The sequence below is a fragment of the Camelus dromedarius genome, chromosome 18, assembly GCF_036321535.1.
Source record: "Camelus dromedarius isolate mCamDro1 chromosome 18, mCamDro1.pat, whole genome shotgun sequence".
NCBI classification, from domain to species: Eukaryota; Metazoa; Chordata; class Mammalia; order Artiodactyla; family Camelidae; genus Camelus; species Camelus dromedarius.
Window position 1 is genome coordinate 21926930 of NC_087453.1, and position 143119 is coordinate 22070048.

The 143119-nt window shown below is 44.5% G+C and overlaps 4 protein-coding genes and 1 long non-coding RNA gene across 12 annotated transcripts in view; 1 reads left to right on the forward strand and 4 right to left on the reverse strand.

Moving 5' to 3' along the window:
* Nucleotides 1-1332: 1332 nt before the first annotated feature.
* MYLK2 (myosin light chain kinase 2) lies at nt 1333-20000 on the reverse strand. 2 transcript variants are annotated; one of them, XM_064475796.1, is made up of 13 exons: nt 19764-20000; nt 14781-14880; nt 13751-14306; nt 12597-12898; nt 10962-11067; nt 10317-10410; nt 7967-8076; nt 7740-7881; nt 4410-4480; nt 4179-4307; nt 3548-3700; nt 3269-3401; nt 1333-2306 (listed from the first exon to the last, which is right to left on the reverse strand). In XM_064475796.1, the coding sequence occupies exons 2-13, from the start codon at nt 14830-14832 to the stop codon at nt 2226-2228; spliced, it is 1929 nt and encodes a 642-aa protein (XP_064331866.1). In that variant the 5' UTR covers nt 14833-14880; nt 19764-20000; the 3' UTR covers nt 1333-2225. The 2 variants fall into 2 exon arrangements, with proteins under 2 accessions (XP_064331866.1, XP_010992195.2); XM_010993893.3 differs by lacking the exon at nt 19764-20000 and adding an exon at nt 14978-15178.
* A 9083-nt stretch (nt 20001-29083) lies between these two features.
* On the reverse strand, nt 29084-70660 carry TPX2 (TPX2 microtubule nucleation factor). Of its 2 annotated transcripts, none has more exons than XM_031434009.2 (18): nt 70544-70660; nt 67849-67965; nt 60562-60739; nt 58585-58704; nt 56948-57074; nt 51667-51795; nt 50640-50768; nt 49861-49982; nt 48750-48901; nt 47515-47686; nt 45474-45612; nt 44637-44853; nt 36805-36900; nt 35587-35763; nt 35056-35202; nt 32263-32374; nt 31438-31613; nt 29084-29909 (listed from the first exon to the last, which is right to left on the reverse strand). In XM_031434009.2, exons 3-18 carry the CDS (start codon nt 60665-60667, stop codon nt 29799-29801), a joined length of 2232 nt encoding a protein of 743 aa, XP_031289869.2. In that variant the 5' UTR covers nt 60668-60739; nt 67849-67965; nt 70544-70660; the 3' UTR covers nt 29084-29798. The 2 variants fall into 2 exon arrangements, with proteins under 2 accessions (XP_031289869.2, XP_010992194.2); XM_010993892.3 differs by having other exon boundaries at nt 70292-70582.
* A 10651-nt stretch (nt 70661-81311) lies between these two features.
* On the forward strand, nt 81312-127479 carry BCL2L1 (BCL2 like 1). Of its 4 annotated transcripts, none has more exons than XM_064475798.1 (3): nt 81312-81422; nt 82955-83630; nt 125820-127479. In XM_064475798.1, the coding sequence occupies exons 2-3, from the start codon at nt 83067-83069 to the stop codon at nt 125955-125957; spliced, it is 702 nt and encodes a 233-aa protein (XP_064331868.1). In that variant the 5' UTR covers nt 81312-81422; nt 82955-83066; the 3' UTR covers nt 125958-127479. The 4 variants fall into 4 exon arrangements, with proteins under 4 accessions (XP_064331868.1, XP_010992191.1, XP_010992190.1 ...); XM_010993889.3 differs by having other exon boundaries at nt 81319-81536; XM_010993888.3 differs by lacking the exon at nt 81312-81422 and adding an exon at nt 82285-82653.
* On the reverse strand, nt 113898-120215 carry LOC135318516 (uncharacterized). The gene is made up of 2 exons (XR_010376639.1): nt 120095-120215; nt 113898-118595 (listed from the first exon to the last, which is right to left on the reverse strand). It is a non-coding gene; the product is annotated as an uncharacterized LOC135318516 (long non-coding RNA).
* Nucleotides 127480-138405: 10926 nt separating the features above from the next.
* The window catches only part of LOC105100820 (cytochrome c oxidase subunit 4 isoform 2, mitochondrial), a 5826-nt gene continuing 1112 nt past the window's right edge, over nt 138406-143119 (reverse strand). Inside the window, exons 2-5 of one of the 3 annotated variants that reach the window (XM_031434019.2) lie at nt 142978-143059; nt 141478-141642; nt 140544-140573; nt 138406-138638 (exon numbers count right to left, since the gene is read on the reverse strand). In XM_031434019.2, the coding sequence (XP_031289879.1) occupies nt 138502-138638; nt 140544-140573; nt 141478-141642; nt 142978-143059 (414 nt within the window). In that variant the 3' untranslated portion in view covers nt 138406-138501. Of the gene's footprint in view, nt 138639-140543; nt 140676-141477; nt 141643-142977; nt 143060-143119 lie in introns of all 3 variants that reach the window. The other 2 variants (XM_010993886.3, XM_010993887.3) reach the window with 2 other exon arrangements.

The window sequence follows — 143119 nt, forward strand, 5'->3', positions numbered from 1 at the left end:
CTAGCAGGTGGCGGGCGGGCGGGCAGGCAGGCAGGGATCCACAGCCCTAGGGGCCTTGTGCATAAGCACATCCTCCAACAAGAACCCAAACCAGGCTCCCCAGCCCCCACAAGCCCCAAATGCAAACCCAAGCAGGCTTAGACATCAAAGGCCCCTATAGCCTGCCCCATGTGACACCTGCTACAGTGGGACTCTGAACCCATCTGCTGGAACAGGGCAGGGGTCGGGTTGAGGAGCTGGCCTGGCCCTCCAGGCCAGGGTCCATGGAGGCAGGGAATAGAGGAATAAAGGATCAAGGTCTCCTTCTATGATTTCTCAGAGGCAGACAGGGTAGCGGTTAAGAGCATGGGCTCTGGGTCCAGACCGGGTAGAAATCCTGGCTCTGCACCGACTAGCTGTGTGACCCTGAGCAAGTGGCTTAACCTCCCTGAGTCTTGGCTTCCCCATCGGAGAAATGGACATAACGCCTGCCATGCAGGGTGACTATGAGCAGTCCGTGTGATCACAGAGCTGGGCCAGGGCAGGCACCCAGCAGGCACTCAGCTCAGTGCCCGTGAACTCTCATCACTGCCATTCCTGCTGGAACTGCTACGCCCCCAGCAGGCCGCCCAGCTGCCTCACTTCAGCCAGTCCACAGTCATCCTCGCAGCCGGAAAGCTGCACCCTATTAGGGTTAATCTCTCTTGCCCTCTGGGCTGCCCCGTCCAGCAGATGGCACCCCACCCCCTGCACTGCAGGCCTGGGGTGGGGCGGTCTGGGGCCCATGGGAGAAATGAGAAAACAGCTGTCTCCCACAGGACTCAGCATCGCACACCTGCCCAGACTCCTGGCTCCACCTGGAGACTCTGCTTTCGGCTTAGACACTTTGTTCTGTGAGAAGCAGGGTGGGTTCCTGGGCAGAGCCTTGCTCTGGGTGACCAGAGTTCATTCTAAGCCCCAGGTTCTGATTTGTTGACAAGCCTTCAACTTCCTTCCCCTCTCTAAGCCTCAGTTTCCCCCTCTGTAAAATAGGAATAATAATAATATCTACCTCATCACCTTGCTGTGAGGTGTAAATGAATGAATAAACACACAAGCACTTGAATAAAGCCTGGCACACAGTCATTACCCATGAACGTTGACTGGTGCTGTGACCCTCCCCCACTCCCCCAATGAGCAAACTGAGGCACAAAAGGGGGTAGCCACTTGCCCGGATTACGTGCTGGGCAGCCTGGCTCCTGAGGCTGCTTCCAGAGCGACAACACTGCATATGCAGTTCCACTAAAGTGCCTGGCCTGCAGAAGTGCTTGGGGAACAGTGGCCGACTGTGACCTCACACACACAGAGAAGGAGGCCACATACAACCTGTACATTTATTTACAAGGCACAAGCTGAGAGCAGGTTGGGGGCTGCCCCACAGCCTCCCCACTCCTCCTGGGCCTGCCAACCCTATCATCTGAGGCTGTGGGTGACCCTTGGGATGGGGGCCCAGAGTGGCTGGGTTGGGCCGGCCTGGCCCTCAGGCAAGCTCGGGGGTGGTCTCCTCTGTCCCCCAGGCCTCTCCCCTCCCCCTCCACCAGACTTGGGCTGGGCGTCCTCTCTCTCATCCTCTCTCTCACTCGCAGTTCCTGTGTGTTGGTGGTCGCTAGGAAGGTGGGCGGAGGCCGGGCCCAGGCCAGATGGTGTGTGCTAGGCCTTATCTGTTGGGAGTGGGGAGGCGGACGGGGGCATAGAGGTCCTTTTTCACAAAGGCTGCTCTGTCTCCCTTGGCAGCTGGGCCTTAGGAATCAGCCGTCTGCCTTCCTGCCCCACCAAGGGCCTCCCATCCACAAAGGCAGAAACCCCACAAGCTGGGACCCCCCCAGCCCTCCCACTCTGGCTAGGAGCAAGCCCAGGCCAGGGATGCCCCAGGTGAGGCCAAGCAGGGGTCACCGAGCAGCAGTTCTAGGAGGGGGAGCTGGGGCGGGAACCACAGGGCCTTTGGCGTCTGGGCTCTGGCTGATGGGCCAGAGCTCTGTCTGGGGAGGCATTAGCAGGATGGAGTCAGGCCACATCCGAGGCAGCTCATGTCGGGGAAGCGGTCACTGCACGGGGGCGTGGGGAGCCCCGAGCCTCCCAGCCTGGCGCTGCCTTGTCCTGGCCAGCCTGCCCTGGGGACCTGGCCCATCTGCTCCGGCTTTCTGGGCTGTGTGGCCTCAGCCCCGACCACCGTGCGGCTGCGTCCAGGCATCAGCTGCTCCAGGGGCTCAGACCCCCAGAGCCATCAGTGCCCCCGAGCTGCTGATCTTCTTGAAGCGGTTGGCAGCGCTGACAGCAATGAAGTTTTTCTGAGGGATGAAGGAGAGAGGTCCCAGTCAGCAATATGGCAGAGGAAAAGCTGTAGGGCTACTGAGTGTCTCCCAAGGTCCCCTTTGTTCCAGGAGGGCCCAACGCCAGGGTGGGTGCAGTGCCCTAAATGGCCACAGGAGGCGCCATGACACTGCAGCCTCCTGGATTCCTGCTCTCATTCAACAGATTCATCAGCCAACTTGAGCACCACTCTGCTCAAGACATTCCAGTGGTTCCTATCGCAGTCCAAGTGAAAGATAAATCCCTCACCATGGCCGAGTCCTTCCATGCCCTGCCTCATGTTCCTCTTCAACATCTCCTCTACCCTCTTGCTTATTCCAGCCTCACTGGCCTCCTACCTGTTCTCTACACTTGACAACCATGCTTCTGCCTCAGGGCCTTTGCACCAGCTGTTCCCTCTGCCTGGGACACTCTTCCCTCCAGTACCAGCGTGGCTCAGCCCTCACCTCCTTCAGGATTTTGTTCACATGCTCCTTCTTAGTGTGCCCTCCATGGCCACACTATTTAGAAGAGCAGTCTCTCCTTGGCACTCCTGAAGATCTTTATTTTTTTCTAGAGCCCTTCCTTAAGCCCTTTTAATAACTCCCCACCTCCTACTAAAAGTAAGGCCACAAAAGACTGAAATCCTTGTCTCTTTGTCCATTAGTGTATCCCCGGTGCCTAGAAGTAGTAGATGCTCAAGAAATATTTGTGAAATGAGGGAGCAAAGGCTGTGATGGAGTCAGAGACCTTTTCCTGAGCCCGAGCCACAAATGGATGCCTTTCTCAGGGTGGAGGGAGTGGGTAGAGGGCCACCACCCAGTGCAGGAGCCAGCCCAAGACAAAAAGAGAAAAACTAATTCTGTTTTCCAGACAGAACCAGCCAAGGCAGGACTGGTGGGGCCAGAGCTCTTCCTGCCCTGTACCCCCTCCCTCCTCCCCCCCACCAGCCCAGTGGTACCTTCCAGCGCCTCTTCATGAGGTATTTCTTAAGCAGGATCTGGGACTTGAGGCGTCGGTTACAGCGCTTGGCTTTCTCTGCCAGGTTGTTGAGCCAGGGATGAGCAAGGCACTGGGCAGCATTCATCCGGGCCCTGTGGGGAGGGGGCGGTCCAGTAAGGGTGGGTGGCATCCAGTAAGGCACCACCCTGCTGGCCTTCCAGCCCGGTTACCCACCCAGCTGGCACAAGCACACACTGGGCTTGCACACACGGGGTTCGTGTCCTGGGGTGAGCCTCACCGCTGGTCCTTGACGATGAGGTTGGAGACAAAGTCTTTGGCTTCATCTGACACAGCCTCGAAGGTCTCCTCATCAAAGTACCAGTTGCCCGATAGAACATTGTTCAGGGTCTCCGTGTCATCATCTCCCAGGAAGGGGGAGAGGCCACTCAGCCTGGAGGGAGAGGATGGCGGTGGGTAGGGAGGTGAAACTGGGTCAGGGATGCAGGCAGATCCTAGGAAGTAGCACGGAGTACTGAAAAGACCCCAGCCTCTCAAGTGAGACAGACCTGGGTTCAAATCTGGCTGGGTGACCTTGGGCAAGCCACTTTCCCTCTCTGAGCCTCACTCTTCTCATCTGTAAAATGGGCTTAATCATCCCAGCTTCCCAGGGTTACAGTGAAGAAGAGGAATGATGGGTGCACTGGGACATCAAAGGTCTGCTGTCCAGAGCCCTGGGCTGGGATGCTATGCCTTGGGAGGCTTTGGTTTCTCCATCTATAAAATGGGTACAAAGTTCCCTTTCGTGGTCCTCCCTAGCACTCCCAGTGCTCAGCAAACCCCTGACTGAGGGAGTGGGTAGGTGGAACCAATCTCGGCCTCAGCCGCCCACCACATACCCCCCGTAAACACCACGCTCTTTCAGGACTCACAGCATGTAGGTAATGACCCCCATACTCCACATGTCTGTCTTATCGGAGATTTGGTCGTAATTCACCACCTCAGGTGACAGGAACTCTGGGGTCCCAAAATTCACCTTCAGCTTCTCATTGGGGTTATACCTAGAGGTGAGACAAAGAGCTCAGGGAACAACTTCCAGCCATTTCCAGGCACCCTCTAAGCTTCTCCCTGTCACCCATCCTCCCTGCCCACCAGGGTGGTACCTCCGTGCCAGGCCGAAGTCAATGATCTTCACCAAATGGCCCGTGGTGTTGACACACAGGATGTTCTCTGGCTGAGAAGAAGGGGGTGGCCTGGATTGACCTCTGACCTGGCTCACCCTCCCTCCCCGTTCAAGTCCACCCAAGTCCCAGGCTCCCTGGAGCAGAAACCCAGGCCACCAGAGTGGACAGCCTATTAGGGACCCTCGGACCTGCCTGCTTCAGGCATAGAGGAGAATCCGGAGGCCTGAGAGGGGCTTTTCCAGGGAAGGAACCATCTTCTCCAGGCTTCCTTGTTCCCCACCCTCAGCATCTAACAAAGCACCCAGTAGGTTCTCAGCCAAGGCTCCCAGGAAGCCTGTGCCCCAAGCACAGGGGAGCATGAGAAGTCACTGCAAGTCTAGTCCCTCCCTCTCTGGGCCTCCATTTCCTCTTCATGTGACACAAGGACACAGGGCTAATCTGAGGTTGTAAGGCAGAAACTTTTTAAGTAGTTAACAATGTTTAAAAGGCAGATTTTACACAAAAACTCTGATTTCCTGATTTTTCAGCACCTCCTGAAATACTGGAAGCCCCAGCAACACGGCCACGCATGGCTTGAAGTGAGTTGCTGCTGACCTCTGAGACTGGCCAAAGGCCTCCACCTCCGGACCTGGCCATTTAACAGACTTTTGTTCTTCGTCTGCACTCTGTGGGCATCTTTTTAGAGGCCCCACGACAGGCTTTTGGAAGGTCCTTTCAAACTACTGTGCTCACTCAGAGCAGGACGCTAGTGACTTCAGTAGCTCTACCTGGTGTTCTACCAAAACAGGGAAGGAAAGAAAGGCCCCAGCTGGTAGGGGAAACAAGGCAGATCCAGTATACACACACACACACATACACACACACAATGGAATATTACTCAGCCATAAAAAAGAATGAAATAATGCCATGTGCAGCAATATGGATGGACCTAGAGATGCTCATATTAAGTGAAGTTAAGTCAGACAGAGAAAGACAACATACAATATCACTTACACGTGGAATCTAAAAAAAAAGATAACAAATTTTATTTACAAGCCAGGGACAGACTCACAGACATAGAAAACAAACCATAGTTACCAAAGGGGAAAGGAGGGGAGAGATTAATTAGGAGTTTAGGATTAACAGATACACACTACTATGTTAAAATAAACAACAGAGACCTACTTTATAGCACAGGGAAGTATATTCAAATTCTTGTAATAAGCTATAACGTATGACTGAAACATTATGCTGTACACCAGAAACTGAGACAATGTTGTAAACTGACTATACTTTAAACTTTTTTTTGAGGAGGGGGTAATTAGGTTTATTTATTTATTTACTTACTTAATGGAGTTACTTGGGATTGAACACAGGACCTTGAGCATGCTACCAATTGAGCTATACCCTCCCCCAAAACTGACTATACTTTAATAAAAAAAAATTTTTTTAATAAAATCTTTTTAAGCTATCATGGTCTGAAAATACATGTATCTATATGTATATATATTGAAACACTTTGCTTTACAACTGGAACTAACATTGTAATTCAACTACACTTCAATTTTTAAAAAAAGACCAAAAAAATTAAAAAATAAAAAAAGACAGACTCAGACCTCCTTCTTGGGGACACGGGACTTCCTGAGAATCCCTGCAGCTAGAGGCCTGGGCAGTGCCTTCAGGCTGTGGTTCATCCAACTTACTTGACCATGAACTCTTTTACTGATGAAAAACATTGCTGTCCTGAAAAAGGCACATTCTAGGATACAGAAACTTAATGTTGAGCTTCTTCCTAGGACACTGCAGTTTAATCGGGGTCCCTGCTCTGCCCCAAAGGAAGTGGCTTTCACGGGAGAATGGCAGGTGCCAAAGCCACCGTGCAAGCATCGGCTCTGTCCAGAAACTCAGGAGGTACCCTCACTCCTTCCTTTCCCTCTGCTCTCCCACATCTAGACCATCACAGGTCAGGCAGGCTCTATTTTCAGAATGTGTCCATCATCTGACCACTTCCCATCCCTCCCCCACTGCCATTGGTTCCAGCCCTGTCATCTGTCTCCTGGCTTATTATGACTGCCTCCTAAATTCCCTGCTGCCACGGTGGCCCCATAGATACCCATCTCCTTACCCTCCCTTGTCAGTGAGAATGGTAACAGCACACCCAACCCAGTGGGCTGTCGGAAGGAGAACCCGGAACAGCTCTGAGCAGCTCTGAGCCCTAGTAACACGGAGTAGGTGTCAAGCCCCAGCAGCAGCATCTCCTGCTCCGGTCCCAGACTGCTTCTCCAATTTCACCTCGTGCATCTCCCCATTACTCTCAGGTATTTTTCCATAACACTTTTAATGGTCTAAAATGACCTAATCATTTTGTCATTATTGTAGGGATGTCTGTTTCCCCCACTGACCTGGAGGCTCCACAGGATGGGGGTGTGTCTTCATCATCCCTATGATCTGGCTCGTGTCCAGCACTGCACCCAAGAACAGGTGCTCAGTATGTATTTGTCAAATGAATACATGAAAATTCTATGCACTTTGCTGATAGGTGCTAACCCACCTCAGTGTTCATATTCCATCTTCTCCTTGCCTTGCCACTTACCCCACAAACATTAACAACTGTTGTAAGGACGGGGGAGTACCCGGCACTCATGGGGCTCTCCGCCCTCTCCACGCCACGGCTGACGTCTCCGACAGCCACTGCCAGCTGATCAGAGTTGGGATCCATGAAATCTACTTGCTCTCCCTGAGTTGCTACGGGCAAGGTACCAAGCAAGGTCAGAAGAGGGGTATAAATATTCTTTCCCTAGAAATTTTTGTTAGCGCCTACCCTCTGCGTACGGCCACACCGATGCTGTACTTATCGATGTATCTTTTGGATTCCCCTTCCAGAGCATAATCTCCACGAGGGCAGGCATTTTTGTCTATTTTGTTCACCGCTGGATCCCCACCACCTAGAATACTGACTAGCACAGAGTAGGCCCTCAACAAATATTTGTGGAGCAAATGAACTCACGTTCACAGGGGCCTGCACTGATGTAGGCGCTTTTGCAACACTTGTCAGTAAGTTTTATCTGTGAGACACTGATTGTGAGGCTCACAGGACTTCAAGGGACCCTTTCAACAAATACTTAGCACTAAACTAGGAACTCCTGAGAGCTGGGACTATGGCTTTTTTGCTCTCTGATGTATCTCCGGCTCCTGGTACTTAGTGAGTGAGTCTACAGATGGAGGGCCAGATGCAGGAAGAGAAGGAGGGGTAGGAGGCTGGTCACAACACTGATTGCAGATGATGGGATGCTGCTCCTGACCCCTCCCAGGAGGCCCCAACCCCAGTACCTTGAGGTCCAGGTGTAGAACCCTCATCTTGTGCATGAAGAGGATCCCGTCGCAGATCTGCCTGACAAACACCATGGTGTCCACCTCAGTCAGATGATAGTCCTCATCCACAATCCTCTCGAAGAGCTCACCGCCCTCGATGCTGTGTGCACAGACCCCTCTACAGGCTTGTTTCCGGGCCCACTGTCACCCCCACCCGGCCCCCAGCCCCTGGGGCTGGCACTCACTACTCCATGAACAGGACGATCTCATGTGGGGTCTCGATGGCCGCATAAAGCTGAATCAGGTTGCGATGGTTCAGCTGGTTCATAACCTCGATCTCAAGCTTCACCATTTCCTGGGGACCAGGGAAGTCAGGGGTACCATCCGGGATCGTCACTCCCTGCCCTCCACCTGCCACACCTGCGTCCTGGACCAGACCTAAAGGACCTCGCCTAGACCACTGCCCTGTCTCCTCGTCCTCACTGGTCTCCTTGCCTCCCACTTCTCTCCACTTTCAAGCCTGTGCCCTCACCACCCCCATCATTCCTGCTGAGACATCTTTCCTTTGCTGGTTCTTCCCTCCCCCTGCTGAATATTGGGCCCCACCCTCCCCGCTCAACACTCCCCTCCCCACACTCTCTCCCTGGGCATTCTCTTGAAATGCCCTGTGACTTGAAATTCCATCCAAATGTGATTGAGTCTCAAATCAGACACCAATATCTCCAACCACCTAACTGCCATTCCCTTGGATGTCTGCCTGACAGGCATCTCAAATTTCTCGTGTCCAAAATTAAATTCTTCCCCACAATTGAGTTGCCCCAGCTTGCCCATCAGCAAAAGGAGGTCACTCTTCACCCAGGTGGGCAGGACAAAAAGGCAGGCGCTGTTCCAGACTCCTCTCTTATTCTCGCTTCCTTCCACCCCACACCCAAGCCATCAGTAAATCCTTTAACTCTGCCTTCAAACTAGATTACAAACCCAGTAATTTCTCACCTCCTCCACACTGCCTTCCTAGTCAAGGCCGTTATTATTTGTCACTTTCAAAAAGTTGGCCAGCCAGTGGTCACATTCATGGCTTGAAATCAAGCCACCGGTAGGAATATTTACACCAGGGAAATTAGCAAATGCTATAGATCAGGCGTCTCCCCAGACCTGTGCCCCCAGAGCATCACATCACTGCCTGGACTGCTCCGTTTCTCCCGTTATTCCATTCCTTTGTTCATATCCCACCTGGCACACCACTTCCTCAGGGAAGCCTAACCTCCCCACCTACCTGAGCGGCCCCATCGGCCCCATACTCCTTGTTCCTACCTGGCTTGACTTTCTTTCCTAGCACTTCTCCTCAGTTCCTGACTCCACACTTTTTCTTTTGGTTTGGTTTTAGTTGTCTGTCCCTCCTCTGTACGCCAGTCCCTGAGAGCAGGGACTTTCTGGTTCACTGACATTTCCCTAGCACACAGCACAGAAAAAGTGCCCAATAATGAATGAAGCAATAGCTGACTCCAATTCATTTACACAGCACATTTGTCTTGAGCACTGACGCTGAGCCAGGTCCATGGTAGAGGCCTGGGACCCAGCTGTCAGTAATAAGGATTCAGGCCCTGGCAAGCGGGAGCAAGAGAGAGAGACAGAGTCACATAGACAATCTGTGCTGTTCCAATGTGCTCAGAGCCACCATGAGGAATTCAGGGCTCAGCCTCCCTCCAAAGCTGCTTCTCATGCTCCTTCTGGGCTCCAAGCCTCTGCAGGTGCTGTTGTCTCTGCCAGAAGTGCCGGTCACCTCCCTTCTCAGCTCCCCCGGCCTCAGCTCAAGGGTTCGCAGCAGGCACCTGCGCTGCTGGCCCTCTGGCCTTTCTTCCACAGTCCCCTCTGCTTGGCGCTCTCTCCCCTGCCTTCCCTTCACCACTGGAAAACAGCTTCTCCTTCTTCAAAGCCTTCAGTCAGGAGACAGCTGGTCCAGGAAGCTCTCCTGACCCCAAGGGTGAGTCAGGGGCCTCCTCTGTGCCTCCTACTCCCATCCCGCCCTTTCTTGAATTACAGCTCCCACTGCACCAGGCCACTAGGTCACCACCACTCCTCGCACACCCGACTGCCTCACTCCGTGTGAGCCTCTGCCTCATTCACTCCTTCCTTCCTTCCTTCCTTCACTCCTGAGCAAACATTGCTTTCGGCCTCCTCTGAATCAGGCCCAAGCCAGTGCTAGAGGCAAAGCCCTAGAGGCCTGTTTACCCTGGGGCCCCCTGAGGGCGGGGACCACACTGGCTTCCCCTCGGGATCTCCAGCGCCCAGCACAGGGCCAGAGCCTGCGCTCTCGTCAGCGCTTGATGACTTGAACCAAACAGAGGGCATGAAGGGGAAATGGCTAGAAGGGGAGGTCCCCAAGGTAAGTTCACTAACTGAGGGGTCTGGTTTATGGCCAGAAGCGTCAGGCCCCTGTGGCAGGGCTGTCTCTCTGTCCATCTGTCTATCTGTGTGAGGTCTTCGGTGCATCCAGGTTCACACACCAGGTCCCAGATGCAGACACGTGGGTCGAGGGAGGTAAGAAGCACCCACTTCAAGGATCCCTCCCCCTCCCACACAGCCAGCCCCCACTACCTTGTCTTTGGGTGTCTGTTTCTTGATGACCTTGGCTGCCAACTTGAGGCCTGTGGCTTTCTCTACGCAGGTACAGACGGCTCCAAACTTGCCCCTGGAGAGGGAAGAGGCTGGAGTGAGGGAATTCTAGGGGGCATGGGGTAAGGGGATCGGTCCTCAGTTCCCTGTGAGATGGGAATGCACGTCCCAGCCAGCTCTGACTCCCTCCTGAAACTGTGAGCCCTGCTGCAGGGACAATGGCTGAACCACACCAACCACAGGCCCAGGAAGGATAAGCTCATCAAAGGATGGCCCCTGAGATGCAGCTCACAGGCCCTGGGCCCTGAGGGCACCTTTGGGACTTTTAATAAGGCAGGAATCACCTTGAGGGGGTCAGTGTGGTGCCTAAAACTGAGACAGACAGGAAAATACTATGTGCTTCCCATGAGAAACACTGAATGACCGATGGTGTGTCTATGTGAGCGACAGTGAGACGAAGACACGCCAGCCATGTGATACCCTGCACATGACAAGTGCAGCCACATGGAAGAAACTGTGTCCACGTGGCTCCTGTCCAATTGGGGTGTGTCTGGGCCTTGTGTTTGGACCTTGTGTGGAGGAGATGTGAGGCCCCAGGGGCCAGGGGCTCAGGGTCCTAGCTCTCACCCGCCAAGCGCCTCCTTGGAGTTCAGGCTGAATTGACTGTTGACGTTCCCAGTCCTCAGCTCCACGATGCGGTGGGGGAAGGGAGCGGGGGGTGGCGGGCAGTCATCTGGGGAGCAGAGCAGAGCCATCACAGTCAGTGCCGAGGCTGCTGAAGATTCCCCCGGATACCAGCCCCTCCTGCCTGGCCTGGGCCCCATCCAGAGAAGTTCATCGAGCGGTACTTGGGGGACAGCTGGCTCCAGGACAGGGGCTAGGGGCACAGTTTCCAATTTCAGCTCTGCCACCAACACACAAAATGGCCTTGGGAGGCCTCTGCCTCTGTCAGAGAGGAGCTCAGCTTCTCCCGGCACAACAGTCGGGACGGCTGATTGGACTTCTCGGACCCTCCCACGTTATAAGGTATGAAGGCTCCATCCCAAGCTATGAGCATTTCCATTAAAGAAAGAAAAAGGCAATTGTAATGGTGGAGTGCCAGATAGGGGTTACTGTGTCTGATGGGGTAGGCCATGAGACCTACCCACCCTCCCCTCTAATAACACCACAAGCTGTCGCCACCTGTGGAGTGGGTGTCCAATCAGGACCCAGCCCAGGGGTGGGCATGGAGGAGCCAGGGATGGAGATGTTTGGTAAGGAGAGCCTGCCACCTAGTGACAACCATGGGGAACAGCAGGCCCTGGCCGAGGACAGCCTGAGTCATCGGGAATGGAAACCTCTTTATAAATAGCAAAAAGCCGCAGGGAAGCCGGGCTAGTGATAAATCAGATGGCCCTTGGAGGTTGTTCAGGTCCATCACTCGAGGATGTGATTTCTGGGTGGAGTGGGCCCGGAGGTCTGTGCCGCTGTTCAGGGGAGGAGGCAGGGCTCCTGGCTGCCGCCCAGCCGCCAGGCCCTCCCACCCTGTCTGGGTGGCACTGTGCCACTCACCAGGCAGGCTGGCAGGTCTCCCAGGGCACCTCGGCCTGGAGGAGGGGGGCTGTCAGGACACTCTGGGCTCTCCTGACCCCATCTCACCCCACCCCCCAGCCCTGCCCAGGCCCTTTCCCTATTCACCTGGTCGCCAAGCTCACTCATGCTCAATGGCTCCCTGCTCCCTGCTGAATAAACCATCATCACTTAAGGCCACTCCGCAGTCCTGCCCCATGTCATGTGCCCAGCTTCCTTGGTCACCACTCCCATATACAGACACCTGTGCCCCTTAGTTCATGAACCCTCTATGGCTTCCATGACCTCCTCACCCATCCAGGATACAGTTTAACTACCAAAGCCTGGCATTTGAGTGCTTCTACAGATTGACTTCAAATTCCACTGTCCAGAGAATTACTCCAATATTCTGTCTGATTTTTTTTAACCCATTTTAGCTTAAGTAAAAGAAAGTAAAAAGTGAGCTCTGGAGTCAGGCTGTCCTGACAGGTTCATATCCTGTCCTGGCTATGGGGTTGGGGCACTCCACTCCCCTTCTTTTTCCCCATCTATAGCAGGGACTAGACACTCGCACTTCCTGGGACTGGGTGACACTTAGATGAATTGGGCTGGGTGAGGTGGCTCAGAGTGGTTCAGTCCTCTAAATCGAAAGGCAAGGGGAGACATGGCGAGCCCCCTCCCTCCTCCCTTGGCCCCAGGGCAGCCCCAGCCTACCCAAAATCTGGAAGCAGTCCTCTTCCCTGGGTGTGGGACTGAGGGCCTGCTCCACCTCCGATCTCTCCGAGGGAGCAGCCTGGAACTCGATCCCCCTTGGGGTGTCCCCTTGCACCTTAGCCTGGTCAGCCTGGCTTTGAGCCTCCTCTCCTGCTTCCTTCTGGCTCCCTTCCGGGGTGTTCTTCTCTTCCTCTGCTACCTTGGCTGGCCCGGGATCCGTGGGGCCGGGGGTCACAGGGACCCCTTCAAAGATGAGCTCTGATGCCTCATTTGGGGGCTTCTCAGCCAGCAGCTTCTCAGGGCTAGAATGTGAGCATACAGAGGTGACGCCCTCAGCAGCCACAGTCCTGCCGGCAGGTCTCCCAGAGCCTCATCTGAAATCTGGAGCTAATACAGCCCTGCCCCCCACCCCAAACCGCATGGGCTAATGCATCTGAACACAAAATCAAGGAACGTTAGTAACACCATAAATGTCTGTGGCTGTTATCTTGACTATCAATGCATTAATAGATCATTAATAACTATTAAAAGGATGGTTGATCTGGTTAACCAGTATGTGACTACCATTAGACAGGTTAAGTAGCTCTTGATTCATAAAACTGTGGCGATGCAATGGATTAATGTATTTAATGATATTAATTTATATTACCACATAATTCAAACTGATATGGTAAGTGTTATTATTGTGCTTTATAATGAATATATCATTAATAACCTCATTAATATGATTGGCACTCAGGTAAGTATAATGGATTGCATCATAAGACAGGTGCTATATTATGGTTATAAAAGTAATAATCTATCAGTCTGGTTATTAGTCACCTTTCCATATTATATCAATAATTATACTAAGAAGAAGGGTTATCTTTTCCTCCTGACATCTCAGTCCTGCCGTTGGCAAGACCCCAGCTCACGCGGTAAGGGGAACACTGGACTCCAGGTGCCTAGAGAAGAGGTTTTTGAGGAGCTCTCTGGCCTGACATTCCAGGCTTCTGTGAACTATCACAAAGTCCTGGTTTCTGCAGGAAGACCACGTGGTCAGGTTGATACCCAAACTCAAAGTCAGAACTACCCAATCCAGCCCTGAATGTGATAGGGCCTGAGGCAGAGGGGCCTCAGGACCCTTTCCCAACTCCCGGGCAGGGGCCATTCACCTCGAGAGGGCAGCAGGGCAGCTGGGGCTGTGCAGAAAGGCGGGTGAGCCCCTCCTGGCTGCTGACTGGCCCTCTGCCACCTTCTTGTGCGCCTTGGGTTCTCCAGGGTCCTGGCTGCCTGGGGCCCCCTGCTCGGCATCAGGCTTCTTGACACTGGCCTTGGCGGTCGCAGTCTCCTGGGGCAGGGCCGCCGGCTGCCCAGCACTGCCCTCCGCAGGCCCCCCACCCAGGTTGCCTTCTCCCTCAGGGCCCTGGCTGCCGGATGAGGGTGGGGCCAAGGCACCATCCCCTTTCTCTGGGGCTGGGACTTCAGCATCTGTCTTCAGCGTGAGTGGAACAGGTTCTCTCTCTGGGTCTGGAGGGCCAGGATCCTTCTCAGGGTCTGGGGGACCAAGTTTTTTTTCTGGGTTTGAGGGACCAAGTTCTTTTTCTGGGTTTGGGGGACCAAGTTCTTTCTGTGGGTCTAGGGGCCCAGGATCCTTCTCTGGGTCTGGGGGCCCAGGGTCTTTCTCTGCAGCCAAGGGTCCTTCACCTGCTGCCCCTTTAGGTGCCTTGTCTGCAAAGGAGTGAAACACCAGTCAGAATCCACCCTTCCCCTCCTCCTTCCCCAGCCAAGCCGGGCAGAGACCAGCTCTGGGCCCAGGTCCCCACCCATGCCACAATTTGCAAGTGCTTGTCCCACTGAGCCCCTGAGGCCACTCAGTGGGCTCAGAGATGGGCTACCAGGACCTCAGAGGCCGTGTGTGGGAGGCTCAGGTCCTCTGGTGGCCCTGATGCCCCTGTCATCCGTTGCTGAGTGTTTAGGTGCCACCCAAGGGGACTTTACATTTTCCCAGTCTCTCCAGGGAGGGCTTCATGTAGGCCCTTGGCCCAGCCTCACCCCGTCCAGAGATCATTCTGATTTCTGGGTCCTCTGTGCGCCATACAAAAAGGCCTCAGGTGCAGAACTCCCACTGAAGAACCAGCTCAACTCTGGATTCAAACGCCCCTTCCCAAGCTCCTCCCTCCATCTCCTGCCCCAGCTTGGCACCTGTTGACAGGCTCCGGATTTCCAGCTCGACTGCTCCATTTTCTGTCGCCATGAGGTAGGGAGGCGTGTGCTTCTGCTTGTCTAACTCAAGTCTTTCTTGCTGCAGAAAGAAGAGAAAGGTGTGTCAGCCTGCTGGATTCCTCCTCTGGTCTGGCTGAGAGGAGGCCAAAGCCAGCTGACTGAGGGGAGAGAGGCACCTGGAGCAGAAAGGGGCAGCCTGGTGTCCGTCTGTCTCGCAGCGGCTGCCCGGGAGCAGTCCTGGGGCAGTTGTAAGGGATGGGGCCGGGTGGGCAGAGGCGGAGGCAGGGGCGCAGGCAGGGGAGGCGGGGACGGAGGAGAGGATCTCTTACACCAGGGGCCATGCAGCTCGGACTGCCACCACCTGTCACTCTTGGCCCCCGTTCAGAGGACACGGCATTCTTCCCGTGGACCGACTGGGGGGAGAGTGGTGTTGGAACAAGTGGGAAGAGGGAGGGGGCACCTGGGGCCCTGGGGGAGCAGTCTTTTCTCAGGCTTTGCCTGGTATCCCTGGCTTGACCAGGACTGGGAGCCAGGGGAAGGGGGGACCTGGAAGAAGAGGGGCAGGCTCTCAGGCCAGGTTCCCATTTTTTGAGTGCCTGCTATTAGGTTTATCCATTTTGTCTGAAAACATCATCTTGATAATCACTCTGTGGGGAGCTTTCATCCTACTTTCTAGATCAAGATGGAAGGATCAAAAGAGTGAGTAACTTGCCCAATGTCACTTCACAAGGAAAGCAGTTTTGCCAGAAATGTCTTTCTTCACAGCCCAAGGTCCTCTCTCTTCCCTAAAATTTCCCAGCCTGTGTCTCCCTACCGGGTACCCCCTTTCTGAGTCTCATAGCATTCTGAAAGTTGAAATGCTTCCTGTCTGTACCTGGGTCCCCGCCCTCTATGTGATTGTCCCCACAGCACGTTCTGGTTGAGCTTGAAATGTTGGAACCCCATCCTCTGGGCTCCTTCAGTTCCAGGCCGATCCCACCACTGACACTGTCTGGGAGCCCCTTCAGGATGGGGGCTGTATGTGTCCCTGGCACAAAGTGCACTCGCCAGTCAGAGTCTGGTGAGTGGACTGGGTCTGTGGGGCTACTCTACTGTGACAGCCCTTGCTGACATCCCCTCATTACGACTGTAGTTACTGAGCACATATCGAGTGTGAGCCCACAGAGGACCACTTAGGGCTCAGCCAAGGGCTTTCCCCAGCTCACTGGATCTTTACAAGGGACTCCAAGGGCCAAGAGCTAGACCATCTTACAGGTGCGGGAACTGATGTTGATAGAAAACCACACAGCTCTTAAGTAATTTCAAACTATCCAGGTTCATATCCAGATGAGACCAAAATTCAGGCTGGGACAACGTAAGGCTCTTTAATTGCTACACTTGTTACTGTTATGATTCCCAAATAATAACAAGCATTTCTTGAACTCTATTGAACGGGCCAGGCCCCGTCCTCCATTCAGTCCTTCCCAAAATCCTGCTGAGCAATGGCTGAGGAGCTCTGGCCATGAAGCTCTGAGACTAAAGACCGTGAGGCTTGGGCAGATGCCTTCACTTGTTTCTTCATCCGTAGGACACGCACCTTCCTCACAGGAGGAGGTACGTAAAGCATTTAGAACAGTGCACGGGGACTTAGTGAGTGCTGTGTAAACATCAGCTCCTTCATCCCCGTTTCACAGATGTGGCAGGAAAACTGAGTCATGGGGCAGAGTCACAGAGTTGGGCTGAACCAACTAACTCAAGGCTCAGCTCCTAACTACTCTGCCCCGTTGCTTCTCTCCCAGGGTGGCTGGTGGCATTTGCTAAGCACATGTACGCAGTGTGCTTGGCCCAGTACCCACAGCGGTGTGGGGTCTCGATAACGCGGACACCCCAGGCAGGGGCTCAGCTGTCCCTGTAGGCGCCTCCGCAGTCCCTCCTGCTGAGAGGAGAGCCTGGCCTGGTTCCGGATGCACAGGATTGCCTGCTGCCTGCCCGCCTGCCTGCCTGCCCGCCGGGGCTGAGCTCAGCTCGGCCAGCTGCTCCCTGGGAGTCCCCAAGCTTCTTCTCAGAGCTCCCTTGGACACACAGGGGTGGGGCACGGGGAAACCTCCTCCACCCAGCTGGGGGCTGCCAGAGCCCCTGCCCACCCTTCAGAAGGGGCTTGCCCGCCCTGCACCAGCTGCACAGCCACCCTCCTTGCCTCTACAGGGGCAGGGCAGGAAGTAGGGCAAAGCCAGGTCCAATTAAAACCGTCAGGGGAATTAAGGTCAGCAGGATGCAATTATGCCTGTTGGATTTAACAAAGCCAGAGGGAAGGTTTCTCTAGCCAGAGTTCACGGCTCCTTAGGCCTCTTGCCCTGGAAGGCTCTGCATTCCAGAAGCCCGAGCTCCCGGGCGCCCCCATCCCTGGGAGAATTTCTTGGGCATGGATGGGTTAATCCCACGCTGGCACTGCTTCCCTGGCTCCTGGAGGAAACAGACCCAGCCAAGAGGCTTTAAAAGGACCGGCTCAGAGGAGACATTTCCCAGCCTGACCCTCTCCCTGCTCGGCTGTGATGGAAAATCCAGGGAGTTGAGCAACGACATTTCTGAATCCAAAGACAGCAGCCAACTCCCCTCACGACTTTCCCTCCGGTCCTGATATGGGAGCCACTCAGGGCTGTTTTCTCTTGCCCTCTCCCACCTTGGGCTCCCGAGCCCGGGGCTTTGGCAGCGCCTCTCAGCCCCTGGGACAGCCCTGGTAAGGCTGCTGTCCTTACCGCAGGCCCTGTCCTTCCCTCCAAGGCTGGTAAGCAGAGATCTATAGGACATTCTGTGTGGCCAACTGAATGTAGATTTCTCTGGAAGTTCAAATGACACACTGTCCCATCCCAGAATTGCAGAGTTTTATTGCTAAGATTACTTCTGAATGCTCCACTCTGTGGCAAGGACCAAACTGGGGAAGAGCTATAGAATCACCACATAGTGCATTTTAGATGAAAAAAGGCTGTAAAATCATTCATGAAGCAGGATCCTTTTTTGTTGCTAAAAATATTTATAGAGAAAATATTTTAAGGGATATGTGTGTGTGTGTGTGTATGTGTGTGTGTGTACACACACATACACAGGTGTAGGAGTAGAGATGATTTTTATTTGGATTTTGCAAATATTTCTGATTTGCAAATTTCATTTGTAAACTCTTAGAAGATTAATAAATTCCATTTGTAACTCTTAGAAGATTAATAATTCAAAACATATCAACATGATACAAACTTGTGGTTGCCAAGGGGGAGGCGCGTGGGAAGGGACAGACTGGGAGTTCAAAATTTGTAGATACTGACAGGCATATGCAGAATACATAAGCAAGATTATACTGTATGGCACAGGGAAATATATACAAGATCTTGTGGTAGCTCACAGCGAAAAAAAATGTGACACTGAATATATGTATGTCCATGTATAACTAAAAAATTGTGCTCTACACTGGAATTTGACACAACGTTGTAAAATCACTGTAACTCAATAAAAAATGTTTAAAAAAAACATATCAACATGGACACGTTATTTCTACAATTCAACACAGAAAATGTTAAGAGCTACATAATGAGATACATGGGCCTTCAGAGGCAGAATCTTTGGGGCAGAGGATCAGGAATGACAGCTGACGGCATGGCAAGGGCAGGCTTTCTTGGTGCCTAAGCCCTGGAGTTTGTTTAAAATGGGGCCCCAGAAATCTTTTTAACCAGCATTTCAGGTGGTTTTCATGCACTCCCAAGTTTGAGAAGCTGTGAGCCATAGGGCCAGCTCTGAGGCACTACCGGCAGAGTGCTTGCAGGACACATAGTCTAACCTGGGCTGTGTTCTCAGCCCTGATGCCCGGGGGAAACATCTGGAGAGCTTTCCCAACTCCTGATGTCTGGGCCCCTCCTGAGCTCAATTAAATCAGAACATTGGAGGTGGGGCCCTGAATGTTGATATTTTTCCAAACTGCCCAGAAGATTCTGATGTGCAGTTAGGGTTGAGAGCCACTGCTCCGAGGCTCTCCCAGGGCAGGAACTTCACCTGTTTCCCTGGAATGTCCCCACAAGTTAGGGTAAAGTGGTGCACGTGGCAGGTGTTCCCTTCTGACTTGTACCAACTGTGCACTGTCCCGGTGTCTGGGGCTCTGGGGATCAGGTGCTGGCTCAGAACAGACAGGGACCATGTCGGTCAACCTTATATCCCAAGGACCTCGTACAAAAAGTGGTGCTTCTGTTGTGAATAATAATCGTTGTTAATATTTATTGTGCATTTACCGTGTGCCACAGATATTAATTCCTTTAATCTTCACAGCAACATCATGAGATAGGTATTATTATCACTTCCATTTCCGAGAGGAAACTGAGGCACAGAGGAGTAACTTGACCAAAGTTTCAGAGGTAGGATTCCAGTGGGACCAGAATTTAAACCCAAGCCATCAGGCTCAGAGCCCTTACTCTTAATTACTACTCCATACCACAAAGTAAATGCCTGGTGGAAAATGAATTTGTGGATGAGTGAAGAATTCTCAGATTATGTCTACAACTTGGTGGCCCTAGGGCCTGACATTCAGTAGGTGCTCTGTAAATGTTGAAGAATAAATGCTCCTACTTTGGTAGGGCCCTGGGACAATGAGAAACCAAGACCGGCCACTCCTTCATTCTTTCTCCCTCTCCCCGATCCCAGCCCAACTTCTCCGCAGCATAAACAGAGAAACCAAAAATAGCTATCTAATGACGTCAGAGGAACAAGGTCATCTGAAAATTGCCCATGGCCACTGGACACCTCCCTATAGGATCAAGTAGCAGGAGGGTACCCCAGGCTGGTGCAGCTGCTGTTCCAAGAACAGGAAATGTCCCAGGAGCAGACTTGGAAGCACTGCTTCATGAAGGCAGGACCCATGGGGGCGGGGGACAAACTCAAACATACAAAAGAGAAGCAAGACCCGAGTACAGAGTGCAGACCAGGAGAAGAGTAATTAGACTTTACCTGCACTAGAAGTCACTCCCACCACACGATCCCAGGAAATGACTCAAAAAGCGGGGAACGCATGTTCTGTCCTGGTGCACGGGATGGCTTCCTGGTCTATCGTTGTGCTATTTATAACACTTCAGGTCCGTCTGCTGAACTGGGCTACCACATGAGCCGGGGAGTGCACGGCAAGCCCTGAGAAGCCGCAGGAGAAGAGGGCCCCATCTGGGATGATGAGTGCCGTCCAAACAAAGAATGAGGGGTGGGCTGGGGCAAAGCACCTCCTGGCTGCAGCCGCTTGGCACTTGGACCCCCTTGGCAATTGTTCAGGCTTGCCGAACCTTGTGACTTAATTGACTGGCAGCTGCCACATCCCTGACAGGAACCCAAGCATCTGGCGTGGTCTGAGAGGCCTGCTGGGGGTGAAACGGAGGAGAGAGAACCTCTCCCAGCCTCTGGGAAGTGTAGCCAGAGGTTCCACAGCAACATCAGGCTCAGGGAGGGCTCCAGTCCAAACTTGCTCCAAAGTTCTGAGTTGCTAGCCCTGGCAGGTGACAGAAATAATCTCTTCTTCACCCGAGGGGCTCTTTGATCAAGGGTCGCTCAGTTCCCCAGAGTCAGGCCCAATCCTCCAGGAGCTCCTGAGAATGTCCATCCCCTCAAGGAATGCAACTGGGGTGGTGGGAAGGGCACCTGAGGGCACAGACTTGGGTCTAAATTCTGACTCTGCCACAGCAGTGTGACAGGGAAAGTAACTTAAACTCGGAGCCTCAGTTTCCTCACCTGTCATATAACTTGTTGGAAGGACATAGGGGAAAGCATTCTTCCTCCATCTTTATTCTGGTAATGGAGTCTTGGCTAAGGGAATAAACTCCTACTTAACCAACTCAGCAGCTCTCCTGGGTAACATCAACAGGCTGCACAGAAGTGGCTCTCTGGGGAGCTCAGACAGGAGGCGTGTTCTTCCCCTCCACATAGGCTCCAGGTTGGCCTGGGTGCTGAGGGTCACAGGAGAGGACGGCTGCTGGCTCCCTGGCCTACGGGGCCTCTGAGGTGGGAGACCCATTGTCTACCAGGACAACATCTCCTGTCCACCTTCTGGTGCAGTGGTCCTCACCCTGGAGGGCTTGTTAAAACACCGCTCAGGAGGTCTGGAGTGGGGCTGGAGAATTTGCATTTCTAGTCCCAGTGATGATGATCTGCTGGTCCGCAGGTCACACTCTGTAGACCACTGCCCCAGAGAAAAGTTCCCCAGCCCAAGTTGCTGAGTTTCCTACCTGCCAATTCCTACCCATTTTCCTGGGGCCTCTGGTAGTAGGAGTGCTTTGGTATGTATGTGAGGAAAACACACTCAGACCCAATGGTCAGTACAGCTAATATTTCAAGGAAAGGGAGATGCACAAAGTGTTAAGCTGTTTAGGGAAGGCAAGCGGGTATTGGCAGCCCCTCCCAAATCCTACCACAGACCTGCTGTGTTGCTTTCTGTATTCATCCCCAATCCCTTTATTTTATAAACTGAAAGATACTGTATAAAATATAATGTATTGTTATCAGTCAACTAACTGCTGATATTCCTAAGTGCTACCAAAGCGTCACATGGATTGAGGTTCCATGGGGACAGAAGTGGCTTAGTGGTTTGGGCAGAAGTGAAAGTCAGGATTGTTCTGTCGCATTCCTGACACCATTAATATTAAAACATTCCCAAGTATGAAACCATTAAGCTTCTTAACACTTCTAAGAAACCAATTCATAAAATATGAAGTGCACTTTACCTTTTACCAAGTATTTTAGCCTTAGAGGGAATAATCCTGGCCAAACCTAAACTCCAATTTTACTTGCCCTTTGTCAACTGTTACTTTCTTTTAAATTGAAGTATAGTCAGTTATAATGTGTCAACTTCTGGTGTACAGCATGATGTTTCAATCATACATACACGTATGTATTCATTTTCTATTGTCAGTAACAAGTTACCAAGAGGGAGAAAAAGTCTAATACCCAAGTAAGAAAGAGGGAGCCGACAGTGTAGACGTCAACCTCCAGCCCAGTAAGAATGAGATTACTACGAGCTCAGACTCAAACCCCTCACCTCTCTGGCTTGCACAAACTCCCCCGGAGTCTTTCTCCTGAGGAGTCTCACTGCTCCTCTCACTGGTTGCTGACCAGCAGCTGCTCGCCCCGTCTTGTCAGGTTGTTAGTTTTGGGTAAATAGCAGGGGCTTCTGGCAACCCCTGGTGACACATACCCACTGACAGTTAATACTGAATATGTAACTCAGGCAGGGTCACACTGAGTCACTTGGCCAACAGGGATGAATAAGTGCCCAATGTGACAGTCACCATAGATGCTGAGCATGCTTTTGGGTCATTTTAAAGCTAGGAGCAAATTCTCACCCATGGAACCAAAGGAATGGTCCTTTCTAGAAACATTGTTTTAACTTCTAAGATGAAGAAATTGAGACTCAGAGAATTCAAACAACATGCCCAAGGTCACAAAACCAGAAGCCACTCTCCCAACCCCCAGAGTTCATTCCACTAAATAACTCATGATCCTCCAGAAAGAACCTTGTGATAATTATCTTAAAACAATCCAAGTCCCTTTGATCACAAACACTGCAAAAACTGAAATGCAGTGGAGAGAAATAGAAGGGCAGCAAGGCAAGCTGTCAGTTTCACTGTAACATCCTTGAACTGCCTCCAACAATTGAAGAAACACTACTAGTAACCTCACAGCTTGGAAAAGCCAAGGATGGGAGGGACTTCCTTGCAGTCGTCTGTCAGAATTCATTGAGCATTCTGTGCAGTCTTTAAACAGTTCCAAGGTCAAGAGAAACATCAGAAAATATGTGTGTGTGTCAGAGGACATTATTCAGGGATTAGTCCCCTGGAGTGATCTGGGCTAGATTTCCGCTTCCAGAACAACCCTTGGAAAGTCCTCAATGAGCTAGCACACTGATCTCCAGCATACTTCATTGAAGTTCAAATGGAAATCTAGGGGCAGGGAGCTTGCTAGAGGTGCCCTCTTGCAGTGACTGAGCAGTTGGCTATAGAAAATTATAAATGTGAAAGTAGGGGCTGATGAACAAATTGCCTAGAAAAAAAATCTGAAAATATTCAAGCTCCAAAGAGCCTTATTTATCTTTCTAATGCAATCTCCTCTTTGACGATGTGGAAACTGAGGTCCAGAAGAGGAGAGTGCCTTGTTAAAGGTCACCCAGTGTGCCAGTGCCAGAAGGGAGATTATATTCCCTGCCTCCACTCTTCCCAAAAGACACATCACAGCCCAGCTAGAGTTAAGAAAGACAAAGGACATTCCCTTTCAAATCTGACCTGAAGGCTTTGAGGCAGCAATCTACTGTGTTAAGTCTGTCTTAAGATGTAGAATTCCAAGACTTTAAAATAACATAACTAAAATTCTCTCCAGAAAGGCCTTGCTAAACGCCAATTAACTTTTTTCACTGGGCATGAGTGTCAGTAACATTGAAATCATGCCAGTCAAATGGAGCTTTCCAATTTGCTAATGTGTATGCCAGGTGACATCATTAACTATACTTTTGGGAGGGACTTATGTTTCCTCTTAATATTTTAATTACAAAGATTGACTTAAGTGGTTTGAAACAGCCATTTGAAGTTTGGAGACAGATATGATAAATTTAGGGGAACAAACAAATCTGTCCTATAAATAGCCTAGAAAAATCCTTTGCAAAACAAACATTTTCAATGGGGAGAAAGCAAACTCAGAACAATGGGACAGTATGCTGCTGTTAAAATTGGTATTTACAGAGTATGCAGTAATATAGGAGAAATATTTGAGTTACTACTATGCTAAGTGAAAAAAAGCAGAATACAAAAAAAAATGTATATACATAAACAGAAAAACCCTACAATGTAGAACAAGACTAAAAAGTTCTACATAACAAAAGATTATGCAGAGAATCATGTGTTCAAGGATGATGGGACCACAGATCTTTTTGTTCCTTCCTCCTATTACCAATTTTCCAAATTGTATACAATTAACAAAAAAATCCCAATTTTAAAACTGAAAACAAAAATGTTGCAAAACCCAGCTGAGATTTTTCACAGAGCAAATTCAAAGTCATTTTCTTGTCGTTTAGTGACAGAAGAGGGTGTGTCTGTTTACCTGTGAGTGGAGTATGTCAGTGTCAAGTAAAATTGGCAAGACAAGAAAAATTCAAACATAAAAAAAAGTCTTCTCTGCCCTTTGACCTCCTCTCACCCCACTGTGCGCTATGTATCTGCATTATGCATCAACCAAACCTCGCCTATTGGCAGGAATACCTCCTCAACCATCAAGTGCAACATTCTTCTAGTACCAAGACAACTCCTTAAAAGATAACATTCCTTCTTGATCTTGTAAGGGGTCACACGACCCACCAGGATGATGCTTAGATCTGGATTAGGTAAACTGTCATTTATACATCATTTGATGTACAGCCCTGTCTCAAAAAACTTATATAACTGTGCCTTGATTTCTAGTGGACAAAACAGTTCTCAGAGCTTTCTGAGATGCTCTTCCTGGGTTATAATCCTCAAATTTGACTCAAATAAAAATTTTCAATTCTTTCTTAGATCGGCTGATTAATCTTTCATCAACATCAGTGTCAGGCCAGAGACTTTTCATCTCTCCTTATCAGCAAGCTTGACAATAACACCCCAATGTGTTTTTCATACCACAGTTTACAACCACTGACTATTTAGTATTTGACTCACTGAAAACTACGTCTCCCACCCTTGCTCCTGAAAGAAGCCCTGAGAATACCACCGGTGCTGAAACAAGCAAGGTAACAGTACTTGGCTATAACTCTTAGTTCATTCACACACCTGCCTGAGATGTTCTGGGACACGAGTCCCTTAACTACATGGGTTTTGGCAGATCAGACAGGCCAGGTTTTTCTTTCTGTTTAACGAAATTTTAAGAAAAAGGGAAATGGCAATTGATGCCTTCAGGTTAGGCTTGATCTGGTGAAATCATTCCTGATAAAACTGAGCATTTTCCTAAGCCCCTCCAACTATGGTTCCTCCAAGTAAAATGTCAGCATTTGTCAAGCCTTTTTAGGAAGCTGATACCTTCAGCACAGAAGAGCCATGCTTTGCCCTGAGCCCAGCCTCTTATTCTCTTGCAAGAAAGAGAACAGCAAACACCATTAGACATTTGTTTTTGATGTCAGTAACCTTCACTACAGCACTAGGAAACAAAGCAGGTATGCAGCAAGACAAAGAAAACAAAGGAAAAGTACATTTTTGTCCTCAGGCTTCTTTTTTGTAGCAACTACACTGGCCTCAGCTGGGTAACAAATTGTCCTGGAATTCTTGGCATTGGAGCAAACATGTCAACTCCCTGGTTACGCCTTCGTCACTGCTCAAAGTACCACACACTTTAACCTCCCTGCTCTTTCCATAGGCCGGGGTTTGTCCCACATCCAGGAAACTTTATATGTTGTCTAAACTGAGCATCCCACTAGGCTGCAAGGCAGATGGCAGCTCAGGATTCAGAATGTTGACTGATTCCTACCTGGATCCACACCACCAAGCTGTAACTCAGCCTGCCTGTGCAGAAATAGGAGCCCAGCCACGTGGCTGACAGCTTTTGTAACTGCTACTCTCAGCAATGAGGAACTTTCCCAGCAGACGAGATTCAGAAGGGAACTGAAAAGGAAGCATGTCAAGATTTATCTAAGGGGATACACAGGTTTAACCAGATATTCAAGCCAATAAGTCCCCAAGGCTCAGCTAAGCCAGGAACTAAAAGAACTAAAAGACCAGGTGTTGCTGACCTGCCCTCGAGTCCTTGGGACCTCAGGTCACTAGCCCAGGACATCACATAGAGGAATAGACCCCACTACAGGTCTGTCTCCACGTCACTAGATTCTCCTAAGAGGCTTCATACTTCAGCCAGGAAGACAGCTAGTACACACCCAGGGTAGCATCTGAACCACATCATTCAATGCAGAACACACACAAAAAGCACAAGGTACAGTGTGAAGTGTGATACTATTTGTGCAAAAATAAGAGGGAGCAGGTAGAAAGACATTTATGCTGAGGCCACCTCTGCACAGGAACACACTTGGCAGCACTATCCCTGGGTTGGGGAACTGAGCACCTTTGTAGCTTTAAAATTTTGAACGATGTGAATGCATAACCTTCAAAGGACAAATTAAAATTAAAGGCAAATGCATAATGCGATAATCTTGTTATAAAAAAAGAAAAATGTTCTATAAATCTGTGTATGTACATAGAAAACATTCTGGAAGAATATACAACTGCTATCAATGGAGGGGAATGGGAGTAGGGAGTGTAAGGAGACTTTCATGTTTTATTTTATAGTTTGTACTGTTTTCAAAAGGCAGTACAGTCAGCCCTCTATATCTACAGGTTCCGCACCTGCAGGTTCAACCCACTGCATACCTGTAGTGGGGTCTAGTTCCTCTACGTGATGTCCTGAGCTAGTGACCTGAGGTCCCAAGGACTCGAGGACAGGTCAGCAACACTTGGTCTTTTAGTTCCTGGCTTAGCTGAGCCTTGGGGGCTTACTGGCTTGAATATCTGGTTAAACCTGTGTATACCTTTAGGTAAATCTTGACATGCTTCCTTTTCAGTTATATGTAATCTAGAGATGATTTAAAGTATATGGGAGGATGTGTGTAGGTTATATGCAAATATGCCATTTTATATGTGACTTGAGCACTGGATTTTGGTATCCACAGGGGGTCCTAGAACAAATTCCCTGTGGATACCGAGGGATGACTGTATTACTTTCATAATTTTTACTTAAAAAAAAAAAGAAAAAATCTTTAAGAACTACAATCTCACCTCCAACAAGAATCCCTAAACTCCTGCAGCATTTTTTTCTGTCTCCTGTTATTCAATCACATCCTATCTTGCGTTACAATTACTTGTGTACAGGACTTATCGCTATCAAATGCTGGAGCAACTGTCACTGTAGCCTGTCTACCACTCAAGATCCACTTTCCAAGGACAACATTCAGTGAGAGAGAACAGGTAAGGAATAAAACAGCAGTCAAGATAGCAACAAAGCAATTACACAAGAATAAAATGAGCAACCAAAGCAAGAGTGAGCCATAATCTTGTATTAATTAGCACAAGACTATTAGCAATGGGAAACCACGACCAATCAAAACAACACTGAAAATAGTCTTTCCCAGAAATCGTGGGAATTCCAACAATCTGCATGTGTGTGTGTGCTAAGAGATTTGCAAAACTGCCAAGTGTGGCAGCCAGATTTCTCAGGAGAATTCAGTAAATTCCTATTAGAGGACATGGTCTTTGTTTAGGAAAATTCTGGGGTAACCTCTGAGTGTTGGGAGAGAAGCTCCCTCTTGAACATGGCCTAGAGAGAGAAAGAACCTGAATTTCTCTGTAAAATAAAAGCGGAGTTTGAGTTTCAGGGGAAATGGGAGGCTGCACTAGAAAAATGAAGGTCATGTGAGATGGTCCAGAAAGAGAGGACTCGATACCAGACAGACTGTGCTGAGGAGCAGACAGCCCCTGGGAAATTGAGACATTCTGGGAAACAAGAGGCAATGGATGTCTGCACCTTAATTTTAAAAGCTATTTGCTCTAAAGTAACATAATCCCTGTTTTGCCTCTAAAAGACTGTCACACATTACCACCCTGACATGGGTGTGTTGGGGGAGGGGGTAGTAATCCAGAATGGAACAAATGAGGTGTAAGGATTCCATAGGTCCATAATTTTCAATAACACTCTCTCCAAAACCCTCAACTTGAGGGCCAGATTTATTCTTCTACCTGAAACAACCAAAACAAAAAGTAGACAAAATACACGGAATACCAGATAGTAACATATGAATGACAGCAAACTGCTAGAGAACTGCTGACACATTGGAGAGAGAAAAGCTACAGAGGATAGACACAGAGGGGGCTCAAGAGATGAACAGGTGCAGGAAAACCAAAGTAAGAGGTGACCAGGAAAAAATGAAAACCCCACCACCAAGAATCCACAAGAGATATGAGGACTGGGGTAGAATGGGGCTTCTCACAGTACAAGTGGTGGAGAACTCTCTCTGGGACTGATAACTGGGTGCCCTCCTTGACTATCTTCTCTCTCTCTCTCCACCTCCAATCTCTTAGCAAGTCTTGTCAGTTACAGCTTCAAAATACATTCAGGGTCCCACCACTTCTCATCACCTCCACTGCTGCCACCCTATCAAACCACTATCAGCTCTCCCCTGAACAACAAGAACCTCCTCACCTTCCAATTCCAATCTCACATGCCCTCAACTCCCCACCCCTGTCTATTTTCCACACAGCAGTCAGTCACAGAAACATTTATCACCCAACAGAAGAGACAACTACTTGTTTATTGTCTGTCTCCCCTTCTAAAAGGTAAGCTCCACAAAGTCAAGGTCTTCTATTTCTGTTCATTGCTATATTCCCAGAGACTAGAACAGTGCCAAGGTATATAGAGTTAGCAGCAAATCACTATTTGTTAAATGAACTACACAAGTAGTTATGGAACTGTAGAGCATATACCTCTAGGAAATGAATAAAGGAACTGCTCTTTCTATCAGTCTGTGGGCCTACATGAGGCCCAGGGATCTGCAAATCATCTTGCTTTGTCGTCTGTCACTAAATCCACAGTGGTCTGTAGACAATGCTTACTGAATGAATAAACAAAAGGAATATAAAATAGATCTAACATCATACATGGTGCCTAGGTCTGCCTGGGCTTTTATAGTCCGTGGCACAGTAGATGACTGGTACAGAGTAGGAGTTCATAAATAATGTTAAATCTAAAAGAAAATATACCATTTAACATGCACCTAGCAAATTCTGTGCTGAGAAATAGAGAGATGATTAACATAATTTTTACCTTCAAAGACTAACATAATTTTAGTTATCTGCATCTCTACTAGTTCATAAACAAATACAAGTAACTCAGTGGTATAACTATTCTACTAGAGACATACAGAAGGAACATTTGGAAGGCACAAAGAAGGAAGCTGTCATCTTACCTGAGGTCAGATGGTCAAGGAAGGATTTATGAAAAAGATTCTACTAGGGCTGAGTTTCATAAGGAAGAGTTTACCAGGTGAGAAAAGGCACACTTAGGGAAGAAGGCACAGTCTGTCTGTTGGAATAACACACTTCCAGAGTGGTTCCTAGGAGAGAGTTAACAAAACATGGGAGAATATTCTGACATAACACAGAAAAAAGTCACGAAGCACTTTCCTTTAAGGATAGAGCATATGTTTTTAAAAGTTCCTGAGCCCTCCTCTCAAAGTACCTACTTTCCCCAATAAGATGTGACCTCCAAAGGGACCTGACAGATTTAAAAACATCAAATAACAAAATCGGGAGAGGAAGACAAAAATATTTATTACAGTCCAGGTCACTGGAGGACTTAAAACGTGCACTGCTCAGCATTCCTTGTTATCATCAGCACCAAAAAGGGAAGAATGTGCCTGAACAGCAGCTCTACCCGAAGCCTGCTGATGGCCACTGTGAGGTTCCCCGTAAGTTCTCTTCCTTGTCATGCAGTTAACGAGCCTTTCCCCCTTGTAGCCAAGGGCTTCTTAACTCTAAATTCATTTTGCAGAGAAGAATCTGATATACTACTGATGGTTCCTCATTTAATCCATGACTTAAATCCTGTCTCAGTATTTAACTATCTTTATTTTCTGATTAAAATAGAAAAAAAAAAAAAAAAAAGGAGGGGTAAGGGCAACAGAAATAACACTGTGCTAATACAGAGAATTTAAATTCTAGTCAGAGTTAGGACCCATACAAAAGGTCAACTGATGGTTCAAAGGTAACAACTACATGGAGTCCGGTTGAGATATATGTGAGTCGAGTCTCATTATTAGCCTCAGTAATGTAGGAAAACAACCCTCAAAGGAATCGGAGTCCACACTTGTCAGGCATGCTCTGTCGGGCATGGGCAGGGCAAAGCCTGGAGAAATGGATTCTCTCCACGCTCCTGTGACAAAGAAGGCTCCTGGTTTAATGGAAAGAGCAGCTCCAGTTCCCAGGTGTTGTCCACAGCTCATGGCTGAGTTTAGCAGTGGAATCGAGTGGAGAACTTGGGCGATACAGGAACGGTCAGAGGCTGGTCACTTGACTTGACCTCCACACCCTGGTACCTGCGTATTGGATTTGCCTTGTGCACCTGCAGAATGAGAAAAACAGGGTTACCATTGCTAAGGATGTTAGAGAACTATGCTTATGGGTGATTTCATTTTTCTTCTTGAGAAAATTTTGGTATAGTTTCACAGATCCTAGTCACTAATTCAAAGAGGTGGCAGAGGGGTGGCAACACAGTTTAACAGCAACACACATGTGCTTTGGAGCCCAAGTTGGTTTTCATTCAGGTTGTGCTGGGCCCCTCAGCTTGCATCTATCTTCAGTTTGACTATTTATTACTAGGGTATAAGGGGGCTGTATTCAATTACAGAAGAAAAGAGATGTATATTAAGAATTTGCTAGAGTATAATCTTAAGCTTATTGAATCTTAATATTCACCAAAAGCATAGACACACACACACACACACACACACACAAAACCAATGACCAGGAAAGGTTTCTGGGAGAACATATGGTCCCATCCATCCTTCTGACAGTCTAGAATTAACCCTGAATCAAGCCAGATTAGTAGAAAGTTCTATGATATGGACAAACACAAGAGACAAGACTCAAGTGCTGTAGAAAATTCAAAACACTTGAGGCTGGAAAAAAGGCTGGTTTTGTAAGGACCAAGGATTATACATATGTTTTTAAAATCCAATCAGCAAAGGGTAGCTTGGATTTTGTCGAGGAACTAATTCCTTTAATAGTTTGTCCCTAAAGCCTTCCTGTGGCCAGCCACCTCTGCCAACAGCTGATACAGCTGTTGGCTTAGCATTTTTAGACAGAACCTCAACAACTTACATGTTTCTATATTCATCCTTCTACTAATCATATGCAGTTTCATCTAAAACTGTCTTCTTCATTAATAAAGTTAATGTGGCTTGCTGCCCTCCTAGTGAAAGGGTTCTTAATGTGAACGACGCTTTCTTTTCGGATAACTAATATCTAAATCACTATCTAGTGTTAGCATGGAGGGCCACCTGGACTGATATGCACTTTAACTCCAAGGAATTTGAGTCAAGTATTAAGAGGAAAATGAAGATACAGTCATCACACAATTCCCATGTCCTTCTCTACCTATGTATTCTTGTAAAACACATTGATTTTCTTAAGCCTTAACAAAATAACAATAAAAATAAGTTAAATAAAGTCCTACAAATGCATAATTGTGCATAGTTGTGCACAAGATGTCCTCCTTATGAAGATCCCCTGGAAGAAATTCTGGCTGAATTCAGTATCAAGGATAAATGTATTTTTTAAATAACTAGCTTGTTTATATCTCCTGATCATTTTGAGTTTTGTAACTGACAGGTTGGTTCCTAAAAAGGGCCAAAATTATGGCTCAAACTTAGCAGATCCATAGATCACAATTTACACATCTTTAGCCTTGTTCACATCTCAACTTTGTCACCGCCCTTCTTGGCTTGTGCGATTTCTCATTTTCACTCTTCTTTGATGAATCCTTGTAGGCCACCTTAGATCCTTTCCGGAACAAGGCAAGGTAGGCAAGGTACAGATAAAACAAAACAGACACAACCACGGGTTAGTCAGTGCTCGGGCTGCCCGGTTACCAGTTCTTTCCGTAGCCTGGCCAGCTCCTCCTTCTGCTGCTCTTCCTCCTGCTGCCTGGCCTCCTCCAGCTGCTGGGCTTTCTGAGCTTCCACCTCAGCCATTCTCTTCTCCAGCTCCTGCCGCTCCTTGGCCCTCTTCTCAGTGGCCAGCTGGAAAGTTTCCTGAACTAGACCCTCTGAGTACAGAAACAGAGAGAATATTGGTGCACAAGCAGGACTTGCATAAACCTCCCACAGTTCCAGCAACTGGCACAGACATGCATGGAAACAGAAAGGCTGAGCTCTAAGGAAGCCCTGCTAGGAGAAAGGTGGGGTAAAACCACAAAAGTTCTAAAATTTTAAGGGTTGGAAGAGCTCCCATAAATCATCTAATTAGGGAAAAAGCAAGATCTGCACAGGAAAAGTAGCTTGCTCAAAACTACATAGTGATTTTGAGACAGATTTAGGAGGAGAATCCCAATTTTCTGACACATTGCCCTTGTTTAACAAATCAAATGCTTTCTATCGAAGGCTTGCTTCAGGGTGAAGTCCAGAAAGAAGTCCTGGCTCTCCCTCCCTCACTTATTTGCTACTCCCTGGATGGGGAAAGTATAATTGTTGTTGAATTGCCAGCTGCCTCTGCCCAGGCTCTTGTTCTTTCAATCCGACCCCAACACATTCTACAAATCAACATAGCTGCTGGATTCAACAAAGATCGAGGGGGAGAAAACTAGATCCTCTACAGGCAAATGCTTTCCTAATTGACACAACATTGTACTGACATAACTGAGTCCCAGGAAGTCTGACAATACTGCCCCAATCCCACAAGAACACATAAACTATTACCAGTGAAGGATTTTTTCTCTCTCTTAGGAACAAAGGGCTCCTGGGAGATGACGGTGTTGGGACGAGCCTTGAAACAAGCTGCTTCTTTCTGCTGTTTGAGTTCTTCTTCCAGCTATTAGAAAGAAAATCTGTTAGATCGGCAACTACACAACTTTCCCTAACTACCACCTCATTACTCAAATTCTAGTGTTTCTGAACTGTTTCATCAATAAAAACAGCAGGTGATTTAATTTAAACCCAAATTAAAATCCCTTTTACATTAAGTAGATCAGATCAACAATATTTGAACCCCATGAGAATTAGAAAGTACCTTAAAGATACTTTTAAGGCCTATCTTAACATCACAAAAAATAAACAAGTAGATATTAGACATTATATACCCCTGGATAGGATCACCTGTAAAGTATTCTCCCCACTAATCCCAAAAAGAATCTAACCAGAATTTAATCAAGTCTCTAGATTTAAATACTCAATAATGGGAAATACAGGAGATAGAGGAACATATTAATCAACACCATGGGAATACAATGACTAAAATCCAGACTGTAAAATTTATAGGACAATCTAGTTTAGTCAACAAATAAAATGCAAGTAGAGCAGCCTATAGATTAAAGGGATTTAGAGATTTATCAAACAAATGTAATATGTGGACATTATTTGGATCCTGATTTGAACAATATGACTAAAAAAATGAGGGATTTGGGGATATATGAACACTGACTATTTGTCACTATTAAGGAATTACTGTTAATCTTTTAAAATGCAATAATAGTACTGTGGTTATGCTTTTTTTAATCCTTATATTTTAAAGATACACACTGAAGTATTTTTAGATGAAATGAAATGATACCTAGGATTTGCTTCAAAGTAATCTTGTGTAGGTAGAAGCATCCAGTATAGAGACAAGTAGGTAGAACTATAGATGAAATAAGATTTTCCATGTTTTGATCACGAGAGAACCAGGTGACAGGTTCATATAAATTCATTATACTATTCTACTTTTATGTATGTCTGAAAAAGTTTTAAACATTTTTTTTATTATGGGAAGTACCCCACACATAGACATTCTATGTCATGGTCCTTGAAAGAGAGTTTCACTATTGCTTCCAAAGCCAATAGTCCTAAGTTCTCCTCAAGAACAATGCTAACAAGGGGCCTACATAAGTGCTTAGTCACATAAGCAATCACGTCTCTTGCACATCAGAGGGGTGTCTTTCCACAGACAAAAAGATTAGGCCAGAGCCCCTTTCATCGTCCAGAATAAGAGACTGTATCAATACTGACAAACTTAGGGGCTCAAGAGAATTTTTTTTTCAGACGGTAGAATTAGATTCCAATTAAATCAGCCAACAATCGATTAACTTTTTAATCACCTGTCATCTATAAAGAGCAAAGAGCACACTATGTTGAGAAAACAACATACCATATTGAGAATTTATTCTCACCGTGTATTTTCTTATCAAAGCACCAACAGAAAGGAGTGAACAAAAAGGGAATCCTGCTACACTGTTGGTGGGAATGTAATTTGGTACAGCCACTATGGAAAACAGTATGAATATTCCTTAAAAAACTAAAAATAGTTACCAGATGATCCAGCAATCCCACTCCTGGGCATATATTCAGAGAAAACTCTAATTCAAAAAGATACATGCACCCCAATGTTCATAGCAGCACTATTTACAATAGCCAAGACATGGAAACAGCCTAAATGTTCACTGACAGATGAATGGATAAAGAAGTTGTGGTATAAGCAGGGGAGGGTATAGCTCAGTGGTAAGAGTGCATGCTTAGCATGCATGAGGTCCTGGATTCAGTCCTCAATACCGCCATTAAAAAATATATATATGTATTTTTTTTTTCCTTAAACACCCCCCAAAAAAGAATTGTAGTATATATATATATATGTTGGAATACTACTCAAACATAAAAAAAAAAATGAAATAATGCCATTTGCAGCAACATGGATGGACCTAGAGATGATCATACTAAGTATCAAATATCATATAATACCATTTATATATGGAATCTAAAAAAAATGACACAAATGAACTTATTTACAAAACAGAAACAGACTCACAGACATAGAAAACAAACTTGTGGTTACCAAAGGGGAAAAGGGTTGGTGGGGGATAAATTTTAAGTTTGAGATTAGCAGATACAGACTACTATATACAAAATAGATAAACAATAAAGTCCTATTGTATAGCACAGTAACAATATTCAATAGTTTATAATAACCTATAATGAAAAAGAATATATATGTGTATAACTAAATCACTATGCTGTACACCTGAAACTAACACAAGATTATAAATCAACTATACTTCAATTAAAAAAAAAGAAAAAAAGAAAAGAAAGGAGTGAACATTTAATGAACAAGTCTAATAGATAAGATCTTAACTCTTGAGGTAAAAAAAAGCCTACCATTTCTCATATTCCCCAGATGATCACTTAAAGCAGAGATCAACAAACTTAAGCCTGCAGGCCAAATCCAGCTTGCAACCTCTTTTCGTATACCTCTTGAGCAAAAAATGCTTTTTACATTTTTGAAGAGTTGAAACACACACGCACATACAGAACATGTGATAGACACTATATGTAACCTACAAAACCTAAAATATTTAATATCTGGTCTTTTATAGAAAAGGTTTGCTGACCTCTAATTTAGAGTGAGAGCCCCTGAAATAATCCAGTATGTTAGTTCCCAGGTAAATTCAGTATAGTGGGTCTACCTATTGTAACAAACCAACAATCAAGCAATTCACATTTTAGCTGCTCTCTCCCCATCCCCACCTGGTGCTTCCAAGTCTGTGCCTTCAGAGCACCCCTTCTGTCAGTCTCCAAGCAGAAAGGCTCAACCTGAGTTGTGTTCTTCACCTTCTTCTCCGGCAGGTTAATAGTGTCAAAATGAGGCAAAGGAAGTGCCTTGAACTTGGGCACCTAATAGAAAAGAAAACTTAAGGTTTAAGATAGTCTTTTTAGCCAGAAGGCAGCAGCTGCTCCAGAATATTTGAATGAATCTGAAAAATAGAAAAGGCCAGTTACCAAAGCAGCATGGTGTAGCAGAAAGAGTAATGGGCTCAAAAGGAAAAAGAGGTTTTCCTCCCAATGTTGCCAATAACTAGCAGCATGATCATGGGCAAGTCACTTAACCTCTTTGTGCCAGACGGTTATTTTAAATTACTTGCCCTATTTATACTTCATAAGGTTCTCAGAGGGATCAAAGGAAGTCAGTGATTTTATAGTTATCATTGCAACATAAAAGATTACCTTTGAGGCATCAAAGAATAGTATCGTGCTACTTGCAAAAATGGAAACACCTACCTCCCCTTTCTGCAGTTCTTTTATTTTCTTCTCCTTCTGTAACTGACGTTCTTTGTCTCGAGAATCAAAAGAGAAAGGGCATATTTCCACAGTTCTTCCCACTGGGATTTGGGGCTTAAAAGGCATCCCAAAATACGGCACAGGTTGAGCTTTTATCACTACTGGCTCCTCCTCTTCCTGAGGAAAAAACTGCAGTTTAGAAACAAGACTACTTGCTCTCTCTCACCTCCTTTGAATGTGGAGTCAGAAGACATTATATGAGAGAAGTCACTAATTAAGGCAAGTCACTCAACCTCTTAGGTGTCTTAGCTTCCTCTTCTATCAAAGAGGGATACCCACCAACTCACCAACCTACAAAGTCACCTAACAACTCACAGGGGTGAAACCAATGTGAAAGCATTTGATAAACTAACCCAATTACTCTTAAAGGATCTAAAAGTTTTCACAAGAAGGTTGTAAAAACTAAATGAGGTCAAATAGTGTGAATAAAATGAAGAACAGAAGGAAGGTACTAACCAAGCATGTACCTTGGCCTCTTCTTTGACCCAGCCTCCAGACTCCACTAAAACATGTGACTGGGAGTATTCTCAGTAGCCAAACCCAGAATAGGACCAAGTAAGTTGTTTGGGTTCAAGCTGGTAACATAAGATTACTGTGTATTTTAGTTTCAAGTGAAACTATAAAAAGGCTTATGCTTGAGATCTGCTATAAAATTACCTTAACTCTGGATATTTATAGATAAAACGGGAGATGTAACAAGAAACTAGCCTGATCAATGACAGTTTATGTATCCCAACTTCATAAACCACCACCACACAGTCACCTGTGCAACCCTTGGGCTAATGGAGATAGGACAGGGCAGACCTAAATGCTTAGTATGAATTTTAAAAGTCTCTCACTGAATGGTGACAATAACTTAGGCAAAAGAGTGTAAGTCTTGGCAACTTTTGACTCACATTACAACAGCAGGCTAATTTTCAGTGCAATAGAAACAAACAAGCTTCCATTAAGTTACAACCAGTTACCACTGAAAGCCGAAAGATTCATACCCTTACTAACTACTTTGCTTTTGGAAGAACCAAAAAGATGATCAAACGTTCATACCCATTGTTAAGACAACTCCAGCAAGAGTAACTGCCTTTGAATTCCACTAAGTTTAAGAAAGAGTAATGCTTAGATTATGTGGAAGGAATAGAAACCCTCATCCCAGGGAATCACCTCATCTTCTTTGGTGGGCATTCTGATTCTGTTCTTCAGAGCAAAGGCTGGTGACTTGGGGACAGTAATTGGAAGTACTTTCTTTTCAGGAACACCCTGGAAGGAGTAAGCAACTCAATTAGATATCCCAGAACAATCTCTACTAGGCTGTGTGATAAGGTTAATCCCTTTTTCAGAAGTTCATACACCAGGAATCAAAAAAAAAAGCTAATATTTCAGTATATTGTTATTTATCCAACTAAGATTGGTATCTATTAGTACTCAAAAGGTGGATTAACATGACAGAAGCCCAGCAAACAACAAAGACATAGTTTTGAGTTGTATATTCAATAAAAATAGGATTCATCAAAATGTTTTTTGGTATTTATGAAAAACATTCAACAGAAAATAATATCAATATGTTATTGTTTCTCTCCCTTTTTATACCCCAATCCCTCAAAAACAAAGACTTCTAAATGTTATCTAGGAACAGAATAGATACCATCCTCTTAAATCTATTCCACATACAGTTCTACAATGAGAACTTATATTCAAAAACATTACCCTCAGAAAGCAAATGGAAAATAGTATTGGGCAAGGGCTAGCTTAATTTCCTTTTGCCAAATGAGCAAAGAACAAGCAGTTCACAAAGATACACAAAAGGCTCAATCTCAGTAACTTTTAAAATGTAAATTAAGGTATTTTTCTCTTATAGGACTATTATTTAAAAAACTGATTAACACCAGTGTTGGCATGTGAAGAGAAGTGGGTGATCACATATAGTGGTTAAGGGTACAGGGCACAAACTGGTACAACCTTTAGGAATTAACTACTAAATCTTTACATGGTCATTCTCTTTCACCCAATATTACACTCTAGTATTTGATCTCTAGCTCAGCTTTTAGGTATACTTCAATATAGCATTTTTAAAAAGAGTAAAAAATTGCAAATAACCCCATAATCTACCAAGAAGGAATTAATTAAATCCTTCCTTAAACTGTGGTACATCCACACAACAGAATATTATATAGCCATCAAAAAGAATAAAATAAATCTTTATTACTGACATACAGCAGTGTTCATAATATTGAGGGAGGAAGGATAAGCTGCTGAAACAGACAATATTTTTGTTGTGTGTGTTTAAAATGTATATGTAATTTACCTAAGTATAGAAAATAAAATCTGGAAAGAACACCAAACTGTTAACTCTCACATCTCTTTGAGGGTGGATTAAGAGAGCCATTTAATTTCTATATTCCATAATTCTAATACATTCAACTACTCTGAAGATTTTGCCCCTTTTGTGATTCCAAAACACTGCCAACACCTCAAATCCTTGCAGACTGAATTATGTGTCCCACTCTACATGCATTCAAAACTAACATATTTTAGAAAGTTGTTCTATAAATATTTTCCGATTCTCATCAAATTTACATTCTATCATGAATCTGGCAATTAATCCTAATTGCAAAATGGTATCTCTCAGGCTATTGTTTTGAATAAAGTGTATGACCAAATCAATTTTAAAAAATCAAAACAACCTTGAGACATCCTCTGTAACTCTTTATCTGTTACACCTACATCCATATGCTGCCCCATCAGCTCTCTGTTCTGCCCCTTCTCTAACTCGTACCACAGGCCACATCATCTACTGCCTGTACCATTCCACTAGCCTTCTAATAGTCTTTCAGCTTCTCATTTCATTCCGTCAGTCCATCTGCTGTATACAGTCAGAAGATCTGATCACATTACTTCCTGACTTAAAATTTGTTAATGGCTCCTACTGTCTACCTACAGCAGTATAACATATTCCTTGACATGAAGTTCAAGATGCTTCATAATCTAGTTCCCTACCCGACTCTCCAGCCTTATCTCTTGCCCCTCCTTAGGCATCACCCTCCAACCACAATGAACTACTGGCAGCTGCCAAAATTTAACACTGGTTCTCATCTCAGTACCTTTGCCTGTGCTCTTTCCGAAATGATCTGGCTCCTTGGAAGGACTTAACCCTTCTTTTTAAGACTCCACTGAAGCATTTCTTCTTTTGTAAAACTTTTCAGTAGATCTCTCCACTCCCATAACCTAAAGAGCTGACCCCACTCTCCCCCAAATATAGTTTGTTATGTACAGTACATATAAAACTTCATTGCACTTGTTTATACAGGTGTTCATCTCCTCCTACTAGTCCGTGAATGCTCTGAGAGTGGGAACTGTTATTCCATCAATCCCTAATATCTAACACAGACCTTGGCAAGTATAAGGCATTCAGTAAATGTTTGTTAAGTGAATATAGTAAGCATGAATAACAAAATTTATAACTTGGACTCAAAGACTCTTGGACTCTAATTTATACCTTGGGAGACTTCTCCTTAATCCCAACAATGCTGCAACTGCTCCAGACATGTTTGGAATCTCTTTCTTGGAGTGGCCTTCGAAGCCAGTTTTAGGGCCATGCAAGGTAGTTGCTCAATCTTTACTTTTAATTAAACAAAACTGTTTCCAGCTCTATTATTTTACACTACTCAGAAGTTTTAGTTCCAAATAACTTTAGATCAGCTCTTAAAAGCAATCTTTAAAATATGAAGACTTGCCATTGTTAAAGAGATCCAAAAGACTATGCCATAGGATAAAAGACAAATGGCTTTTCCAAAATGCTTTGTACAATATCAATCTTTGGAAAGAATTAATACTGTCAAGGTGACCATTGTAAAGGTAATTCTCATTCTGCTGTGGGAGTTCTAATACATTTTCTAAAGAAAACCAGAATCACTAGTATGGTAAAATTTAATACAGCAGAACTTGCAATCAGCGACAAAAGTCCATGAAATGGGTTTTCAAATAATGCTTGTCAGAAAACAACAACAAAAATTTATTGTTCTAGACATCCCGGACAGGTGGACACCACCCTCTTGCCTAAACACAACCAGGACATGTGGGAATGGGAAGAACACTGAGCAAGGATTCAGAACTCTGGTCTAGCCTAGCTTGGATTCCAATCTATATAGCCTGTATAGCACTAGCAGATAGCCTTCCAGGCCTCAGGTTTTTTTTTTTTTTTTCTTTTCATAAAATAAAGTAATTGAAATAAATATCTAAGGACTCTTTTAGTTCTAAAATAATCCCTCTTTTCCTATTTTTCCCCTCTCTCTGCATCCTCTCAGCAGAGAGATGTGCACTTTAAAAGAAATCTCTAATAAATAAGTCAAGAAAGAGATGTTTACAAATGGGATCAGTCCTCATAATTAGTTGCAGGAGGGGGAAAGGTGATTTATGGAAGTCAACTTTGAGGCAACTATCCATCCACATCCCATCTCTGCTGCAATCAAAGCCAATTGGGGGCTCAATCAGAAATAAAGAAAACTGGGTTTCTAGAAACAGAGAAGGCGTCTTGTTTTGCTATTTTACGTATTTTAGTTATAAGCTCCTTGGGGGCAGGGATACTGCCATTTGCATTCCTTTGCATTCTCCACAGCACCTACAAGAAGTAGCAATTGTCCAATGAACGTGTGTTGATTAATATCACTGTCCTTACTTGTTTACATGTCAATCTGCTCTCCCAGACTGTGAAAGCTTTGAGGACAAAAACTGTCTACTTCCACCTGAATTCCCAGTGTCTAACACAGGCTGCTGCATTTCAGCTTGGCCTGTCACTCAGTTATCTAATATTGCAGTGTCTATGCTGATGTGCTGGGGAAACAGAAGTGGACAATACAGATATCATGGTCCCTGCTATCAGGGAGCTCACATTCCAGTTGAGGAAAGAGACAATGAAAAAGTAACAAATCAAATATTTCCTGATTTCCACAAGTGCTCTAAAGAAACCAAACAGAATGTGGAGCTGAAGGATAATGGGGGAAACTCCGAAAGGAAGCTGAGGGAAGATATCTCTAAAGAGGTCATATATGGTCAGAAGTGGGCAATGTGGGTGAAAAGATGATGCATTTAGGAAAAGCAGCCCAGGATGGGGGATGGGATATTGGGAGTGAGCACCTCTCCCTAAAGCAAGATATGCCCCTAAGTGCCCTGTGACAAATTCTCAGGCCTGTCCCAGAGCAATTAGGAAATTACTATGAAGCAATGTTATAGCTCAGAGTATGAAAAAATTTTTCAAAAAGCCTGCCAGTCTCCCCGAGTCATCCCTAAAATATCGCTGCTAAAATTACTCACTGGCCTCACCGTCACCACACCCACCTCTGTGGTGCTCCAGCTCCCCGCTAGATGTCGGCACCAAGTTCACATTTCACACCCTTGAGCTCAAGGCTTTCATCACTTTACCTCTGCCCCAAGAACCCTTTTTCCATCTCTGCCTCACGGCCCACTGCTGCCCAAGCCCATCTCTCATCAGCCCCGTTGTCTCCTTGCCACCTATCAACAAGTGGGAGAGCACAAGAAACACCAAGAGGACACACGGAAAGAGAGCTTCGGCACCGGGGGACACAGATGGGCATAACAGCGGTTGACAGAGCAGCTACGTTCAGGCTCTGGGGGGCAGGCTCTTCCACTGTAAGAGTCCAAGACTAGAAGTTAAAAGACCTAACCTCAGTTCTACCACCAACTTTAAAAAATGTTTCTATGGGCAAGCCATATTCCCCTCTCAAAGCCTCTCTTAATAAAAAATGAAGAGGGTGGAAGGGAATAGATCTATGTGTCCTTCTATGCTTTGTTTCTCAAGAATCCAAAAGTTGAAGCAAAATCACTGGAAATTTCCATAGGGAGAGAGCTGCAAACAGCCAACATCAGACTCAAAAACTCCTATTGCCAAGACAAATGATGATAAGTTAGCATTGTTGGGTAGAATAATACACTGTTTAAGGAGATGACAGGTTCAAATCCTGGTTCTGCATACTAGACACCTCCTAGCGTCTCTTTCCTCATCTAAAAAGTAGGGATAAAGATAGAAACTATCTCTTAAGAGCTATTATAAGAAATAGATAATTTAGGTAAAACATTCAGTACAGTGTAAGCATGCTACAATTATTACTATTAACATGACTTCTGACTGTGTGTCAGACACCAAGTTCTTCACCCGGGCTTTCTCTAGTCTACACTGCACCTAACAAATCCAAACTCCAGGGGTGGGGCCCAGGAACCTGTTTATGTAATAAGATCCCCAGAGGATTCTGAGAACCGGTTGGGTTTGGCAATCACTTCCCTACAGCACAACATATCAGTTCAGTCACAACTTAATTACTTACCTAGTGCTTTGCTGATCTGTTTATCCAGAATTCTCAACAAGGCATAACCTGGTATAATGCTAATCTAAGATCTCACCTAACTAACTCCCAATGAACTCTAGTCACCCTTAACCCACTTACCACGTCACCTCAGCATTTCCAAAGTACAACAAACTGCCAAACCAATTTCCTAAATCAGTGTTTCCAAAAATGGAGTCAGTATGGAAGAGGACATTAAGCAGGATGTAGACTTTTTTTAATGGTCATGTATTTTCCTAAGAACCTTTTATTTTAAAACAAGAGCATGGACCCTGAAACCATGTTACCCAAATTACTCACATCCCAGCTCTGCCATTGGCTAGTTTGTGATCTTGGACAAGTTATTTAACCTCTACAAAACAGAATGATAATAGTACCTGTAGTGTTTACCTCTTGGGTTATAATGAGAAGTAAGTTATTATACAAAGTGCTTATTTTATTTAAGTATTAGCTATTATTGTCATTATTCATGGCAAAAAGTACTGGTTTTCCATTTATATAATGATTTCATGTTCCCTTTAAAATTACTTTAACTATGAGTTCATTTTACAAATATATAAAGTCAATATTGGTATATGACATACAAGGACATAGTAAAACTTGAGAGCATGATATGCAAATTAAATAAAAAACAAAAACTTGTAGCAGGGGGAAAAGCCAGGAGCTTGGAGAAAAAGCTTATCAAAAGTAAGGGGCCAAATGCATGTTACAGAAGCCTTGAGGAAGTCATTTCTCATCTCTGGACCTTGGGTTCCTGGTGTGTAAAATGAAAAAGTTGAGCCCTTCTGGCCTCTAGGAATCTGAAATTTGCATACAACCTACATTTCCCTTATTGTATTCAGAACAGTTTCCTCAGTGAGTAAGCAACGACAAAGAAGGTACAGTTCTTGGAGACTAATCACCTGAGTGGAAAGAGCTTTCTTAAAAGGATATGTAACAGAGTTTGGCCTATCATACATGTGCATCATAGCAAAAAAGAAAAAAAAGCATTGTGAATAGAAAGAGGTCTCATATGCAGAAAGCTTTCAAACTGAAAAAAGGTACTGGGAAGGAAGAAGGGAAGAATCATTTCTAAGGATTATCATGCTTTTTTTAAAGCCTAGAAAAATATAACTTCAGACTGCTTCCGACTTAGTGCTAAGAAAATAAAATAAACAAAACTAAGTATCCAGTCAAAGGTAATACAGTCATCCCTTGGTCTCTTGAGGGAACTGGTTCCAGGACCCCTGAAGATACCAAAATTCAAGGATGCTCAAGTCCTTTATAGAAAATGATTTGCTTATAACCTATGCACATCCTCCTATATCATCCCACATACTTTAAATCATCTCTAGATCACTTATAATATCTAACACAATGTAAATACTATGAAAACAGTTGAAAATACAATGTAAATGCTATGTAAATAGTTGCCAGAGAGCAGCAAATTCAAGTTTTGCTTCTTAGAACTTTCTGGAGTTTTTTTTTTCCTGAATATTTTCAGTCCTCTGCTGGTTGAATCTGCAGACACAGAACCTGTGGATAAGGAGGACTGACTGTATATTGGTGCACAGTTTCACTTAAAACCATGGTGACTCTAAAGGACATGCAAAAAGAAAGAGGACAGGAAAACAGAGTCCTGAGTACCTGGACATAGTCAACCTAAACTTGGGGAAGAGGATGTTTTCCATCTACACAGAAATATATCTGAAAACCATCTCTGCACTTATGCAGCTGCTGAATGGCATTACTTATTCTTTGACTGTGGCATCTCTTCTTGATGGTATATTTTGTTTAAAACTGTGACTGTGAGCCACCATCAAACTACAACCCATTTCTCTAATCTAGTTTCCAGGTGCTCCTCTTGATATACTTCCTTTCTCCAGCTTAACTGACTCACTCACAGTTCCCAATAGCTGCCCCATGCTTCCCAACTTTAGGCTTTTTCTTTTTTTTCTAACTCCCACTGCCTGAGAATGCTCAGCCAGTCCATTTCATTTGCATTTCTACAAGTCCAAATTCTACTAAAAAGTGGAGAGGCAGTATTATGAAGTATTCAGATCATAGACTCTGGAGCCAGAGTGCCTGAATTCTTATCCTTGCTCCACTACTTACCAGCTGAGGGCCCTAGGAATGCTACTTAACCTCTCTGTGCCTCAAGTGCTTCATATGAAACTGGTGATGATTACAGTAAACGAACTAAAGGGGTTGTGGTCAAAATGAATGGGTTAATATACAAAAAGAGCTAAGAGCAGTGCCTAGAACATAGGGAAAGTGTCAGCTATTGTTTTTTAATAGTGACAACAACAAGATGATGACAATGACACTGTCAAGGCTCAAGTCAAATGCTTCTTCCTCCACAATGCATTCCCTGAACTTCTATCTGGAAGAAATCATTCTCTCCTTGAATTCTTATAGCACTTTTAACTGTCATCTCTCTTAGAGCACTTCTGTCTCATTTTATATTATTTACACCGATATTGTCTTCCTTAGTGGACTTTAAGTTTCCTGAGAGCAAAATCCACCTCTGACATGTCTCTCTGTCAGCCACAGCTCTTAATATGAAGCCCTGATCATAGTATCTACTCAAGCATTTGTGAGTGGGTGGACATTTGGTATGAGCAGGACACTTTTGCCAGCACAGAGCCTCATCACTCTTACCACAACATCTTCCAAGATCTTAGTAGGGCAAGGCTTGGAATGAAATTCAAAGTGCTCATCCTCCAATTTCTTCTTTGACTCTCGCTCCTGGATCCTCTTCTCAATTTCCAAATCAAAGCCAATAGGCTGAGTGGGTGGCTTCACAGGTGGTTTCTTGGGCAAGATGGGACCACCTTCAAGAATTCTGGGATCAAGTTCCTGTGCTTTAAATTTGTATCTATAAGGTGAGAATTAAGTGATGACCATAAAAAAAATGTTTTCAATAAAATGAAAACTACACAAAGAACAAAGTAAGCCAAAACCAGAAAAATAATAATCATTAGGCTTACCCATCATGCACAGCAAAATTTCAGCTCTCTCCAAGCCACTACATCTACCTCAAGAGCAAAGAATAAATAAGAAAGACTAACATTCCTATCACTTTAAAGACCGGGTTTCTCTTCAAGAAGCTTCCCCTTCTCAAAAGAAGTACAAGAAGGAATGAAAGGAACCAGGAGACAAACTCCAGTGCTAACCACATTAAGCTCCGGTTCCCTCCACAGATATTAGCTTTAATAACCCCTCGGGTAGCCATAAAAGGGTGGGATCTACCTAAACTAACCTCAGAGGACACTCCTTAACTGGAATTATAAGTAAGTTCTCCCCCCCAACTGCCACTTTACACTCCAGGACAGCTCCATATTCACACTTTCAATCCTTTCACCACAGAGGCAGGGCAGAGCCTGTCACTCAAAAGCCACAATTCCCAAGGCAAGAGAAACATCAACTGCCCCCCTTACAGGACCAAGAAGAAAGTAGGCAGGTTCTTGGAACTCTTTCACAAATACTGTAACTTACTGCTGCAGTTTCTCGAGCTCCTCGGCCTCCAGATCCGCCGCACTTTTGCAGGTCACAGGCCTTGCGCGCTGTTTGGTTTGCAGTACGGGAGTCTGGGGGTCTCTGCATATTTTGGCCACAGATTTAGAGGGTAACAGAGCTATAAAGCAAGATCATAGACATTCACTCAGCTCTCCAAGACCCCGTTTACCTGTAGGTGCTAACTCAGCTAGGCAGCCCAGAGATGCCAAACTACAGAGTGGCTGGCCCTCCACAACTCAGCTCAGCTCATGTCAGTCAACCTGACAAACATTCAGTCCCTTCTCCTCTGTCACTCTTTCCTGAGGGGTAACAATGAAGGTAGCCTTTGGGTAAACTCTACTATCATATTCTGAACCTAGAATCCACCTGTATCTGATGGATTCTTATCACTGCACAGGCCTGTGCTGCCTTTCTACTGACAATGCCAACTATTTTGCTTGTTACTGACAAATAAAACTTTTGCTTATTCCAGTTTTAAAATAAGTCCTTTGTAAAGACCAAGTAATAAGTCCTAATATTATGAATTCCCTAAAAGCAGCTACAACAAAACATCAAGACCATCTCTCACGGAAAGTCAAATGGAAAAAGTAAAACAACTATGTCAAAGGGTCGATATTAAGATCATCACCATCACTCACAGAAAATATTGATTTACCCAGCCAGGAGCAACCTTGTCAATTTTCATAATTATATAAAGTAAATCCTTTAAGTTAGACCTTATTACGTAACAGTAGGAGATAGAAACCAAATCTACTTATTTTAGAAATAACCCAGGCTTCAGAAATACCTATAACTATTACTGAGCTATAACTGTACAAAGTTTTAAATTCAAACTGCAGAAAATAATTTTTCTTTCTATTTGCCAGAACCAAGATTCCAAGAGCGGCGCATATCAGACCCTAAGAGTCATATGTTATCTGGAAAGTCATGGTTAATATCTGTATTTCTAGCAGGATAAAGAAAGACATTTAATTATTTTCATAATATAAAATTTGACAAATGGCTACTAGAACATAGTAACAGTATCAGGAAATGCTGCCCTTAAAGGGACTCATCTGGCTACATAACATAGCACTAAACAGTGTCTATACAAAGGTAGAAAAAATTTAGAAACCTTCAAAGGCAAAACAACCAGATTCTGCTTTATCCAACAATGCTACCCCTATGCTCTTGACAACCATTCTATATCACATCTCCACTCCTCAAACTTCTTTACTTTTTTGTAGAATTATTTTCAAAAAGAAAGACACTATTAGACTAGATTCCTCTCATCTGTTCACCACTAAACCTGCAAACCCATCAGCATTTGCACTCATTCCCCTCTTCCATCCTCCTTTCAAAGAGCTATCACTCCACCTATGCTAAGTATCTCTCTCCTACCTGCCTGCACAGGGACTTAGTGATTGGTTATCTCTTTTCTCTCCTGTATCTTCAACTTCTTTCCCTTCCAGGGACTTCTCAGCATACTTCTCTCTCCCTATCTTGCACCTCCCTTGATCCTTACATCTCCCTCCACATTAACAGCACTTACCATCTATTTGTTTCTGTCTCCCACTGAATTAGAAACTTGATGTTGAATAGTACCAAGTCTATTTTTCTCACTTCTACAACTCCCTACACCAAAGAGAGTGTCTGGTCTGCAGTGGTAAAACATTATGTCGAAACGCTGAACAAAAAGCACACAACCTTAAATGAATGGAATGCTTTCATTTTCTGTAGGTGAGTAAGTGTGCACTTTGACACATGGCAAAAATAGCCTTGTGTGTAGTGACATCTCACATTACCTTAATTCCCCCTTCCCAATTATTGACCAGGAGGATCAAGGTGGACAGAGAGGTGGGTGGTTTGAGAAATGTTCAACTATGTATACATTTGTTGTCTGCCTGTAGGCAGAATGCCATGCTTTAGTTCAAAAGCTAGGATCTCAACTAAAGGCAAATTTGTGCCTAAGATGTAAGCAAAGGGAATTCTAGCGGAGGTATGATTCTCCAACCAGGTATGACATTGGAAAGAAACTTACTAATATCATCCTTCTTGCTCCTCAAGTGGTATCTGTTAGGGGTCCGTTTATGGAAGGCTTCAACCTGCTCTGCAAGGGGCACATATTTAGAAGCTGTTTCATCAAATGTTCTTTTCTTCCCTTGGGACAGGTTGAAAGGCATAACAATGGTGCACCCCTTAGCCACTCGGGCCTGAAAGAAAGAAGTTGTTCCCGAAACGAAGTGTTACGAAAGACCTCAGATTGACCACAAGCCACATATTCAGCACAGACAATCAAAAGGAAAATGGCCTGTGTAAAGCCAAGATAATTACTCTTAGGTTTTTCAGTCCTTGAGCAAGGGTTATAACCAGGCTATTCCCATCTTTTAAAAAAAGGGAGAAAGGATCTAGCACCTAACAAATTGTTCGTCCTGTAATAGTTCATAAGATGATTTTTCCCAAGCATGTTAAGTTTTGAAGCAATTAAGAGCAAGTTCTCTTAACTGGAAGGGAAAACAATGGCTGCAAAGGTATCCCACTCCCATTCCCCTTTAAAAAAAAAAAAAAAAAGAATTGAGTCTGGGTCTGGATCAGGTCAGACAGCTGCCTGAATCAAATTCCTCCACACATCCTACCAAAAACTGACTGATGAAGAAGCCTATTCCTTAGATCATTAATTTTGATAAAACTGGTCTCTGACTGGGGAAAAAAAAAAATCTTCAAGGACCTACATCTCAAAGGAAGAAGCACAATCCCAGGATTTATGACTGTAGAGGACTAACTTCAACAAGTGATGATGCTGACTGCAAATTCAAGTAGAAATTCTCACTGCTAGAATTTTTATTTAGGATTGTTACTGTTTTTGTTAGTGCTCTGGTAACAAAACTGCATAGGATCTGAGTGGTCTGCCCCAACCTCATTCTCCTCATAAACTCTGTTATATTTTGCACACAACTTTGCAGACACAAGCTTTTTTCAAAAATTTTGTAATCGCACAAGCTGTAATAAGCCTATACTTAACAGTTTGCCACACACAATTCTGTGTTTTGCATACATTCTCAATTCAATTTTCACAGCAACTTGATGCCTCCCAGAGACATAGAGTGATTTATCCAAGATTATACAGCTAACAGGAGGCAAAGTGAGGGTGTAGATCTACCTTAACTCAAAAGCATATGCTTCTCTAATTACATTATTCTAAGTAGTGACCACAAATACTACACCAAATCCTCACTGAATTAGTAACAAAAATATTAATTTAGTCCATTAGCTTACAGGAGATTGAGGATGCTTTCGCAGTTCAGATGTAAAGTTCACTTCCTTATACTCCTCCTGGTTCTTAGGATGTTGTTTAATTCGCTCATCTGTGCGGAAGTGGAAGTCAACTGATTTGGTCACCTGGCTCACCGATTTCTTCACAGGGTGCCCTAAGTGAGGAACAGAGTAAAACACACATGTAACACTAAGAACAGAGAACATAAAGTAAGTCCCCATTTAACCAGTTCTTTCGGTATTTCTATTATCATAGATTTGACTTTGTTTACACTCCACATACAACCCAACACTTGAAACAGTCCTCAGGGAAACCAATATATGTGCCTTATTCATTGAGTACTATTGGGTTGGAGGCCCTTTGGTCAAACTACAATAAGGCAGCACAGGGAAGAATAATCCCATCTCTGGGTGTGGTCATAGCTCTGGTGACACAGAGTAACTGGAACACTTCTGGTAGGAAAAGCTATGAATTAACTTTAAAATACACTCAACTAAACATCTCTAAGAGAGAGACCCTATAAACACTAGAGATGCTTTTTCAACCTGGTAAACAGAGCTTTATAACTTTGACTCCACCAATAATAATTATGCCAGAGCAAAGGAGAAATCTATCCCTTCAGGTCCCTCATCCTTTTCTTCCATAGCTACTACTGGATTCACTCAGCTTTCTCTTCCTCTGCCTAGGATAAAATGGGAAAACAGCAGCAAAAAACTGGTCTTCCCAATTGCTTTACCTTCTTTCTCAATCCTAGTTCTTTCTTTTCTAATACAAAGAAAAGGAATTAGGAGGAAAAAGAAGGTGGGAATTAATTTTACTTGGAGAAAGGAGGGAAGTCCTCATGAAAAAAGGCCTCAAAAGATAGGTATGACTTCTCCAGTTAAAGAGGGAGAGGAATAGCATGCTCTAAGAAAGGACCAATGTATGTAAAATGTTCTAGGAAATGATTATTGGGATAGGAATGGGACCCATGTTAAGCCTTCTAAGTAAACACATCTTTTTATGCTGACCACTGACCAAGACAGACTTTTTTGCTTTAGAGACTTCAAAAACCCTACCAAGATTATGAGAAACACCCCCTCATAAATCAGACTCAGTCAGAACTAAGCTGACCTGCTCCTGAAAGAGCAAATTTTTTGAATTCTTCATTCTTTTTCCGCATCTCCATCACCTCTTGCTGCATTTTTTTTCTCTTCTCTAATTCTTGCTCCTCAGTACTTTGTAGAATCTTCTGCCTAAACAGCAAACCAGTAAAGGAGATGAGAGGGGACAGGAGAAAGAGACTCAATGTTTCAAAAAATCTAAAGGGATTATATAGATTAGATTTTTAACATATGACAAAATAACCAGCAAAACCAAAAAATATTATCTAATAAATCAATATTAACTTAGGTAACACTATGGAAAAAAGATACAAAATTTATTCCAAAATATTGATGAAAATTTAGAAATAGTTAAATTTAATTTTATAGAATGTTAACAATCTTTCAAAAAGGGGTAAAGGTGAAGATTTTGCAGCAGTACAGAAAATAAAATAGTCTCACAGTGAATGAGTAAAGCAGAACCCAAAGACTTTATACACTGATTATAAAAAATATGCATTTCACTTAAGTAAAGTTCAGAATGGAGCTTTGCAAAATAAAAACTGTTCAATTTAGATAGTTATAACCTTTACTAACTTTTTCCTTTTATATTTCTTTTACATTTGTTTTAATATATTTTTCTCAATGTGTAAGACTCAAGTATCCACAAGGACATAAAACAATTTACCATACCAAGGTTACAGCTTTAGGAGTTTCCCAAGCTCCATATGCATCAAACAGATTGTAAATTTACCCATTTGTAATTTTATTCTACAGAGTCTAAAGTTGAAATTCAGGAAAGAATCATACCTTACAGGTGGGATACACGGCACAGTATGTCTGGTCTTGGCTTTCTCTGGGGAAGACTCATTCTTTTCGGAAATATCTTGATGAGCATTGCTTTCTTCCTCTTCCTTTGCCTTCTTTTTATTTTGAGAACTTGAGTTCAAAAGGACAAAAAACATCTTCTCAGTTCCCTGCAGCATATCCTGCTCTACCCTCCTCCCCAGATCTACCACACATGGCTTAAATTTTCTCATTCTTTAGGACAACAACCATGCTTCAGCAGCAAGATTCTTCCAAATAGTATCAATCAGATCATATATACCAACGGCTACAATGGGTAAACTTTGAGAACACCAACAGAAGTCAAGGTAAAAGTTGTCTGGTGATGGTTCAGGAGGATAGGAAGGGATTCTAAATGCTCATCATCAAATGAACAAATGCCAGACAGCTAGTTGTCTTCCTAATATGTATCCACCTTCTTTCTTATTAATACAACTCCTATTTTGTTTGGGGCAACAATGTATGAAGGCAAAAAATACTATACTTGTTTCAACCATCTCTACTGCAATTAGAGTGGATCTAATTTACAGTTTGGTCAACTGAGGTATAACATAAGGGTTTCTGGAAAATACTTCACTTTCCTGATATGGGTGCTGCCCCTCTTTCTTTGCCAGACCCTTCTTCTCTTGAACATGGATATGATACCTACAGATATACAGCAGCTATCTTGTAACAATGAGACAACAAGTACAAGGAAGAAGCTAAGAAACAAAGAGCAGCCACCTTGAGCAACAAGTATGGGAAAAAAAAAAAAAAACTAAGACTCACAGAGATGTCATTGAACCAAATAAAGCTAGCAGTAAACTAGACTTGTGTGAAGCAAATAATTCACTATTCTTTAAGCCACTCTAGTTAAATGGCTGTTACCTTCGGCAAAATACATTCCCAACTGATAAAAATAAGAACAAGCACCACATATTCCACTTGCTCTTATCACAGGAGCAAACAGAGGTAAAACCTATGCCAACTGACAGAAGCTGTGGCTACTTACACTTTCATTTTTTTGGGGGGTGGAATTTCGTTGATGATTACAGGAGTAGCACATCTCTTGGCTTTCATTTTTACATGATGTTTTTCTTTCTGTTCCAAATTCTTCTGAGCAGAGAGTCTAAGAGATCTTCTATGGTAGAAGAATTCATAAAACTTATCTTTAATGAGTACATCTACTAGATATGCAAATGCTCTTCAGAAATGTGAAAATATGTCACACTATGAAGGGTTATAAAAAATGGTATTATTTCCACTCTAAAAATCTAGTATCTTCTTGTCTTACTGATAGTTTTTTAAATTTCACCATAAATTGTTGGTACTTTAGTGCATTGGTGTTCATAAATTAGACCTCCATAAAGCTGATTTAATTTTGTAAAAAGGCACTGGCAATCACTTGGTGCAACTCCCTCCTTTTAGAGGTATGAATAAAAGTAAAAAGAGATGAGGTGACTTGACCCTGTGACATAGCTAACTGCTGTCAGACTTGAAATTAGAAATCAGGTCTCCTGGAAATTTACTAACGTGTTTATTTTCTCCTGTTTTAGCCATGGCACCCCTTTTTGTTAAAATATATAACACATAACAAAAAGTGCACAAAGCAAAACTTAAGTTAAATGATTACAAAGTGAAGACTCATGAAATCACCTCCTAGGCTAAGAAACAAAACACTAGCAGCAGGTGCTACCTTGACTTTTACAGTAATCATTACTTTTTCTTTATCATTTTATCATACAAACATGTATTCCATAAATATGGTACATTTAGAAAGGAAACAAAAAACTTTATACTATAATCAGACTATTTTAAGTATTTTTTCTATCTGGTTTATTTCACTCACTATTATGTCTGTGAGATTCAACCACACTGATTCACAGTTTTGAGTCACTGATTTTCAATGCTGTATAACACTGTAGGAATGTACTACTATTTATCCAGTCTACTGCTGATTCTTACATATTGTTGCACACATTGTTGGATATGTTAACTCATAAGATTGCTAGGTCATAGGACGTTGGTTTATCAACTAAAGTTATTTTCCAAAGTACTCATACCAATTCATGCTTACACTGACAAATCTTTAAGAGTCCAACATTGCTCTACATTCTCCTAAACACTTGGTACTGTCAAATGATTTAATTTTAGTCATATAAATTGGTATACAGTAGAAGTTCATTGTGGTTTTAATCTGCTTTTTCCAGTGAGTTTGAGCACCTTTTCACATGTTTATTGGCCATTTGGTTGTCCTCTTTCATAAAGTGCTAGTTAAATCTCTTGGTTGTTTTTTACTGCATTGTCAATCCTTTGCTAATTGGCTAGTAGGAATTCTTTATATACTGTGAATATGAGCCCTCTGTAGGTTTTAAGTGTTACAAATATCTTCTCCTAATCCGGGGATTGGCTTTTCACTCTCTTTATGGTTATCATTTGATTAGGTAAATATGCTCAAATACAACAACCTCCTTCTCTAAAAGCATGTCAATGCTTTTCTTTGTGGATTCTACTTCAACTTATCAATATCCAAAATGAAAACCTTTGGGATTTTTATAGAGATTTCATTGAATCGACAGATTGGATAAGGAGACTTGACATATTTACAGTAGAGTCTCCCAAACTATGAACATGGTATGCCCTGCCATTTATTTAGATCTTGGTTAATTTCCCTCAATACTTTAAGATTTATTATTATATATTCACATTTTTATGAGATTGCATAGACTACCTAATTTTAAAATCTTTATCATAGGGAATTTGAAACATAACTAAAAAATGAGAATATTATAATAAATCACTAGGTACTCATCATTCAGCTTTAAAAATGATTAACTTACAGCCAATCACATTGTCAATTTTCCCTCCATCCACTCCCTAGATTTTAAAGCAAATCTCAAATTTCTTATCTTTCATCTGCAAATATTTTCGTATCAATCTCTCAAAGTACTCATAAAAACAAATACATGGAGTAATGCAGAGTGAATTTATCACACAAATCTTCTTGCATATTATCATAAAATGTAGACAAAATACAAAAATATAACTATTTGAAGGCACTGTAAAGTGACCAAAAGCAGGCAGAAAAAGAGGAACATTTATCCATGAAAAGCAGCAACTGCAAAGGTTAAGAATTATAAGTTAGTAGCTTTTTTGCCTGAGGGCACTCCCCAAATGTGGCAGCTACAGCAGCAGAAAACTCTAGTCTCACTGGCTATAGATAACAGAAGATAGAATTCAAGGCCAGTACAGCAGCTGGAAATTTAGGAGAAAAATCCTGGAAATGAAAGAGCTACAGAAAAGCTGTCACCCAAAATCTGAGCCAAAACTCAGCACAAATTCCTATGTGCTACTATATATGCTATGTATACACACATATGCTAACTATGCATATTTAGGGGAGTCTAAGGGGGCCCCAGTGAAAAAGCAAAAACTGGTGAGGTGTCCATCCTTAAAGACGTAAGTGCACTAGGTGAGACTGGTGAGTTTGCTGCTTTTTTTATTTAGTGCATTCCCCAATGTGTATACAGTAGAATCCTACACAGCTTAAGTCTTACTAAGCTTTAAGTGTCAGAAGACAAACATTGGGGCTGGCAAAACAGCTAGAAACTTAGGAGCAAAACTCCAGAAGCAAGAGAACCACAAAGAGGATGAACACTTAAACCTGAGTATAACCTCTACTCAGTCTTGGCGGACCACTAACATTTTCAGGCACAGCAGAGACTCTAGGGAGCCAGACCAAAAAAGCAACTACATATGCAGATATATGAATGGCCAAATATTACATGAAAATGAGACCAACATCATTAGTCATCAGAAAAACGCAAATTAAGAACACAATGAAATATAATTAAAGAGAATGACAATACCAAGTGTTGGCCAGGATGTGGAGAAACTGATACTCTCATATATTGCTAATAGGTATGTAAAATGGTACAGTCACCTCGGAAACCATTCTGGCTGTTTCTTATAAAAACACACTTAACAGTATGGCCCAACAATTCCACTCCTAGATAGTCACCCAAGAGAAACACATTTCCTCATGAAAAATCTACAGGCAACTAATCATAGCAGCTTTATTCATAATAACCCCAAACTGAAGCAACTCAAATGTCCTCAACTGGTTAATGGATAAATTGTGGTATATCCATTCAATAAAATTTATTATCAGCAATAAAAAGGAACAAAATATTAATACATGCAATGACATGGATGAATCTCAAAAGCACATGTTCAGTGAAAGATGGCAGATAAAAGAGTACATACCATACAATTCCGTTTATAAAAATATCTAGAACAGGCAAGATTAATCTATAGCAACAGAAATCAGAACAGTGGTTGCTTCTGGGTGGGGGGTGGGAGAGTGAGAAAGCAGAAAGAGCGAGCAGTAAAAGTTGACTGCAAAGGGGTAGGAATGAGGAAACATTCTGAGGTGATGGACATGTTCTATATTGATCATGGTGTCGTGGTTGCATGGTGTTATACATTTGTCAAAACTAATCAGACTGTGCATTCAAGATCTGTACATTGTACTATATGCAAATTATACCCCAATAAAATTGATTTTTTAAAATGGACATGGTTTCATAAATATTAGAAAGAAGGCAAAGTACATGAAGACATGACCATTTTGGACTATCACTTAAACTCAGCATACAATGATGTTATAAAGTCAAGAGAAGAATTGCTGGGTGTCTTTAGGGAGAAATCACTAAGAGATGAGATTACAAGAATTAAAATGTATATTTGTAGTAAAGCAACACCTGCATGAAGAAATTATTACTGTAGACTAAGGCCTTGTTAACTCTTAACTATTCTGTGTCAAAAGAGTTATGGCCATCTTTTAGCCTATTCATCAAAACCATGTGAAAATGAAATAGTGAATTTGTATGATTATCTACACCTTCCCTATTTCATCTACTGTTCCTTTCTATATTAGGCATCCCTGGACTAAGATAAATCTGAGATCTGAGATAAATGGCACTAATGTTTTACTTCTTCATGCATTTTCATAATGCAGTATCATTTACAAACTAATGTCACATGTTACCTTATTTGCTATTTCTTGCAATAAGCCTGAGATACGTCAGTAAACTAAGGTTTTGAGTATTAGAGGTACCTGCCTTTAAAACAAAACAAAAAAACAATTCAGGTCTTCTGACTCTGAGAACAGCTGGCTTTAGGTCATATCATCATTTTCAAAAATCACTCCAGAATTCAGTCAGAATGTGGGACATTTTTAGTAATCATATACATATACAAAATGGAGAAGCCAAGACACTAACACTATTCTGGATTCTGAAAAAACCTATAGGACACTGGGTCCCTTTTCCGTAGGCCTCACTTAACAATCTAAACATGGAACAGAAACCACAGTATCAACCAATAGCAATCTCTTATATCTCCTGTGATACATACCTAGTTGGTTGAGATCTCATAGAATTCTTTAATTAAAATGGGCTTCTTAACTAGGAAAGATTAAAATCAGCATGTATGATACCATCCTCAAATGGTGATCCTCTTATACCAGCCTGAGGCTTTGTAAAGGGTCATTTCATTACTTCTGAGCAATAGTATTAGAAATACTCTGCCATTCCTCTTCCTTGAGGATATTCTGGTGACATCAAAGTATAAAGCAATAAACAGTCCTAGAATTTAAACTCTATGAGTGAGTGGTAATTATTAGGTGGTAAAAGTTTTTAAAAATCTAATTTGAATATTCTTTTGATTACTGCCATCTGAAGACAACTAATATTAAGACTGACAAACATTGTGTTTTGGTTAAAAAGAGGATACTGAAACCAAGTGCAACATTCAAAGACATTAGATTTCGGAAGTCACTAATGCCAAGAGTGCAGCTTAACCCACCCACCCATCCATCCACCCGTTTGCTCAGTTTTTCAGCTTTGCTCCTACCAGACACTGTTAGGCACTAAGCATACATGATACCTGCCCTTATGGAGTTTACTTACAACAGGAAAAAAATCTGTCAAATATCCACACAAATAAACGTAAAATGGCAACCCATGTTGCTAGTGCAGACAGCAAGGACTCTGGAGCCAAAATGATCAGTGTGAATCCTGTCTCTGAAATAAATTTGCCTTAGGCAAGCCACTTAGCACCTCTGAGCCCTTATCTATAAATCAGGCATATTATGTATAACTCATAAATGTTATGAAGATTAAAAAAGGTAACACGAAGAGTCCAATGTAGTTCACATAGTAGATGCTACAGTTACTATTCTTTGAACATTATTAATATAATCACCACTTTTGAGCCCCAAACAGTCCTACCTCTGAGGCTGAGCTGTAGTATTTCTTGTTGTGGTTCCTTTGACTTTTACAGAAGAATAAGCATTTGATGGAATGGACTCTTCCACCAGATTTTCTTTTTCCGCCTCTTTGTTGTAAGTGTTGTCAACTGCAGGAGAGCAAAAACTAGTCAGTACTCAAATCCCAAGGAAACAAATCGGAGATGAGAGATACATCTACATGTATATGACTTAATACAAAACACTAGATTGAAAATTTTGTGTGTGTATATATCCCTCTCAAACAGTGGAACCTTTAGTTCCAATAAAATCTTATGCAGAAGATCACTTTATTAAAGCTATTTTGGTTGAAGCAGAAATGAAGTATCCAGGGGCCCTGCCTATTTGCCAGCCTGAGGTACTACCTCAGAAAAAATAATCCCAAACACATTCTCATGACATTTAAAAAAAATAAAATTCTGAAAGTTTCCATAGAGAAAAAGAAATCACCTAAGTAAGGAAAATAGGATAAGCTGAATTCCTCATCAGTTAACACAGGATGATAAAAGACAAAGGAACAATGCCTTCACAGAAGTCAAGAAAAAAAATCTTTTCATCTGTAATTCTATATTAAGTTCAACTTTCAATTGTGAATGAAGCTGGAAAGATGACATTTTCAGACATGTGACAATTCAAAGTTGTCCTCTCCTACACCTAATATTAGGAGTTCCCTGAGAATGTACCCCTGCAAAATGAAGAACAAATGAAAGAACACAAGAAAGAAGAAATAAGATCTAGGAAACAAGGCAGCAAAAATACTAAGATGATATTAAGAAAAATAATTCCCTCCCCAGATTAAGAGGTTATACCTTTCAAGGATCATTGTCCAATATGAAACTGAGAACTGGTTCTTTGAAAAGATAAACAAAATTGATAAACCTTTAGCCAGACTCATCAAGAAAAAGAGAAAAAGCCCAAATTCTCTTTTTTTAAAATCTTTTTTTTTTAAATTGAAATATAGTCAGTTTACAATGTTGTGTCAATTTCTGGTGTAAAGATTAATTTTCAAATGTTCTAAATTGATTGTGATGATGGTTGCACAACTACACTGTGAATATGAAAAAACATTGAAATGTACACTTTAAGCGGGTGAATTGTATGATATATAAATTACAGCTAAATATAGCTGCTATTTCAAAACAAGAATCATTTTTGAGAATTTAGGACTTATTAAAGAATTCTTCTCTTATTCTAATCAAATAGACAATACTTTGCAGATTTAGTAAATGCTAGTTTAAATGTCAATCATCTTTCAAAGTAAGATATATGACTCAAAGAATTCTTGTACAGTGTGCAAGCAGTACATTCTTCTCTCCTGCTGTTTTGTTTCCCAGCCAGATTCAGGTTAGGGTACATTAAATTTTATCATAAAAAGAAAACAGTTATGTATCTAAGCAATAAAATTCTATGTTAGCTTAATTTCCAAAAGATTGGGGAAAAAATGTAGCACTAAATCATTAGTTTCACATTCACCATGAAATAAGTAAATGAATTAGCCCATTTCACCAATTAAAAACCAAGGGATACAGCATTTAGGTAATTTCCCCAGATCCCTCAGGTTTCTAATATACTGCTTCACCATTCTGCCAAGGAGCTTTTTTCTGAGATGTTCTTTCTTACCTGGTCTCAAAGGTGTGAAATCTTGGTGAAGATTAGCCTTTCTCAGGGGAGTTTTGCCCTGAAAAAGCCCTCCTGTACCATTCTTTCCAGGAAACTTATTCTCCAAATTGGCCTTCTCCTCTGTGAAAAAGTAAAACCATCATCATCTAAACAATCAGCAGAGAAGCAAAATAAATCAGTGCCATATACTTAAAATGGGGCCTAAAGCCTCCTACCAGTAGACTTCTAACTCATTTGGCAAGTACTAGCACAGTTCTAGTGATCAAGAAGAAATAAGAACACATTGTACATCAGAGATAGAGACTGCAAAAACTATCACTAAAACACTGGCAACACTGCAACAATGTATTAGAAAAAAGGAGAAGTGCAGACTCTGCATTGTGATTAGCTTACCTTTGCTTGATACACTTTAGGGCCATACAAGCATAAACTGGCCTTATCTACCACGTAAATACATCATGTTCCTCTTAAAGAAAACTGTAGCCAGCAAGATCTGTAAGGCTTACAAGGGACACCTTACAGTCTATAATTGAGTTGAGGTTCTTCCTCAACTAGGCGAGTGTGGGGTATGTGAGGATGGAACAGAGCTAGGCTCTCAAAAAATTTTATCTTTGGTTCTGCGGTACATAAAGGCTAGGGCAAAGCAGTGAAAAGTGTGTTCCACCAACAGCTGACTAATAGAAGCTTCAGGAATGCAGTGAGTCCCAGCACTAACTCTATGAACATACACTCTGATTGCAACTGTGTAAAAAGATGTGATTATTTAGAAGAAAATTAGGAAGTAATATATTAGAGCTAAGGTGATTTTGAAAAAATTGTGGGATTCATTTTTTCTTCCAAACTGTATTTAATAGTATTGTTATATTTCCTTTCCGATTTTCAAGAAAACCTTGGAAAAAGAGCTAGTCAGACAATCCAGCTACTTCTCAGGGTTTCAGTGGATAAGGGCATAGGGAAGACCTCTGAGTGGCAGATGACTGTCTCATCCACCCTTCCTCCTACACCACTCCCAGCAGACCCCTCCCCTCAGGATCCCCACCGCATCTCATTAAAGTCCTTTTCCAAGACAATGGTATGTGCCATCACATTTAGACACTACATTATAAGTGTTGAGTATAGCTGCAATGGACTCATTTCTGTCCCCCAATACATACTGATTTCTCCGAATGAGGAGAAAAAGGACATGAGAAAGAAAAAAATGAAAGTGCCCCAGCAACTACTAGCCTGACATATCACTGGCCTCATATTTTATTCCAACGTAATATAAAAACAAAATCACATCCTTACTTGTTGACCTGGTGTCAGGGTTTGTGTCATACCACACGACCCAACAACAAGCAATCCAAACTCTATTTGGAGATTTGGTTCTGAGTAGTATAATCCCTCCATTTAAAAATGAACTGGGGAGAGGCAGCAATAGGGAGGGGAGTATAGTTATAAAAGGGCAACATAGGATCCTTGTGATGTTAGAACTATTTGCTATCTTGGCTGTGGGGGTAGATCAACAAACCTACATAGGTGATAAAACTGCAAAGAACTTAATACACATAAATAAAAAGAAGTACAAGTGAAACTGGGGAAGTGTGAGTAAGATTGGTGGAGTGTATCAGTATCACTGCCCCAGTTGCAATATTATACTCTATGTCCAGTGACAGTAGAGTAAGTTTTTATGTGGTTGCCCTCACTACAGACATGTCTGAGAATTTCACTCAGCTTTGCCTTATCTGGATTTCCCCATATGTTCCTAAAGCTTAAATATTTGTCATTCTTAACTGTAAAATACTGATTTCTACTGATAGTCCTTTCCCAAAATAGTGAGAATTTCAATTATTTCTATCATATCATGGATGACAAAGTACCTTGCAGAAAGAAATTTATATTTTAGTTATTTTCTTAAAACTCTTTCTATTTTTGAAAGGTCCTCAGCACAAAGCAAACCACTGACCCTAAAAGTGACCAAATAAAGCAGACACTTACCAAACCAGGAATCTATGTTTTGGGTATCTTCCTCATCATTCAAAGATGTAAAATTGATGAAGTCCGTGGGAGCATCATAGGAATAAGAGGTTGTAAGTTGTGACATTGTTCCCCACCCTTGGTGCAGAAGAGCAGGTTTTCCCCAGCGTTCGTGTCACTTTTCTCAATAAGTCACCTCCTAAGGAAAGAAAGGGTTCAGAAACTTGGTTGTACATTTATCTAAGGTACTGATTCCCTAGCAATTACCTTGCTTTTACTATCATATCTGCAATTCTGAAAACCACCTGGGCAGTATGTCTTACTTTTCAAATCACACTAAAAGTTAACTTTGCTTCTTTGGTAACTTGAAGGACTCCTTAAGGTAAATATGTTAGAATTAGGGAAAGGGCAAATTTGATGAACACACCATGTGCTGTGACAGGTGTTTTACATTCATTATTTTATTTTCCCTCAATCTACCGTTTTCTCATTTCTAGCCTCCCCCACATTAAATTTACTTTCTCTCTACCCTGAAAAACCCAATTTCTGAAACACACCATTAAATTTTATACATGCCAACCAGTATCTTACTCATCATTCAAAGTTCAATTCAATTCTCTATAAATTCTTTCCCAGTTTCCAGCTATCATACATACTTGTTACCTCTCCAAAGGCATAGTGCTTTTTTGCCAACCAATTTTATATTAGTTAACTATGCAAATGTCTCTCCTAGTAGACACTAAGTTCTTATAGGCAAGGATGGGTTTTACTCACTTGTGTATACCTTATCCATCCATCAAGGTGCTTACAACAGTATCTCACGCATAGTAAGAGTTCAATACAGTTTTGCCAAGTACAAGCTTTTTCTTTAGAAAATGCTTTCATAAAAATACTATTCCTGGGCATGAAGAGAAAGACTCAAAAATATATAAAAGGCACAACATGCAAATGGGGTAAAAGAAACAAGTCAAACAAAGATATGGGCCTATCCCTACTTTTCTGTACTTTAAGTACTGTCCTGTGTCCTGTCCTGCTGAAACCTTGTGCGTTAAGAAAATAGCTGAAAGTAATCTGAAAAACAGCCTAGAGGCTACACTCACTGGCAAATAATTTCCCTATGAAACACAATGAGCCATTTGTCTTCACACAGAACAACATGTACTTAAAGTATTCTGTATCTTGGAAGAGAAGTAAATACTGGTAACACAAAGGAATTTAAAATCTAGACAGGAATCCTATCACAATAAATACGACAGTATAAACATTTAAATTATATAGTACAAACTATAAGTATAAAGAGAATTCAAGACTAAGTCAAGCTTAAGTCAAGCTATGATAAAATATTTTTCACTAAACACCATCAAAATAGTAACTGTACTCTTACAGAAGTCACCCCCTATATCACCAAGCTTCCAAGCTTGGAGTAGCCATGGGACAGTTCTAGCCAATGAGAACAAAGTAGAAATCTGCCGAGAGATTCATAGAAAAACTCTTACCTTCCTGATACAGCTACAGCCCTTGTTCTCGCCCTTTCCCTTCATCCTTCCTGCCTTGAAGGCAGATGTAATGACTGGAGCTATAGCACTCATCATGTACACAGGAGTGAATGGCAAAGAGAATAACAGACAATGGTCCAGACATCAGAGATACTGGTCACTGATAATCAAATATCAGCAACCATCTATTTCCAGACAATAAAACTCTTTTTGTATAAGCTGTTAAAGTCACATTTTCTGTCACATATATATAGGCAAAAATAATCCCCCAACATAGAAATCCAGAATTCTAGCCCCGTCTCTGGCATGACAACAAGCAAGTCACTCCAAATTTCTGCCTACCTGCTTCCTATAAACAAATGAGAAAGTATTTTGAGTGCTATGAAATACACTACCATGTGATATAATCACTGCCTTTCGACCTACTGATAGTTTTCCTTTTCTTGACCACATTTCTATTCAAAGGACCCTACTGAAAGATTCTCCCGCAACTGACAGTGGTTAAAATTCCCCTGCTGCAAGGAAGAAGTCTCCCTGTTCTTGTGAACAAACATGCTGGAAGACATGGGAAAATCTTGGATTCCCATGATCTTAATGCCTAACCCAGGTCACTGGGAACACTTCCCAGGCAGGAATGTAATGAAGACAATTAAAGCTGGGGGAGGAAAGAGGCAGGAATGTAATATGTAGCAACTCCACTTAGCCTCCTAAAAACTATGATTCCACCAAAGGATGCTGCTGAAAACCACCCAGAAAGTATTCAAATTTAACCCCTCACATCCTTTTTATCTTTTTTAATTATGCAGCTATACTGCTAGCCTCTTTGGAGGGTAATTTGCGTTTTCCTTTTTGATAGATCTTGCCAAATGTAGAAATTTATCTTATTGATGTGTATTTATGCATATGTAAGTATAAAAAAAATTCACATAGCAGCCCTTGTTCTCGCCCTTTCCCTTCATCCTTCTTGCCTTGAAGGCAGATGTAATGGCTAGAGCTATAGCAGCCATCATAGATAGATTATTTGAATAAATTATGGCACAATCATATAATGAAACATTAAGTAACTTTATATATGTGATATGTACAAAATGAACTCCAAGAGCTATTAAATGAAAAAAGTAAAATGTACAAGTGCATGCTACCATTCAGGTTAAAAAGAGGGAAAGGGGTAATGTATACTCATATATACCCTTACACATACATAATTATGAAAAACACAAAAGTGTTAACAGTATTTGGGTCTGGGAATAAAGCTTGGCAGGTCTGGGCCAGGCGAAGACTTCACTACATGAACTTCTATACTTTTTGTATATGTTTTGTTACATAAATGCATACCTTATCAGTTTAAAGAACTAGTTAAGCAGTATTATTTCCTCCTAAATCTTTGTTTACAGTCCAGAAGTCACTAGGCTTTCTGGAATTTTTACTAAATATTCTTATAATCCAGCAATAATTGTTAAACCTTTTGATTTTTGGAAATAATGCTTCACATTTACATGGCCTGCAAACTGGCTATTAACTTTACATATCCAAACACTACACATTTTTTTTAATGTTTCTGTATAAAAGTAAAATGTTCCTGTATATTGACCTATTAAAAAGGTATATAAACTTGAAACAAAGTTAAAAAATAATAATAGCTATTAATTACTGAGTATTTATGACATGCCAAACACTGTTGGCAGTGTTTTACTTGTATTAACTCACTAAATTCTCATAGTAATCCTATGAAGTAGGTACCATTATCTTCATTTTCCAGATGAGGAAACTGAGACACAGAGAGATTTACTACTTGTTCATGATCATGCAACTAAAAACCAGCCAAGCCAGGACTGGAACCCAGACAGGCCCGAAAGGGGGTGTCCTTATCCACTGCCTCTCATATTTAGTTAAAAATAGATATTTATAAAGAACAATATCAAATATCAAGGAGCAAGAGACAAAACCATTTATAGATAATAACTTCCAAATACTACCAGTACAGGCCAAGTACTTCACCAGGCACATCACATAAATCATCTCATGTGAACTGCATTAACAATATAGAAGGCAGATGACATCATCACCATTTTACAAATAAGGCAACTGGCTCAGAGAAGTTAAGCTACTCTGAGATCACCAACTAGCAGGTAGCAGTGTTATAGGATTCCAAAATCTGGGGTCACTATAATATACAGGATTTCCTATAAATATTCCTTCAAATATTAGGTAGGTAACCAAATCTTACTAACCTGTTAGACAAATATAAAAATAAACCCTGCTCTATACAAAAATTAAGCATCCCTGACAAGTTGTTCATAGAGAACACTCTGGTAAATTAAAATCCATATTCTAAATACACCAGGAAAGCTCTGAGCTGAATCTTCCTTAAAGTAAAATATCACCCTTTAACTTCTCTTTTTTTTAAGTTTGTACTCTTGCATATAAATTTTTGCTATAAATAAGACAGAGGTTAGTCTGAACCTCTCAGTAGATATTCCAGAGTAAAAGAGACTATGAAAAGGGTATTCAAGCATCGGAAGGAGGGATGTCCTCTGAGATCTACTAAAAGGCAAAGCGGCTCAAACCTAAATATACCTTATCTTTATTTAGGTGATATTTTAAAACCAAAATCCTATTTTCTAAAAATGACTTCTTTTTAAAAAAGCTTCTCTTGAGCTATCTTTTGGTCTTATATGGCCAACTCAAGAGACCACCCCACAACCACCACCAAAAAAAGAGGACAAATAAATAAATACATATGAATTGAGAAGTCTGACTTTCCTAAATAACGGGTGATAGCACAAGTGGATGAGCAAAACAAAAAGTTAACTACTGGGTTATGCCAGCTTCACTACACTGCCTCTCCCACAAATAATAAATATTAGGATTCAAAACCTTCAAAAATTAAATGCCTAGTGGGAAATGGAATAGGCCAGGGCCAAAGCCAACCGTTTAAATGAGAGAGCCCCAAGCAGGGTGGAACTGGACGCCTTCCTGCACCCCTTAATCAAGATTGAATTTCTGTCAACAGGTTTCACTGAAGAAAAAAAAAAAAAAAAGGCATATGCGTCAAGCACATTCCCCTACACAAATCAAGCTGCCAAGCAAAAGAATCAGCTTCACATTTCAAAATTATCTGAATCCACCACAGCTTCAGACTCCTGCAAAATTAGAAACATTCTGAGTGAAGATAGCTCTTTCTGACCAATAATCCTACAACAGACCTGAAGAAAAAGCTTCTTCCAAATGCTATGAACTGGTTAGGTTCCATTTGAAAGTTCCTATTAAGTGCTATCAATCATATCATATAGTTCATTTTTGTTTCCAAAAAACAAAGACTAAAAAGATATATGTAATACCTTCCATTTAGGAATTCACAGACAATTAGGATACAGGGTGACCCTTGCTGTAGTGGGGGATAAACAAAGGGTACTATGGGAGTACAGAGAAGGGGAGCAGGTGAGGTGGGTCAGAGAAGGCTTCCTGGTGGAAGTGATACATAAAAGACAGCCCTGCAGAGCTCTACAGGCTCAAGATGAGTATCGACTTTTTCTAGGGGAAGAGATAAATGGAAAGGGGAAAACATATGGGGGGAAGTACACAACTGAGGAAGTCTGAAGAAGCAGCAATGTAACCTATTTTCATATTTATCTGAAATTAACCTCCAAGGCCTCCTGTCTCTCTTCACTCTCAAACCAAAAATAACTAGCCATGACAAGCTCTATAAATCAGAAGTTGCAGGTTCAGAGGAGGTGGGGGAAAGCTGGAAAAGGGTGCATTCTAAGCAAGGCTGAAATAGTAGACAGCTCTATAAGCAAAACAAAGACCTCGGTGCTCTCAAGCACCTCACTATCCCGCTTGTGAATTGTGTCTTGCCTATTTCTGTGGGAGGAAAAATCATGAGTTAAATAATTGGAAATGCAATAGAATAAACAGAGTAAGTCAAGACCCCATTAGAAGTGTAGTTAGTTAAGATGGTCCCATCCCAGGCAGTGCCATTTATCCAGGGACACTCTATTTTCATAAGGGATAAGAGATCCTGTTACACTACCACAAGTTAAATAGAGTTGAGTTATTTTCATCTTACCCAGGGAGAAAATACCTACATTCTACCCCCCCCCCCTTTTTTTTGTACATAAGGATTGGCATGAGACAGTAAATGGCAACATAATCCAGACTGCAATTTTAACTGTTAACCAGAGTCACAAACTAAATCTGAAGGAAGTTAATGGACTTTGTGTTTCCACATTCATTTGCTAACTTCTATGCTGAAATCGGATCTGTTTACAGAAACAGATCTATGAAGCTTCCAAAATTGGGTCAATTTAAAATCCAACGACTATCCCTCACTGTCCAAGCACTCAGAAGTCAGCACAGGACACATGGACACTTGTTCTAATTCATCACTGTCCGGAAATCTCAAGCAAATACATTTTTCTATCATTTCCCTCCCAAACGTATGAGTTTCATACCGCTCTTTTTGAAGGATTACAAATTCAGTTCAGTTCTGCTTTTTAAAATTCATCCACAGAACTCTGTAAACCTTAATCCACTCTTACACGATTACTAGAACCTGGATAGAAATCAAAGATGCCTTCTACCTCTAGGCCAAATTACAGAGATCTTTGTAATACCAAAGTGTTCTGATGTTCCAAAAGAAGCTGAAAGAGTTTATAAGGGTTGACAGTGGGGCTGTAGGAGGTTATAATCCTAGTCAAATCTCAATTACTCAGTCTTGTAGAGATTTATATCCCTCAAAAGGTATCTGGTTGGGAAAGTAGACAGACACAGACACAGACACACACACACACACACACACACTCACACACTCCCCAGGAACCTGAAAAAGTGATTACCAATGAGATGGCAGGGAGTAAGGTAGACAATGACAGGGTTAGAAGCAGATTTTTAACTATAAATCTTCTTATATTATTTTGACTTTTGTGCCATGTGAATCTATTACATATTTTTAAAATGTAAAATTGTGTCTGTGTAAATATAAACTGTTAGTGGATATGTAAATCAGCATAACTTTATGAGGCAATTTGGTGTTATGTACCAAGGTCTTAAAAATATGCACTTTTTTTTCAAATTAAAGGAGAAATAAATTTTTTAAATTGAAGTATAGTTGATTCACAATGTTGTGTTAGTTTCAAGTGTAGAGCAAAGTGTTTCAGCTACATACATATGTATTTTTTCAGATTATTTTCCATTATAGGTTATTATAAGATACTGAATATAGTTCCCAGTGCTATATAGTAGGTCCTTATGGTTTATTTATTTTATATATGGTAGTGTGTATATGTTAATCCCAAACTCCTAATTTATCCTCTGCTCCCCCTTTCCGCTTTGGTAACCATAGCTACTTTCTATGTCTGTGAGTCCATTTCTGGTTCATAAATAAGTTCATTTGTATCATTTTTTTTAGATACCAAAAAATATGTATTTTTTTTGACCAATGGTTCCACCATATTATGGAATACCATATAGCCATTAAAATAATGTTACAGAAAATTTTAATGATATGACAAAATATTCATAACCTAGTTATTAAGCAAAAAAATGAAGGTTTTTAGTACATTAACTTTTAAAACCAAATATAGACACACAAAAAAATTGGAAAGAAATCTATTAAAGTGCTAGCCATAGTTTATCTGAGAGGTGGGATAGTGGGTAACATTACTTTCTTTTGCTATTCCATATTACATAAATTTTCTTCCAAAATAATTACTTTATAATAATAAACTAAAATTATTTTAACACTTTCGAAGCTAATATATTAATGTTACCCTTATTTATTTTGAATTTAACACCGTGGATATAGACTTACCTGTAGCTTAATCCGTCTGTCAGCCCACCTGCCTATAAACTTGACTCAAAGTTGCAGTACGCTCTTTCACCTCTCTTCTGAAATTTTGAAGTCTAAAAAGTACTTTTTATCAGGAACCTTGAAGAAGCAGAAAAAAGGTTAGTAAAAAAGCTTAACAGAAAACAGAGGAGCTAAAAGACCAAGGATCCCCACTCTTAAAACCAAAGAGTGCTTCTGAGAGCTAAGGTCTAAATAGCTTGGATACCCTCAAATGCCAAACTTAGCAGATTGTTGTTTCATTAGTATAAAAGTGTTCTTAATTTTTTTCAGTCTACAGTTGCTGTCTCCTGGTGTCTTCTACATTACATACTGCCACTTACAAACAACCTTTCCAAACCCTGCAATTTAGGAACACTGACACCAAGAGGTGGTAGTGTGCACTTCTATCCTATTCAAACATCAGGAGAAACAGTAGGGACACTTAAAATAAGAAAAACATTTTACTATCTTTTTTAGTTTAAAAAAAGTAGAAATAGAATTTTATTAAAAAAATTTCTAAAGTAAGCGCCTACATACAATTTTATACCTTTCTCAGTAATCATTAATTTTCTCCAATCCAGTTTCTCGATGAAAACAAACAAAAACAGAACCCTTCCCAGTCATCTATACTTTTTTCACAAAGCACCTTGGGCTGCTGATCTGTTTCAAACACAATCTATTCACAGAATGGATTGGGGTGTTCAATCTCTCTGGAGTCAATTCTGCTGCCTACCTTCACCTACCACAAAGAAAATTCAGTTTGCCAAAGGACATTTAAATCTCTCCTCCTCCTTTCTTCCTCAGCAATTCAAAAAGAATTAAGGAAGAGATCCAGGAAAGGCTGAAGAAAAAAATATTTAGGGACTATAGAACTCTGAACCTCTCCCGGTACCTAAACAAGAAATGAAGGACCTTTGCACATAATCCTGTTTCCTGGAGAAGCTTAATTGCAACTGCAGGATAAATTAACTTTTTTAAGGTTGGGAATACACAGACTTAAGAATAAGCCTGACCAAATTAACTCTATTTCATTTAAATAATTTGAAAGTTTAAACAAGTGTATCAACCTAATTCACTAAACCCAGTTTCCATACCTGAAATTTTGTAGTCAATTTAGACAACGCCTTCTTGCCTCTCCAATTCAACACATATTGAATGGGTGATTTCTGTGCACCAAGACTGTTCTAGTTCCTGTCTAACCAAACTCCCCTTTCAAGAGGAGTTTATGTCCCACCTGCTTCACAAAGCCACCCCTGTCTGTTTAAGCCTCAGAGATCTTCCTCACCTCTAAATTGCCAGGGCACTTACAGTACAAAACAATAGAGAACTCAGATGCTATCTTGTCTTTTCTGTTACTTGTCCATTTGAATCAGACTTTTGTCCTCAAGCAAACCAGAAAACCCTTTTTCTGTATACCCGAAGTATCTAACACCAATCTGAGCACATAGTAAAACCTCAAAGGTCATTTAATTAGCTAAGTGAGCTAGGAGCCACAATAATTTTGATCCCGTGTGTGACAACTTAATACTGAATTGATATACCCACAATAAGACTTCGTTTGATTTAAGGGTGGCTTGACAGGACATGGGATACACTGAGGCCACAAAACAAAAATATCCTTATTATCACAGCAAATAGTTCGAATTTTGACATCTGATGAGTGTGACAAATTCAAAGACAGACCATAGGATGTAAAGAGAAGGTAAGGCTGAACCAGGGAAAACTCCAAGCAAAATCAGTAGAACACCCAGATGCTGTCAAGTCCCAAGCAGGACTGACTGGAGGGAAGTCCTTGGTACTTAAATACTGGAAAATTGTGTGTGAGAAAAAGTAACCACATATTAATAAAACAGAGAGCAAAACAATCCTACAATATTACATAGCCTGGTTCACTTTTCCTTCCCGCTGTCCTGTTTTAGGACAGGAAATTAGAAAGGTAAGAATACCTAGTGATTCGCCACAAAAGGGGAGGGCTGGGCAAATAGGAATAAAACAAATTTTAACTCTCAAAACAGAAAGACAACTCCAAGTGGAATTAAACTCTCCCTCAATTATGTTCCCACACTACCTCATTTACCTTTCTATCTTACACAGTAGTTTTTAAATGTAGTTGTTTGTAACCACATCTGTTTTCCCCCACCAACTGCCACACGTCCTGAGGGCAGGACTGCTGCTTCACCCATTTCTCGAAATGTGTCTAGACTACGGGCCTCAGTTTCCCCCCTATAAAGGAAGGCTACGAACAGTACTGACTTCACTGGCTTGCGGCGAAAATTAAATGAGAAATCACAGAGTGTTTCGTCCAGTAAATCCTTATTTCTTGTGTGCAGGATAATAATCTAATTGTAGTCACCGTTATCCTTAGCCCACAACCTTCCTCAACTCCTCCTTCTGCCTATTTCCCGCCGCCGGCCTCCGCCTCTACCTGCAGACACAGCCCGCTAGACCCGGGCCGCCGAACTTCAGGGGGAATCCTGTCGCCAAGAGAAGGGAGGCCGGAAGCCCCGCTCCAGCTCCGCCGGACAGGACGTCGCCCCTCGCACCACAACGTCCCAGAAGCCTGTCCCTCGAGGCGCGAGCCGCGCTGGGCGCTGGGAGGCGACCTCCTACCGCTCGGAAATCAGGGAGAAGGTGGCCCCGTGCTCCAGTCTGCTCCCCTTTTCTCCCCACGGCTCACCTCGCCTCAGCGTTGACAACCAACCGCCCGGAAGACCCGCCGCGGGACTCATTCACTACGGTTGAAAATTTGAACCCAGACTCAGTCAAACGGACCAATCAGAGTGCCGGGAACCGGCAATCCCAGCCTCCCGATTGGCTCTAGAGAGCGCAGCGACGCCGGAAGTCAGGATGAGGGACAAGCAAACAACCGGCCCCGGAGACTCCTAGGAAATGTAGTCTCGTAAGACGGCGTGAGCCGGTTGGAACAGCCCGAATGAGGAAATTACTACAAAGCCCAAAATGCTCGGCTCCAAACTGGGAAAGGTGGTACTACCAACTGAAGAGACAGGGGAGTCCACTTAGGTAACAGATGGTGCACGTCCTTCACCCCCCCAAAAGTTTCGCGGAAGAAAATCCTTCATTTATTATTCTCCCTGAAATTGTACATAGTCTCTTGAATATTCATAGGAATTCACTTCTTTTTATCATGGAGCCCCCTGCATGCAACATAGACTCGCCCCAGAGTCTGCCAAACTTGAAGGAGTCTCTCAAACTCTATCCAAATCCACGCCCTCTTCCTGGCAAAAGTGGCGGTATTTTGTGTGCTTGTTTCTTCCGTTTTAATTCCATCTACTTCCATGGCTTCATTATCCTCAATTGTGGAAGAGGCTCCGAGAAGCTAAGTAAACTTGTCTAAAACCACATTTTTTTTTAAGTGGAGGAGATGGGATTTGAATTAAGAAAGTCTGGTCCCATACATCATCAATAGTCAGAAGAGAACAAAAAGATCGACGTTCGTAATAACAAAAAATGCTACGAAGTTTAAAAAAAAAAAAAAAAGCAAGACTTTTACAGGAAATTTTTTAAACTGTAAAACTTTGTTGAATAATTATAAAAATAATTAAATAAGGTTACATACCTAATTAACGGATAGGGCGATCTAATATTGTAAAGATGTTCATTTTCCATATGAAAAGTTCAAGGCAATTGCAGTGAAAATTCCAATAGGTTTTGTCATGGAATTTGCCAAATTGATTCTAAAATTCGTATGGACGAGGAAAAGCCCAAGAAGTGGCATTTGAATTTTGAAAAATAGTAGGGGACTGGGCGGGGGCAGGGGGATTTCCATGCCAGATCTCATATTAATATGTTATGAAATTACAGTAATTTTTAAAGTGTTATTAATTGACCCCATGGGGTGCAATCAGCAAAATCCGGATGGGAAAACTCTCCAGGACAAAAGGTCTTGTTTCTTCAAAAGATAAACAGCAAGAGTGGCATTTTTTTCTTTATTTGTTTTTGTTTTTAATACTTCTTATTTTTAGAGATACGTATAGAAATGGTAGGGATAAAATGACTCTAGAATTTGCTTCAAAATAATCAGGAGTTTCCCAGGAAGGAAAGTAAGTGGAAGTATAGATAGAACAAGATTGGCCACAAATTAAATTGTTAAAACTGAGTGACAGGTTCATGATACATAGATACATACACATACATATATATATGTGTTTGAAATTTTCCCCAGTTTGTTTTTTTAATTGACGTATAGTCGATTTACAATGTTGTGTTAGTTTCTGGTGAACAGTGTGGTGATTCAGTTATACATATATATATAGATAGCTTTTTTTCATATTCTTTTTCATTATAGGTTACTACAAGATATTGAATATAGTTCCCTGTGCTATACAGTAGGAGCTTGTTGTTTATAGTTTATCCACAATTTTTTAAGCAGGATATTGCCACAAAATACTTAAAAACAAACAGATCAGTATAGAAAAGTTTTAAGAGTCCAGAAACCATCCCACGTATATCAGAATTTAGTAAATGCTGAGTAGGATTTCAAATCAGATGGAAACAAACAAATAACGGAGTTGGGACATTTGCTTTTTATTTGGGAAAAAGATTATGTTAGACTTGTATCCAATACCGTTTACAAAAACAAATTTCAGATGAATTAAAACCCTAAAGGTACAAAAATTAAGAATTTTAAAGGTTTAAAAGAATATGTTTATGACAGTGGGTAAAATTTTTTAAGTAAGATATAAGGGGAAAACTAGGATATAAAGGAAAAGACTGGTCAAAACACAATTTTAAAATTACATTTTAAAAAGAAAACAAAGATCGAGGGGTGAAATATTTACAACACATGTAAAAAAGGATTAGAACCTAGAATGTAAAAAAAAATCTATGAGTCAGTGAGAGAACGACAAAAATTCAATAGGAAAAAAATGGGGAAAATAAGCAATTCTTAGAAGAAGGTACAAAACTGGTCATTAAAGACTTGAAAAGGTGCTTGGCCTCACTAGTTATACTGAAGTTAAAATTTAAATTTAGGTTAAACAAAGAGGTACCATTTTTCACCCATCAGATTGACCAAAATGAAAAGTTTGATGGTATCAAGGATGTGCAAGGTAACTCAGCAGGTGGGACCATGGATGGGTTTGGCTGCTTGAAAGGGCAATTTGGCAACATCTATTTAAGAGGTTTGATTTAACTTACGTAAAGTTCTAGCAAATGCAAACTAATCTATAATGACACAAAGCAAATAAATGTATGGGAATGGAGCATGGGAGGCATGAATTACAAATATGCATGAAGAAACTTTTGGGGGCAATGGATATCTTTATATCGCTTGTGGTAATAGTTTATACATAAGGCAAAACTCATCACATTGTACACATTAAATGTGCAGTTTATTTTACATCAATTAAACCTCCATAAACCTAACTTTTAAAGTTTTTAAAAATGTCAAACACATGTGCCCTGCAACTTAGGACTTCTATTTCTAGGTTTAATTCCAAAAGACACACTTAACCAACTTTGTCAGAGACACAGAGGCACAGTCACTTGCAGCATTTTCTGAGCACCTACTATGTGCCAGCCACTGTGCTAAGTATGGGGAAACAGCAGAGAAAAGGCAGACAAAATCTCTGTCTTCAGGAAGCTGACGTTGACAAAGGGAGGACAGAGTCTGTCCAGGCTGTGGCTGTCCACTTTCAGCAGACACATCACCTGACCTCCAAGTACATGCAACCAGGCCCAGGGTAGGGGTGGAGGTAAAGGTAGCTTACTTTACTTCCGGAGGGAAGTGGTGGTAGAGCTGTGCTGTTTCCACGGCATGTTTGGCAGAAGGTGAGTGAGTGAATGAGGCAATGCCAGGAGGCCAGGATGTGTGCAAGAATTTACCAAGTCCTTCCAGATTAACAAGAGGTAAGCATGGCCCTAGGGATTCCTCTCCTGTCATTCCTTCAGCATCCATTATATTCTAGGCTGAGTCGCAAGTCACCATTCTTTTTAAATGGGAGACTGAGGCCTGAAATCACTGAAGCAGAATTTTAGAGCTGAAAGGAGGCCTAGACACACCTGGTCCACTCTATCCACAATTGCAGGCATTATGCTTTTGGCTTTATCCACGGGAAAGGGGTTGCAATTTTAAATAAGGTAGTTCAGGGACATTTGGACGAAGACCTGAAGAAGGTGAAGGAGTGAGCCATGCAGATATCTGAAGGAAGAGTGTTCCAGGCAGAGGGAACGGCAAGTGCAAAGGCAGGAGCAGAGAGGCACGTTTTAGAAAGAGGTCAGAAGTCCGGGTGGCTGGAGCAAACAGACAAGGAGGGGAGTACCGGTAAATGAGGCCAGATTTATTCTGGGCTGGATGCAGACCAGCTGGGCCATTGTAAGGAAACTGATTTTCACTCTGAATGAGGTGGGAGTCCTGGGAGGGTTTGGAGCGTTGATTTAGTCTGTGCTTTTAATGAGATAATTCTGGCTGCTGTGCTGAAAACAGACGGAAGGCGAACAAGTGTGGACATAGAGAAATCAATGAGTAGGCTGTTGCATCGAAGTCATGAGAAATTGGAAACCACCTAAATGTCCATTGTTGGTGGGGGGGATTTCAATCAAGTGTCTACAGGGCGAAATACTAAACATCAGTTCGAAGAGAGTTTGTACAGATCTGGAGTGACAGGGAGGTATTTTTGAGACACATTTTTTAGTTAAAACATAAATTGCTGATTAATATAAATTCATTACAAAACCATTAGGTTTTTTAAAAATATGCAGAACAATGCTCCACCTTTCCCAAGGGTGTGAATAAGTGATAACACCCAGCACTTGCCTGGCACTTACCGTCTACCAGGCACTGTTGGCAATACTTTGCTCGTATTAAGTCATTTCATCCTAACAATAACCTTGGAAGGTAGGTAAGGTTATCATTTCCATCTTATAGACTGAGGAAATTGAGACTCAGAGAGAGGTTAGATAACTTCTTCAAGGTCACACACAAGTTTGTAAGTGACAGAGCCAATATTTGAACCCAGGAAGGCCAACTCTAGAGGCCAAACCCTTTACAAGAGAGGTGGAGGGGGAGCCTGTCTGGGAGAAATTATTCAGGCTCTTCAGGCTCTGTTTTAAAAAGTGAGAGGGAAAAGCTCCAACTTCTACTCCTGCCCCTTCCGGATCTTCTTCACTCTGTGTCTGTCACCCTCTCCACCATCTATTTGGTGTCTCCAAGCCAGAAATATGGACCTGCCTTCCAACTCAATGGAGACCTCCTTCTTGGAGAACAGAGGACTGTTGGTCATTGGCTCTGGGTGCAACACAACCCTCAGACACTTCCAGGAGAGGTGGCTGTGATCACTCACGGACACCTCTTGCAGAAGGTTGCAGGTGACAGTCATCAAAAGGATCCCTGGGGAAGGGGCCACCTCTCTTGTCTTCCACAGTTCCCATCCAAACAAGCACAGGAAGCTCTGTGGGTGTCCCAGTCTCTTCCTTCAAGGCTGATACGGAATTTATTTTGGAGGAAGGACTACAGAGACCTTAGCACACTGTGATTAAAAGTAATAGACTATAGGAAACAACCCAAGTGTCCACCAACTGATGAATGGATAAATGAAATGTGATAAATCCATACAATGGAGTAGTATTCTTTAATAAAAGGAATAAAGTACTGATATGTAGGACAACATGGATGAACCTAAAACATCCTAAGTGAAAGAAGCCAGACTCAAAAGGACAAATATTGTATGATTCCATGCAAATGAAATTTCCAGAACAGGCAAATCCATAGAGACAGAAAGTAGATTAGTGGTTGTCAGGGGCTGGGGGCTGGAGGAGTAGACAGTAACTACTGATGCAGATTTTCTCCCAATAAGCTCATGTATAAAACAGACAGTGAGGTCCCACTATACAGCACAGGGAAGTATATTCAATACCTTGTAATAGCCTATAATGAAAAAGAATATGAAAAGGAATATGTATATATGTATATCTGAATCACTATGTTGTACACCAGCCATTAACACAACATAGTAAACCGACTGTACTTCAGTTAAAGTTTAAAGAAAAAAAAACTCATGTAAGATCAGCGGTAACCGGGCTCAAGTGGTGCTTCTGTCCTCTTCTGGGAGCAGGAAGAAGGGAATCGCTTGAAATTCCATCCTCTGCATTTGCAGTCGGCCCTGGCCTAGGTCAAGGTAATAGTTAATAGTTAAGACTTTTCTATTTTAAAAAAGTTTTTAAATTACAAAAGTAATACATGCTTATGACAGAGTGAGAGTGTATGTTAGATGCTGTACATTTATTCTTTCATTTAATTGCTGTAAAAACCTTACCAGGTAGGTGCTCTTATTTCCGATTTCCAGAAGGAAAAAAAAACGAGGTTCAAATAGGTGACATGACTTACCCAAGGTCACACAGCAGAGTTAAGATTTGCAGCCAGGTCCATCAGTGTTCATAAATAGGTATGAAGTCAAAAGTGCAAATGCCCCCATTTCACATGCCAATTCTACACCTCAGTTTAAAAACTAGTGTTGAAAGATGAATGTGTATCTTTTAAAAATCTTTTGATGCAAATACAAACCTTCATATAACTATCTACACACACATGCATTTTTATACTTTTATACATGTGTCTTTATTTTTTCATTTCAAAAGTAACACCTTCTTGTTTGTAGTATTTGGAAAATACAGAATTTATTAAGGAAGAAATAAAAAAAAAAAAAGTAACCTAGCCTTTACAGGCAACATCTCCACTATTAGCATTTAAGTGTATTTCCTTCCAGTCCTTTTAAAACTGATTTATTAGATATAATAAATAGTAGTAGATACAAATATAAATATATATGCGTGTAAAATGCATAAAAAGTCTAAAGAGTAATGAGGCAACACATTCTGTATACATCCAATTCAATTTAGTAAGAAGAATATTTCCATTCTCTTTCAAGGTCCCAATTTTATCCTGTTCTCTCGTTCATTCTGTATCCTCCCCTGTTAATGTGCAATGGCTATCTTGAATTTCGTGTTGATTATTCCATTATATTTCTTTATCATTTTACCATATAGGTATATTTCACTGTATGAGTTATCTATTTATTGCTGCAGAACAGATTACCCCCAAATTTAGCAGCTTAAAATGACAAATATTATTATGGTATACAGTTTCTGAGGGTCAAGAATTCAGAGAGTGTTTCTGACTCAGGGACTCAAATAAAGTTTAAAGTCAAGTGTTGGCTGTAGTCATCCGAATGCTTGGCTGGAGCAGGAGGATCCCCCTGTGACTGGAGGCAGGAGCTTCAGTTCCCTATCACACATGCGCCTCTCCATGAGGCTGATCACAATATGGCAGCTGGCTACTTCCAGGGTGATGAGAAAGAGAAAGAGAGAGAGAGGGAGATTGGTAACCTAATCTTGGAAATGACATGCCAACATCTCTGCCATTTGTTATCAGTTACACAGAACAACTCTGGTACATGGTGGGAGGGGACTTCACAACGGTGTGAATACCAGAAGGCAGGGGGCCATCTTGGAGGAGCCTGGCTGCCACAAACCCTACACAGTATGTTGATTAATTTTGCTTATTTTCAAACTATATATAAATGGAATCCGATTGCATTATTCTTTAACAATGTTTTTCATGCAGTATGTTTCTAAGATTCCTTCATGCTGAGTGTAGCTAAATCCGCTTATTTTTTTCAGTGTATCATATTACTATGTATAAACATACTACTCTTTGGTTAACCATTTGCTGTAATGGACGACTGAGTAGTTTCCAAATTTTTGCTATTACAAGTAGTATTGCTATAAACATTCTTATACCTGCATCTCACACATATGCAAGAGTTATTTGGGGGGGGGGTTATTTTGAGTGTATATCAAAGAATAGAATTGCTGGGTCATAGGTTGTGGGCATCTTCAGTTGTACTCATTAACAATACATTTTTTTCCAGAGTTATTACATATTCTTGAACCACACTTGATTTTATCAGATTTTCTCATTTTTGCCCATCTGGTGGGTATGAAATGGTATCTCACTGAGGTTTTAATTTGCATTTTCCCTGATAACTAGTGAGGCTGAGCATCTACCTCAAACTCTGGTTTATTGACCACTCTGTTTCTGTTCCTCTTTAGCATTTGTACAGGGCTTCCTCCATTTTTCTTGTGCCTTTATCATATTGATTTCCCGGCCTTTTTTCCTCTGCATGGTATTTAGAGTTGAGATCATGTCACACATCTAATTTTGTATACTTTTATTTTCACTAAACATTACCATAAGCATGTCCTCATCATCTAAATCTTAGCAAACATGTTTTTTTTTAAATAGTTTTTTCCAATCAAAGAAAATACAGTCATGTTTAGATAATACAGAGACGTATAAAAAAGAAAATAAAATCATCCATAATTTGACTATGCAGCAATAATCACCTTTTTGCATTCTGGTATAATTCTTTCCTCTGTATTTTGCATGAATTGTACATTTTTTAATAAATTAGAATAATTCTCAGTATAGCATTGTTAATTTTTTTAACAAAGTGTTATATTTTGAGCATTTTTCCACATCATTAAATCTGTGTGAATTTAACCCATTGAAAGCATCACCCTGCTTATTGAACTGCTCAGTTTTAGTTTTTCTTTCCTGTATTATAAATAACCTTGTGTAAGTATCTCTGTTGGTAAATCTTTGGTTGCATTTCACTTCTTTTCTTAAATTTGATTCCAATCAAAGATTATTTCTCAATGATCTTTCCAGAGCCATTTTTGAAGGCTCTTGATAAATATTGCAAAGTTCTCTTCCCCAAAATCTCTATCTTCCCAAAACATAAATCTCTTCATGTCCTTTCTTTTCAAAAAGCCCAGTTGGCTTCTCCAGTGTCTATTTAGTGTCCTGCACACGTAGATACACGTTTCCATCCAGTCTCCTTTGCCGTCACTCCCTCTCAGTCATCCCAGTTTATTTCTAGGATACACCTGGGCTCTCACATTAACCCTCCATGCCTTTGTTCAGGCAGTGCCTTCCGCCTAAAATATCCCTCACTTTTTTTCTCTCCCAGGCAAAATCTTACTCTCCTTTTAAGGACCAATTCAGTTAAGCCCATGTCTCTGGGTAGAGTTGATCTGTTCTCTGCTGGGCTCCCAAAGCACATCATAAACCTCTATAATGAAAATTTCCACATTGAAATGATTGTGATACCACAAATTTTAAAGCTGGAAATCAGATCATGTCCTGCTCTGGTTTAAAACCTTCTACGGAACATAATAGAAAGTTCAGAAATTGACACAGTACACTGGGGAATGTAGACTATGATAATGGAGACATTTCAAGTGAGTTGGGAAAAGAGGATAATACTGGGATAACTGGGTAGTTATTTGGAAAAAAATTATGGACTCCTGCTTCACATGTCACACCAAAGCGACCATATAATGGAGCAAAGATTGAATCATAAAATATGAAACCATGTAAAAACTAGAAGAAACCAGAGAATTCCTTTTATAATATTAAACTGGATAAGGTCTTTGTAAGAATAACATAGAACCCAGAAACAACAAAGGAAGAGACTCATAAATAAAAATACATACAAAATAAAAGTTTTTCCATGGTAATAAATAATACCTGGAAAACTATTTACAACTTACATGTAGAAAAAAAGGATAAAAATTCTATAAACCAATGAGAAAAAAAAGTTCAACAGACTGACTGAAAAAAGGGCAAATGAACAGAGAATTCGCCAGAACAAGAGTCCTCCCCCCCAAAGGACTCATAAACATGAAAAATTGCTCAATATCACTCTTAATAAAAAGAAATGGGAGGAGGGATATATAGCTCAGTGGTAGAGCACATGCTTAGCATGCAGGAGGTCCTGGGTTCAATCCTCAGCATCTCCATTAAAAAAAGAAAGAAAGAAAGAAATGAAAAATAAAAGCACCTCTCAGTTTTTATCTATGTGATTGGCAAGAATAAAAATGTTTGATAACACACTGCGTAGTTCAGAATGTGAGGAAAGAGGCAGTCTCTTACAGTATGGATGGGAGGACAAACTGGTACAACTGCTACGTAGAGCACTCTGCCAATATCCATTAAAACAAAACAAAGACAATTAATATACTCATTTACCAGTCATTCCACTTCCAGGAATTTACCTAACAGATAAACTCCCACATATTCAAAATAACAAATGGACAAGTTATAGCTTTATTGTAATAAGATAAGACTGGAAACTACCTAAGTGTTCCCAAACAGTGGATTGGGCAAATAAATTAAAGCGTATATTTAAAAAGTTGTGCATTAATTTAAAAAATTGAGGCAGACTCAAAGCACAGAGCTCAGAAAAAAAAAAGATGTAGAAGTGTTTATAGCATGCTACTATCTGTGTAAAACTTTTATATATATAAATTTGCTTGTGAATACACGGACCATCTGCTGAAAGACAACAGAGGAAAGGGCTTAAGAGTGATGACTTCTGTGACAAGAACTGCGGATTGAATAGCAGGAGTGGGATGAGGACTTACTTTTTAATTCTATGCTATTTGGTATATTTTTAATATTCTATTTTTAATCGATTAAATACTATAAAATAAGACACCTTTCAATGTTTACAATCAAGTCCAACTCACTTCTACAGTCAACTCTCCAAACTCCTCTCGCCTCACATGTGTCCTCCGTCACTACCTTCCTTCACCTTCTGGGACGTGCCAAGATCTGCCTGCCTGAGGACATTTTGCACAAATTGTTCTCTCTGTCTAGGTTGATGTTCTCTAAACTCTTCCGATGAGTTGGCATTTTCTTATGCTTAAGCCTTGGGTTCTATGTCATCTCTTCAAAGAGGGCATCCCTGGCCACCCTACGCACAATTGTTGAAAAAAATGCCTCACTTCCTCCCTGGGCAGGGAGGGTAGGGCTTACCTCCGTAACCACCCACCCTAAAGCAGCACCTCTTCCTTCACCCTCTTTATAACAACACCCTGATTTGCTTTCTTCATAGCATTAGTAACTATTTGAAATTACCTTGTTTGTTATTATCCTAGTTGTTTACTGTCTCTCCATCTCACAGGGCTTAAGTCTCTGTGAAAGCATGGGCCACGTCTTGTCTTGTTCCTAACTCTATCTTCAGCAACGCAAAGAAACATTTCCTGAATGAGTTAATGCGGCATATACTACGGACTTCACAAATAACAACTCTTTTAATCATGGCAATAACTCAATGAGGAAGGTTAGTTTTTATTCATTTTACAGTTAGGGATAATTGAGGCACACAACAGTTGAGTAACTTCCCCAGTTGGCAAAATTGGAATCTCAGACACAAGGTTCTCAGCCACAACACGATGTTTTTTCGATATGCAAACTGACAGGTGGATGAAACTTAATAAGCGTATGAATGGATGGAAAAGTGAATGTAAACGATTTTTTTTTTTTTGCGTCTCCGGATTCCCCAGCTTTACAGCAAGGGGGCGCTCTCGCCCAGGTCTTGACGCCAGTCCTCAAGGCGCGCACTCCCTCTGCGTCTCGGGCTCGCGCGCGCTGCCGCGGCACCGGAAGTGACTGAGCTTGCAAGTTCCCCGGGTCTCTTCAGGGGAAACTGAGGCCGGTTCGTTCGGAAGAGACAGCGCGAGCCGTCAGCCAGGTAGGCCGGCCCGGGTCCGCGGCGCAGAACTCGGCCGCGAAGAGCGCTCGCGTCTGGAAACGACCTGGCCGATGAAGGGGGGATGTGGCCCCCAACGGCTCGCGGGGCTCGCAGGTGAGAGTGCCGCCTCCCCTGTGCGTGGCAGGCGCTGCGCCCAATGGGAGCCCTCGCCGTCCTGCTTCCGTGCTGCCTGGGCTCGCTGATTGGCTACGCCTGGGCGGGCCGCCGGGGGCGAGACCCCTCCTCCCAGAAAGGTCTAGGGGGCGCCCCTGAGGGAGAGCGGTTGCCTAGCAACGGGGCGGTGGCCCGGTGGGTACCCGGCCTAGCGCGCGGAGGAAGCCGCGAGGCCGCAGCCCACCCACCCCGGGCTCCGAAGAGGTGCAGCCCCCGACCCCCAAGCCTTCCCGGGGGCGCCAAGAAGCCGCCCTGGGCCTGTCCCCAGGAAAACGTGATCTCAGCTGTGGGGGCCCTCGAGCAGGCCTCAACCCCTCTCGCTGACCCGAGGAGAGGCCCGGCGCCTCACCCTCACCGGTCTTTGTGCAGGGCGCCGGCGGCCATTGTGTCCGTGCGGGGAATGGAGGACCCGGCAATCCCCCACCGCCACCGCCACGTCCAGGGCATTTGGGGAATTCAGAGAAAACCAGCGGCGTTTCTGGGGGGTCCCCGGCTTTCAGCCTCCCAGAAAGGCCCGGGGATGGCCTTTCCGAAGTCAGACCGCAAATCCGAGGCAGTTTCCCCCTCCTTCCGTCCCTCATCGAAACCTTGAGCCTCATTGAGAAGTCCCTTCAGGGTTTCGGAAGCCTCACACTGGGCTGGTACTTAAATAGAAAAAAAACAAAAACTAAACCTCACACCAGCCACCTCCGGGAGAGTTCTCCTGGCTCCCAGTAGGAGGCGGAGAGCCAAGGGGCGTGCAAGAGCGAGGGGGCTGGGCTCCCGGGTGGCAGGAGGCCGCGGCTGCTGAGCGGCCGCCCTCGATCTGGGCGATGGAGGAAGAAGCCAGCGAGGGGGCCGGTTCCTAAGCTTCGTAATTCCTGTGTCGCCTTCTGGGCTCTCGGTCTGCCGGGTCGTATGATCCCTCCAGCCAGAGCTGCCTTTTTTTTTTTGCCAGCCTCCTCGAGGCCGGCTGAGTTACCGGCATCCCGGCTGCCACCTCTTCTCCCGACCTATATGATACAAAAGATCTTCCGGGGGCTGCACCTGCCTGCCGTCGCCTGAGACGGATTTGAATGTAGGTGGTGCGGGGGTTGTGGTTGGGGCAGACTGCCCATGGGGGTGACTTTCTGAGGAAGACAATTCGGAGAAAAGGGGGTGGCTGGGGTTTAAAAAAAAAAAAAAGACCGGTGTAATGATTCAGAGTCCACTGGTGCTTTCAATTTGACTTCATTGAAGTCCCTTGGAAGCTAGACCTAGACCTTCTTAAGAGCCACAGAGAACACAGTTCTGGTACGTGGAGCGGGAATGGGGTGTTGTAGGGTAAATAGCATGCATCTATTATTTTTTTTTTCCTGAAGCTCTTTCTCTCTCTTCAGAACCTCATCTTGACTTTGGATCTCAGAAGAGAACCACTAAGCAGAGACCAGACTCAGTGAGTGAGCAGGTGTTTTGGACAATGGACTGGTCGAGCCCAACCCTATTATAAAAATGTCTCTGAGCAACCGGGAGCTGGTGGTTGACTTTCTCTCCTACAAGCTTTCCCAGAAAGGATACAGCTGGAGTCAGTTTAGTGATGTGGAAGAGAACAGAACTGAAGCCCCAGAAGGGACTGAATCAGAGATGGAAACCCCCAGTGCCATCAATGGCAACCCATCCTGGCACCTGGCAGACAGCCCCGCGGTGAATGGAGCCACTGGCCACAGCAGCAGCTTGGATGCGCGGGAGGTGATCCCCATGGCAGCGGTGAAGCAAGCGCTGAGGGAGGCGGGTGATGAGTTTGAACTGAGGTACCGGCGAGCATTCAGTGACCTGACGTCCCAGCTCCACATCACCCCAGGGACAGCATATCAGAGCTTTGAGCAGGTAGTGAATGAACTCTTCCGGGATGGGGTGAACTGGGGTCGCATTGTGGCCTTTTTCTCCTTCGGTGGGGCACTGTGCGTGGAAAGCGTAGACAAGGAGATGCAGGTATTGGTGAGTCGGATCGCAACTTGGATGGCCACTTACCTGAATGATCACCTAGAGCCTTGGATCCAGGAGAACGGCGGCTGGGTAAGGACCACGCCCCTTGTGTGTTCCTTTTCCTTGACCTTTTGGCAGATCTCTAACAGCCTTTCCCCTGTATCTCTTTCTGTTGTGCTGGGTGATTATTGGAGATGTTGATTGTTAAGGAGACGTACTGACCTCATTGCACCACAAGAGGTTAACTGTTCTAAAATACACATGACCTAGTTCCACAAGGACCAGACATCTTCATTCTGGTCATCTTCATGACCCTACTCTTTCATACTTGTGTTCCAGTTTCTCTGCTGAAGAAAACATAGTCTGTGTGTTCATTTGGTCCCAAACTTTTGAGAGTTGAAAGTTAATCCAGTGTTCCTGTTACCCTGACATAATGGTTCACCACGCTAAGGGGTGATGAGTGTAACACCTGGAGGAGATAGGGAGGATCAGTGACCCACAAGCTTCTCCAATCTTACTCCCACAGGATGTCAGTGGTGTCCCGAGCTCCCCTCCCCCAAATTGAGTTCCCTTTATTTCAGGTTTATATGGCCAGGCAGGAGCTCCACTGGCTTGGATGGCTGAGGATTGTCTGATTTTAGGGTGTAAGCTGTTACGGTGGGCCAATTGTGTTTCTCCTGCACCCCTGTGTTCATTGGCTCTAAAGTGTGCAACTTTCTGTGTGGTTGGCCTGTTTGCGGAGCTCTTGCTGAGACACGCATTAAGCCCAGGGACTTTGCACCTCAGTGCCTGGGGTCGTTTGGGGAGCTCCAGCTGTTCTGCCTGTTGCTTTCTGGCCAGGGCCCTGGGGCCTCTTCACTGAGCACTGTTTTGCTGGCAAAGCAAGAACCCGGTCTTTGGGGCTCTGTGGGACATTGAGATTCAGTGGCAGACTTAGGAAACTGACACGGGTGCAAGTCCCAGCCCTGTCACTTAATTAGCCATGTGACCTTGGACAGGCCAGTTTTACCTTCAGTCTCTTCCACTAAAAATGTGTGGCAAGCCCTCCTTGCCTTGCAGATATTGTAAATCTTGGAGCTAATATGAGACGACTGACTGATACCAGCAAGTTTGCTGTAGTAGTTGTTAATGGTCCCAGATACACTTTCTGGGCCCGGGAGTCATGCCTCATTCCTTTCCCAGGGAAGAGAATTCCCCTGCCTATCTCCAAGTCAGGATGAGATAGTGGTGAGAGCCTTTACCAGTGGTCACTGTAGGCTATTTTTGCTCTTTTGCGGTGAACTTAGTCCTATCTCCTTGCTTATCTCCCTGCCTAGGGGAGGTGCAGGGCTTATGAGAGGTATTCCTTCCCCTCAGAAAACCCAGAATATGGAGCTGGCTGTGGAAAATTCATCATCTATTGAAGGAGCTGAGGTGGAAGGGCCATGCACCATGAACTCAGGAATGTTAAGAATGCAATTATCCAGAGGCTGGGCCTAAGGCGTGGCAGGCACTTCAGTTTACCACTGAGCCGGGGACCTCCTGGAACCCCACCCATTTTTTTTGCAACTTCATCAACTCTTCCCGCTGTTGGTTCTTGTAAGCCAAGGGGTCAAGTCAGTAGGGGTCAGATGACTGGGGTAGGGTTGGGGAAGGTGAAGGTGGAGGGCTCTCTTCAGCCTGGGCTGACCAGACTTGAAAGCCGTTCTGTAAATGAACTCCCTGGGGGGATAAATGATTAAATAGTTCCTCTTGGTTAGTGTGAGGACCTCTCTTATTCCCTCCTGCTTTGATTCTCTTTGGGGCAAATATTTGTTCAGCTTATTACAGGAGGGACAGGATTCCAGCACTTCAGACACACCCTCAGAAGCATCTCCAAGTAGAGACTTGGGCCATTTGCCCACTTCGCCTGACTATTGTCTTTGGCCAGTGGTCCTAATACCAGGTGGATTGTTGCCAGCTATTAACAAAAAGCAATGTGGGAGAGGTTCCTGGTCTGCCAGCCAGCTTCTGAGAGGGCTACCTGGATCAGAGAATTGCTAGTCACCCAGTATTGTACACGGAAAGAGGCTTTAGACACAGCATCTGGCAAGTTCATTAGATCAATCCTGGGTTGAAATTCCATCTTCTGTCTCTTTGCTCAAGAATTGTCAGAGCCAGTTGGACAACATACCATATGTTACTTCCTCTTGGTGAACAGAGGGGATGTGTGCAGAAGAGCCAGTTATGTCAGAACCATTTCTGGGCACACATTCTCCCTGAGGCCAGGAGGTAAAGAACGTTTGACGTGGGATCCTTTGGGTAGAAGGTACCTGCCCACTTCCCTCTCAGGTATCGTCCTGTTTGAGCTACAGACTGGCTACTGCAGTGGCATCTCATAACCTTCCTGGAGGCTGTGGCTGGGGGAGTCCATGAGTTTAAGAGTTATGAGCCATTCCACCCTGGGATATGCTCTAAATTTAGCATCCCTACAGGAAAGGAAAAGGAAATGAGCCTTTATGGAATACATCTTAGGCATGAGGCATTGTGTTAGGTCTTTTACTTATGCAACCAAAATTTACTGAGCATCTCCTATGAGGTGGGCATGTGCTAGGTGCTGGCCATAAGCCAGACACAGTACTTCCCCTCGTGGAAATGACATGCTATTTCATATATTCCATACAATAACCTTCTCAGGTAGGTGGGTTTATTCCCAGTTTACATATGAAGCTCCTGGTAGCTAAGTGACTGGCCCCAGGTATCCCTTTGCCAGTTAAGTGACTAAGTGAGAACTTACACCTAGGTGGGCCTGATTCCAAAGCCTAAGTTCTTTCCATCCATATCAGGTTGTGGTAGGAGAAATCATGTGAGCCAGAGATGCTGTTGGGCCAAGCACATCATGCCTGTGAAGGTGCTTGCTCGGATCTGTGATGCTGGCCTTGTTCAGGAGCTGCAGGAAGAGCAGCACCTTTGTGAGCGGTTCAGAAACTGCGGGAAGAACAGGTTCCCAGAGGTATGGGTGTAGCCTCTGTAGATTCTGGCATTGGCAAAACTCAAAGGGGTTATCAGGGGTTTGCCCAGGGAGAGTGAGCTTCTGGTTAATTTTTTGTTGTTAAAACCAATAGATGAATATCGTGTGCATGAAACGGGATGGCGGCCTGCTCCAGGTATATCTGCTGAGTTGTGCATGATTCTCTAAGGGCTGGAATTCTAGGCATATAGCCATGCTGCCTACCTGGAGTCACCTGGCAAGATGCTGAACCTGTCTCTCTGGTCCATCCATCTCTCCCACCTGTAAAATGAAATAATGACAGCCACCTGCCATAGCTTGACTCTAGTAAAGGCTCTAGAACAAAGGCTTTTCCTGGGCTTAATTGTAGGGTGGAGCCACCTCTTTGAATGAATGGGCTACCTGCCTCAGAAAACTGAACTTTGCCCCCAGAGTTTCTGGAGAAACAAAGCCAGCCTCTGAGATACTCACCTAGAATGGTAAATGATGTGACCTTCCCTGAAGGGACAGCATGTTTCTGGGGCTTTCCAATGGGAATCTGGACAGTTGTGGGGTGAGGACCCAGGTGGGCCAGGACATTTTGGAATTACTGTCCCTGGGAAACCCCTTAGCTTGATGGAAACACCTTGTTGAGAGCAATGAAGAGTGTGTGTGGGGGGGAGAAAACATACTTTGGCCTTTCCCGGGCTTCATGGCTCCATGGTCTTCTAGTTTCTGTAGGTTTCTTCTCGCCTGTTCTGGCTTCTTTGACACTGATACGTGCTTCAATGAAGCACCTCCGTGACCTTTGCAGGTCTCGGCAGCTGCTGGCAATTCTGCGGTTTTCTTGGGGAAACCCCATTAGAAACCCCAAACGTGGAAATTTTTAGTAATCTCATTCAGGTCCCAAAGTGAGGTAGAAGTGTCTCAGGGGCTCCCCCTCAAAACAAAACACCCAGTTCTGGATGTACATTTAAAGTTGCCCTTAAAACTCCATCACCATCACAGGGTTTTCCAGACGTCCTGGGACTAGTTTCCCCAGTAGCCCCACAGAGCCCTTCAGCTTCTGGTAGAAAATTACCCAGGTATTTTTTCAGGCAGCCGCAGCGGAACCCAGAGTTTTTTGACTTTTGTGTGGGCAGTCACCAGGTTTGTTTGGGCTACAGGAAGCAGCAGTTGTTAGTTGTCCCTTCCCTGGCAGGTATCCATCCTTAGGCCAGTGGGCTTGAGCATCTCCTCTGCGCTCAGCCTCCCTGGTTTTTCCAGTGCCCGCAGCCTTCCATCACAGGACTTTCTTTCAGCAGCCAAGGTTTTGTTTGGGTTTAGCACAGATAGATTTGGGGATGATCCCAGTGGGCTGCTCTGCTATAGAAACATAATCTACTACCTTAATTAGCAAGACCCTGTCCCCACCCCCAACCTAATTCCATGGAGTCCTCCCCAAGGACTGGCTCTTTTCTTTGAAGGAGTCACTCTACTCCTGGATCCGCTCCTCTTTTGCCTCTCCAGCCGACAGTCTGTCTTCCCTGTTCCCATTTGGCAGATCTGAGTCAGACAATCCCACTGGGTCTTTTTGTTTAGCCTGGGGAAGGGAAGACCCAAGAGAGCATGATCACTGGTTTCAAATATCTGTAGGAAGAGGGGCTAAGCCTTTTTATGGCATGGTACCCAGCAGAATTTGGATATATGAGAGGAAAGTCACATTGGTACAGTTTGAGTGTGAAGAAGGCATTTCTAAAACTACCATACCTCTCCCAGGTTTAGGAGCTTCCGGAGGGTGGAGTCCACATCTTGTCCATACTTGCTTCCTTTGTGCTAGCAGAAGTCTTAGGCATAGCAGGTACCTAATGAAAGAGTTGCCCACCACATTTCTGAAGAAACAGATAGTTATCAAACTGGAATAATCATAATGGGAATTGCCTTTTATCTAATTATTCATTCATGGATTCAAATAGTATTAATTGATTTCTTACTGTGTGCCAGGCTGTCCTAGGTACTAGCAGTATAGCATTAAACAAAACCAAGTTTCTGTGTTGTGGAGCTCACGTTCTAGTGGGGAGAGACAGACAGCATGTAATTACATACATATACAACATGTACCAGGTGATAGAGCTGTGAAGAAAATAAAGCAGGTTGAGGCATAGGGCATTCCTAGCAAGGGAGGTGGGACTGCAGTTTGAAGAGTGGTCAGGGAAGGCAGCACTGAAAGGTGATACTTGAGCCAAGACCTGAAGAAGGTCAGTGGTGAATGTTATGGGTACCTGTAGAGAGAGTATTATAAGCAGAGGGAAGGGCTCAAGAAGAAGTGTGCTTGGCAGGTTCAAGGATGAACAAGAAGGCCGGTGTGGCTGGAGAAGAAACAGCAGAAGGGGAGTGGCCAAAGGTGAGAAGGGAAAGTGGTTGGGACTGAGCAGGGAGAGGTTGCCAGGGGCCCGATCACATAGGCCATTGTAGGCCATGATGAGGATGTGGCTTTGAGTGAGAAAGAGGCCAGGAGAATATCTGGAGTGAGAGGGGGAAGTGATCCGAATTCTGCAAGAGTGGCAGCCAGGAGTCCAGGGAAGAGGCTGATGTAACTGCTGGGTGAGGAAGAATGGTGACTTGGATCAGGAGGCCAAAGTGGAAATAGTAAAAACGGACTAGAGGACAAGACCAGGCTTGCATGTGGTGTATTGAAGGATCTGGCCACCTTGGAAGCCACAGTTTTTAACAACTTGAAGATCATAAATCAGGGCTAAATAAGCTGGATGTTCTTCGGGGATAGTTCTTTTCAAATGTGGTATCCTGAATGATTCCCCCTACTCTAGCATTATTTCTGTCTGAATAACTGCACTACTCTGGGTTGAGGTCCCAGCTTACCCATGTCTAGCTCTATGACCTTGGGCAAGCTCCTTGAACTCTCTGATCCTTGGGACAAATATTACCTGTTCACAAGGTCATGGCAAAGACCTAATGAGATCTGCCTGAGATGCATAGAGCCTGGCACGGGTTGGTATCATAATTCTGATCATCTTTGCCACAGAACTCATGTCAGATACCCATTCACAGGATCTTCAGCATCTATTTTCCCTTGTTTGGACTCCATGGTGACGCTGTGGCACATCCTTAGGGCAGGCAGGCTCTAGCAGGGTTGCTGTCATGGCAGGAGCTCCGTAGTGCTTCTTTACCATGTTGGTATAAGCACTGGTCTTAGAGGCAGGATCCCAGTTCTACACTCAAATCTGCTTCAACTCACTGTCTCACCTTGGCCAGGTCACTTCACCCCTAGCCTTCAGTTTCCCCATCTGTGAGATGGAGGGTTGAAGTAGACAGTCTAGGAATCCTGGTTCTCACTGGCCTTAGGCCTTGTGGCAGATTCCACCATTATGGCATATTTCACAGTAGTTATTACGCTTTAGGACGGCTCTTTCCTATGAACAACTGCAGCACTTTGACTGCTAAAAAGTAACTAATCCCAGTATCCATGGAGGGTAGTTTATCACTGATCCCACAGTAAATGCTACCCCACGTTTACGTAGCACTTTACAGCTGAGAAAGTGCTTTCCTATCCACCTGGCCTTTTTGAGGCTTATAAACTGTCCAGGAAAGTGAGCAGAGGGAAATGGGGCTGAGAAAGATGAAGTGACTTGGCCAAGGTTACAGCAGGAGGAGGACACAGGACTTTGAAATCTGGACTTCACCACTTAACTTGCTGCATGACCTTGGGCAAGTCTTTTAACTTGTAAATGGCGATAATAACAGCACCTTATTCTGAAGATTCCATGAGTTAGTTCAGGTCCTAAGCCTCTCAGAATAGTATCTGTTCATATCAGCAAACAGCAGCCACATTCTAGGGCTCCTTCAGTCACATCATCTGGCTTCCTGTTTATTACATATTGATTTTTGTAAATAGTGTTTTTGCAGAAAGAAACTGCCTTTGGGACCTTCTGCTACTGGGTTCCATCCCTGATGAGACTCTCAAGCCAAGCAGGAGCCTTAAGGCTAACTCCGAGCTGCAGGGCTTTGTGGGCAGACTCCAGAGCTCCCCTCAGAACTAGAGGTTTTTCTCTTGCTCTTCAGGAAATACCATTGCAATGACTTCCATGGACTGCTTCCTGTCCCAGCCCTGCAGCCGGGTTCTTGCTGGCGAGAGTGTGGAAACTGGAAAGTATCCCCAAAGGCTGCCCCCCCCACGCACACAAAGTACTTTTTTTGGCCATGTCCTTCCCTTTCTTCTTGTCAGTTACTTTCTTTGCTCCCTTCCCCCTCACCCTTCACCTAACTTCTTTCTCTGACCCAAGATCATCCCTTTAAGTTTTAGAAAATGTATTTCCACTGAGTTCTGTCAGACCTCTCCACCCACTCAACATTGGGGGTTGGTCAGAACTCCCGTGTTCTCTGATGGCTCCACCACTAAGTAGCAGTTTTAGTCTTGGACTCCCCCTAGAGGGACATTAAACCTGTCACTTGCAGTGCTTTGTGTCATCCATTAACCCTGAGTTCCCCTAGGAGTCCCCACCCTCCACCCCCTGCACAGGCCTGGGACTCCTGAGAGAGGTCTTAGAGGTTTGGCACATAGAAACCCTGCTCTGGGAGACCAATGACAGAGGGTAGAGCGAAGCGGAGCCCGCCACCGCTCCCCGTGGTCACCTTTCAGGAGGAAGCTAGGAGGTTGAAAACCTTGTTGGACAATCATCTGAGGAATGGGAGCTAGCCTGGGAGGGGATTGGAACGCACTCAACTATGCCTCAGATCCTTTGTTCCGCTCTTGAAAGGGAAACATTCCCCTCCCTCCTCCCTGGCCACACACACGTGCCTTTGTTCCCCTGAGTCAGGCGGGGCCAGGAACACTGTGTCCTTCCAAGGAGCCTGACTTGCCTCCCCAGAGGCTGGCCTCCTGGTCAGCAGGACTGAGATTTTTGCTCAGGAGCCCCCTGCCTCATGTCCTTTCCGTAGAAGAGTCTTTCTCTCAGAGGCTGAGAACTGGCCTGCAACAGCTGCCCAGGGGCTTCCCTGGTATTCTTCCACGTGATGCCCATGTCCCAGGGTTGTATAGTCCCTCCCTCTTATTCCACTTGGTGATTAATATTATTGTTAACATTACTATTAATAGCACCTAACATTTATCAAGTGCTTATTCTGTGCCAGACATTGTTCAAAATGCTTTACACGTATTCATTTATTCCATTCGCACAGCAACACTCTGAAGTTGCTACTATTATTATCCCCATTTTACAAATGAGGAAACCGAGGTCTGGAGATGTTAAGCAATTTATGCAAGGTAGCCTAGTTAGTAAGTGACAAAGCCTGTGAGGGTAGCATCCAAGCTCCCACTTTTAAACACTACACTGTGCCCTCCCCCAACTGTACCAATGTCTAAATGATTTTTGACATTTATCCAGTGCTCACCATGTGACAGGGCTTTTACCAGTGTCCTCTCTGTGTCACCGTCCAACAACGTCATTATTATAGGATGATGGGATTTGGGGGGACTCAGTGGGAAGTAGAGTCAGCGTTTGAAACCAAGTCTGTCATACTCCAAGCCTATGTTCTTTATCTCTAAGCCCTCTTAAAAAACCCTACGGGGTAGGTGGTGTTATCCTCATTTTATGGTTAAGATGACTGAGGTTCAGAGAAAAGTGACATGCTCAGGGCTTCACAGGCTGGTACCAGGACAACTTGGGATTCAACCTTGAGGTGCTTGACTTCATAACCCTTGACCACCGTAGTGGTCTATAGCATGAGGATAATTGCTCTTATACGCATGATAATACTTTATAATTTACCACACCTTTTTGTATATATCATTTCAAAGTGAGGTGGGTGAAGTGGGTATGTTCAGTCCCACTTCAGAGCGGAAGCTAAGGCAAGGGGCCTTACCCCACAGTAAATGGCTGAGAATCTGTGTTCTGTGTTCTAAGGCTGGATTCATCGCTCAGAGCTGTGCTCCAAGTTGTATTGCATTTGTTAAATTAGCAAATACTGATGAATGCTTTGTACCTGCTAAGTGCTGGGGAGACTGGCTCTTGCGGTCAGGGGGTTGGGTCCCATCCCTCAGTGGCCTGTTTCCGTGCCCCACACCTTGGGCCTTGCTGCTGTCCTTCTGCTGTCTGAGTCAGGCCGTGTGCTTCACCCTTCCGTCCCCTCAGCTCCCAGACACACCAGGCAGGGTTCATTATAGTATGTACTAATCACTTTCGACACACCCACAGATAAAACTGCACTCAAGATTTGACACTTAGCTTAATTTTTTGCTGGTGCTGTGGCACTAAGCAAATCATCTCTAAATTCTCATCCATAGATCTGAGAGAGTAGTACCAGCCTACCAGAGGAAGTGAGGCTCAGATGAGCAAGTGAAATACAGAAGTGTTTTTTAGTAATAATGACAGATGCTATGTGTTGAGTGCTTGCTCTGTGCCAGGTGCTATGTTTATGCCCCTGACATAATCATCCTGTTTGGTCCTCACAACTGCTCTTGTGGGAAGATGGAGAATCCAGAGCTTCAAGAGGCTCTGTAACATGTCCACAGTAACACACATTGTGAGAGGCAGAGCTGGGTCTTGCACTCAGCTGTATCTGGTGCCAAAGCCTACACTTAAGCCAATGGCATCATTGCTTCTTTGCAGGCCCAGACTGGCTTATTTTACCCTGAGTACCTGGCACAGGGCCTGGGGTTGGGCAAGGGCTCAGCCAGGATCTGCTCAATGAACATGAAGAGTTGTTATTATTAGATGCAAGTTAGACTACAAAGATGTCTCTGTCCTAAACTCATTTAAAGCAGTAGGAATAGACCCACAACACTTGGTGAATGGCTCCAGGCAAACTGTGCCAAATCTGTAGTGTAGACTCCAGAAATGGAAGAGGACAGACCCACTGGCTGCATCTCACAGGTGCCCTGGACCTCTGTCAGACCGGCGGCCTCCACCCTCAGCCTGCATCATCAGTGTCCACCGTCTCCCTCTCCAACTACATCGCCAGCCCAGGCCCAATTCTTTGACAGAATTGGAAAGTGTCAGGAAGGGGAAAGGTGACTAGAGGCTTGAATAATAGTTTTCTCAGCCGTGTGGCTTTGTGCAATTCACACCAAGTCCTCAGTTTCCTCATCTGTAAAATGAAGGTAATAGTCAACCCTTGATGAAGATAGTGGTGGTGATCCCTTTTGCAAAGGCTTGCCTGGGTCACCCTCCCCCTAGGTCTGATCAGGGCTATCTTATCATTTAGATCTCAACTCAGATATCACCTCTTCAGAGGGGCCACACATGTTTACCTCTTTACTGCCCATCTCCTCTTATAAAACCTAAGCTCCCAGAGTGTAGGGGCTTTGTCTCATTTTTCCTTCATCCCCAGCATCTAGTAGAATGCTTAGCACATGGGAGACACTCAGCAAATACTTGTTGAATGAGTGAGTGACTCTGTAGCCCACCTAGTACAGTGCCTGAACATGGTGTGCTCTGTCAGCGTTGGGCAGCATTACTACCACCTGTTAGGAAGGTGTGGACCATGAAGGCTTTCAGTAGGTGGAAAGAATGTGGCAAGGGCAGCCTTGGTAGGTAAGAACCACCCAGACAGAGCTGGAGGGTGGAATGTGTACGAAGCATTTGGGAGATAGTGAAGAGGCAGCTTGGGTTCTGGAAGGAAGAAGGGAAGGATGCCTGAGGTGCAGGCCTTTGGGCAGAGGGATGGGGCTGGTTGATGGTAGAAGTGGGCCGAAAGGGGAGAGGTCTCCAGTAATCACTGGAAAAGAGAATCCCTTGGCAGCCAGGGCTCAGCAGGCAGAGCTGCAGGGGAAAAAGAGTCAGAGGCACCTGTGACCTGCCGATCAGGTAGGCTGCCTTGGTTGTTATTTTGGGGCTCCAGGCCAGGTGCAGATTCAAAGACTTGATTGAAGCCTTTTGGCAACTCTGGTCTCAGCAGGGTAAACATCACCTGTCTCCTGCCACCTGCGGCAACAATGCCAGGAAGGTACCCTTGGCAGGCCCAACAGGGCCCAGCTCTCTTGCTGCCCTTGTGGAACAAGAAATACCCCCAGGAGAGGCCACTCCTTCCCTGCCCCACAACTTCCTTTCTAAGGGGTTCAGGTGGCAATAAGGTACCTCCTGCCCAAGAGCCCATGCCCCCCTCCGCATGGTTCTGGCCCATGGAAGGCAGGGGTGGGGCATTGGGAGCCGTTGACAGCTGGGCCCAGCTTGGGGGAGGGGTCAGTTTGGGAGCAGGTGCAGATTTCGGGGAGGGCGGAGCTTGAAGGGAAGTAAGGATCTTGTAGACTGCAAAATTTCCCTCCCCATCCCCCAGCCACAGCTGGCTTCTCCAGGAACCTGATGACCTAGTTACAATGCTTAGAAATTGTTAGCGTAGCTTGCAGTTCAGGGCTTGCCAGTCTCTCCTCTCTGAGGCTTCTTAGGTCCAAAAGGTACCCTGGCATTCCCCCATGAGGCTTCCATGTGAAGGACATGCACCATATCGCATGCGCAGGCCTCTTGTTCAAGACAGGAAGGAGCCAATCAGGTTTCTTCCCGTCTTCCCTGGTGTGCCCCACTTCTCCCTATCTCTGGGAAAAGACCCCCTCCCTACCCCCATCCCCGCCCCCTCTGTCTCTCTCTGGGGTTGGTGGTGGCAAATGGAGGTCACAAACTTCTTCCCTGGAGGTTCAACGGCAAAGGAAAGACTCCTGTGGCCCTAGGGTAGCTTGAGCATACCTAACCGTTCCCTCCTTACCTTTCCATATCAGTGTGACCTTCAAACCTGATAAAAGAGGGTGAGGAAGAATCTGCTGGGGGTTCCAGAGGCCCCAGCCCTCCCAGGCAGCAGCTGCTATTGGTATTCTTGGTGTCTGCCTCACCAGTGCCTTCCTGGGAGAAATTCCGTCACTGTTAAGAGCCAGGTATAAAATTGGACAAACCAATGCTGAATCCTGCTTGCTCTCTAATTATCCTTGGACAAATTACTTAACCTTCCCCAGCCTTAGTTTCCTCATCTATTAAAAGGTGAAAATAATATGTAGTACTTTTCTTGAAAGACTCTTTTGATCCTGAAAATAACTGGTAAAATACATGGAGCACTTATCGCGGAGCCTGGTATATAGTAATTACGTGGTATGCCGGCCACTATTACTGCTGTTATGAGCAGATTGCCTTCACAGGTGATCAGGTAGCTGTGATCACTGTTGAAGCTACTCTCCAAGAGCAGACTTTTAGGCTGACAGAGAATGTGGATGTCCTTTGAACCAAGAGCTTGGAGATTTTAAGATTCCTAAAGCTGGGGACTATAGCTCATAACCTTGTCCCCAGCCTCCTCCACAGGGACCTCAAGTCATGCTTTGTACACAGTAGGGGTTTGGCCAGTGTTGCCGACTGGGCATTTGGCAATGGGGCATATTGTCTTCGATCTTTGCTGAGTGCCTCCAGGAAGGCAGGGGTCTCCTCCTCTGCTTTGTTCACTGCTGTATCCCTAGATCCTGACACAGAACATGGAACGTAGAAAGTGCTCGATCATTATTTGTTGACTGAGTGGAAGACTTGATGAGTTGAGTATTTAAAGAGCCTAGGAACATGCTTAACACATAGTAGATGCTTGACATGTGTTCGAATGATTAAACAAGGTGCCATGGGGACTGGGAAATTTTCCAGGATGGCCCCTCTCCTTGTTTGCTGCGTGGCCGTAAGCCTGTTGCCTCATCTGCTGAAGAAAGATAACGCCTGCCGTGCCTCCCTCGTGGGCTAGCTGAGAGGCCCAAGGAGATGATAGATGAAAAAGCACTTTGAGAACTACAAATATTTGGTCTTGTTGCTGCTCCTTGACTGAGGTCAAAACCATAACTGTGCCATTCATGCATTCTTTCATTCTTTCATTCAACCAATAAGCGCTTTTTGAGTAGAAGTAACATCCCAGCTTTCTCACTTATCTAGCTTCATGAATTTGGACAAGTTACTTTACTTCTCTAAGCCTAGACATCTGTACAAGGGAAATAATACTCATTTCACAGGATTGTTGGGAGAAAGGCTGAGCAATGTGCTCTGAGCCTATTGAGGGTGGAAACCACGTCTCATTCACTGTCATCAGCTACTGTTGGACCTAGCACTTGGTGGCTGAGTGTTTAGTGTCCGAGTTGATAAACATTCGTAATGATGAGCGGTGCATGAAAAGTGCCCCAGCACAGAGCCTGGTGAGGAGTAAAAGCTCCCCAAAGAGTGCGTCTTTCCTTTTCCTCTCACTGTCAAGTTTGGTCAGTCATTGGTTCAGCCATTGGCTGCCTTCTGCAGGTAAATTACCCGGCTAGGCCAGACCTCTGAGTATGACTCAGATGGGAAATAGAAATGACTATCATCTCCTCAGCCTAGGAGATCATCACCCACCTCAGCCGGACTGCTGGGTAGGAGCTCTGACTGGCCAGGATCAGTGCTGCTTAAATATAAAACTGGGATGCCCAGTGGGCCTCACCCCACACTCACCTCTGATTCAGAACAAGAACCACCCCCCCTCCTTGTTCTACCCACTCCGTCTGCTACTTGGTGAGAAAAATTTCCGTTTGTTCACAGCACCCACATTCATATGGAACCCTAGGGGTTACCATATGAAGGAAGTCCCCAGAAAGTCACTCAGAGATGGTCCTTTGGGAAAGGGTCCCCTGGGACTGGGTCCAGCAGCAGGTGCAGGCCTGAGGCCCCAGGCTGGTGGCTGAGTGGTGAAACTGAGAGATGTGTAGGGCCAGATGAGAAGTCAGCCCTGAGGAAGCTGCCTGCCTGTCCATGCAGGTGTCTGGGCACCTGGGGGCAGTTTCTGGGTCTGACTTAGTGGTGGAAGGTAGGTTTCCAAATTAGTACCCCAAGCTTCAGTTAGAAGAACCCATAGAACTCCAAAGCAGAGCCTGCAGTTGGCGCCTAGGTCACTTACCTTTGAACCCTTCTCAGACTCCTTCAGGGTGAAAGAGGCACCTCTTCTAGGCTCCACAGCACCTACTACTGGAAAATCTCCAGGAACGATGGAATAATAACCGTAGCTCCCTTTATGGGGCCTCTGCCATGTTTTGGGCACTGTGTTGGGGGCTTTTTAAGAGAATGGGATCATTTCACTGTTGGAATTCCAGGCTCTGGAGTCAGACAGAGCTGAATTTGAATCTGGGCTCCATCACATGCCAACTGTTAGATCTTGGGCACATAACTCCCCCCTTCCTGAACCTCAGTTCCCATATCTGAAAAAAACGGAGATAATAATACCTGCCTTGTAGGGTTTTTGTAAGGATGAAATGAGATCATACATGTCAAGCTTAGCACAGATGCGACAGTAATTTTAATAGCTAACATTTATAGAGCACTTACACTTTAGTATTTCGTCTGTGTTAATTCATTGAATTCTCAAAAAGAGTACAATGAGGTAGGCATTCTTACTGTAATTCTCATTTTACAGAGTAGAAGCATAGGGAAGCTAGGGAATTTGTCCAAAGATGCATAACTAGTAAGTGGTGAAGTCATGATTTGAACCCCCAGCAGTCTGGCTCCAGAGCTCACAGTGTTCTGCTTCTGGATAAAGAGGGTCTAGTAAATGCAGCTCCTTTTACTCCTGTATCCAGCATTGTAGCTGTCTGTGGTTTTTGGTCTGCCTGCTGAATTCTGAGCTCAGTGAAGACAAGAAACCCATACTAATCACCCTGTATCCCTAGAGACCAACATAGTACTCATAGTACTCATTAATATTTGCCTAATGGCTGAGAATATTCCCTCTCTTCATTAATCAATCAGTAGCTTTTTATCGACCATTTCCTGTAGGCTAGATTTGAGCTAAATCCTGGGAGGAATGCAAAGTACAACTATGCCTCTGTAAACGGAAGATTGGGTGTGCATGGTTGGGGGGAGCATTCCAGAGCACTGTGTCATTGACAGAAACTTCCACAGGGAGGTAGAAACAATACAGGTGGCTTGGGGATGTTTTCCAAGCTGGGATTCCCACCACTCCCTGGTTGGGCCACTCCCTCCGTCTCCTGCAGAGCAGGGTGACACAGATTCCCTGCTTCTGCCGGGGCAGAAAAGGCTCTTTCTCTTTGCTCCCTCTCTATTGAGGAGGATGCATCTTTCTTGCTCAAGCAACCAGTTCATGGAAACCTAGAATGAACAGAGAAAAGAGTCAGATATTTGGAGCTAAGAAGGGACCTTAAAAACCAACTTCTGCCCCACCACTGCAGGCAGAGTGGTCTTTTGAAAACTTAAGTTCAGACCTTGTTTCATTCTTGCTTACAACCCAATACTCACGTGGAATAAAACCCAGAGTTCTTACCAAGGCCTCTGAGGCCTGCAATCTCTGGTACTGACTGCCTCTCCGTCCTTCATCATTCTCTCTCCCTCTCTGCACTCAAGCCACTGGGGCTCCTGCTTGATTCCTGGTTCCTGGCGTACTTGTGCCTGTCTGAGGGTCTCTGTGGTTGCTGTTCCCTCTGCCTGGAGTGCTTTGCCCCTGGTGCTTGTCTTGCTAGTTCTTTCAGTTGACAGCTCATAGGTCATCTCCTCTGAGAGGTTCTCTTTGACCTTTGGTCTAAAGTAGCCGAGCTGCTTCTAAATCACTCTTTAGTCTTTTACATTCTTGTATTTTCATCATAGCACCAACCTCTATTTGAAATTTTCTTTTTGTTTACTTGTTTTCTGCCTCTCTTCTACTAGAATATAAGCTCCATGATTATAAGGACTTTGATTTATTCATCATTTTATCTCTGGTACCTAGAGCTTTTCCTTATAGGTACAGTAAACATTCCATGAATGATATTGGAAAGAATGATTGAAAAAATGAACAACTTTAAGACATTGTTTTTATTTTACCCCTGAGAAAACTGATTCAGCCCAGAGAAGAGATGCTAATAAGAATTGTGTGTTCTTTCAACTTAACCTTTTGAATGCTCACTGAGTGCCAAGCATGATACTTAGTGATTCACATGTATGAGTTTTGGCACTTATCTTTAATTGTCCTGATGAGTTGTTTAGAACATCATTTTTGTACACCATGTGGCATTTAAAAGAAAACTGGACCAACTCTTGTGTTTTATTGGAGCCTCACTCTATTTTACAAAGAGCTGAAGACAACTTAGGAAAATTCATACGATCAAAAGGATAAAATAGCGAGGGGAGTCTAGGGAAAGGAAAGTATGGGTAAGGAGACTAGGGCCAGGACTAAGCTTAGTTCACAGAAGCAGGTACTACAAAGTCCCTTTGAACTGAGCAAAGTTTTTCTTTCACTCTTTATCATTGATAATTAAATTATTCCCAGATTCTTAAAAATGATGGTGTTTTAAAAATCCAGTCATACACATGACCTTGGGATTGTCCTAGACTGCATGTGATGGTCCAGGATTTTTTGGCTCCCTCGCTGCCTCATAGCTGGGCTCCTGGGCTGAGACAGTATAATGGCCTCTTCCTCCTCCTTCACCTGAGGGCCCAGTCCAGCAACGAGGAGCCTGGTCCTCTCCCCAAACCCCTCTGGGCCCAGCCAATTTTGTTTCAAAGAGAGCCTTTTCCCAGAAGATTAATTGAAATATTGCCATTCGAAGACCTGTTTCTGCCCTCAGAACACTTCCAATTGAGTTAGAGAAGAAATAATGCACCTGAGAAGAAGAGATCTTGTGAAAGCCCACAATAGATGCTAAATGCCAAATAAGAGAAGCACTTCACAGAGGAGGTGAGGTTTGTGCAGTGGTTGCCACGGAGACAGGCAAAGTAGGGGCTGGCACCCCACGTGAGCAAGCACAATTTTGCAGGCTGGGGTGGACTCTCAAGAGGCCCATAGGGGTGCAGTCCACTTTGGAGTGTGCGAAGAAGGGTTACTTATTAGGTGATAAAGCCAGAAACTGGTCACCTGGAGCTAGATTTGTGCGATCCTTGAGTGCCAGGGAAAGAGTCCCGAGGCCCTCCTTGTCAGTCTTGGTATCTCAGTATGTGAGTCATTGCCAGGCATGGATGCCCATCCCGGCCACCTGTCAGTCCACTGATTCCCAGGCAGCAGTGCCAGCATCTGGAATGAGAGCCAGGACCTTGAACTGACAGTGAGCACAGAAGTAAGTGTGGGATCATCATCACTTCAGCCTTTGGCCGTCCCAAATGCGTTCATTCATTTGGTGATTCAGCAGACGTTTATTGAACACCAACTACATGCCAGGCCCTGTGTTCAGTGCCGGGGGCACTGTGATGAATAAGACTGTCAAGAACTCTGCTCTGGCAGACCTGTTATATTAGCTGGGGAGACAGCTAGCCCGAGAAATAAACAAATAAGATGATTCCTGATAGAGGATTTAGTGATTTAAAGAAACTGAGGTAATGCAGTATCTAGGGAAGCAGTTTTATATAAGAAGGTCAAGACACTTCTCTGAGGAGGTGACGTTTGACCTGAGAATAGATTAAGGAGAAAGAGCCAGCTTGGAAAGATTTGAAGCAAAGATTTTGCAAACAGAAAAGCAAGGCAGACTGAACCTGGCTCGGCCAGGCCTCAGGCCCACACAGATACTCAGCTCTGACACTGGTGGGCCCAGTCTGGGCCTTGCCCTCCCTTTGTGTTCTGGGTCCTTCACTCCTCCCTCTCGGAGATCACAGGGAGTAAGTGTGACTACCGCCTGCTGAGCCACTCTCCCACGCCAGGCACTCCACATCCATTTTCTCGTTTATTCTCCCACCCAGTCTGTGGGTGAGGGGGCTGTTAGCCCCAGTTTCTTTGCCATGAGGAAACTGAGGATCAGAGACAGGAAGTTCCATGCCCAGGGACCTGCAGCCTGGACATGGTGGAACCTGGATTCAGACCCAAATTAGTCTGACTCCAAATCCAGGCTTCTTTGCAGTGCTCCACCCTCGGAATAAGTGAAACATTGTTAGTCCAGGACATGCGGAAGGCTGCCGAGCAAAAGGAGAGTTGGGCAGCATCTTGGAATGAGGGTCCTGAAGGACACCTGCTGTCCTCTTACCTGAGGGCACTCTGTGCTCAACTGCAGGAGGATGCCCCAGAGCCTGGGGTCACAGTTGGCCCTTGTCAGAGGCATGTTCAGGCTTAGCCAGCTGAGTATCCCCCAGTTTCCTGCTTTTACCATCTCAGCTGCTGGTCAGGAGGTTTGGGAAGGTGACATCATCTAGCTGAATCAGCTGCTGCTTCTAGACACATTAACGGGAACTGAAAGTCATTGCCCCTTCCTTCCCACTCTGCAAGTCTCTTCAGAACAAGGCTGAGTGCAGGCATTCCACCTGTCTGCAGGGTCTTAGCTGGAACAGTGCTCTCTCCCGCTTTAAAAAAGCTGGAAGGTGCATTTCCTGGAGAAAGGTGCCCTCAAGGCTTCTCAAGCTAGGGGAACCCTTGAGGGGTAGGATTCCCAAGAGTGCCCCTGCGCCTCTCCTCCAACTTCATTTAGCCCTGTGACTTTGACAAGAACTCCTGACCCTTCTGATCTCCTTTGCCCAAGTCCAAGGCTCAGGCCCAGCACTGTAGGATAGACAAACAAATGTTATTTGTGAACTTTGACCTTAAGACATTTTAGAGTTGAGTCAAGGGGACAAAAAGACAGCTTACATTTTAGAGCAGAGCATCCTTCACATGGTGATCTATTGTATCTCCTCCCTTGACCCAGTGACCGAAAAGGGAGAAAAATAAGTGAAATACATTTTTTTAAAGAAAGAAGAAAGAAAATCAAAAGAAAGTAATAAAAAAAGTTGGCTTAGTGCCAGGCGAGAAGGACAATAGACAGCTTACTTGCTCTGTGACTTTGCCTCTTCAGCCTCACTGTTTTCATGTGTAAATTGGACGTCACCAGGGTATCTGGCCCCTTGATCACTGGGATATTATGTAACACATGTAAAGCAATCAGCAGTGCACCCAGCACCCACGGGGTGCACCATGAATGGTATCCCTGTAGATAGGTTCTCAAAGGAAGGCCATTGAGTTAAGGTCTGGGAGTTGGGCTTTGGAGTCTGGATGGGCTGTGGATGGATGCTGGCTGGAAGTAGCCTATTCAGGTGGGAAGAAGACAGACTTTCGACGCTGACAATCTGCTGTGAAATCTTTGACAGGTGACTTTGCCTCTCAGAGCCTCCGTTTTCTTCTCTGATTAATGAGGTGCTATATTGATCATGGAAATGCTGAGGGAGTCCCAGGCATGTGCTGTTGCTGTTTCTTATTTGGCAGGGGAGCTGGCCAGGTTAAAGGCTGTGCGTGGGATGTGAGAGGGCAGAGCTATTGCTCTTTCCCTCTCTCGCCTGGACAACTCTACCAGCCACCTTCCTGCCTCTGCCCTTGCCTCCCTCTTGTCTGTTATCCATGTAGCAACCAGTGATCCTTCTAAAGTAGAGGTCAGATCATGTCATTCTTCAGTTCAGAATCCTCCAATGACTTCCTTCTTGAGAATAAAAACCAAAGTGTATACAGTGCAGGGACAGGTGGAGGACAGTCCCCTAGAAATAAGTGCCCTAGGTTCTTTCCTTCTCAGGAGCAGCCCTTGTCCAGCTCCTGTGTCCCTGTGTATGTGCATGTGTGCAGGCATGAGTAGGTGACACAGTGGTGATGCTGTACACCCAGGACATTTCATAATAGGGAAGGGCGCTGACCACTGCCTTGGGATACCAGAGGTCATCAGGACTGAGAAAGCTAAAGGCACTCAGGCAGGCCTTCCTCCCTTCTGAATCTGAGTCATTTCCTGAGAGATGTTGGTCATCCATTTGTTCATTGACAAATATTTATTGAGTGGCTTCCATGTGTTAGGCACTGAGCTATAAGTTGGGCATATAGGGTAAACAAACCAAAGTCCTAGTATCCACTATATGAGCAGGGGTGGGAGCAGGAGACCACTTAGCAGCTAGGCAGGTGGTGATGTGGATGATGTGGGGGTAGAGGCGTGGCCAAAGTGGTGAGCAGTGTCAGAGCATCGATATAATTTGAAGGTCGGCCAGCTGGATCTGCTAATGATTGGATAAGGGTGTGTGAGAGACAACAGAGTCCAGGTTTTTGGCCTGAGCAACTGAAAGGAGCCTGCTGCCCTTTAATGAGAAGGGGAAGATGTCATCGTTGTAGTTTCCTGCAAGGGCTGTCTGCATGCAAGTCCTAGTTCACTGTTTAACTTTTGGGCAAGTGTTTAAGTATACCAAGCCTAGGTTTCCTCAAATGTAAACCTACCCTCTAGGCCATAGGCAGTTGGGTGCTGTGAAAACTAAATGGGGGTAATTTGTGTGAAGGGTTTAGGACAGTGCTTAGCATTTAGTAAGTCCTCAGTAAGAGCTCTGATCATGATTATTGTGGAAGACAGGGAATCCCATGACCAAGCAGGCATCAGCTCCCACCCCACCTCCACCACCCCCTCAAGGAGCCCACCCTCCAAGAGGCAGCTCAGACACCATCTGTCCAGCAGAGAAAAGCCACAGGGAGACAGCTTTTGGGGGGCATTAGATAGATGAGCCCTTCCCAAGAAACCTAATCTCATTCTCAGCAGGTGCTAATCCCAGCAGCCTCCCTTGGTATCTGAGCCCAGCCCACCCGGTTCCTTCCCCACCCCCACCCCGAGTCCCCGACCCTCTTCCTCCTCACCAGCTCTAAGCTGCCACCAGCACACTTTCTTACCAGGTGGAGGGGCTCCTAAAGGAGGAGGCTACCATCCATCTGACTGGGCTCAATCCCTCTCATGGTTCAGGTCATCAAGGGCTTCAGGTGCCACCTGTCCGGAGCCCCCCCCCCCCCCCACCAGGTGCCAGTTCCTGGGCGTGGTGCTTGATCCAGGCAGATCTAGGTTGGAGCCAGCTGGAGCCAGGAACTCCCACTGTGCCCCAGCTGCTGCCTGCCCTCCTACCCACAGGCTGAGAAAAGGTTTAACCCTTTGGACACCACACATGTAGCCACTTAGTGGTTGTGGTTCTGGTTCCATATATTACACTGTTCCAGTAGACCCCCCCCCTTTAAAGAAATTTATCATAAATACAACAGAGAATATCTTATGACTATGTAAATTTCAAGAATAGGAAAATGATCATCTGTAAATTCATCACCTAGTTTAAGAAATCAAACTATGAACATCTTAGAGCCCCCTCTCCAATTACATTCATACCCTACCCATTCTCCTGGGATTTGTGTTTATCATTCCCTTGCCTTTTAAAAAAAAAAAATAGTTTTACTATATATATACATACATATATATAGATATATAGTCTGCAAACTTTTAAATCTCGTTTAAATACCATACTTCATGTATTCATCTTGAGTCTGCTTTTTCCATTCAACATTGTGAGATCCATCGATGTTGTTTGTATAGCTGTAGTTCATTCATTTTCATATCCCTTTGGATGATTATATCTCAAATTATGTACCATTCTACTGTCAGTGGTTATTTGGGTTGTTCCCTTTTTTTTGCTGTTTCAAACAGCTGAGTTTTGAACATCGTTTATGTCTCCTTCACATGCACATGTTCAAGAATCTCTCCCAGGCAGTGGTTCCTAGACTTTAGCCGCTCATCAGAATCACCTGGAGGACTTGTTAAACCACAGGTTGCTGGGCTCCACCTCCACAGGGTTTGATTCTGTATGTCTGGGTTGGGGCCCTGAGAAATTGCATTTCTACCAAGTTCCCAGGTGATGCTGCTGCAGGTCCTGGGCCCACACTTTGACAGATACTGCTGTACTGTGTGTGTATACTGAGGAGTGGAATTGCTTGATGGAAGGTAATGCCCAAATATTTTCCTATGTGTTTGTGAGAATTTATGCTGCAAACAGCAGTGTATGAGTTTCCATTACTTTACATCTTTCTTAATACTTGATAGGGTCAGACTAAAATTTTTATAGAGCTGGTAGGTGTGAGATGGTATCTTGTGGTTTTAATTTGCATTTCTCAGATTACAGGTGGAGTTGAGAATCTTTCCTTACATCTATTAAGCATTCATGTTTCCTCTTTTGTACAAATCTTTGCTGTTTTCTTTTTCTTATGCCTTTTTCTTATGGATTTATAGAAATTCTGTATATATACTGAATACTTTTGTCCACATGTGTTATAACATAGGCTCTTGGTTTTGTAGTTTGCCTTTTCACTTTGTATATGATAGCTTTTGATGACTAGAATTCTACCATAGTTGAATGTTTTCTTCTATGATTTACACCCTTTATGTTATGTTGAAGAAATCCTTTCCTAATCTGTGGTCCTAGAGGCATTTGTTTATATTTTCTTCTAAAAGTTTTAAAGTTTTGCCTTTTCACATTTAAGTCCTTGATAGATCTGAAATTGACTCTCATGTCATCTTAGTATTTTTGTTAGGGGAATACCTTTATTTCAATAGGTTTTTAACATCTACAAATCTGAATTATTTATAACATGAGTTGTACCTAGAGCTTGTTATATACACTGCATTAATATTTCATATTGAACAAAGGTGCCCTCTTTGGGAAAGAGTTTTGATCACATTTAAAGTCCTTCCAAGACTTTTTTTTTTCTTTCAAATTTTAGATATGATAATGGCATTGTGGTTATGGTTTTTTTCTCTTTTAAATTCCTTATTTTTTAGAAATACATACTAAGCTATGTCTAGAATTTGCTTCAGAATAATACTGGGGTGAGAGATAGTGGAAACAGATGAAATCAGATTGGTACTGAGTTGATAATTGTTGAAGCTGAATGATGGTAGTTCATTTTATCATTCTGTCTATTTTTGTACATGTTTAAATATTCTCAATAAAAAGTTAAAAATGTCCAAGGACTATTTCCAGGGTTGCTTATGAGATAAGTCATCTTTTCTAATATTTTATTAGCCATTTATATTTCTTCCAGAGCCAGCTGGGTCTCCATCTACTTCCAGGACTCCTTGACAGAGTGCACTTAGCAGCAGGCTGATTAATTGTTAAAGAAAATAGGAGAAAGTGTGGTAGGGGCTTAAGGAAGAAAAAAGAGGAGGCTTCTCAGGCCTACTTGCCAGCCCTTCCCCTAAGAGCCTGACTGCCCCAACTCCCTCCAAGACTAGGTTCCCTCCCTTCCCTTTTGTCTTCAGAGACTCTCAGGGATAATTTTTATTTTAACCAAGACCTTCTTTCCCTATTACTCTACCTGGACAGACTTAACCCAGAGGATAGAGGAACCTCATCACGGATCTTGGTCCTCTACTAGGGCTAAAGGCTGAGATGGTGTTAACTCTAGTGCAGTTGGTCACATAGTAGTGGTGTTCTTTTGGTGTCACAGGATGCAAATACCAGAGTTGTCATTCTTTTCTGATAGCATGATAACTGGCCAAAGGGTCTGTCTTTGGGGAGTCCCAACTGCTTCTCATGGGAGGATTAATTTCTCTCTCTCTCTCTTCTCTCTTCTCTCAAACCACCTCTCTCCCTTTAACTTTTTATTCATTTACTTGGAACAGGTAATATATTCATGGGATTCAAAATTTGAAAGGAACAAATGTCTCCCCTCCCATTCCTAGCCAGCTAGTTCCCTTCCTGGGAGAATGGATTCTGTAGACATAAGCAAACACATATGTTTTGCCTGATTTTTACACAAATGGTGTGCACACACTATTTGGCAGTTTGATTTTCTCACTTGACAGTGTCTCTTAGAGATCATTCCATATCAGTCCTTCAAGAACTTTCTCATTCTGTTCAATAGCTACATAGCATTGCATACATGGTCCTGTCTTCTACTTTTATTTAACCAGTTCCCAGTGGTAGACACTTTTTTGCAGTCTTTTGCAATTAGGATACTCAGTGAACAGCCCTGTCATTTGGCCCATGTGTGAATACAAGGTATCTGTGGAGGATAAATCCCTAGAAGTGGAGTAGCAGGGTCAAAGGGTGTATGCACTTGTGCAGAGCCAGTTTACAGGGGTGTCTTTTCTCCCTGCACCCCTTCCACTGGGGCAGGGTTTAATTCAGCACAGTTACTGAGTGCTTTGCAGTGCCAGGCCCTGGATACAAAGATAACACTTTCATGTATCAAATGAAATTGTTATTGTGTTTCAAACAGGCACATTATCTGGTAATACTCAGAGCCACCCAACAAGGAAGGTTTTCAGATGAGAAAATTGAAGCTCAGAAAGGTTAAATAGTGTGCCATCGTCACTGACCCAATCTAGTGAGTGCAGAGCTGGGATCTAAACCCAGGTTTGAATCCTCAATGCCAGTGTTCTTAAAGAACACCCTTGACTGCCTCTCAGGAGGAATCACATGGGCTCTTAGAGTCTAACACAGATAAGGACTCAGATTGAGAGAGAGTAAGTGGCCAAAAGAACACACAGCCAGGAAGCTATGGAGTCCTTAATGGGACCCACATGTCTGATCTGAGGCCTCTGATCTCTTCTGAGCTACCTCCCTTCCTTCCATTGAGATAGTTTCCAAATCTAATTAGGATTCTGTCAGGAGAACTTTTCTCCATCCAGAGCTCCAGTTGCTGTTAGAGAACCATAGTCTTACTGGTTCTTGGTGAGAACTCTGTTGGCTGTCAGAGGGGCTCATAGACGTAACCCATCTATGATTAATATACTAGTGAAATACAGTTGTTGCCATTTGTTAAGAACCTATTATGTGCAAGGTGCAGTAAAGTATGTTGTGTTGTAATTTTAACCTTGACCATAATCCTGCTTGGGAAGCATTTTGTTGTTCCCGTTGTCCAGATTAGTAAACTGAGAGCAAGACAAATTAAATAGTTGTCTCAAGGTCAAATGCTAATAAAGACAGAATCCAAATAGCAATCTGTTAGACTCGGACTCCTTCACTCACTCACTCTGGCGTCCATGGATTTCCCTTGGCTCTCTCTGCTTTTTTATATTGTTTGGTGCCCCCTTCAGAGGGTGAATCTGGGTTCTCTTCCTCACACTGACTGCTTTAAAGGAGAGAGCCTATAGCTTCCATTTACCTCATACTCCCCACCCCATCCCCAGTGTTGAGCCCAGGGTAGCTGTAGTGTGACGTCCAAGGATTAGTGGGTGATATCCTGGGCGATGGCCCACTGATACTGCCTCATAAAGGACCCGTCTCCCAGTCACACAGCAGGTGCTCTCTGAACACCTCTCTTGTGCTCACTGCTTCCATGGGAAAGAAGAGATGAATAAAGTACAGGCCTAGCTCTCGACAGCTATGTCATGAGACTGCAAGTATTGAAGTCAGTGGAAAAGGCTACAAGGGTTAGAGGAGTTCAGACGAGACAGGAAGAAGAACATAGTTAGACCTGTAGCAAACCCTTATTGACACTGGGTTGGGTCTAATGCCCTTTTTGTAAAGAAGGACCCTGAGACTCAGAGTTTAAGCGATCAGCCCAGAGTGTGCAGCGCGCATAAGTGTCAGACTTAGAACTGAACCCCTCCACAGACTCTCAGGGGAGACTGCTGTGGGCTTTGGGCTCTGTGCTAGGTAAAGGGAGTCTGGACCAGATACGGACAAGAGAGAAGACCAAAAAAGAGAAGACAAGAAGAGGTTTAGGACTAATGGCTGAAAAGTGGAGCTGTGATACCCCTAAGATATCACAGCTGAGCCTGCTGCTCTCCTTTCTTCCGTGGGAAACCCAGGCTTGGGTCCCAAAGTGATAGCACAGGACCACTGACTAAGGTTTGTCCAGTGCTTCTTTGTGTCCTTACACTGTCTCATTGAGCCTCTGACTACGCTGGCAGACGTAGAAGAGGTGTTCCTCTTACCATGCAGAGAACCAAGGTCTTCTGACTACAAGTCCCAAGTCCTTTGCACCATCCACGCTGCCTCCACATTTCTGTAGTGGGAGAACACAGGCTCTGCAATCAGACAGACCTGGGTTCTGACCCCCTTTTTCCATTTTGTGTCTCCAGGATCTTACTGTTTGCAGGTTGGGGCAATTGCAGGTGAAGGGTGAAGACCATGCCATTTGGGAGGCAGGCATATGCTGAGGGGTGAATGACATAAGCGAGGCATGATAACACCAAAGTACCTATAGTACTTTTTTTTTTCAACACATTTTTCAAGTCTTTTATTTACACGTGAAAAAAGATGCACCCTGAGGTGAAGTAACTTGCCCAAGACCACACAGAAAGTTAATAAATGGCAACACTGGGATTAGAACTCTGGTCCCTTGTCACCTAACAGAGTTTACTTTTTCTTACACAATACTGCTCCCCTGCAGGGGTGCGGGGGTGCTAGAGGAAGGCCTAGGAATAGAATGCACTTTGGAGCTGGAGAGAGGGCCTTAGAGACCCTCCGGTCCATCCTCCACACTTGACAGATAGGAAGAGTGAGGCCAGGATGCTTAACTGAGATGTCCATAGCCAGATATGTCTCTGCCACCAAAGACAGGAGTAAACCCAGTGTCCTAGCACTAAGGCCCCAGATCCTTTTTATATTGCCTTGCAAAACTTCCACATTGCCATTTTTTCTATGCAAATCTAAAGGCTCACTCCAAATGCCAGCAGTTTACAATTAGAATGACTGTTTAGTTTGGGGAGTTTTTTCCCAGATAGAATCTCATTCTCATTCTCTCCCAATTCTTAGTAAAGGTAATATACTAGAAGGAGGGGAGGGGAGCTTCAGTGGAAGATTTTGGTAGAGAAAATAAAATTTTGATAGATTCTCTGAAATCTAGGGAGGTCCTCAAAGCCAGGAAATAATTTAGAGGCCAGCCCCCTAGCCTCTCCCAGCCAGCTCACCACTTGTCCTGCCCTCCTCACAATAAGCCTTCAGAAGGCCCAGCCTTCCCTTGGCAGCTGCATCTGGTGAACACCAACGGAAATCCCTGGTATTTTTCTTTGCGTGCAACCAACCATGGAGATGTAGGTCAGGCATTGCTGGCCTGGCAGTTATAACAGCTCTAGCTTTACCCCCTGCACCTGCAGCCATGTTTGCTAAGCCCTGTGGGGATGGGAAAAGGATGTTCCTCTCCAAACAGGGGTCAAATCCTCAAGGGCCCACGGAGGCAGAGCTGGCTGAGACTGAGGAGGGTGCCGGAAGAGACCGTCTGGAATATCGGGACTCGGAGGGCGTCTCCGTGATGTTCCCCCTTAGTGTCTGATGGCTGCTGTGACTAGTAGCAGGGTTGGCGGTGCCTCTGCGCAGCTCAGCTTAGTGTCATCATCACTGACGGAGGAGAGTGGGAAGGTCCCATCTTCCCCTGGGCTCAGCTTGCCCCCCCGGCCTGCACCTGAACCCTCACGTCTGTCTGGTGTTTACAGGATTAAAGCTGCCACCCTTTGGGACCTAGCCTGTTTTCATTTCTGTTCTCAGCTGTCTGGTCTCCATGGACTTCACCTACAGGTTTGTGCGTGCCTGTCTCCCACAATGCAGCCCTGTGAGGCTCCTCCAGCCTGGCACGCTCCTCCTTGGCCTTTGTTCTCTTCAGCAGAGCTGCCAGTTCTGTGCCTGGCCCAAGGGAGAACTTTCCTGGCCCGTCAAGACGAGCTCTGTTGGTCCAACCTAGCTATACCCTTCCCAAGATTCACCGTCTTTGTGTATACTCTGGGGTGTGGGGCTGTGGTTCCAAGGCCGGGAGGGGGCATCTGTGTGGCTGCTCTGGACTGGCCTCTGAGTGGCTGGCTGATTTTGTCCTGAGGCTTTCTTTTGCCCTAGGCCTCACATACCTCTCTCATAAAGATGTGGGAGCAAGATCAATACATGTACCATTGATTGTCTAGATAACTTATAGGTGATATACAAATAAACATTTAAAATTATTAATAGTCAGTGTTTTTATTTTGTGTTGATTTCCATTTGTGGCAAATGATACTGATTTTCTATTTATAGTAGTAATAAGTTGACTTTTCATTTCGTTTATTCATTTAATAAATATTTACTGAATGTCTGCTCTATGCCAAGCACCATTCTAGCTGCTGGGGATATCTGCCTTCATGGAGTTTACATTCTCAAAAGACAAGAAGTGATGGTGGGGGTGGAGGGTGGCTAGGTAACTTCTGGTATTTATGTATTTTTTTTTTAAAAGAGTGATTGGGAAAGGCTTCTCTGATGAGGAGCCACATGAGCAGAGATCTGTAGGACCTGAGGGAGTAAACATGTAGCAATCTGTGGTAAGAACATTCCAAACAGAGGGAACAGGTACAGAGGCCCCAAGGTGAAAAAGGTGTGCTTGGCAAGTGTTGAGGAAGAGCAGAGGAGATGAGTGTGGCTAGAACAGAGTGAGCAGAGGAGAAAGTGGTGGAAGTTAAAGGTTTGTGTGAGACCCTGTGGCTCGTCCTTTGAGTGAGGTGGGAAGGCAGTGGAGTGTTTTGACCAGAGAGGATCCGACTGCTTTTAGAAAGACCCTTCTGGCTACTGTATTGGCAGGGACCATACGAGAAAGTAAGAAGCTGATAGCTCAGTAAGGAGGTTGTTACAACAATACAGGCAGGAAATGATGTTGGCTTGGACCAAATGATGGGGGTGGGTGTGGTAAGTGATGGGATTCTGGATAAATTTTGGATATAGATCCAGAGGAATTTGCTGACAGATCGGAGCTAGAGAGGGCTTAAGGATAACTCCAAGGTGTTCTAGGCTTCAGTACCTGAGAGGATGAAGGTGCTACCATTCACTGAGAGGGGAAAAGTTGCTGAAAGAACAAGTTGGGGGGTGGGTTAAGAATTTTCAATACATTTAAGTTTTTTTTTTTTTTACAGTAAATCAAATGACAGGAAGATGTTAATGATAAATGATGACATGGATAAGGCCAAAACAATGAAATTGTGGTTAGATGTGTCTGTGCTTCCTTAAGCTCTAAAATTCTGCTTTAGTGATTTCAGAGCTCGAAGTCTCCCATTCATGAAGAATGGGGACTTGAGATTCACCCTAGAACGTAATGGATGCAGAAGGAATGACAGGGGAGGAATCTTTTGGGCCACACTTAACCTCTTGTTCATTTAGAAGGACTTGGAAAGTTCTTGCACACATCCTGGCCTCCTGGCATTGCTTCATTCACTCACTCACTAAGCACTTTCTGCCAAACAGGCCCTGGACACCCAGCACAGCTCTAATGCCCCTTCCCTCCCAATATAAATCAAGCTATCCCCAATCCACCCCCTAGGCCAGCCACTCCATGATCCTGCACATACCTGGAGGTCAGGTGAGCAAATGGCTTTGCCTCCATGACAGCAGAAATGGTTTTGTCTCTTTCTCCATGCCATAGCATTCCCATAGTTATCAAGCTGGAAAAAAATCCTCAAAGACCTCTTCCCCTGCCTTTTGTAGATGAGAAACAGGGCCAGAGAAGCAAGCAACTCACATAGTCCGCATTCGGTCCATTAGCAAATCCTTTCAGATCTACTTTTAAAAATAAATTCTGAATCTGACTGCTTCTCCCCAGCTTCTCTGGCACCATCCTGGCTTACCCGCCCTCATATTTCTCCTGGCTGACTGCATCAGCTCCTCATCAGACCTCTTGCTTCCACCTTTGCCCCTGGAGGTCTCCACCCAGCAACCAGAGGGACTCTGTTAAAGTCAAAATCAGATCATGTCCCTTCTCTGCTCAGAACCCTGCAGTGTTCCCTTGTCACTCAAAGGACAGGCCCCTGCACAATCTCACCCTTGGCCAGACCCCTTTGCTATCAGTCTCCCCTCATTTGCTCAGCTTCAGCCATACCAGCATCCTTCCTGTTCCTGGAGTTCCCCAAGTGCATTCCTGACGGAGCCTGACACTTGCCGTTCCCTCTTCCTTTCCTTAGATCTTGCATCGCTGCTTCCCTCACTTCACTCAGGTCTGTGATCAAATGTCACCTCTCTTTCCCTGACCTCAGGTTCTAATTCCGCACTTTTCCATGTTTCTCTCTAATCCCTTTCTCTTACTGATTTTTCTTTTTGGCACTTATCACCATCTGACACATATGTTTGTTGCCTCTCTTTGCATTAAATTATAAACTCATGCAGGAAGGAATTTTCATCTAATTTAGTCACTGCTTTATCCTCAGCACTTAACAGAGTGCCTGGCATTTAGTGCACACTTATAAAAATTTATGGAATGAATGGGTGTCCAGAGCAAAGCAGGAAGCTTTCCTGTGACCCCACAGGTCAACCCACAAAAGGGTCAAGGTCTATCTTAGAAAACTCAGCTAACAGCTCCACCAAAGCTACTTGGCATCATTTTATTTGCAAGATAATGACCAGATGGAGGGAGGGGCTCTCTGTAAGGACTGGCCTTGCAGGGGCTGGGTTGGGGGTGGGGCGAAGCACAGAGCTGACATCTGCATACCTCTCCCCACCCCTCCTCCGCCCCTCCAAGGTGCCCAGGGGACAAGCCTCTGCCCTGTCCTCAAAGTCGTCTCTGATCCAGGGCCCAAGAGCCTCAATAAGCAGTGGGTGGTGGCTGGGTGAAAGGGGAAGGAAGGAAGAGCTCAGTCACATCCTTCTGCATCTGTCCTGTTGCACTGGCAGATTTAGCGTGCTGTGGAGTCAGCCCCCTTCATTCAGTTACCAGAGATCTCAGGCAAGGTCTCCTAACCTTTCTGAGTCTTAGTTTCCTTATAAAATGTAAATTGTAAAATGGGGACAACACCTACTTGCAAGATTTTGAAAATTCAAGCAGGGGCTCAGTCAATGTGAGATGTTATTTTTTTATTTGTGGCTGTAAATAATGAGAAAACAAGGTGAGAAGCACAAATAGGGTCATTCATGTTTAGATATAAAAAGATAACAGTTCACATTTATTAGGTGCTTTCCATGGACCATTTAATTCTTGCTGCTGAGTCTGTGACATAAGGACAGTGTTCTCACTTTATAGATCCACACCATTGGGCTCCAGGGGTGAAGAGGCTGTGTGGGGTAATCCTTTCACCTCCTCGGGTCTAGTTTCCCATCTGTCTAGGGTCGGGGTCAAACTAGACATCTCTGTCAACCACAGATCATGATACATGGTTTCTGAGTGGTCCCCATGCCACATCAGGTGACTCAGTGAGTTGCTTCTGGGCCTCCTGCTGCTGCTGCTGGTGATCTGTAATTTATTGGTCCTGTGGGCACTGACTATGAACAGCAAACCTCCAGGTGCTGTCCCCCAGCATCATTGGCTACAGAGTATGCCAGCTCTCCTGGCACCACCTCAGGCATCTTGCTGTTCTGCACCTTGAGGTAGGCAGGTGGACTGAGTTGGAGATGAAATGAGAAGACTGGAAGAAACCAGAATGTACGAAATGCAGCCTGAGGGAGACTTCAGCTCTGAGGTTTTGGTTACAAGGGTGTGTGTGTGAGCATTCATATGTTGGAGGGGTGGATTTGCTACCGTCCCCAAATCCTCCAGAGCCATTGCCTTCTGCTGTGGAATTCCAAACATTTCCGATCAGATAAAGGTGGCTGAAAATATCCGGGACTTGTCTGGGCTAGTTGGAGGCGGTGCTGGGGTGAGGAGGTTGAGGCCACTGGGGCAGAGCCCGGCAAGGTCTGGCCCTCTGAGGAGCTGGCCCTGGTCACAGACCTGCCCATTGCCCTTTTCCTCTGGAATCTGCAGGTTGGAGGGCAAGGCTCAGCAGGCTTTGAAGTGGAGGCAACAAGTCCTACTCCAGAATGTTGCCTCTCACCCTCCGCACTAAATTATCAGAACTTTTGGATACCCTTGAGAGAGGAACACAGGTGGTCACATATTTGCCCATGGGTGAGTTATTTTCATCCTCCTCATGCGGCAGCACTAGTAAGAGCCCTCTGAGGTGATCCCCTTCATTTGCAGATGAGGAAAGTCCCAGACTTTGCCAGCATCCCAGACAGCAGAATGGACTAACCGCAAGCAAGCCAGTGACAGAGCTGGGGCGTGAAGCCCACACCTGCTGACTCTCAGTCCAGTGCTCTCCACAGCATGCGGCATTGATCAGCACCAGATGAGGGAGTGGAGGCAGCTTCAGGCAGAAAGGTGGAAGGAGTGGCTGCTTTGGACCATGGAGTACTTGGAGGCATAGACCCCAGAAGAAAGCAGAGTTTTAGGGAGGAGGTTGGCCCCAGAGACAAAGCCCCTCTTCCTTGTAGATTGCTACCCCAGTCCTTCCTGCCTATTACCTCAGCACAATGCAAAAGATGCTTTATCCAGAACTTTTGCATGAGCCTGGGAGAACTTGGTGTCTGTGGAGACCCAGTTACCCTGCCCAATCACCTGGTGTCTCAGGGCCTCCTTAGTTTTGCCAGACACTGAGGATGGGGATGAAGAGAGAAGGAACTGGCCTTCTTCCCTTCCCTCCTCACTTGTCAGCCATACTCATTGGTACTGTCTCTGGGCCCAGTGCTGACCTAGGCCTGGTGCACAGAGCTCGTGGTCAGGAGTGAGCAGCTCAGCAAACTGATGAGAGAGCCGAAGGAGACGTGGAGGGGGAGAGCAGAAGGCCTCCTCAAAGAACTATGAGATCAGTAGGAGAGAGCCCAGCAGAGGGACCAACATGAGCCAAGGTCCTGAGGCTGAAGAGAACGTGGCACGTGCGAGGTGAAGCAGCCTGGCCCTAGTCAAGGCTGAGGAAACCTGCAGGGTCTTATAGGCCATGGAGAAGGTTCTAAGACTCAAGCTGAACCTTGGTCTAATAATAAGAACAGAAATAATAGCTGGCATTTGCTTAAAGTCTACTATGTGTTACACATAGTTCTAAGAGCTTGCCATGTATTACTATTGAATTTTCACACTGTTCTTGTGAAATAAGTACATTTTTAATCCCCATTTTATAGAGAGGTCCAAAGCTAAACATCTTAGTCTAATTTTAAGACTCTTTTGGTACCTGCCTACTCTTTGCTCTGGTAGCCCAGCTTGGTGGAAAAATAGAAGTTAATTTGTCACCTTGGCCTCATCTAGATAGTACCACCATTTTACAAATTAGGAAACTGATACTTGGAGAGCAGCAGGACCTGGTCCAAGGCCCGAAGCAAGACCGGCAAGGCGTCCCACCAGCTCATGTTGCGTTCTTAGGCAGCCCTTGGTTTCAGAGTTGGAGGAGAGCAGCAGAGGAGAGAGGACCAGAACTAAGGCCAGCCAATGGGGGGAGGTAGAGGGAAAGGAAAAAGTTTTCCGGTAGAGCTGATTGAAGGGAAGGTTTTCCAAAAGAACTGCCCAAAGATGAAATGCTCCCCACAGGAGGGAAGGAGCCCCTTCTCACAAATGTTTAAGCAGAGAATGCCCTGGAGATGACTTAGAACTCCCAGGGGTATGGACCCGCTGGAGTGAAACAGACCTACTATGTGATCTGGACCTTCCAACGTTTTTTTTTTCCTTTCAGTTTTACTGAAATATATTTGACATACCGTACTGTATAAGTTTAAAGTTTACAATATAATGATTTGATCACATACATCATGAAGTGATTACCACAATAAGTTTAGTGAACATCCATCATCTCATTTAGACACACAATTAAACAGGAAAACAAATTTATTTCTTATGATAAGAACTCTAAGGATTTACTCTTAACAACTTTTTTATATAACATACAGCAGTGTTAACTATATTTATCATGTTCTACCTCATATGCCAAGTATTATAACTGGAAGTTTGTACATTTTGACCACCTTCTTCCTTCCCCTCCCCTCAGCCCCCCATCCCTGCCTCTGGTAACTACAAATCTGATCTCTTTTTCTATGAGTTTTTATTTGTTTGTTTATTTAGTTCCTGTTATACAACATGGTGATTCACTGTTTCTGTACATTTCATACTAATCACCCCAGTAAGTCTAGTTAAGATCTCTCACCGTACAAAGACATTACATAGTTATTGACTATATTCCCCACACTGTACATTTCATCCCCGAGACTCATTTATTTTGCAACTGGAAGTTTGTATCCCTATCTCCCTCATCTATTTCTTTCCTACCCCTTCCCCCTCCACTTTGTCATGCACCTGTTCTCTGTATCTATAATTTTGTTTATATTTTGTTCTGTTTGTTCATTTGTTTTGTTTTAGATTCTACATATTAGTGAAATCACATAATATTTGTCTTTGTCTGGCTTATTTCACTAAACATAATACCCTCTGGGTCCCTCCATGCCCTCCATGTTGTCACAAATGGCAAGATTTCATTCTTTTTTATGTCTGATATTTTGTTTATATATATGTATATATCACATTTTCTTAATCTATTCATCTGTAGATGGGTACTTAGGTTGCTTCCATATCTTGGCTATTGTAAATAGTGCTGCAGTGAAATAGGGGTGCATATATTTTTTCTAATTAGTGTTTTTGTTTTCTTCAGATAAATATCCAAGGAGAGATATTGCTGGATCATGTGGTAGTTCTGTTTTTAATTTTTTGAGGCATCTCCATACTGTTTTCCATAGTGGCTGCACCAATTTACATTCCCACCAACAGTACACGAGGGTTCCCTTTCCTCCACATCCTCACCCACACTTGATATTTGTTATCTTTTTGATAATAGGCATTCTGACAGATGTGAAATGACAGGTCATTGTGATTTTGGTGTGCATTTCTCTGATGGTTAACGATGTTGAGCATCTTTTTAGGTGCCTGTTGGCCATCTGTATGTCTTCCTTGGAAAAGTGTTTATTCAGATCCTTTGCCCATTTTTTAATTGGGTTTGTTTTTTGATGTTGAATTCTTTGTGTATTTGGATATTAACCCCTTGTCAGATATATCATTTGCAAATAATTTCTCCCATTCAGTAGGTGGCCTTTTAGTTTTGTTGACAGTTTCCTTCCCCATACGGAAGCTTTTTTGTTTGATGTAGTCCCATTTGTTTATTTTTGCTTTTGTTTCCCTTGCCTGCGGAGACATACCCAAAAAAATATTACAAAGATTGATGTCAAAGAGCGTACTGCCTGTGTTTTCTTCTAGGAGTTTTATGGTTTCAAGTCTTAAATATTTAAGTCCTTAATCTATTTTGAATTTATTTTTGTTCATAGTGAGAGTAGTCCAGTTTGATTCTTTTGCATGCAGCTGTCCAGTTTTTTCAGCACCGTTTGTTGAAGAGGCTGTCTTTTCCCTGTTGTATATTCTTGCCTCCTTTGTCATATATCAATTGCCCATATAAATGTGGGTCCATTTCTGTTCTCTCTGTTCTGTTCCATTGATCTATGTGTCTGTTTTTGTGCCAGTACTGTACTGTTTTGATTACTGTAGCTTTTTAGTATAGTTTGAAATCAGGGCGTGTGGCATCTCCAGCTTTGCTCATCTTTCTCAAGATTATTTTGGCTATGCAGGGTCTTTTGTGTTTCCATCCAAATTTTATAATTATTCTAGTTCTGTAAAAAATGCCATTGGTATTTTGATAGGGATTGCACTGAATCTGTAGATTGGTGCCCCACCTTTCTGAACGCCATCTGGGAAATGAGAACGTTAGGGGTAAGCTTGAGCATCACGTAAAGGTTGGATGAATATGTTGAAAGGTCACTTTTGGGTGTCTGACTGTTTCAAGGGTAAGCCTTGGGCCTTCTCACTCTGGACACTGGGAGAAGAATGAAAGGCCATCTACTCATGAAAGAATAGGGAGTTACCAATGATGAGATGCGGGGAGGCCTCAGAATTCTAGGACATGAAGGCATCTGAGCAGGTAGCAGCTGCCCAGGAGCCATTAAGTGTTTGGACTCTGGAGCCAGACTGCCTGAATTCAAATCCCTACCCTGCCGTTTATGAACTGCATGGCCTTGGGAGGTCACTTGACCTCTCCATGCCTGTTTTCTCTTCTGTACCATGGAGAGTAATGATAGCACTTACTTCGTGGGGTTATTATGAGGATTAAGTGAATTTGTCTACACCACGAAGCTCTTAGCACCATGCCTGCTACGTGGTAAGTGCTCAAATAAATATCAGCCATCACTCCACTGGAAGGAGCCACGAGCCCCTCAGTGAGCATCTGTGCCCCCAGCGAATGCTCTTCTCAGTTCTCTCTCTGCCTCCAAGACTAGTGCCCGCTTCTGAGCTGAGGAGGTGGGGAGCCCACGCTCGCACTGCTGGGCCCGATACGATAGCTTTCTCAATCCCCAGCGGAGGTGTTATCTCCTCTCGGCACAACCACTTCCTTTTCTGAGAAATGAGCACATCTGTCAGGCTGCGCTTCTTAGAACTAATGGTGGGGGAGGAGGCGGAGGAGGAGAGGCTGGCAGCTGATGGGGGCAGTTAGAGAAAGATTAACACGAAGTTTGCAGTGAGGATGCCTCCAAATACTCCCTAAAGCCCAGATGGCCTGGGCCCTTCATGACACCCTCTTCAGCCAGTTAACACCGAGGTCACCTCGCTTTACCAAGTCTTCCCTTCCCCGGTCTCACCACTAGTGCAGGAGAAGCCGGGGCTCAGAGGCAGAGAGGTTGCCCTACCACCCACAGCCAGGCTGGCTAGGCTGAGGCGTTGGCCCCGGGACAGTCTGGCCCCCCATCCCTTTGCCCCTGCCTCACTGAGTGGCCTCTCTGGGCTGCCCACATTCCAGGCCCACATTCCCCGGGGTAGAGGAGAGAGGAGTGTTCCTCTCACATTGCCCAGGCCAACAGCTCCCCCGGGAAAGCCAAGGGAAGTGGATTCCAACCACAAACCTCACTTCTTCCGAGTCTCCGCCTACAACTCCCTGCCAAGAGGGTGATAAGGTCTCTTCATTTGCCCCCTCCCCATGCCCCTTCCTGCCATCTCCTTGGGATCTCCTAGTAAGGCCTCATTTGTCTACTCAGCAGGCATTTACCAGCCCCTCCCTCAGGGAAACTGAGGCTGGGAGCAGAAAGGGACTCTGGCCTGCCCGTGCCGGGCTGTGACGAGGCCAGGTGAGATACATTCCTGATGTCCCTGGCACTTTCCCCGGGCTGCTCGGAGCCCCTTCCTCTTCTCCACCTACCTCTTTCCCGAAATAACCAAGCAGGAAGGAAGCGGTGGGCCTGGGCCCTCCCGAGTCACCCTAGAGGAAGGAAGGGCCGTCTGGCAGAGGTACTTGTTCCCCACTGAAGCCAGGACGGAAGGGTTTCACTTTCTCTCCTGGAGTGCGTCACATCCTTTTCCTGTGGCACCCAGTTCCCCTCTGCTGGCTGGGGGCTAGAACTCATTCATTCAGCTGGTGGCCTCAGGCCACCTTCCTCCTTCTAGAGGGACTCAAGACTCTAGACCTGGCCCAGAAAATGAGCTGGCTTCCCCACTTACTCATTTGGGGCAGGTCTCTCGTGTCTCTGAGCCTCAGTTTACATAGGCTTAGAATGAGGACCTCTTTCAGGAACAGAAGTGCATGCACTTGGCCCGTGATGGAGTCTCGAGAAGAACTGCCCTTTTGAAAGTGAGCAGAATGCTGTGTCGAGGTTAGGAGCAAAGGCACTGGAGTCGGATTGTTGGTGCAGGCAGCCCAGCCAGGCCACCAAGTGTGTGACCTTGGCCAAGCCACAAATCATCTGTGGGCCTTTGGTCTGTCAGCTGTATGATGGGTTAACAGTAGTACCCACTGACCGACAGGCTGTAGAGATGGTCAGATGAACGAATCCACAGAAAGGACCACAAAGAGTGTCTCAAAAGGTAAGTACTCAGGAAATGTCATCTGTTGCTGCCGCAGCCACTGCAGAGGCTAGTTCTCTGTGGGTGGAGATAGCTCGGACAGAGGTGGCAGGGTCAGACAGCAGAATGAGCATGAGGCCAGAACTCAGACAAATCCCAGTCCCACCACTTCCGAGACAGATTGTGGGTGGACGCGGAAGCCTCCATTTTCACATCTGTAGGATGAGGCTGTGATAAATGTTCTGAGGATTAAATGAAAGTAGTCATTCATTTGTTCCTCTCAAAGAGATTCACTTAGAATGGCACCTGGCATGGGTACAACACTCAGGTGTGGGATAAAGGTCAGTTGCTAGAATAAGTTATTTTATTGTTATTTAACAAGCAAGGACACTTATGGGCTACAGAAGTAAAGTAACCTTCTCAGAGTCACACTGCTAGGAAGAAGCGTGGAGACGGGGGAGGCCAGAGAGGAGAAGGGTGGGAATTGGAGGACTGTACTTCAGCCCCTGGCAGGGCAGGTGGTCCCCTGGCACTCGGGCCACTGCCCCAGGGGCATCGTTGTGCCAGCCTATTTTCTGACTTCTCTAGGGTTTCAAGTGGCTGCAGGGTGACCTGCATTGTTCAGTTGGCTGTCTCTGGGCAGAGATCTAGCCGAAGTCAATCTTCCTGTCTGGATGGGCCCCTGGCTTCTGATGTGGGTCAGTCTTGGTCCCTATCTGCTTTGAGCCCTCAGACTGATGGGGGGACTGACACACAGAGGGCCTCAACCTAGGGATGCCCTGCCTCTCCTTCAGGCCTCAGGGCCTTTGCACTTGTTGCTCCTGCTGGAACATGCTCTTTTTAACCCAAGATTTTTGATCATTCCTCAGCCACTGCCACCTTTTCATTCAGGTCTCAGCTCAAACCTCATTTCCCCAGAGAGGCTTTCTCTGACCACTTCACCTCCATCAGTGCCCCAGTATTCTTTATCACCTGCTCAGGACATACTGTCTTCAAAACCCCATCTTCCCTGAAATTGTCTTGCTTCTTATTCTCTCTGCTTCCCACTAGGACAGTGTTTCTCAACCTTTTTTTCCTTATCGCCACCCCTCCACTAAGGAGTCCTTTTTTTTTTTTTTTTAGATATTTTTGTCTCAGTTGCCCTGCCATGACTTTGAATGCTGCAGCTGTGCCGTGTATCTTTCTGTGCTGTGCCCCCGCCACCCCCCATGGAGAATGCGTGGCCTAGAATACGAGCTCCGTGAAAGCAGGGACTTTGTCTTGTTCACTCCTGTGTCTCTAGTGCATAGTAGGCGCTCAGTAGTTACGGCGTGAGTGAAGGTTCAAAGAGGAAAGTCCTGGAAGCATAAAGGAGACAGACATTCATCCTGGAGTCAAGGGAGGGATGAGTAGGGAGGTCTTGGAAGACAGGACTCCATAGTGGAGTCATATGAGCTGAGTAGGGTTGCTGACTGAGGAGGGCAGATGTGGGGAGGGTGACCAGTTAGAGGACACAGTGCTGGCGGAGACGCAGTGGCATGAGGCTCTCTGGGGGGTGGGGGTGGGGCCATTCCATGAGTGTGGCCAGCATTGTTAGAGGAAGGACCTTGAAAGTAGTCCGGCCTTAGCTTCTCCTGGGGACCCTGGTTCTTGTCCCACCACTCAGAAGGGCCCCAATGCCAAGTCAGGAGCCCCCAATACCTAGTCCAAGCTCTGCCGCAAACTGGCTGTTTGAAACTGTAAAGTGGGTGGGTAGGTTGGCCTTGCTGACTTGGGGGTCTGCCTGCCTAGGAGTCCGTGGTTCTCCCATGGAGCTCATTAGCCACTGCCTGCCCCCAGTGGCCCTGAAACTGCCCCCCGTGGATTCCCCATGGTAGTGGTCACAGCTCCAGAGAGAAACTTGGCCCACTGTGCTCTAATCCAAGCTGGGTATGCAGGTAGTCTCTTTGGCCTGGGTCTCCTGAAAGCCTCTGTGACATCAGAGACCTCCCTGCAGCCCACCCTTACATCTCACCCCCTGCCCACCGTGCCAGCCCTGGCTCAAAACAGTGAGAGCCCCTGAGCAGCAGTGGGGGCTTATCTCTGCTTTTCCAGACCAGGGCAGCTCTGCAATCCTGTTTATTTACCGAGAGCAGCCGCCCGCTGAGAAAATGGCTGTGTTTATTTCCAAGTGTGTCGTGTGAACCATGGGCTAAATATACCCACACCACTGCCTCCCCAGCACCCGCCCTGGAACAGCACGCCCCGTTTTGCTTATGCTCTCTCTGCAAAAGCAATCCCCGGAATCCATGGCCCTTCGAGATCCTCTCCCTCCTCCCTAGGAGAAGGAGCTTCTGAAATGGAGATGAAGGTTGTCCAACCGGGAATGCATGGGTGGGGGCTGGGCCAGTCAGAGCCTTGTCTCTGTGGCACCGACGTGAGAATGTTCCCTCCTCCCTGGAATGACTGTTCCTGGACAGTGAGTGCTTTGTGCCCTTGCAGGGACAGGGCCTGTTTACTCCAACACAGCCCCAGAGCCGAAAATTTCCTGTGGCTGCCAGCCCTCTCCTTCAGGAAAGTTCCCATCCAGGGAGCCAGGCCTCTCCCACTTTGGCTGCAACCCAGTGTCCCTGGTTTCTTGTGGGACATTTGGCCCCATGGGATAACCAGGGCCTCTGGCTGTTGCCTCCCTTCTCCCATGCTCCACAGCCCAGGACTCTCCCCCATCCCAGATCAGTCTTTTTTGTGACTTCACCTAGGCCTACTTCACTTGGGACCAGAAAAATTCAAATTTCTATAAGAATTTTATGGTCTGCCAACACCCATAGAGGCTAACCAAGGATGAAGGGGGAGAGACTGGGCAGCAACAAGGCCAAAGGGTGAGGACGCTGGCAGCTGCCACCACCGCTGCCCTTTTCTCCCCAGGCCCAAAGCTGCGTGTCCCCCAGCCTCCACACAGGGACACGTCCTGCTGTAGCAGCATTCCCTGTGGGGCCTGGCAGTCCTGGATTTTGATCCTGTCTCTGCCATCTGTTAGCTGGGTGACTCCAAGCAAGGTCTTTCCTACTCTAAATCTCAGTTGCCTCATCTGTGAAATGGGGCTCAGAGCTCTACATCTGGGGATTCTGATAAAGGCAAAATGGGGTGGCAGCACCCGGCACTCAGGAGACATGCAGACCTTCGTTCTGTTCATGTGTTTATTGAGCACTTGGTGCTACTCTGTGCCAGACACCGTTCTGGGTACTGGGTATGTAGGAACAAGACAAGGTCTCTGCCTCAGCAAGCCACGGCCACTGCAGGAGACAAATGAATACAAAGATCAAGTGTAGACTCTGCTTATGATAAGTGCCGAGAAGAAAAATAAAGCACGGTAAGGGGATAGGTAGAGAGAGATGGCGTGGGGGAACCATTTTAGACAAGGTGGCCAGGGAAGGTGTCTCTGAGGAGATGACATTTGAACAGAGTCAGGAGTGAAATGAGGGAGTAAGGCAGGTGCTGACCTGGGGTCAGGTGCTCCACACTCAAGGGCAGCAAGGTCTGAGCTCAGCAGATGTTCCAGGAACAGCAAAGGAGGCCAGTGCAACTGGAGTGGAATGTGCACTGGGGAGGGGCCAGGTCCCACTGGACCTCACTGGGCGTGGTTAAGACTTGATTCCCTGTGTGATGGGGAGTCTTGGAGAGGGATATGGTCTGAATGGTGGGTCTTTCCCCACCTGCCTGCCTTCCCCTCCCGGTGCCTTCTCCTCAGCATGTGCTAAGCTCTGTGGTCACTCTGGCTCCTGCATCACTGCTCCCTCCCTAATGGCTTCATAAATGTTGAGAATTCTTGGAGTCAGGTTGGCAGCTCTGTGCACCTGGCCCTCTGCTAGGCACCAGGGATATGAACAGAAATGATGCTGGCTTTCTAAGTGGGAGGGGAAGCTGTTGGTGAGCCGTGATCTGATCTGTGTTTCTAAACATCTCTGCGTGGAGCATGGACTGAGGGGATGTTGTCATGACTAGACTTGGGCCAAGCAGTTATTACAGTGAGCAAACTGGCTGTGTGGGCCGTGGGGCCAACTGGAAATGGCAGGCGCTGTCGGGGGCGGCCACTCCTCAGCCAGTTGGGCCCAGGTGGAGGTGTGGGCCCATGGTGTGAGCTCCAGAACCAGCCAGTGATCTGTTCCCTCCCTGGACACAAAACACACTGATTTCTAGGTGCCAGACACCAGGTTTGGATTCTGGTTCTACCACAAATCTGGCTCACCCGACCAAGTCCTTCTGCGCTCAGTGGCCCAGCTTCCTGGCCTGTCAATGAGGAGAAACAGCATTGCACTGCAGCATTGTTGAGCGGATTAAAGGACAGATGGGGTGCAAAGCTCACTCATTAAAGGGTATTCCAAGCTCCCTCTCCCTGCCCCGCAGGCTGGCTCCACCCTAGGCTGGGTAAATTTAACCCGCAGCCCCTCCTTCCCCACATCATGTGCTTCCCTCCTGACTGGCTTCAGGGCAGAGGGCTGGTGCTCACCTCCTTGTGGGACCAAGGTCAAGCCCCCTGGGGTGGGGAACCGGCTGAGGCCTCATAGACCCCATCCCTGTCCTGCATCGTTGTTACCATCTCCACTCTGCCCTGCTCTGCCCTTGAATCACTCTGGGAATCTCACCCTGTCACCTTTCTCTGCCTGCCTCCCTCTGTTGCTGCAGTGGGAAGGCTGAGGCCCGCTGGTTCTGCACTACCCTCAGCCTCAACTCCGAGCTCCTCTGTGGCTTCCAGACCACGTGTGGTCCAGCTATCTCTCAGCCCTACACCCCTCTCCCCTCCTCTCTTGGCCTCCTGTCAGTTCCTTGACTCTGCCCATTGCTTTCCCACCTCCTGAAGTACCACTTCCCAGATGTCTGACCTTGGACAAAACTCTTTCCCACTTCCCACCTGTTTTCTCCATAATAAAATTGATTGGTTATCCCCAACTGAAGGTCAGGAAGGAGGGCAGCCCTTAACCCTCATCTGGCTCAGAGTGGGCATGGACAGCTACCGTTTTCTCAGGTCACCAGGGCCATTGCCTGCCGCTGGCCCTTCTCTGTCCCACCCACCCACATTACTGTGAGGACTCAAACAGCATGTGCCCTTCTCTTCTGTCTCCCTGCAGGACACTTTTGTGGAACTCTATGGGAACAACGCAGCAGCCGAGAGCCGGAAGGGCCAGGAGCGCTTCAACCGCTGGTTCCTGACAGGCATGACTGTGGCTGGTGTGGTTCTGCTGGGCTCGCTTTTCAGTCGGAAATGACCAGACACTGACCACCCACTCACAGTCCCACACCCCCATCCTGCCTCCACCGCGTCCCTCTGTCCAGCCACCATTGCCACCAGGAGAACCACTACATGCAGCCCATGGCCACCCACCCATCACAGGGTTGGGCCTAGACGTGGTCCCCGCAGTTAGTTTTCTAGAATCTACCATGCTTCTGTGAGAGCCGCCTTCCCCAACACCTCAGTTCTCCTGGCCTCGAAACCCACAAAGTTTCCCCAAAATCTGCCCCATGAAAGCTAACAGGTAGTGGGGAGGGTTGTGGCTGGGGGCTAGAGTGCCCTGCCTGGTTGGTGGAACCCTCTTCCCCCTTAGCCTACCCAAGAACGCTTTCCTGCCAGGGAGCTGGAAAGTTTTCTGACCCTTTTCCCTAGAAAGAGAGACTAGATTGCCTTCGTTTTGATGTTTGTGGCCTCAGAATTGATCATTTCCTATCTCCTCCTCCTCCCGGACCTGGGCTCCCTTTCCTTTCATCCCCACCGTCCAAGAGCCACTTAGGGGCCACTTCTGACTAATTAGGGATTCAGGCTGCTTGGGATAAAGAAACAAGGACCAGGACCCCCTCCCCACCTCTGGCCTGGCCCAAGTCCCTACCCCCAATCTCAATGTCTTCTAGAGGCCTCTGACTAGTGGCCAGCCCAGCGGGATGGAGGGGGCTATGGCCGCAGGAAGCACCCCATGCCAAAGCTTGGGTAGCCCTTGCAGTGTAGCACTACCCCAGTTCCCTTCCCCTTCCCTGGCTCCCATGACCATGACTGAGGGACCAACTGGGCCCAAGACAGGTGCCCCAGAGCTGTTTATGGCCTCAGCTGCCTCACTTCTTGCAAGGAGATCAGCCTGTGGCATCTTTGCCTTAGGCTGCTGCCTGTGGGGTTCAGGAGCCTCAGCCCAGAGGTGAAGGGGAGCTACAGGGAGCAGCTGTGGGAGCCCTAGGGTCTTCCCTACCTCAGGCAGGAAGGGCAGGAAGGAGAGCCTTGTGTGTGGGGTGGAGGTAGGGCTGGCTGGAAGGGCCAGTCCTGCTGGGCCTGAAGAACTTGTGCCCCACCCCTGTTCAGCCTGGGCAGCTGGGCTGCCAAGGTCAGAGTGGCCTGGCCAGGAGCTCTTCAGGCCTCCCTCTCTCCTCTGCTCCACCCATGGCCTGTCTCATCCCTGGGGGTCCTGGCCTAGCCCTGGCCACCCCGGGCTCTCTGCTGTACATATTTGAGACTAGTTTTTATTCCTTGTGAAGATAATATTACTATTTTTGTTAAGCGTGTCTGTATTTATGTGTGAGGAGCTGCTGGCTTGCTGTGCGCGTGCACGTGGAGAGCTGCTGCCCGGAGATTGAACGGCCTGATGCTCCCTCCCCTGCCCTGGTCCGGGGAAGCCAGCCGGGGGTCCTGGCTCCTGAGGGACACCTGTCCCTCCCCCCAACCCCCACCCCACACTTGTTCCAGCTCTTTGAAATAGTCTGTGTGAAGGTGAAAGTGTTCAGTAATAAACTGTTAATTCAGTGAACAAAGGGCCTGGGCTCTTGTGTGCTCCGGGAGGACAGGGAAGGAGGGGCTGCTCGGCTGGCAGAGAGGCTGCAGGAGAGCCAGGTGCTGGTGCTGGCCCTGCTGCCTCCAGGGGAGGACATTGGACAAGTCCCTTCCTTCCTCTGGGCCTGAATTCCTCCACCTGTGCACTGGGCTTTTATTGAGACCTGCTGTGTGCTGGGCACTGGGGCTATTTGTCAACAGGACAACACAGCCTCTGCTGTCAGTAGCTGACATTTTAGTGGGAGAAACAGTCAAGTGGCCACTTGGGAAGTGTTTACTGACCCCTGCGCTGTGCAAGCACAGTCTGAGGCACAGGGGATTCTTCAGGGAGCAAAGCTCTTGCCTTTATGGAGCTTCCATTCTGGTCGAGGAGCGACAGCCACATGAATATCAGGATGGCTCTAGCTGTTGCAGGGCAAAGGTGGAAACAGGATGACCCCGAGGAAAGCATGGCAAGACATGAAAGGCTTAGCAGGGAAGGAGGAAAGAAGGGGTCATACTTGAAGTAACATCTTAAAGATAATCCCACAAGATCGGCTGATGGATTAGAGAGAGCTCTAGAGAAGAGGAACCAAGGGTGATTGGAGATTTCAGAAAAGTGGTATATCATTGTAATTACAAAATGAAGCACATTCTGAGGCCAGCACAACCCAAGGGCTTACAGTGAGTATATTTACTATGGAACCTGAGCTTGTCTGGGAATCAGGGAGGGCACCCTGGAGGAAGTAACATCAGAGCCAGGGCCTGAAGAGTCTGTAAGAGTTTTCCAAAAGAAGCGAGGAAGCAAAATAAAGAAGCAAGTGCACGAGATGAGCAAGAGTTTTCTTCAGGCTGAAGAAAAACTGGTAGGCCTGGAGGCTCCTGGGTTAATATGATGCCAGAGAGGTGGGGTCATGAGACTGAACTTGATCCTGAGGTCAGTGAGAGCCAGAGGAAGGCTGTCAGTCAGTCAGCTATATACCCCTTAGAGTCCCCAAAGCGCCCTCTGGCTGCTAGGTGAAGAAGGTTCTGGAGGGGGAGCAAAGTGGAGAAGCCGAGTTTTGGTTAATGCTCCAGTGTGAGGGTGGACAGGCTAGGTGTGTATCCTGAGTCACCATTCCTGGTCTTTGGGCAAATTACCTAGACTCTCTAATCCCTAGCTTTCCCATCTATGAAATGGATAGGATGGCAGTACCCATCTCAAGCGACTGTGGTCGAGATTGAATGAGATAACCCAGCCAAGCTTGGCGGGACTGGATGTTAAGGGGCGCGGCAGTGATAACACCGCCATCAAGCACTCCTGGAGGAAGCAGGAGGCGCTCCTCATGGAGTTCCACGTGGCTGTGGCCAGAGATCGGGGAGGGGTCTAGGAAAGGGAGCAGGGCTCCTGAGGCCTGCACTCCAGCTGACTGGGCGGGCCTGGAGGTGGGGCCTGCCTCGGAAGCTCCGTCCCGTCCCGTGCTTGACTGCCCCCTGGTGGCCGAGGGATGCCACCTGACAGACACTCCAACCCCAGGTGTCCTCGCACAGTGCCCACAATCTCAGTCTCCCGCCTGGCCAGTTTTTTGCTGTGTCCTCCAGACCCTGCCCTGCCCACCAGAAGGACATCGACACTTCCAATTATTGGGTACCGAGTTCAGAGCTTTCCATGACTCTCCTGGGGCTCAGGGTCACCACTCCCCTTAGTTTAAGACGAAAACATCCAGCCTCCTGCCAACCCTAGGTGAACGATAGGTCCCTGGCCCCCACCCCTTACTGTAGCCACTCAAGTCCCTTCCCCAGATGCTTGATATCCTTCCAGAAACGTCTTTTCACATACAGGCTAATACAAAAATATAAATACATTTTTATCCTTTTTAAAAATGCAAATAGTAACATAATCAGACACACACAGTGCCTTGCTTTTTCTACCAAAATAGTATCTCTTATAGAAGTTTCCATTTTCATACACGAATCCTCATGTACTCATCCTGCAGCCTCAGCAGTTAATTCAGGGCAGCTCCACTCTTTTTTCCAGCCATGTAATACTCCATGTTTTCTTTTTAACTAGACCTTGAATTCAGTGACTCCAACCTTAAACATGCCCTGACACTCACATAAAATATTTTGGAATTGCACAGTGAGAGAAAGCTGGAAGTGGTTTTGGACTGTCTTTGTGGGTCCTGGGGGAAAATTCATTCCATTTCCATGTATTTTTATGATGAGAGAAATGAAATACAACTAGAGAAGTATGAAGTATTAGCTTTGATTAAAATATCAAAATGCATTATTTAAAATTTATTTCTTAAGAAATTTGACCTTGCTCTGTGAATGTAACTCTTTTATTTGAGGTTTTAATCAAATGATCAGAATGGTTTACACAATCCCTGATAAAGATTTATTATCCATGATCTCAGATTCTTGGTAGTCAGCATCAACAGGACTTTGTAACCTCATGTAGGTGATAAAAGAAAATGTTAAACCATTCCAAAGTTCACAATTGAAATATTTTAATTTCATTTAAGTTTAATTTAAATATAACTATGCTCCAGTAGTTCTTCCCTTACTTTAATTGACAAATACAATGTTGTAATGAAGTGGATTTCAAATCCAAATGAACTTTTTCATTTTGGGTATTTTAAAATAATCCTGAGTTCCAGAACACAGGAAATGACCAAGAGCTTTCAAACCTTTTTTTTTTTTTTTTTTAGAAAATCATTTAACTGTTATTAAAACTGAGCGAGGCTGTGAAGCACAAAGGAAGAAGGGGAAGAAAGGAAGGAGGCAGAAAAGCAAAGAAAGAAAGGAAAGGAATTCTAGGCCAATTTACTATGAAAATGCAAGCCAGAGTTCTAAGTATAATATTAATGAATGGAATTTCGCATCATATAAAAAGAATAAGACATCATGACCTAGTAGGGTTTATTTCAGGTAAACAAGATTGACTCAAAATAGGAAATCTTTCCATGTAATTCATTGTATTGAAACATTAACAAAGAAAATCCTTATGATATTTCAGTAGATCTCAAAATAGTATTTTGTAAATTCAACACCTATTTATGATTAAAAAAAATCTTTTAGTGAGCCAAGGGTTGAAAGTTAGCTTTCACTTTTTTATACCTGTCTGAATTCTGTAAACATCTAGGATAATGATTGTGTGCATTCCTTGTGCAATTTTTTAAAATTAACAAGTCATGCAGAAAAATCAGCAACTTATATCATGATCAAATTCATTACATACTATCCAGGTCTCCATTTTTCTATCTCCACCATCACAGCCTTCGTCATGAGGCAAAAATAACAGGAACTTTTTCTTACTATATAGAAAATAACAGAAATGAACATATATTGTCCCTACAAATTTATGTCTTCTTTGATTTTTAATAAATATCCTTGCACTAATGTTAGAATTCAGGGCATATGGAGTATTAATTCCCTCCTAAATTATTTAAAGCAGCCCATTTCAGTAGGTTCACACATGAATAATTAGCTTGAATAATTCCATGATAAAGAGCCTTGTGAATTCTTATGAGTTTAAGGGGTCTTACTACAAACTTCTAACAAGTCAGTCTTTTTTTTTTTTTTTTTCTTTTAACAAGTCAGTCTTAAAGTTTGAGAAAGTCAATCTTAAAACACTAAGGTACTGAGGAAATGGACATAAAGTAAGAAAACGGTTTTCTGAGAATAAAATGAAAAAACATGTAACATAATGTAGTGGCCTAGCCCGCTACAGTTGTTTGTCTTACTTTTTTTTTTTTTTAATTTTTTAATTAAAAAAATTTCTTACAGAGGTGTTGGGGATTGAACCCAGGACCTTGTGCATGCTAAGCAAGCACTCTGCCACTGAGCTGTATCCACCCCTTGTCTTAGATGTTTTGCAAGGTTTGTAAATACGTTGCTGAGTGGGAAATGACCAGTGTTTGGATCAGGAAGGCTTGGCTTGAATTGCACTGATGTGGAAAACAGCTCCCCCAAACCCCTGACCCCTACAGCCACAAAGCAAAACAGGACAGAAAAAAAAAAAAAAAAAAAGAAAAACCTGTGCCCCATCCTATTGCATGGTAAAAATAATAACAATAAACAAAATTAAGAATAAGGGCCTTATTTGCAAACCGTTTACGTGGTGGAACATCCCCCAATAGCTGGTTGGCACATTAATCTCTCTTAGATTTTGTGCCAAGCTCTCTGGGCATCTGGAAAACTAACTTCTCTAGTGGCTCCACAGACTTTGTGGAGGGTCCTTGTGGATGGTGGGTGGCCCTCCCATGGTGGCCACATGCCATGCAGGTGACCACTGCAGTAGAGGTCCAGGAAAAAAGAGCCCAACTTTGTGCTTAGCTCATCCTGCTGGAGTAGTGCGGGCCAGAGGAGAGACAGGTTAACAGCAGGACTCTATTAGCAGACAGCTTGGGGTAGCTGAGGGCCCTGGGACAAGTGACTTAACCTGTCTGTGCCTCAATTTCTTCACCTGTAAAATGAAAATGATAATTATACCTACCTGATGGGTATATTGCAGATGTAATGCAAATTTTATGCTTGTAAAGTACTTAAGAAGGGTTTCTGGCACCATAAATATTATATAAATTTTATCAGGCTATGTTGTCAGACCTCCCACCCCTCACAACCAGTGCTTTAAGGACCCCTGAGGGGACTAGTCTGGAGCTCCAACTGTCCCAAGCTCTAGCCTTAGTATGGATATCCCTCAAACACAAAGCCTAAGTGTAAAGGATTCAAGTGTAAATAGTTTAAATGATAATCCCAGGGCAGTGGGGACAGTGAGTTTGGGAAAGACAGGAAGTCACTAGAAGGTGCAATGGTGAGTAACTTGCCACCTCAGGCAATGGGGCTCTTTCCCAGGGGATCCTTTGAAAGACCCATGGAACATTCTAGGGGCAAGAACACAGAGGTATTTATCCACTAACTCCCACGCCTCATTGCCTGAGGGCTGCAGCTAGCTTATTTCTCCTCAGCATTTGGCACCTCCTGCCTGCCCCATGCTTGGGCTAAGCATAAACCTAAGGTCAAGGAGACACAGTGCCTGTTCTAGTGAGAACTGTCCACCAAAGCTGCACACGACTTTCGAGGGTGGTCCAAAGGCACATGGCAGGAGCGCCAAGACATCTGCCACAACTTACAAGACTTTGTAGGAAACCAGTTGGATGGGTGGGAAATTCTGCCTGAGGCAGGAATGATTGGTAGTTCTCCACTTTCACTAATCCAAACAACACTCAAATAAACAACCTCACAGATCCATCATTTTGCACACGTGAGTGGTAGCCATAGGATATTTGCAGAAGCAGAATTGCTGGGCTGCTCCTCATTTTGACGGCCACACCCAAAACCAGCATCCTATGAAAATGTCTCCTGCACCCTTGCCAACATCTGTGTTAACATTCTTTGATCTTTGTCAATCTGGCCGATGAAAAAATAGTATCCCATACTTTAAATTTTCATTTTTGAAACTCTAATTGAGGTTGACATCTTTTAGTAATTTTAAAGCCGTCTGTACAGCTAATAAGTTAATGAATCTACACAATCACCAGCAAAGGCTGTAAACAGCACACAGATAGTGAGGCATCGTGTGCCTCCTGACAAAAGAACACCTACAAAATATTCTTTCCAAAAAGTCAAATCTGAATCTGACCAAAGCCTCTAAATGTGACCACCGGAAGGACACAATAAATGATACAGATGAATGCAATCATTAAAATGCAGACTAGGGGAAACTCCTCAGGACGAACGACCCCTGTTCTGTACTTCCGCTTCTGGGAAGATGCAGCAGATATGCCTCCTGCTGTTTCTCCTGCTAAGTAAACCAGAATCCCTGGACAGTGTGTATGCAGCAAACATAAGAAAACTCCAGAAGGTGGAGAGAGGGCAGACTGGACGGGGACCTCACGACCTGAGGAACGACACAGTGGCAAGCTCCCTGGTTTTTCTCTCTGCCTCTGAGATCCCAGACTTGAGGCCAAAGAAACTGGAGCAGGTCACCCAAAAAAGTCAATGGACATAGAAAAGAAAAAGCAGCGCCAACCAAAGCCTGTCTCTCTGTTCAAAGGATTGGGAAAGAAACAATCTAGCAAGACAGAAAATTTTTAGACAATAGCAGCTCTTCTCCAGCCAAATGCCACTGCAAAAAACTATGAAAACTGTGGCCAGCTACAGCAGCAAAGGCTGAGTGGGGAGCCTAGACTCCATTCTAATTCAGGGTGCCCCAACACCCCTACCATTGTGGGCTGTTGTGAGATAAGGCCAAGGGAGCCTGGGCTTTCCTCTCTGCTGCCAGTTAATGAGCCCTCTCCTGCCGCCCCTTCTCCCCACAATGCCAATGGAGACCACGCTGGGAGCCTGGAATTCCACCCCCATCCGGCAATAACCAAAGCGGGTAAAGAGACATAAAAGAAAGTAAGGTTTCCACACTTCACTTAAATTGGGAAAATGATGGTACCAGTAGGCTGTGATAAGTTATGTATATGTAATACCCACTGCAACCACTAGAAAAGCTATACAGACATACTCAAAAACACTATGGATAAATTAAAAGGGAATTTTAAAAAAACACTCAAATAACCCCAGGAAGGCAGAAAAAAGAAAACAAGGAAATGAGTAACAGAGAGAACCCACAGGAAAAAAAAATAGGTGGTGTGTCTTAACATGTCAATAAATATATTAAGTGTAATGGTCTAAATTAAAAGATATTAGGAGAGTAAATTCACAAAACCATCTATATGCTGTCTATAAGAAAGTCACTTAAAATATATAGGCAGGTTGAAAGAAAAAGAATAAAAAAAAATATACCAATGGGGGTAGAGGGTATAGCCCAGTGGTAGAACACATGCTTAGCATGCATGAGGTCGTGGGTTCAATCCTCAGTACCTCCAGTAAACAAACAAACAAACTAATAAATAAATAAACCTAATTACCTCCCGCCTAAAAAAATGTTAAAATATATGTATACCATACAATCAATAATCAAAGGAAAGCAGCAGAATTGATGGAACTAAAAAGAGAAATAGATAAATCCACAATTAGTACCCTTCTCACAACAAGTGACAGAACAACTAGATCGAAAATGACCCACAATATGAAGAACTCAACAACACCATCAACAAACAATTGACATTTACAGAACACTCAACACATTTTTTGCAAGAGCCCTTTAAATATATATCAAGATAGACCATACCCTGGGCCATACAACAAACCCTAACAAATTTAAAAGGGCTGAAGTCATACAAAGTGTGTTCTTTGACCACCAGTGGAATCAAACTAGAAATCAGTAACAGAAAGATAAATGAAAATGTCCAAACACTGGGAAACTAAACAACATAACTCTAAGTAATTCATGGGTCAAAGAGGAAGTCTCAAGGGAAATAAAAAAACACATTGAACTAAATGAAATGAAAATACAAAATATCAAAATCTGTGGGACACAGTTAAAACAGTGCCAAATGGAAAATTTATGCATACATTACATAAGAGAAAAAAGCTCAATAATTTAGGCTCCCACTTCACATCCTAGAAAAAGAGAAAACTAAATTCAAAGCAGGCAGAAGGAAGGAAATAATAAGGATAAGAGCAGAAATCAATGAAATTTGAAGACATATGAATAAAGGACTCTGATAAAGGCAACTACATAAGTAATATAAAAGGAGTATTATTGCCTTTTTGGTTTTTAACTCTATTCCCTACATGATTTAAAATAAAAATGCATAAAAAAATTAGAAACCTATGTTATTGGGCACACAAGGTATAAACATATAATTTTTGACAAAAATAATATAAAAGGGGAGGCACAGAGCTATATAGGAGATTTCAGATGTTATTGAAGAAAAACTAGTAACAATTCATACTAAATGGTTATAATTATAATCCCCATGGTATGTAATTGTAATCCCCATGGTAACCATTTAAAAAATCTTAAAAATATACACCAAAGGAAATGAGAAGAAATAGAGGACTTAAACAAACTAAAAACCAATTAGACCTAAACAGACACCTGTAGAACACTCCACCACCAACACCGGAATACACATTCTTTAGTGAATGTGAAATTTTCTCCAGGATAGGCTGTATGTTAGATCATAAAACAAGTCTCTAAATTTAAAGATTGAAGTCATATAATGTATCCTCTGACCGCAGTGGCATAAAGCTAAAAACAAATAACAGAAGGAAAACTGGAAAATTTACAAACATGTGGAAGTTTAACACAGTGTTAAATAACCAGTTAGTCAAAGAAGTCACAAAGGAAATCAGAAAATAGTGACAAATAAAATGCTGTAAAAGCAGTTCTCACAGGGAAATTTATAGCAGTAAATTCAACGTAGATTTGAATGGATCAATTTCTTGAAAAGTACAAGCTACCACAATTCACTCAATATGAAATAGATAATTTTAGTAGTCTTTTAAAAGTGAAAGAAATTGAATTTACATTGTAAAAGCTGCCCCTCAAAAAAATCTCCAAACCCAGATTTTTTCACTGAAGAACTCTACCAAATGGTTGAAGTAGAATTAACACTATTTCTAGATAATATTTTCCAGAGAACAGAGGGAAGGGACCTACCATGATGCCAAAACCAGATAAAGATTCAGATGACCAACTGCAATCTAGATTTAAGGTAGGTCCTCAATTCCAAGAAAATTCAAATAAATAAAAATTTTTGAGGCAACCAGGGAAATTTGCATACTGACTGAATATTTGATATTAACGAACTATTAAGACTTTTTGTCTAATAATAGCATTTTGGCTATATATATTAAAATGGTGCTTATTGACATACTGAAATATTTACAAATGAAATGATATGATGCCTGGGATTCATTAAAATAATTCAGGGGCAATGGTGGAGAAATTCTGTCCATAAGCAGATAATTGCAGACTCCCAGAAGGCAAATGGAGGTTTGTTAGACTAGTCTTTTCTGTGTATCTGAACTTTTGCATAAGAACTGTTTAAGCCATTTCTTATCTTTTCCTATAATCTCCCTGGTCATATTTTTTGCTTACTTTCTACTGCATTCTTGTTTTTTTCTTACTGATTTGGCAGATTTTTTTTAAACATATTAAGGAAATCAGCCGTTTATCTTTCATACAGATACATAATTTTTATTTCCTCACTTGTCTTTTGAGTTTCTTTCTCACCTTTCACTGAAAATTTTAATATTATAAGATATTTTGACCCAAATGGTTTGACCTCATAAATGTGTTTACCCCAAGACTATTTCAACTGTGAGTTTTGGGTTCAACTATTTTTAACAGAATTACACTAATCCAATACATCAGGAAAGAATTTTCATGAGCAAGTTACATAAAACCAATTCAATTCCTTAATCAGTTATTTTATCACCAAAGTTAAATTCTTGCTAATGTTTCCCATTTTAAATTTAATCTTAAAAAATTATTTTTTCATGATAATCACTTGGTTTCATGGAGTAAATGCCACCATGAAGATTTGATTCTTCTCTCAGTCATTTTTAGTCTACATCTGATTTCACCCGTTTCCTGCCATTGTGTGTTGTCTGCTGTGTCCATTATTTCTAATTGGTCCAATTTTGTCAGGTCACATTTGACTATCTAAATGTCAAATTTTTCTTCTCTGTTTGAATTTTAGTCCATAACCAATTTAACACAGTCAGTTTTAGTTTCTGTCAACTTGATTTTGTGTTGGTTATTTCTACACGTCTGCGGCAGGTTGTATTATTTACTCACAATTCTGCCTTCCCTCTCCACGCTCTCCACGTGCACTGTGCTGAAGGACATTTCTCTCCTCGTTGATACTGGGCTTGACTTTGGGTGGCAGACTGTCTTTTTCAAAGATGACCACAACATATTTCCCATCTCACATCTTACATTGACCTTAATGTCCTCCCATCAAGTGGGGGGGGCCCATGTCCTCTCCCTTTTGAACCAGGGTGGACCTTTGTGAGTGTCTTAATGAACAAGGTTCAGCAGAAGTGATACTATGTGTCTTCTGAGGCAAGATCATAAAAATACAATACACTTCCCTCTTGCTCTCTTGGAACTCTCGCTCTTGGAACCTACCCACTGTGCTTTGCGGGAGCCCAAACAGGCCACACAGAGACGTCTAAATTCACCCCTCAGTGCCGCCTCTACAATAGTGAGCTGGACTCTGAGCATTGCCTCCTTTACAGTACAGGATGCTGGAGGGGACGTACCAAGAAGAAAGGAGTCTTCTCTTGCTGGTTGGGGGTGGAGTAGGGGTCCCTATATAATCTGCTTTCTCCCCCAACACACACCTTCCTACTACTCTCTAAGGCATTCTACTCCACTCACTGTGGCTGCCTTGAAGTTTCACCAACAGACAAACCACAACCCCATCTCAGGGTCTTTGCACTCGCTGTTTTGTCTTTGCTACAAGTCTTGTTTCCTCATCCCATCCAGACCTCTTCGCATGTCACCTCTTCCAGGAGGCTTCACCCACCACCCGAGTCCCCCTGTAATTCTGTCCCTTTATTCTGCTCTGTTCTGTTCCTTCATAGCACATATTACCATGTCACGACGTACTGTATATTATCCTTACTTATTCAATTTTCCGTACTTCCGTACTTCATGCACCTGCATGAAGAAATGCCTCCTCCCTGAGGCCAGAGACTTCGTCTGTCTTCCTCACTGCCTTGTCTCCAGGGCCTGGACTAGTACCTGACTCATAGCAGAGACTCCGTAAGTATTTGTTAACTGACTGAATAAAGGGGTGCCCTTGCCTTTGCTCAAGCCATTCCTTCCACCCGGAATGCCTTCCCTCTCCTTCCTGTCTTTTCTAATCCCACCTATCCTTTAGGACTCAACCCCTCCTCCTCCAGGAAGCCCTCCCTGATAAGTGGGGCCCTGAACCCCTGGAAAGTGGCTTATTGCCCCTCACCTACTGTCCTGCCTAATCTTAGGTATAGATTGTAGGTTTCATGGCAGGTAAAGACTGTAGTGGAGACTAAAGGCAGATGAGAGCAGGCCAGCTTTATTGGGGTTAAGGGGAGGGCAGGGGAGGGGGGCAGGCTCTGGGCTGGGGTGTAGCCACAGGGGGAACAGCGGGTCACTTCTTCCACTCCTTCCTCTCATAGTCCCACCGGGAGGCCAGGCCTTGCACAGGGTTGCCCTTCATGTCCAGGATGCGCTGGAGCTGCTGGGCCTTCCACTCGTCCGTCAGGGTGATGGGCTTCTTAGGGAACACTGTGGGTGGGGAAGGCTCCAGGGTAGGGATGGCTGCACTCAGGACCCTGCCAGGCCCACCTCCTTGCGCTGAGCGAGGGTCTCCAAGCACAAGGTTAGGGTGCCCTGCACCAAGGACCCCTCTCCACCCTGTCCATCCCCCACCAGACTCCCCACTAAAACTGCACTCCAGGGACTGCTGAGATATCATCCCACCTCTGCCTTAGACTTGCTGCGGGACCTGGGCCAAGGTCCCTCCCCTTTCTGAGCCTCAGTTTCCTCACCTACACTGCCCAATGGTAAGAGGAACTCTGGTTTGAAGTCCGTCTGGATCCAGACCCCAGCTCTACCACTCCCTTGCTATGTTGACTTTGAACAAGTCACTTCATCTCTCTGAGCCCCGGTTTCCTGTCAAGAACGGGTCCTATCCACTAGGGTTGCAGGGACTGAGTGAGTTAGTATTTATAAAGCACTTGGCACAATGTGAGACAGATCTGAAGCCCCTAATACATGATAGCTACTATAATTATACACACCTAGATTCCTCCCACTCATTTGGGAAGGGTCCGGGATAAGACAATTTCTTATGCTTCCTGAGAGGGTTAGGAGTAGGAGGTAGGACTTTAAATATCTAGGGAGGGAAATACTTAAACTAAAGGCTGAACTCATGGAGGCATTTTAGGTGCCTTGATGTGTGGATGAGAGAAGGTCTGGGGGCCTGAACTCCCAGCAATGCTCATATCCTTCTTCCTGGACCATCTGCACCTGAGGCTGACTCAGCCATCCTGAACTTCGTCCCTGGTACTTTCCATCCCAGTGGGTGTGAAAAAAGGGAAAGATCTTTATGGACACTTATTAGTGCCAAATATTGGGCTAGAATAGAATGTTTCCCCTAGGCTCTCTCATTTCATCCTCACACAAGGTAGGAATTCCCTCACGTTTACAGAAGAGGAAACAAGGTGAGGCCCCTGGAGGTGAAGCCAGTTGAGGCAGAGACTGCCAGCTCATCCCCGACATCCTCTCCCCCTACTTCCAGAGCAGTGCTTCTCAAACCCAGCTGGGCGTCAGAATCACCTGGAGGGCTGTTACAGCACAGATTGCTAGGCTCTAGCCTCAGAGTGTCTGATTTAGGAGATCCAGAGTGGGGCTGAGATGCAAATGAAACTGTTGGCCCAGGGAGCATGCTCTGAGAGTCACTCTTCTGTAGTAATCAATGGTCAGCTGGGTACATGATCACCCAGCTAAAGACAACATTTCCCAGCTTCCCTTGTGGCTAGACATAGTCATATGACCGCTTCTACCCAATAGGATGTGCGTGGTGCCACTTCTGGACTTTAAAGAGGAGTGTGTCCCCCCTTTCCCTTTCTTGGCTGGAATGCAGGCTTTATGGCTGGAGCTGGAGAAGCCATTTTGTATGTCAAGAAGGAAGCTGCATGTTAAGGATGACAGAGCAACAAGACAGGAGGAGCCTGATATTGTGGAATCCCCATACTCCCCCTGGCCTTTTGTGTGAGAGAGAACAAAATCTCTATCTTGTTTAAGCTCTTAAGTCTTTTGGAGACTCTGCTACAGCAGCTGAAAAAATATACTGAAAAATTAATGGTTAATAACAGCAATTAGTAACAACACCATTCATGACTAAGTGCCAGGCACTAGTCTACAGCTCCCTCTCATTAAACCCTCATAAGAACCCTGAGATGTGGGCACGAGTATTCCCATTTTATAGATGAGGGAATTGAGGTCCAGAGAGGCAGAAGTGCTATGTTCCAATCCAGGCAGCCATGCTCTGCCCTTCACCCTATACCTCTTTGGGGGATTTTTCATAACTCTTCAGATGAGTGTCAGCATAATTCCCCTATAAAAGCTGGAGGCTGTGGCCACAGGGATTGGCCAAGGGCTGCAGCCAGGTAAGGCCCTGCCACTCACCAAAGACCCGCTGCCACCAAATCATCAGACCTGTGAATCCAAAGAAGAAGAAGACACAGCCCATGACTGTCTTCCATTCGTTGGAGCGACGGTTCATCTCCGCGAAGGACTGGTGGAACTGAAGCCGGTACACTGAGGGCAGGTGGGGAGTTGGGGGGAGAAGGGACCTCAGGTGCATCCATTCCAAGCATCCAGCTGACTCTTGGCCTCAGGGATCTCCAGCCTCCCCCTCCCTACAGCAGATGCTGTCCATTCAGCAAATTCTTATTAAGCATCTACTGTGTACAAAGCTGGGCCAGGAGCTGGTGACCAGGCTCCAAGGGGCATCTCTGGTGGGCAGTGCTTGGAGTCACATATCCCTCCTGCTTCCCAGGGTCAGGCCCCTGCTCTCCCACCCACCTCAGCTGCCTCTCTCCAAACCCCCACATTGCTCAGTGATGCTCAGGACTCTCCATGCTCTCTGGCTCCCATATCCTTCCCATGCTGTTCCCACTACCTGGCAGCACACTTTCCCTCACTATTCAAGGCCAGCTGGAGCAACCCTCCTCTGGAAAGCTCACCAGGATCCCATCGCTCTCTCTCCTTTGGGTCCTCACAGCCCCTTGAACACACCTCACCCTAGCCACATATCCTATATTAAAGTCATCTTGGTTTACGTGGTTCCCCCAGTGGACTGAGAGCTCCCCAAGGGCAGGAACCATCCGAGTAGTTCACCTCTGTGTTCCCAGAACTGCCTAGCATCAGGCTGTGTATAAGCCACTGAGTGAATTAAAAAAAAATAAATGAACAAAGGAATCAATTTTCCTTCTCACGCATGCATTCAGGTATTTGGGAGTTTCTGGCTGTCCAGGCCGGGGGCTCTCCCTGCCTGCTGCTCCCTGACAGGCCAGGCCCCTTTTTGCAAAGTCAACCCCAGCCCGACCCTGAGACCTACAGGCCACCTTCTCGGCGTGGCTCAGCTGGGTCCAGCTGCCCTTCTCCTTCTCCTTCAGGGCCTGCTGCTCGGCGTTGAGCTCTGCACAGAAGGGCTCGTCTGGCATGGGGTAGGAGCGCTGGGCATGGTAGTTGGTGTAAGGAGACATCTTCTCCTTGCCGTGGGCTGCAGGGTGCAAGGGAGGAGCTGAGTTCAGTCTGTGCCTGGGATGTGCCAGTGCTAATCATAATATCAACAAAGAGGTGGCACATATTAAGAACTTACTGTGTGCCAGAAGCCATTCTAAGGCCTTGTGGGGAGTTGACTCATTGACTGGGCATCACTCTGAGTCAGTGGTATTATTTCCATCTTACGGACAGGGTAGCTAAGGGACTTGCTGAAATTCATAGAGCAACAGGGAGTCGGGCAAGGGCTGCAATTCAGCCCCTCTGTCTTCAAATCCTGTGTCCCTTGGAAGATCTGAGGTGAGGAGGGCATGTTAGGCCTGAGAAGACTGATGGGAAACTGCTCTGCAAACTGTTAAGCGCTATCTACATGCTTTGAATGAGTGGTCAAGGGCATGACTTTGGATGAGCCCATTCACCTCACTGTGTTCAGTGCCCTCATCTGAGAAGTCAGGATAATAAGAGGTCCTACCTCACACTGTTGTGGAAGCTTCAAGATAAACACACTCAAAAGGCTTAACACAGTGCCTGGCACACAGTGGATGCTCCGTAAATTACACTGATAGATGGAGGTTGGTTTTACTTCTGGGTTCCGTTCTGGGAAGCTTTCCTTTATGGCTAAGCCCTCAGGGGCTCTGTATGAGTACCCAGAACAGGGCTGGGTGCTAGAAGGGTCTCAGTAAAGCTTCTCCTGTTTACTGTCATCAGAGATGTCCACAGGGAAGGCATTGGCACCGCCTTGCCCAGATAGCATGGGAATGGCTTTGGGCAAGGAGTCCTGGCTGTTTTAATATCTAGGTCCCTGGGCCTCAGTTTGTTCATCTGAGAAATGGAGATAACAGCACAGCATTCACCTCACGTGGTTGCTGTGAAGTCTAAATGTGTTAACCTACGTAAAATGTTTATCACAGCTCAGGGTACACAGTAAGTGTTCAATAAATGTTATCTGTTATTATTCTCCCCAGGGTTAGGAAAGCCCTTCTGCTATCTGACTGAAGTCTCTCCTGCTTTAGGCCTCTTTCTTCTGACTACAGACACAAGGGTCTGGAAAGGAGGGCCAAGGTTCTGTCAGCACCCTCCACTTCAGGACACAAAGGCCTGAGGGGCCAAAGTTTGGGGGTCAGGCCCTGAGAAAGCTTGGACAGAGGGGGCTGCTATCTGGGCACCCCCAGTCTCCATTTGTTGGAGAAACGTGGCCCCAGACCAAGGAGTGGAATTGTGGGAAATGGTTCCAGGCAGGCCCAGGGCAGCTTGGAAGGGACCAGGGCAGCCTGCAGACAGGACCCCTGGCCCTGGCCTTGGAATTAGGTGAGAGAAGAGTGTGTCCAGGTCTTACCAGTGCTTCCTGGGCTGTGGATCCCTCGAATTCCAAGTCCTCCCTTTCTCAGCACCAAGCTCCAGGCTGCTCTGAAGGACATCTGGGGCACATGTGTGGATGAGTCCTGCTCCCACATTGGCCCCTGCCTGTCCGCTCAGGA

Bases quoted from the DNA above. Each gene is read 5' to 3' on its own strand.
- MYLK2 (XM_010993893.3), bottom strand. From the start codon at position 15,142: ATGGCCCCTGGTGTAAGAGATCCTCTCCTCCGTCCCCGCCTCCCCTGC. The intron at 8,077-10,316 runs GTAGTGGGGGCT...CCTGGTCCCCAG, and splicing joins AACAGACACCCAAAGACAAG to GAAATGGTGAAGCTTGAGAT. The intron at 4,481-7,739 runs GTACTGGGGTTG...CCTTCTTCTCAG, and splicing joins TTCTACACCTGGACCTCAAG to CCAGAGAACATCCTGTGTGT.
- TPX2 (XM_031434009.2), bottom strand. From the start codon at position 60,667: ATGTCACAACTTACAACCTCTTATTCCTATGATGCTCCCACGGACTTC. The intron at 45,613-47,514 runs GTAAGTTTCTTT...CTTGCTTTATAG, and splicing joins GAGCAAGAAGGATGATATTA to CTCTGTTACCCTCTAAATCT. The intron at 36,901-44,636 runs GTAAGAGTGATG...TACTCCTTCCAG, and splicing joins AGATCTTGGAAGATGTTGTG to GGTGTTCCTGAAAAGAAAGT.
- BCL2L1 (XM_064475798.1), top strand. From the start codon at position 83,067: ATGTCTCTGAGCAACCGGGAGCTGGTGGTTGACTTTCTCTCCTACAAG. The intron at 83,631-125,819 runs GTAAGGACCACG...GTCTCCCTGCAG, and splicing joins TCCAGGAGAACGGCGGCTGG to GACACTTTTGTGGAACTCTA.